Raw genomic sequence first — 129,940 nt, forward strand, 5'->3', positions numbered from 1 at the left:
TCTCCTGCCCTAGAAGATAGAGATCCACCATATATACAAAATTGATTTCTCTTCACTCAAAGATGCTTCTGACTAAATTTGGGCAAAACCCACTCATTTCTACAGAAGTAGGATTTTAAAGAATTTGGTCTGTTTCTTCTATTGGGCTATGCCCCTTAAGAATTTGCTCTATTTCCCCTATTGGGCCCCACCGCTTTTGCCCCAGGGGGCAAAGATCCACCGTTTACACAAATTGATTCTCTTCACCGAGAAATGCTTCTGGCCAAATCACAGTCATCCCTAGGAGGAGTAGAATTTAGAAAGATTTTGCTCGATTTCCCTTACTGGGACTCGTACCTCAGGCCCTGGGGTGCCGGGACACATTTGTTCAAAATATGTTCACATTCCCCTGAGGAAAATTTGTTCAAAATCCCCTCAGCTGTTCACGACTTGTAGCATTTTGTAGAAAAAGTTGACAGACACCACAGTATTCCTTTAGCTCACTTGGCCCTTCAGGCCAGGTAAGCTAAAAAGCATGTAGGTCACAGCTGTAATGTTGACTTCTTCGCTTAAAGGAGGGACGGTATGTGTAAGAGTAATTTTAAAATGGGCAGATATACATGTTTCCCCTCTATATATATGATAAATCTACCCTAGATACTTTTCTGATGGCCATCATCTATGTTTCCTCCTTATACAATGATAAACCTCCTCTGGCAGAACATTGTATATAACATCCAAAAAGTCATAATTCTAATTCCAATCACACATGACCAGAACTTCAAATTAACTCAAATTAAGGGAACACTTCACAAATCTTATTTAAACAGGTAATCCTCCACATGTTTATAGACATTTGTCAAGGATAGTGTGACACATGTGTTCCCTTGTAAGTCTGTAAAGATCTTGGGCAACCTGACTATACAACCTCAGTTTATGTCAGACAGTCAACAAGCTATTCTTCCAATATATCAGCATCAGTCGTACCTGCTGTATAAAGGGTCCTGTGGTAAATCACTAACATAGGAAAACCTATTTACTCCAAACTTGAGTTCTAGAATTTTACGTAATTGATTTGTATTTTTTTCCATAAACTTATAAGTTGTGTATTTTTCTTCTAATGTTTGTCAACTCCAATCAATAATACACAACAAAGTACATTTTTGAAATTTTTGCTGGACCAGCTGGATTTTGGTAAGATTATTACTTTGACAATTTAGATAAGTTGCTATTTCAAATCATTCAGTATGAAAAAAAGCATGTCCTATACTGCATTTCAGTATGAAATTAAAAAAGAAAACTTAAAATACATGGCTAGTGGGAGCACAATTCATCAATCCAACCATTTAAGTTGATATGGATAAAGATATGGACAAAACTACTGGTATTCTTCCTGACAACAATTAAAGATGGAATATACTCAGCAGACTCTTACTGACAGATGATAGGAATAATGCTAATGATAAATACAAAACATAAGATCAAGAATTCATTTATTATCCTTGTATCAATGCATTTACAAACAATTTTGACAACATAATTTATTCATGACAAGCTGTGTGTAGCATTAGAAAATAAACGATAATGTGACAATACATTGACTATCTAACAAAGGTTCTTCATCATAATATATCTTACAAAGGTTCTTCATCACAATAAAACTGCTATTAAAACATATTCCCAATATCAATGTATTGGAATTCCTGTTTCTATCGGACACTAAAAGTTAAAAATAAGTCATCACAGTATTTTTTTTTGTATGTCTTAATTTGTTCATCCTGATTTCATTGAACTTTCTTTTTCTACCTTTCGTATCTTATCACTGAAGTTTTTTTTTTTTTTTTTTAGACATTGACAGTTCCCCATGTTAGCAAACTGCACACTTCTTGTTCCATCAATTTAGAAACAAAAAAGCTGAAATTTACAGCCAAAGCAAGATCTCAGGGTAATTTTGGCCTTAACCCAGAGAGAACTATATATACTTTTAATGGTTTGAAAGTAAAATTACAAACAATATCGTATCAGGGTAACAACCACAAGATGGAAAAGAACTAGTTGGACAAATACAGTCAAAGAATTAAGCATCAAAACTTCAAAATGACAACATGATCAATAATTTAAAGACCTTCAAATATACATAGTACTATTCCAGATAATTTCCAACAATTTTTCCATTAAATCCTGGCCCCTAAACTGGCCTATAAAATAATACTGGAGAATACTGCTGACTACTTGAGATTCTCAAAATCATTCAACCATGAGGTTGAGGAGTTGATCCACGTGTTCTTTCCTTCTTTTGTACCTTAAAACACTTCATTTCAAGTCAACAGCAGTACAAAAGTATAGCGGATCCTACAGTTACAAGGTTTTATAGGAAAATGCAGACCGTTGACGCAGGTGTGTTATTTGTCATTTAAGCAAGATGGAATACAAATGAAAGGTGACTTTTCTGAAAATATTGAAGTTTTTGTTCATGAATTCGTTTCATCATATGTTACATTTTCTTTTTTAATTTTCTTCTTGCCAGGAGCCTCAGTGTTGGCTGTATTCCTCATGGCTTCATGTTTTTCTATCTCTGGCAGGAGGTCCTGATAGGATGGCAAAGTACTCCTCTCTACTAGAGAGTATTTGCCACTCTGAGAGCTGTTATTCTGTAGAATCTTAACCATCTCCTGTGGAGTCATCCTCTTGTGTATGATGAGGTAGGATTGACCTTCTTGTTGGCGGATGTCATGCTTTAGATCCAAGTCCCGTGCTATCTGTCGTACTTCCTTACTTTCACTGAATGGCATACCTGTCAAAAATAAAATATGTGAAGCTAATTAAAAACAATTTATCTAAATCCTGATAAATTATACAACGAAATTTAATCATGTGAGAAACAAGTCTATCACACCTTAACAATCTGACTTTGGAGAATCAAGAACGGACCTTTCACACAATTCCTAACTGCAGCGGTATATTGTAAGGTCTGGTGTTTTCTATAGTTTCTAAAACTTTCTTTATAACTTATATTGATTGGATTGATAGATATGTCAACAATAAATGTACCCTGTGGTCACTTTAAAAAACAACAGGAAAATACCAACATGTCAACACAATCATAATCCAAACTCAAAAGTAAAGCAAAATATGAAAAAAAAGATTTACAGAGAGACTTCTGAAAAAGTATAAGGAGAATAAGACCATGTGCTCATGTATAAAGACATGTCATCTCTATTATACAAATTTAAGAACAAAGGGCAATACTTATTTCATTACTGATTGCATGTCAAGAAGACAGGGTTATAAACATCAATATCAGTCAATGTGGTGCCCCTCATCTCTGTTCTTCAATTCACCTGGTCCCATAATACTGACCTGGACCAAAGATAAGTTCATCAAGTGTCTGTTTTTCTGTGTGTTGCTTGATCATTTGTTCAGCCACCTGGATGACCCACTTGTTGGCAGGTACAGACGGCTTTTCCTCTCCTTCCCCTGATGTGGTACCAGCTACCTCATCTTCCTTTGGTGCTCCATTTGCCACTCTCAATGCTTCTGCCCTTTTCTTAATCTCGGAATACTCCACCCATAACTTTGTATCATCTCGACGTGAAATCTGTAAAAATATTATATCAATCAACATCATCATTCTCCATATAATATTTGTTTCATACACGAAATGTATAGGAAAACTGTTATTTTGTTTTAAGTATGATCCATGAAGCATTACAGTTATTCAGTTAGGGACAAACAAATTCCATTACCCTGAAGTATGGATGAGAACATCTATCTTTACCATATCAAGTACAAAAGGTAAATCGAAATCAACATTAAAAACATGTGTTTATTATATTTAGTATAGCAATGAAAATAGTATACAAAGATGCTGTAGGAAAACCTACCCTAATGACATTTTGTGTTTCATATAATTTGAAGAGAGCACATGCAGCGGCAAGGTTCCTGGACGTATTTTTCCCAAGAGCTGAGGCCTCCCCTATTGTTTTCTGTTGTAGATTTATTGTTGACCTGAAAGCAGAGTATTTTGTGTATAACCTTTTCAATGTACAATCTACAGCAGAGAACATTGTAATTAGAGCATAAAATACTACTAAGAAATGTTGAATTGAGATAACATAGATCTATGACAGAGACTTACTTGAACATGTTGCCATCATGCTCCGTCTGCCACTGGAGAAGCATGCCATTGAAGGTGGAGCTGTAATTCAGTATACAGAAGGCTTGCCTCTGTCGATCAAAGCTCCAATCCTCATGCTCCATCAAAACAATCACATCTACAGTTTTCCAAGCCTCATTTGGATCCATCTTGTTGCGTTTGAGACCTGGCATGTTGGTGTTAGCATTTGGTTTACCGGAGCCTTTGACCCACACGTCCATCACACTTGGATCATCCTGGTCACCAGCCTTGAGGCGCTTGTGTTCCTTTAAGATGTAGTCAGGTGCTGTTGTACACAAAACATCCCATGCACTATTATAGGTCTCTACCTGGGCCTCCTTACGGCGCTCCGCCTCTCCTGTAGCTATCAGTATGTTATCCAGATACAACTCACAGGAGATCATTGACTTGTTACCATCAGACTCAAGTTTTCTACAACAAAATGTTAAGGTTCTGTAAAGGAGACTATTGATAAAATGTAAGATACTTGACAATATTTATCCTAAAAAAAGACAAAGGATCAAAACATCAAACTGTCAGGGTGGATTTTGATATTGCATAATCATGGATTTAGCCTTTGTTTGCTTTTTTTTCTTCATTTTTTTTTTCAGAACTGCACATTTGGATTTATTGCTGGTTTATTGGCAGATACACTCAGAACTAAAAACTATGATACTATGAAATCTTTCAATGTTAATCATAGGTACACTAGATGTATAACATAGTTCTCCAATTTCAAACTTGTGAAAGAGAAAGATACCAAAGTATTCCCCTCACTAGTGAAATTAATTTATCATTGAAAATCCATCAAATGTCCTATATTTACTTAACCTCTTACAATGATGTAAAACATCTCTTAGAGAGAGTATGTCACCGACAGAAAACTGATGTTTTAGGTACTATGAAACACACCTGTAAATACAAGTGGGAGTAAAGCCCAAGTGAATGGCTGTAACATCCAGGTAATTGATGTTGTTGTCCCGGAACTGTGCCTCCTTTATGAGTTGCGTTATCTCTGTCATCTTTTCCAGTAGAGTCTGACTACTGCGATCTTTCTCTGGAACTGCTGGCACTTTCTCCTGGACGGCTCCAGTCACTGTCTCTGCCTCAGGTACACTCTTCAGGATTTGGGGGATCGTCTTGGTCCTCAAAGCCTCCAAAGCTTTTTCATAAGTCTGTACCTGATAACAGACAGTAGCACTTTCTATCAAATGATGTCTTACTTAACCAGAGAAATTTTCTACTTAAAGGGCATTCAGCTCAATGCAATACACAACATTATTTCTTTTCCATTTATTATTTGCAAAAAAGACTCTTGAATTTAAATCAACATGAATGTTTGTTTCTTCAGTCCCTGGTTTAGCATCTGGATATCAACCATTTCTAAACTATTTCCTACTTGAAACAGAGAGAGAGACATAAAAAATTCATTATTTGTAACTATCATTTCCGAAACTGTCATCACTGACCTGTATCAATTTTACAATACTCTATAATATATGTTCCTGACTATTTTCTTTTGTGGTTTAAAGCTTAGACATCATATCAAGGTAAAATACTCCTGTGGATACCACATAACAGTACAAATAGAGCTTGTCCTCTACATAATTCTACAATATCCTATCGAATAAGAACATACCCACCAAATGCATGTGACCCGAGTGGGCAGCAGAGCAGGCATTTAATATCATTTCTATTTTTTGAACATGGTTAACAATACAACTCCCACTCTCCAGTCATATATGTGTTTTAAGTCTCCTAAAGTTTGCCAAACATGGAAACAAAGAGAGTCATCAAAGCTCCTAATAAAGAGTGGGAGGAGAAGCACCAGCCCTTCTGTTTCAGGTTTCCAGAAATAATGCTAAGATTTCTACCCACCTATTCATAATTATAAAACAATGGTTTATCTAATACAGCATACTGTGTAATGTTATCACATGCTCCTAAAATAGTCAGTTAAAATTCATACCTGAAAGTTTGTCAAGTTACATCTTAAATCCATTGCCGGAATGAATACCAAATCTATCACACCTGTATATCCCAGTACCCCATGTGACCCCCATCAATCAGGCATCTGATTGGCCAACTAATTGACAACATTTTGCTTGCCCTGTATACCTAAGGTAATACCACAGGACAGTTAATTTTATGTTAATCTTTCTACCGCGAAAATAATTAATTTTCTGAAATCTGCTCATATCTTGTTTTCATGGTTTGGCAATAATGTTGAGAACAATGAGTTTCAGCACCAAGAATATCTCATCATAAACGTAAGTCAACATAATATCTACCTATTTGAATGGAATTTGAAGATTTATTTCCAGTCTGTAACTTTCCATACTTCCATAATTCAGAATCTTTCATCAATATGTCCGTTTAAAAATGAAAAAAATTTCATATGTATCAAAAACTTTACTGCAAGTACTGATTTTGTCAAATTTTAGTAGTAACTGATCTTGAATAAGAGATTTAGCAGAGGCTCCTTTTTTCAATGATTATGACTTTTAAAACTTAATAACAAACAAGCATATAGAAAATACCTTGGCCTCCTTTTTCTTGTAGCCAGTTCCAACTGCAACAACAACCTCAGCAATGGTTAATGAGCCCCTGAAGAAAAGTTTACCAGTGGGAAGCCTCACCATCTGGCCATCAAATGTGTGTGTGAGTCCACAATGAGATGCAGAGATACCTTGCTCTATGCAGGAGATCTGGGACTCGGGCAGGTTGTTGCTCTGACGCAGGTATGTCATCAACTTATCAAAGCCATCATGCTTACTGCTGAATGTGTTAGTCATCTCCTCCATAGCCTGTTTGGCCACCTGTATAGACTCCGTCTTCCCAATACTATCCTTCTTCACTTCCAAACTGCTGGTCAGCTCAGCTCTATTAATTACCATAAACAGATATGTAATTTATCGCAAAACAATACTTGTGTGCCGATCATTTTAAAACACACAATGCACGATCACTTTTTCTTGATAAATTTTTATTTACATAGAAAAAAGTCTACATCTACATTGGAAATACAGGCTTGGTTTGAAGACTTTTCCCAAAGATTGTACTGGTGATGTAATTCTTTAATTTCTTTAATATGGCAGCATATATTCAGGAGTGTGCAACATAGTTACGGTAGCCTCAAGGTAGTATCAACTTAAGCAACAATTTGTCTGAAACACCATATTTCCCACTAAATGATTAAGTACTAAGATCAAAACATGGTGGCATAGTGATTCATTACACTTTCCAGGTTAAAAACAGTATTCTAACTCTGAGATTTCATAATTTTGATACCAAGTTATGCAGCTTCGGTGAGAATTCTTTTCAACATCACCTGCTACAAAGATTAAAGTTTATATTTCAACAAAACATTACTGGCTTTACATACTACACTCACTAATCAATCAGTGATCTATTTTAAAAGTGCAGGGTTTGCATCAACTCTTGAGCAGAAAAAGACAAGGAAAAAAATATTTAAAATATTAAAACCAGACCTGATTGCTTCCACCCCTGGATCCTTTAGAGCAAATATTTCAGCCACTGTCTTTGATTTGAGGAGGTCAAGACCTTTCGTGTAAACATCATGTTTGACTTCCTTTTTGTTCGCCCCCACTGATCGCGTTAGAAAGATGCCGTCCAGTTTGAGGTAACCAGTGTACATCCAACGCCCAGCAACACGCATTAACTCCTCTACCTGTACATAGAAGAAATGATCGTGAAATCTTCATAATGTTCTTCATAGGCATGGACTAAAAGAATCAATAATCTTGAAATTTTCTGAATGTTGTACTTTAAACAGAAAAACAATGTCTGTTTTAAGCTTGAAATTTTCTGAATGTTGTACTTTAAACAGAAAAACAATGTCTGTTTTAAGCTTGAAATTTTCTGAATATTGTACTTTAAACAGAAAAACGTTGTCTGTTTTAAGCTTAAGTTCTATATTATCTTGCTGGCTAAATTGGTGAATATATCAGGTATGAGCAAGGGGAGATAAGCAAATTTCCAACAATTAGGAAGAGCAAGCCAAATACAATTTGAAAATACTAAGGAATATTCAGGCAGGCATTTTCTCTCAGCCTTTTCTTTTGTAAACAGTTGTCATAGCATAATGACAAAGACCAGGATAAGCAGAAAATTGAAAGAAAACTGGACAAATTGTTAGGTGATTGGCAATACAACCTTTATCATACACAATATCTAATTTTATGGACATGAATTCAAAGCTACTCCTTCTATATATTTCTGTGTGAATCACATCTTCTTAATCTGATGTGGTTTCAGCAAGGACATCTCCATCTTACCTCATACTGAGTCTTCAGACCCAGCTTACTCCCTGTCAGTGCATTCTCTATTGTTTGTATTGAATTGACCTTATTGGTTTCTGCCTGCAGGTAGAGACAAAACCTCCTAATTTTCTCAGCGATGGACATCTTTGTGACATCAGGGACAGAAACTTTGGCCAAACTATGAATAGGTGGTACCATGGCATTACCACCTTTACCCCCACGTCCCCGCTTGTTACCACGCATGGGACCAGAGAATGCTCTCTGAGGCGGGAAACCAGGCTTTTGCTGGCCTCTTTTACCTGAATCAAAACATTGAATGAAAAATATAAGGTTTTAATACTTCCAATATGTTTATTTTTTTCCTAGCTGATTTCATTGATATTCAAATATTAATATCCCAAATAACAGAATGTAGACATTGAAGAAATGTTCTGATGTTACAATCTGATTTTTGTTTATGTTGTTTTAATGTGCAAATACATCCATCAACTTTTGATAAGTATTTCCTTTGTGGCTATAAAATAATAAGATGCATCTAAAAAACAAATACCAATACATGTTAAACAATCTGTATGCAAGCTACTGTAAGTATTTCCAAAAGTTACAAGTTACACAATTTATATTCAGCAAGTTTCAAACTGGTAAAAATATAAACTTTATTTATTTTACAACAATTGCGAAACAAGTTGTTGGCCCGGATGTAAGCGCGCGTCATAGAAATAATCTTGTTAATAAAGCATGACAACTTAAACTACATTGTACATGTAATGTAAATGTAAACTGAGCATCCCACGCTATTATCTCATACATGGGGAAAACCCATGTGGTCGGGCAGGTGACCCCTTACCTTTTCACGTCCATTCCAGGAATCAAACCCCAGTCGGCTAGGTGAAAGGCGAGTGCGTTACCACTGCGCCACCTGACCACCCTGGTGATCTAGTTTCCCTCATGGAGATAAAACCTAGGTTAAGTTCTAGAAGAATGTGGAAAAAATAGTGTCTTTGTCCATTAATCCCAGCATGCTACTGACCCAATATCAGCACCCTGGATCATTTTGTTATTGAGAAGTCATTTAAAGAGTTGGACAACTTTGACCTTGAAAGTAGGTCAAAATCAATAATATGAATAAATTTGGTAACCCTTCATCCCAGCATGCTACAGGCACCCTAGGTACCTTAGGCCTTCTGGTTATTGCAAAGAAGCCATTTGAATGGAAAGTTTATGAATCAAGACCATGTATGGTGCATGACAACAGACGAAACACGATGACTATAGACCATCCTGAGCCATTGTGATGAAAACTCCCTCTTCTTTATGATGCCTTACCCATCATGCCACCTTGATTTCCACGGTTATTTCCTCGGCCACCACGCATCCCCTGACCTCGCCCCCATGACTGCTGCTGTTGCTGCTGCCCTCTACCTCCACGAGCTCCACCTCGTTTGTTCCAGTTCTGTTGGTTCTTGTTATACACCTTGTTGAAGTTGGATCCATTGTTAGGGGGGAAGTCAACGTCTTGTGAGAAGTCTGAGGACTGGTTGTACCCTCCGGGCTGCTGCTGGGAATTCTGAACAGACAGGTCAGTGTCTATATCTAACTGTCAGGTAATTGTTGCTCAAAGTAACTTTAAACCATCAAATTATAAAGTCAGATCTCTACTGCAAAGTAAACTTGTCACTAGTTGATATGACAAGTCAACAGTTAACCGTGTTCTTTTAACTCAACAAAACAAGAATAGTGATTCAGACTAGTCACTTTCAATAGATGAGCTGATCATTTCCATCATAAGAGGCAACCAATTATGTGGAGAAGGGGACACTATAACTGTACTACTTTTAGTCTTCATCAATATACCAAATCACTATACCTTTACAGTCAAAACTTGTTATATCAAAATTCAAGGGACCATGGAAAATATTTATCTGAATTTCGACTCAAATCCAGGGCATAAATAAAGTTAAAGATATCAGCTTCCTGACATTGATTACGGTTGAACAAAGTAGGCTACAATAGCACACAAACAATGTTGCTTATTCATCTGAACAACAAGGCATATAATAACAAATCCCATCTAACACTTCTGAACTCATGTCTTTCCGTCCCGCACACATGTACAATTAGATTTTATGTATTATATACATTTTATGGAATGACACACTACAAGAAACGATGTATGAAGTTAAAGATCATAACAATATGACTTTCTTTTTGAATAAATAAACATGAAAAATGTGGCACTAGAAAGTTTTTACCTATTACAGAAAACATTGTACAAGCACTAGACTTTACATATCAGGTGTTAGGTGATCTGTATTGTACACTGATACTTTCAGCATTTCATTGTCGAAACACAAAGACAAAGTGCTCGATAACAATCTGTTCGTAAACAAGCTCAAGATTAGTTTCTCTCAGAACTGTGGGAATCAGATTTCATCAAAAAGTTTGTACTGGTTTTACGGTGTCATTTTCATCATTCCTGAAGATGCACGCGACCAAGCTAAATGTTTTCATGTTTTGTGTAAATGCGCTACTTATTTAACATGTTCAGGTAAGTCACGGCTACAGAATGGAGACACTAATTAAGAAGCCAAACTTTAATTGGATAACTAAACTGGTAATTTATGCCAGAGACAAAGTGTTGTGAGTACAATGGACCGATACACTGTAATTAGTCATGTGTTAAGCACAGGTGACTTTCTACTCTGTGTATGTATTGACCAATTTTGTCAGAAGACGTGCCGATGTTTTGACAAAAATTTTGACTAAATGAAATTCTAGTCATCCAAACTGAAATTACAAATATACAGAAGGAAAACAAATCGGGACTTTAAATAGAATTTCCACTCAAGTTATTTTGGAGACAACAAATTCAACTGTATCTGACTAAAAGAGGATTTCAAGTATTAATCCAAAATTGACTTTCTAAAATGTGTTCAAGGCCTGAAATACTTACATTGGCGCCGTAGTCAGAGTAGCCAGGTTGGGGATCATTACCCTGGTTGTAATAGCCTGAATCCCAGTTCTCATAGTAGGATGCATATTGGTCTGGCTGCTGTGTAGGCTCGGTCTTTACATATCGTGATGAAGGAGGATCCATCCCACGATAATAGGGATCAGTAGATGTAGAAGAAGTGTTCTCATAGTAATTTGACATAGAGTAACCATCTTGAGACTCATTGTACGTACGTTTCTTCCCTCCTTGACCATACATACCGGTGTCAACCTGCGCACCGTACCCAGTCCCTCCCAACATGCCACCCATCATGGCTCCCATGTCCGAGTCGTTTCCCCACGCTCCTCCTCGGCCACCTCCACGGTTGCCTCTCTGTCCAACCATGGTACAAGTTTATTTCTGAAAAAGAGGTTAAAGTTTCATATTATTTATGTAACATATTTAAAAGGAGAAAATGTGTCTCCTACTATGCTCTGTAAATAAAGAAAACATTTCATGCCAAACTGATTTGTTTGAAGCTTGAGGCATGTCAGACACTCACCTTTGTAAAGACATGAGAAAGGAACACAATATACTCTCCAATTATGATTTTTTAAAGCTTCATATATAACAAGAGTCTGGTCATTCACATTGAGCCTGAACAAATCTACCTTGACCTCAATGGTATAGATTTATCCTTAACAAGTCTCCATAATGTCCATGACCTCAAAACATCTGCCATCCCAATCCTCACATGTTCACCTTGGCCTTGGGTATGTACACATTTTATTCTGTCTAATACTGTAGTAACTTGTCATCACACTTTTACATGTGATATGTAATAAATTACCTTGGTAGGAACACAAATCCTTCCATCTATCTTTAAAGTTGAAAAAGTTATTTATCAAATCAGAAAGCTAGTATTTTACTTTGAAAGAGCATACTAATCTTCAAAATCTAAAATATATTGTAGATTTATAAAAAATTTTTTCTTTTGATGTTTTTCATAACCACAAAAATTCTACTTCACATGTGTATACAGTCTGCATTCAGTGAAGTATGAATATGTACCATTCAAAACAACAATCATATACTTTATCATCCTGACTCAGAAATCAAATTCTAATCCAAACAAAAGACTCTGCAAATGCATAAATCTTCTCATATTTTTCATAATTTATTTAAAGGGGGTTCTGTGCTTTATCTCCAATGATAAAGAGTTTCAAATTTACCAGCATTATTGTTGATTTCAAAAGTTGTTTGTTCATTTATCTGAACAGACAATACCAAGCAGAAGCTGTAATTTGGTAAGCTTTAAGTACTGCTAAGACTGGCTGATGTTTTACAGAAGCACACTCCTGGGAATAACATATAATTACTGCAATCCTGTAACTTATCACTAGTTGTATACAGACCCACATTGATTGAATGTAGCATGAAATTTAAGCAAGTTTTGGATACAAATTTTCGATCATACATAACACTAGAGTAAAGATAAACACCAGATGCTGCATTTCAAAGTGTAACACTGTACAATGAAGAAATTTCTAGCAAATACACCTAATATCTCCCAAGCATTACAATGTGTGAAACAATGTACTGCGCCAGTGAAGCACAGCTCTGCTCCCATGTATACAAGCCTCACAACATTGACAAACTGGCCCATACAATGCTGCGTTATGTATGCTATGGTTGAGAACGAGCACATTCACTGGTGCAGTTACCTGCTCTTCTTGAAAGATTCACACGCCAGATGGCAACCCCAACTTCACCTCCGAGGTAGCTGAACCTGAACAGAAAAACAAGGAAATTGTAACAGGAACACTTCACACTGGCTGCAGTTTCATCTCATCACTTCATAATATTCTTTCATTGTAAGCACAATCACCTTACAACCATTTGTATAAACTTTCAACTAAATTTTGCAATTTTTTTACTGTGATATATTCTTAAACATACCTATTATCAGTTAGACATCATTAAGACATTTATCAGTCAAAAAAGTACATCTTTAATATGCAAGTTTTTTCTATAATATAATGTTATAACTGTTCCAATGCCCTATTTCTTCCAAACAAATCATTGCCCATGGCTAACTAATTTGAAATTACTCATATCAAAGTGGTTGATATAAATTTTACTTACTTTTTATTTAAGTGACAGAAAAATAGGTCAACTGAATCAAATTGTACTGCAATGCATTTTTTATATCTTAAATATTTTTGAATCATTCAGAACTATACTGATTTGATCAATAATAAATCAGAATTTTTTCACCCATTGTAAAGTAATTGTCAGCTTACACAAAACAAAATTATGAACTGAACAGACAGAACATGCAGCAAGTGTCACACACAATAGAACATTATTTAATCACAGCACTATGCATGCTGTCACAATTGAGTATATTGTATGTTCCGACAATGAAAACAAAATCTCCCACCACATAGCTATTATCATTCAAGGCACATGTGCCTGCTAACATTTAAGAAAACAATCTTAATTTTTACAGCCAACAATACATTTTTATATCAAAAAATCATTCAAACAGAGATGTTTTTGATAGAGTAAAATTGTAATTTTTGTTTTTAATATAGAAAAAAAATTAGAACAGCCAGTGTTAAAAAATTATCAGACTAACAATTAAAAGTTATAAATTCACTCAGTATTGAAGAAATATTTAAAGTTTGCCAATTCAATTGTTTAAATGAAATGCAAGGATAGCAACTGACTGTCATTGATCGTTATATGTCAATACATTTTATTTTGTATAATTGAAATTAATGATGTTGCCTACTAGGGTTGTACATAAAACTGAAAGAATTGATTTGAAATAGTCCAGTCGATCTAGGTTTCAACGTCAAAACTAATTGCAACAGAAACAATTTTTAGTTAAATGTTTTTAGACTTCAACTGTGCGTAACTTCAAAATATTCTTAATAAATCCCTTCAAGGGAAAGTGGTTAATTCAAATTATTTAGAAAACCCTTTGCGCCGCTAGCAAGCTTAGCCCATATGGGCCTCTGTAGATTGGAAGAGTTCCAAAAAGGAGGTGGAAAAAAGGTATGAAGTCATAATTCAACAAACAGCGGGAAAATTCCAACGATTGGATTCTTCATTATCAATCATGCAACAACTGGAAGATTTAATGAATGACATGAGGTTAGTTAACAAGTTATATGTTCTGTTCTGTTATAGTGTTATGTAAGTAGGTATATGATATAATCTGCATGTACAGTCAAACTTCGATGAATCGATCTTCGATGATTCGATATTCTCGCTGTGTCGATATTTTTACTTGGTCCCGACTATTTTCCTTATATATTTCTACTTAACTCACTACTCATGAATCGATCATTTATGTTTCGATATTCTCGGTGTTTCGATAATTTTCTACAGTACAAGTCATATAAATTCGTTCAAAATCACCATGAATAAATTGATCAAAATTTACCTGTGGTCACTGTGCTCGATGGTCAGTCGACCGAAACAAATTCACACCTGTAGCGAGACCCTCCAGCGTTAATCTTTTGTTTACCGTTACAGTCGATTAGGACAATGGCATTTTACCACCTCTTGTATACAATTAGTCAATGACCAATAATTAGTTTGAACAGTAATATATGCTATGTTAGAAAGATTGATACATACACACGCCGAATTGAGGCAAGTGTTATTATTGTCAAATCACCAACGACCAAGCAAACCATCCATGACGCCATGAACGCCCTAGATACAGTCCGAGATTTTCTCCAGCAGACGGGCATCAGGAATAATACAGACTCAGCCGCCTCACAGATTGCCGACGTCAGTTATTCCATCCAACAGTATTTCCTCCTCGAGAGAAAACAGTGTACCCTGAGTGAGTTCTTTGGAACTGTTTCTAAGTGTGACTGATTAATGTGTTATTTGTGTTTTAGTGCTAATGGTGATAGTGTTTAAGAGTACTAAATAACTGACAGTGCCAATTTCGTGCCATGTGATTTTTCTGTTCCGTAAAATACATTTACCCATTTCGTCATTTACGTGTGATACTTCATTGCCATGTACTTCGAATGTTTCATGTTATTTATTGTTGTTTGGTCGTAATAAAATTCAATTTAACTGTTTTTGATTGTTGAGTCTTTATTTAAATCATTAATACACACATAATTGTTATCTTTTGTCTAAAACATAATGAAAAAAACTTTTAAATACGGACCCCTATTACGTGGACCAGCTATTTGACTGAACTATTTTTGTATCGAAGTCCCGATGTATCGATATTTTTATGACGGTCCCTTGAATATCGAATTATCGAAGTTTGACTGTATATTGAATAAATACAAATCATTTCTGAACCTATTGTAATAAAATTGAAAACTATTGTCCGAAAGTCTGCACTTCTTTGCGAATACTCCTTGTTCCACAATTATCAATTAACACAACTTGTTTTCCCATTAGCATTGATTTTTTTTCTTTGTTTCATCAATTGTTTTATTTCTCTTGTTTGCTACAGGGCTATGAAGTGCCGAAAGACAGTACAGGACCACCTGCCTCCAAACATTCTTAGAAATAAAGGATGTGCAGCTATCAACAACGTTGGCAAGGAGCGTGGAGATAGTGTTTGTGCCAAGGGACGCAGTCCATGAAGATTGTAGAAAAAGGTATGTCCACCCAGAAAACATCAACAAGTTTAAAAAGTATAATGCACTTCGTAGAGGAACAGCATTAACCGAGACTGATCACAAAATGTTGCCCGTTCAGTTTTCGCAAATGTTGCCCGTTCTGTGGACTTCCTGCAAAATTTGATGGTTAAAAAAGAGGTCATGGTGTCTTCGCTGTTCGAACAATCAAATTCAAGTTTACACTTGCAGAAGTTTGCCATGATTGAAATGATACTTGGGCAAATGAGGTACGTATGAAGGTGTTTAGAATGTGTAGGTGACCAACCTGCCACTTATACATGGTATCACCAAGCATGTAGTGTAAACTATCGGACAAATAGACATATACCTCAAGCATTCACACCAAATAAAACGTAGAAAAAAACAACAAGGTCGACCAACTAGTGATCTTCAGGAGGAAGCATTCAAACGAGTTGTGAAGTTTCTAGTTAAAAATCCTGAGGAACTTCATTTTTAGTCGAAAAAAATGGAAGAAGGTGGCAGTGATGCTTATAGTTCAATGTATATGGAAAGCAAATTAAAAAATTCATTTGGTTCCTCAATAACTTTATCCGAAGCAAGTGGATGTTCAAGTTGTCTATGGCATCAAATATACTGAATAACTTTTATAAAGAGCCAAAGACAAGAGATACTGAGGAAGAGAAGAAGAAAATTATTTCCACAGCTGCTGATCGAGTGCGACATCAAAGAAACAGCAAAGCAAAAATCCAACTCTAACTATCCAACTGCTGAAGAAGTATCATCAACTGATTCTAACATACAGTGGTATGGTGACTGTTATGTTTGATGGGTATATGAATGGACCATCTACTAAAGACACATATAAGACGTACCGGAGGATGCTCTGGACCTTAAGTCAACCTTTCAGCCAATGTGACATTTCGATGGAAGAAAGAAAAATCCATTCCAATGACGAATAAGCAGGCATTCATCAACATGCCGAGTGATGTTTTGACAAATGGGGATTGCAAAACAATCCCCTCAAAACTGTACTGCTTGTCCTTATACGGATAGGCCTTAGAAAAAGCTAATATTTTACCCACTTTCTCCTTTTAGGAATTATTGGGAATTTTAATACATCATTAATATGCTATGTAATTAAGAAAACACTTGGTTGCTTCTGTTGCAATTTTAGGTTCAGTCATTTTCATGGCTAGATTGACTCGTCGAAAAGGTTTTGAAAAACAAATGACAATGCTCCAGTGAAATGGTAGTTTCATAACTATCTTGTATTCAGATGTTTTCAATTGTATCATAAGTATACATAAGAAAACACTCTGAAAGTCTTCTCTTCAATTTCAGCATAACTTTGCATATTCAGAATGAGTTTTAATCAACTTAAATTTTCAGTCAATGTCAAAATTACATATACACATCAAAATTGATAAAACTCTAATTAGAACTGTAAGTAATTGACTAACTTATCCCCTCTTACTTCCATGACAAGCAAAAGAAAGAAAGAACAACTTAGACAAGTAAAAAGACAATTGCTATAAGTTTCACAGTGTCAATGGGCGATATCTGTGATCTTTCAAAGCAAAGTGATTTTTCACAACATTGCCATGTAACAACCTGCATATGCATGAAATTACACAAAAAGTTACTGAACCAGAGAAAATGGTGGTAATTCCAGTGAAAAGATATTCTACAACATCTGCTATTATGAGCAGCTGCAAATTGCCATGTTGGACTCTAATCAACTGGAACTATTCTATTTTTATCTGGTGCAGTTACCTGGAATTGTTCCCTGATCTCAACACAAGGTGGCACTGTGATATATATTTTTGTATTATATCACACTCTCCTCCAAGTTGAAAGGTCACCTGATGATCTCAATCTTTCTTCTCCAAACCTAGACGTAAAAATTGAAATCAGTGAATGTTACATATCAAGTCATGTGTTGACATAATCACATCTGCTTAAAATATGAAAGTAGAAACTGAATATGTCAACAAAGCAGTAACAATAACACACAATATAACAGTTAATAGTAATTAATGGACACAAAAAGGTATAATATACTAAATGATACAAGTTTTAGAAATTACACCCCAATATAATTGGATATATGTAAAGCCTTTAGATAAAGAAATGTTCAAATCTAAAATGATTTCACATTTTTCTATTTTCTAAATGATGATATCCTTAATATAATATACATGATTTACTAATGGAATAAAGGTATCAAGTGCTCCCTCCTTGTGAAGCATGTGTACATGAAAGAATTTAATTAATGGAGAATTAAATTTAAAATTTCATCCATAGTTCTAATTGAAATCAATTCGATTAATTTCTTGTTATCCTTGTAAAAAGACCACTGAATCATATGAAATCCAGTGGATAAATGAAAAAAAAACCAAAATAAAAGAAAAATCAGAAAATCCCAGCTTCTACTTGCTGAGCCAATGCAGCAGGCTCTGTCAACTGAGTGACAGTGTAAACAAACGACCCACAATCATAATAAATGCAAGATTAGAAATGAATTACACCTCATTTCTTGGTAAAACTGGTGTATTTACAATAAGGTAGGCATAAATATTGTTTTGAATTTTAAAAAATCTGAAACAAAACTGTATGATAGCTGAAATTTGCAAAATATTTGAAAATTTCACGGTTGAGTGTGGCGTACCAGTTTTCACTCTCTGAAAAAAACCAAATCATTGATTACAAAAAAAAGTGATATTTAAATCTATTTCCTACATTCCTGGTAAGGGTATCAGGGCTGGTAACGGGAATGGTGTGCACAATGAATACTGGTCGTTTTGCCCCTCTTGGAGCTAAGTCCTTTTGTTGATCCAACCTGAGTAGTTCTGACTCCAGCCTGGTCTGACCGCATTTTCTTAGTCGTTCCGGCCCCCTATTTCTCCCAATAAAATTTGTTTACACAATCACTCCTTTTGTTTTTTTGTTTGAAGATGTAAAATTGCTTTAATGACATTCTGCTGTAGGCTTTGTCCTATCTCATGCTGTTACAAATGGGTGGCTTCTCAGGGCTCGCATCTAACACATATTGAAGGAATGTATATTTTAATGACATCACACATGTAAGTCTTTAAAAGTTTAAGTACATCCAAAAAAAGAAAACTAAGATTTCAGCTGAACAGACAATTGGAATCTAAAGAAAAGATGAATTTGTGTTATAAAGGATATCATGATCATTTTGATCAGAACTCATTTCCCATTCACCATGGTGGACAAATTAAGAAATGTATGAAGAAAGTGTGCCCTCGACAAGAAGCAAAATGCTGCAGTACCTGTGAATAAGCAACACATCAGACTTGTGGTACATGTAGGCGATATAATTATCAAATTCCTTTTATTTTTGCAATTATTTATAAGAATATCAAAAACATAAAGACATCTTTCATTGGAACTTATAAAACATACATCTGACATTTCCATTAATGGTAGTTTAGGTAAGATGTATTGAGTCCACTCAAACACATGTATATGAAATAAAGAAATACATATCATACGTTTTCATTATTAAAACTTCATTCCAAAATTAACAAATTTTTCTTAAAAACAATGTTAAGTTTTTAAGACTTCAAAGTTGTAGATATATTCAGCAGTCATCGTGATTTTTAAAAACTATACATACTCTTCGAAATTTACTTGCCTATTTTCCCTGATCGAATATTTGTTGAATAACAGTTTAATTCTTTATTCTACAAACTTTGCACCCTGTGAGCCTCCACTCCCAACACCAAAATGATGATGATGATTGTGTGGTAAATACAAATGATGACAATGATGATGATGATGATGATAAAATAATGATGCAATTAATAAGACGATGAACATTGATTTCCCCACGGACTTAAAAACGCAATTAATTAGACTACCAGATTTAATTATTACTTATAAGTCGCAAAGTCACCAATATTGGCTGTTAACATTTTGGGGGTCAGATGGCCATGGGGCCGGAACGACTAGAAGGCCGAACCGGCAGAGGCCGGAACGACTTGATTCGATACAAATTCACCCCCACCGATGAAAACATATAATTCATTGATATGTTATCCACTTATTATAAAGATGATGCTGAAGTTGGTTGGAAGTATGAACTTAATGTTGAAGCCGCATTCAGTACTTCAATTATAGATGAGTAGAATCGGTGATCATTGACATCAATCACAAGTGTGCATCAATGCGAAATACACGCCCATTCAAATATGTATCATTTAAAATGTTATATTATGTATTATTTGTTTGCTTAAACCAGTATCCTTATGTGTTCAGGAAATGTAATAGAAACAAAATTAAACAATTACTATTTTCTTGCGTCGACATCGTCTCCTTGCGGCATCAAAAGTTCCCGGATGTGCACTGCAAACCGGGCGCGTTCGATGACGTACTTGAGTATAATTCTGACAAAATAATGTTTTATAAGTAATAATGGTAAGCCCCAGTGGATATATGCATAAACAAACGGAAACAATATTGAACTTGATTGTCTACGATTTTGACAATGAAAATATGTGATTTTTATAGTAATTTCAGCGATTGAAAGCTTTCTTGTTTTTGTTTTGACCGGAAACACGTGTTCTTGTTATTTTTTTATGTTATTTTATTCACTGTGGGAGGAAGCTGCCATTGCGGTATTTCTAGCGTTATTACGCACGTTGGTAAACAAATAAGCGACTAAATGTGATACTAGATATAAGAATGACAACTGTAATGATGTTTTTGATCGTAACTTTGTTTCGTTATTGTAGCATAATATTTGACTATTACTGTAGAAGTACAACGTGTGTAGTGTCTACTTAAATGACCTGTCCATGTCGTGGATACTAAGCAAACTCATTTAGCACCTATTATTAGCATAAACCAAAACAAAACAAATGAAAAAAACACGGAAAACTAAACCCGACATGTTATCGTCTGTTTTTTCTAGTTTGAAAATTAACAGGTGCATGAACAAGCAATTTATTTATTTATTCGTTAATGACAAAGTGAGTTTTTATCTTTGTAGAAAAGATGAATATATCGCATAGGAAGAGAAAGGTTTCTGGAGGATCTACGTTACAAGCTGATCCAGCCTCTAAGAAGAGAGTTGAAAGGCTTTTCCATAAAAGGTTCTCCTATTCACCAAATCCAAACCAAAGGAGGTATAAGACACCATCTCTAAGCATTCGTGAATGTGAAGCATGGCATATAAAAGAAACCCAGCAGATGAAATTGGCCTTGAATGCTGTGAAGGACAAACTAAGTGATAAGGACATATCCCAATGGCATCAACATACTGGGCAAATGAATTTAGCTGGAACAGTAATATCTGAAATAAGAGAAAGTTGCAAGCCAGAACTATGTACACAAGCTTGGTGCAAATTTTATGAAATTGTGTCAACTTTTCAGCTTACTGATTTTGACAATCCAGAATTCAATTCAGTACATCTCTGTGAGGCCCCAGGTGCATTTATCACGAGTCTGAACCATTACTTAATATCTCAAGGTATGTTCACATTCAAACAATGTTAAAATGAAAATAAGATATATCTCATGATTTTCATTGCCTTCTGTACTTTGTATTCACATTAACTTGGCCAAAGGGGATATATGAATCATGTCTTATCATCATATCAGTATGCAAATTGATATATTTCAGTCATAAGGACACAGGACATGTAAATACCACTGTGATTGGATAAGAGGAACTCTGGATTCTGAAGTGTCATTGTCATGAGTCACTTGTCCGTTGTCTTGTGTGAAAATCAAATCTGGACCTTAAATAGGGAATCTGTCTATATAACTTTCATTAGCAGATGTTTGCTAAGTCATAGGTCAAAGTCATAATGAAAGTGTTCCCAGACTTGCATTTCTGAAAATAAATTCACCAGCCCATGAAGCTGCACATTAACTAAAAACTAAGAAAATAGCCCTCTTGATTTTGGAATCAATATTGAAACTTTGTCTGAAGGTGCATGTGACATGTTTCAGATTACAATGGCACATGGACCTGGTTTGGTAACACATTAAATCCTTACTATGAGGGTAACAATGTGAGCCAGATGATCGCAGATGACCGCTTCATCTTACATACTTTGCCTTACTGGGACTTTGGAGTGGACAACACAGGCAATCTCATGGACTGGGACAATATCCAGCAACTGATGGCTACCTGTCGTGAGATAGGTCCTATCCACCTGGTAGGGAATATCATGGGTCCTGTCTGGTAGGGAATATCATTGGTCCTGTCCATCTGGTAGGGAATATCATGGGTCCTGTCTGGTAGGGAATATCATTGGTCCTGTCCATCTGGTAGGGAATATCATGGGTCCTGTCCATCTGGTAGGGAATATCATGGGTCCTGTCTGGTAGGGAATATCATGGGTCCTGTCTGGTAGGGAATATCATTGGTCCTGTCTGGTAGGGAATATCATGGGTCCTGTCTGGTAGGGAATATCATGGGTCCTGCCCATCTGGTAGGGAATATCATAGGTCCTGTCTGGTAGGGAATATCATGGGTCCTGCCCATCTGGTAGGGAATATCATAGGTCCTGTCTGGTAGGGAATATCATGGGTCCTGCCCAACTGGTAGGGAATATCATAGGTCCTGTCTGGTAGGGAATATCATGGGTCCTGCCCATCTGGTAGGGAGTATCATGGGTCCTGTCTGGTAGGGAATATCATAGGTCCTGTCTGGTAGGGAATATCATTGGTCCTGTCTGGTAGGGAATATCATGGGTCCTGCCCATCTGGTAGGGAGTATCATGGGTCCTGTCTGGTAGGGAATATCATAGGTCCTGTCTGATAGGGAATATCATAGGTCCTGTCTGGTAGGGAATATCATGGGTCCTGCCCATCTGGTAGGGAGTATCATGGGTCCTGTCTGATAGGGAATAACTATAATAGAAATGTAATGTAAAAGTTGTTTATTTTGAAGGGTTCAAGTTTTCCAAATGCCAGAAGCAATTAAAGCACATGTATTTTAATCAGGCTATGGAATTTGTCATTATTTTAGTTACTATTAATGTATCTTGTTTTCAATTTTATTGCATTCCTTGAAAATAGTGATAGAAATTAATTCATGATTAGACAAAAGGTAAAAGTTTAAAAGAAATAAAAAAGTAGTCTTCAGAACAGAAAAGATGCAGTGTTTCCCTCAAGTATTATCAAAGTACCATTTTATACCAAGTGCTTGCAATCTATTATTGCTGGTTTCAGCCTTTTGTTTTAAAATGTATTTTCTAGGTGACATGTGATGGCAGTATTGACTGTCAGGACACACCAGGTGACCAGGAAACGGTGGTATCCCGCCTTCACTGCTGTGAGGCACTAGCAGCACTGTCCATCCTCTCACATAAGGGTTCTCTTGTCTTAAAAAAGTTCACAATGTTTGAATGTGAAACAATCTGCCTTATGTATCTCCTCAACTGTGTATTCGATCAGGTGAACACTTAATTATCTAACAGCTCCTTCTAAATCTGATACAAACTTTAGCTTGATTTAAATTATTTATTTTCATTCCATGTGTTAAATTACCAGGTATGTCTTATCCTTTTTGTGGAATACATAAATATGTACAGTCTCAAGGTGATTCATACATATCAAAGCATAGATAACAATTTTTTTATTTTTTTCTTTTTTAAGTGAAATTTTGATACATCTTAAGTTTCTTAAAAGCCTAAGATGCATATGACATGGCCTGAAGATGTATTCCCTCTTTTTTCTTATCAGGTAGAAGTTTTCAAACCGGCTACCAGTAAAAGTGGAAATTCTGAAGTGTATGTGATCTGTACAGGTTTCCATGGATGCAGTGCTATAGCAGGACTCAATGATTATGTCAAAGACTATTTCCGTAAGTTGAAAAAAAGTGATATTTTCTCTTTCATCAAAATACAAATAGAGATAATGATTTTGACAAACTAATAAGAATTTCAAAGGTAATGAATGATTGGCATTAAAGATAAAAGTATATATTTAATAGATCTTGTTATAAGTTGATAGTCTACAAAGTTTACTTATGTTGTCTTTATTATTAAAAAAAAAAAGTGATATGCGTTCTTTTACATTTTTTTTTGTAAACAAAATACTTTTCAATGTCCTTAGAAAACCATGATGGGACTGTTCAGATGTTGTTCAATCGAGACGTCATTCCTGAGGCGTTTATATCTGAACATGTGGCATGTTGTGAAATGTTTACATCACTACAAAGGGAGACAATCAACAACAATTTGGATCACTATCCAACAGTATCAGATCAGTATGTTCTGTGGTTAGAGACAATGAGGGATTACTGTGCTGAGGTGTATGTAACCAAGTTTGATTTGAAACCAATAGCAGTTAACTGTAGAATTGGTCACAGGAAGAAGAGAATGGTAAGTTTAAAGAGAATGGTAAGTTTAAAGAGAGGAAGCATACCCTAATTTCCAAACTTTTACTTGATTAAAATAAGAAGATTTCATAAAAGCCAAAAAACTGAAATAAAATGCTGAAAAGCCAATAATACCCTGCCTACATATCTGTTTGCTGCTAAAAGCAGAGGAAGAATCTTGCAGAAATTTTAATATATTTGATGGTATTTTGTTTCGTTTTGTAGAATTAATGGACTATCATGCAAGATAATGCAATATTTCTTTGAAACTTTTTTTTGTCTTATATCCTTTTCAAACAAAGGTCATCAGTAAAAATATAGAAGACAATAGGATATCTTTATTTGATTGTGCTGTTTCATCTGATGTGGAACAGGGCACTAACATAATACATCCACATGTTTCGTCATGATGAGTTGGAAGAGAATGAATCATAAATTGGCTATATGGTAAGGAAAGTGAGTATAAAGGTTGAATTAAAAAAACTGTTTCATTTTTCTATATAGAACTACATTGCTCAGAGCTTTAAAAAGGACGAAACACCTTTTGACCAGAAGCGACATTCAGGTACTTTCATAGAGAGACATAAATCAAATGCATTACCATGGCAACAAAGAGTTCATCAGTTGGACAGATACGCTATGAAGTCCCCAAAGATCATTTGGTGTCAGGTAAGACGTGAGAAGATCAGTGGTTAGATTAAACGTTAGAAATTCTTTGGTGCCAGATATTAACATCAGCCAAGATCTGTTGTTATCATAAATAAGTAACTTGTGTTTTACTTAGAATCAGATTAAATGTGTTTAACTACAAATGTCTGTCCTGTAAGTAATTCTTTTTGAAGCTTGATTCGTCAATCGATAGTTCGTGTGCATTTTACGATTATGGATCATTTCATAGTTTGTGTACATTTTCAGATTTTTCTTTGTTTGTGTATTTAGCTACAATGTTACTTTCCCAAACTGATCCTTCTCAAAACCAATTACCTTTCGAAACCTAATGAAATGGTAATGTATGGAATGATGTCTTCTTTATTGAAATGTTAGGGATAAAAGAAACCTTTAACGGTTAATGTAATGTACAAATGAAATCAGACCAGTTATATCTGAGTCGAGACTGGTCGACTTCATTTACTTTTGCAAACAGAAACCTAACCAAATATTCATGTCCCATGTATGGTAGATTTCAGAAGTTTCATTGTATAATTATTACTATCTTGTGTATAAATGTATAATGATTTATATTTTATGTACAAATATATATTGGTTTATCTTCTGTACGTAAATCTTTTTGTATTTATTTTTTATGTATAAATCTTAATTGATTAAGGTTTTATGTATAAATGTGTATTGATTTAACATTTTGGGGGGTATTTGGTAAGACTTATCAGTCTGTTGATACCAGGTAGTTTGTTTACTTATTTTCATTTCCTGGTAAATAATGTCATTTGTAGTTTGAGTCCTACCTTGAGGAAATGGATGGTGGAAATTGTTTATGTGGCAAGCCTGTAGCCCATCTCATCAACTCCCGCTTCTGTTGTGGCAAACTCGTACAACAAATGCAGGAACTCATGCAAAATGCAAAGGTGCCTATGTTCTTATTACTGAGTCAGATTTATAGAGCTCTTTCAAATTTCTTTCCAATATGATAATTAGCATTTTTGTGCTTAGCTTCATTAGTGTAATGTTTTATGTTGATACATCTTGAGAAGTTTGGAACTTTTATCTTTAATATACGTTTATTTTCTTCATTACAGGCTTTTGTTTCGGATATTTAGCTGCATGATTTTGTTCCATTTTATTCAAACTCCATTAAAGTGGGAGTGATGGCATATCATTGTTTGAAATGCTTTTTTCTTAGTTATGATTTATAAAAAAAATTATCTCTGGTGTTAAAGCACGTAGTGGGCTGGTAAAATTTATCTGCTTCAGGGAATTCATAATCTGATTCGTTTTTCTCTTTAACTTTTCATAAGTGAGATATTTTACTGTCCTGGAATGCAATAGAAATGTAATAAAAACTAAATCAATGAATAAACAGCAATAAGCCCGTGCACAATAAGCACAATAATAAGTTCTTCAAGATAATTTGCTGTTAAGTACAAACCAATGCTGTTTCCTTGTCCACTACATCAAGTAGTCAGTTCTCTGACTTTGAGTAAGAAGCAATGTGTTTGCCCCTAGTAGATATGTTTGGATGTCTGTAAGGTGTCATTTCCTACTAATACAGGACCACAGAACCAGCTCTCCCACTCTACCACTGTCCACTATCACTCATGTCCTGGATGGCCTCACTCATGCATGTGACGAAGGTAGCATTGGCGAGAGTTCAGATGTCACAAAAGAGAGACTGCCCTACACTGTTGTCCTGTTATCAGATAACTTCCAGCCATCACACACTGATACATTGACAGATCCTCGCATTTCAAAGGTATATATGGTATCACATTTACAGTGTGTTACATTGAGTACAATATCTTGTAGAACATTATAGCTTGGTACTCAAATGATGCAGAATATCAACTTTACTATGATTTTAGTTAAAACTAACTACATTCCTTTAACATCGGTCATATCTCTGTTTGTTAAATTATTCCTTTTTCTGTAAAATAAAATAATAGTACCATTTAATATGAATAGAATTTTTTAACAATTTCATCGGCAAAATTAGTTACTTCATTTATGATTGTGGTACAATGTTAACGTGTAGGTGATGCACATGTCAGCAGCATCAATCAAATCTCCTGATGTCGAAGGCAATATTGTTTTCTACGTGGATGTTACGACAGACAGCTACTGTGGGGAAATGGAGATTCTGTTCCAGAACGCCCTGTTGTCATGGACACAGATAGTACTGAAGGTAACAATTACATTGCATATATACACTACAAGCATAATAGTTTTTTCATATGTAATCAACAGCTTAAAAATGATTCTCGTGGTAAACACTTGCATAAAAATAAAGATATGGGAAACATGATTTCAACCACTCCTAAAGATAAATACACTAAGCCTTGTGCTAAACTTTCAAAATATTAGCTTCAAGCTGTGCTAACTCCACACCACACAGAGGTGAAAGATTTTATCAGTCTTTTTAACCTCATTGATTGATCCTATAGAATCATAACAGAGAATGCTTTATTCAGTTGGTTTTTGTAAAAGGGAATCTACAAAGTCATACTTACATTTTGATATGTTATTGAACTAGGCAACATTTCTTCCTGTTGTAGAAACTGAGGATGACTGACTCACTGATAATACGAATGTCCAGTTGTTTGACTCGGTTTTCTGCTGGTATCATTTACATGATAGGTCACTGTTTCAGTAGGGTAAGTTTTGTACAAGTGACATTGTAGGATATGAAATGCATAATTAGGTTATCTGACATGAAAGATCAGGATGACCCATGGCCATTGTGTGTCGTCTGTCGTTGTGTGCCATCCACTGTCAACTGTGCTCTGTGCATAAACTTTCATTGCAAATGGCTTCTTCTAAATAAATGAAAGGCCCTGATGCTGATATTGGGCCTCTAGCATGCTTGGAGTTAGAACTACCAAGTTTGTTAATATGAATGACCTTGACTTGCTTTCAAGGTAACAGATGTCAAATATATTTAAATGTTTAACTAGCTTCTTCTCAATAACCAAAAGGCCCAATGGGTTAATATGATAGGAGTCAAATATGGTAAAATTGTAATACAACTTCTTCTGAATAACCAAAATGGCCAGGGTGCTGATACTGAGCTTGTAGCATGATGGGATTTAGGGTTACCAAGTTTGTTAATATGAATGGCTTTGACCCACTTTCACAGTCACAGGGGTCAAATATGTCAAAATCTTTAAACGACTTCTTTTTAATAACCAGAAGGTCAATGATATTGGTCCTGTAGCATGCTAGGATAAAGGACTACCAAGCCATCCTTTTTCATCCATTGTAATGCACCTTGTGTTGTGCATAAACTTTTCATTCAAATAACTTCAAGACCACAGGGGTAAAATATGGTAATATATTCAAACAACAACTTCTCAATAACCAAAAGAGGCAAGCTGCTGATATTGGGTTGTAGCTTGATGAAATGAAGGGCTACCGAGTTTTTTCACCTTGACCTATTTTCGAGATCACAGGGGTCAAATGTGTAAGTAACTTCTCAGTAACATAAAGGCCAAATGTCTTGATATTGGGCCTGTTGCATGCTTTATAAACAAGCAATATGTATGGAGTAATGACATTTGTGTAGTGAATGTATGAAGAATATGATTTCAAATATGCAGAAAATGTTTTTATAAACCAGTTTTAAGTCTATTTGGCCTCTTTCATATCTAGGTCTTTATGTCAGATGGTTAAGGCCAATGGGCCTGTTGTTGTTTTTTTTATGAAACACACATGGAATCAAAATCCAGGATTGTCCATACCTGGAATAGACAAACTATTTACAGTTGATAAATGAAAGTATTTTAAATACTGTAATGATTCCTTGTACCAAAGTATTATAATTAAATAATACAGTGTTATTGATTGTACAGGAAATGTTTGATGTCAGGTTACTAAACCTACTGTTGTTGCTATTGCGTACAATCAGTTTGTGCTTGGATCATACATCTGGAGAGACGTACATGTATTAAGAAATTATGATCAGAAAACAAGGGAAAGTAGACCTGCAATATGATAGCAACTAGAGAGTTAGCAAAATGGAAGGAGAAATCGATGACATGTACTTAAAGTATCAAAGAACACTATTTGTACACATGGAATAAAATACATATTAACGGACTCATAAAGCTTAATGTCTTAATTATTCACCGTTACCTTTTATTGATGTCAGATTGGTTTCCTCCAAGACACTGATGGAACCAGACTTCATAATCTTCTGGTTTGTGAAGAATACACAGGAAGTCCAGTCTTGGTCCTTCAGCAGCTTGAATTGGTTGAGAAAAAGATACAGGACCTTGGCAAAGAAAACATTCCCCATAATTATACATTTGACTCTGAGCATGAACTGAATGTACAGAGTGAGATGGACACATTCCATTCAGCTAGTCACAATGCAGGACAGAAAATCAGTTCAAACCCAGAGAAGACCCTTTTGGAAACTGTACCTTTGACAGTGTTACTTAATGGTAAGTGTAATGAATTAAATGTTCTGTCAATACAGTTTTTATCACTAATCACTAGAATATCCACAGCTAGATATCAATTTGAAGTTAAATAAATGCCAAGGCGCAATTTTTCAGGCATAAAGCACACACTTGTATCCCTGATAAAATTATAGCCACAATATACTGTTGGTAATTAGCATTTCTCTTTAACCTGATCGGTTGAGCATCGTACTAGTAAGCCAAGGTTTCCAAATTAGAATCTGAAGCTAGAATGAATAATGACCTCCGTTAAATTGGTGGCCAAGTAGAGTCTTGGGAATAATACTCACTTTCATAAGTTCTGCTGTAACCCCTGGAATTTCAAGAATGAGTTATTTCCAGGAGGGGAAGTATGTAACCTTGGAAAGATACAATCCTCAACATACCACTCGGCTCGAGAGAACTTCTCATTAGCTTGATCGGTTGAGCATCAGATGAGTAAGCAAGATATTACACACTGTATAAAGATGTATTCCTGAAGGATAATGTGTTCCATTATACCAAGCTAACCTGACAATGATATCCACCAAATTGTTCAGTAATTAAATTTTTTTTGAGATTTATTTACTATTTTTATTCTGATTTATTGCAGATGCCATGTTTGTGGCCTCACTATGCCACATTAATGCAACACTGTTGAGGACATTTGTTAGAACTGTAGGCGACTTGGAGAGAGAATGTTATCCTAAGGAATCTCAGCTTGACAGCCTTAAATGATAGACAAGTTACAGATACCTATGGTGTGAAGATGGGAGGCTAATGGTTGGACTGTGATTTTGAAACAGAAAGGTTATCAAGAAGCTAGAATACTGGGATGAGTAGGGTACATACTTCAACAACTGATTGACCTCAAGGAGACTGGTATAGACATGAACAGTGATTAATCAGTAGGGTACATACTTCGACAACAGATTGACCTCAATGAGGCTGGTATAGACAATGGACATGAACAGTGATTGATATGTAGGGCACTGACTTCAACAACAGATTGACCTCAAGGAGACTGGTATAGACAATGGACATGAACAGTGATTGATATGTAGGGCACTGACTTCAACAACGGATTGACCTCAAGGAGACTGGTATAGACAATGGACATGAACAGTGATTGATATGTAGGGCACTGACTTCAACAACGGATTGACCTCAAGGAGACTGGTATAGACAATGGATATGAACAGTGATTGATATGAAGGGCACTGACTTCAACAACAGATTGACCTCAGTGAGACTGGTATAGACAATGGACATGGACAGTGATTGATATGTAGGGTACTGACTTCAACAACAGATTGACCTCAATGAGACTGGTATAGACAATGGACATGAACAGTGATTGATATGTAGGGTACTGACTTCAACAGATTGAACTCTAAAAGGCTGTTGTAGACTCTGGAAATTGACAGTGATTGGTCAGTAAGGCACTTTCTTCAACAGATAAAAGTCAATGAGAATATTGTAGACACTTGACATGGATAGTGATGGGTAACTAGGGTCATGTGTTTATCAGATTGACCTCTAGGAGACTGGTAAAGACACTGGACATGGATAGTGACAGATCAGTACAGTACTGACTTGAATTGATTGACCTCTTTGGCATTGATGTGATGAGATAACATCTTCATCAACATCTGTGAGATTGGTGTGGACATAAATAGGCTTATGAGATTTTTGTGGAAATGATTGACCTCTAGCAGGTCAGTGTATGTAGCAGATGACTTTGGTAGATAGATATTTTTTATTACAAGATTGTTGTATGGAGGAAAGACCAATAAAAAGTTTTTAAAAAAGGAGGAACCAGTGGTGACCTGGCTGTGGATATGTGAGTAACCAATTTCAGGGAGAGGAAAGATTGATGGGACACTGCTATGGAGAGGTCAGACTTGTTGACACTGCTATGGAGAGGTCAGACTTGTTGACACTGCTATGGAGAGGTCAGACATGTTGACACTGCTATAGAGAGGACAGACTTGTTGACACTGCTATGGAGAGGTCAGACGCGAAGGGCACTACTATGGAGAGGTAAGACATCTTGACATTGCTAAGGAGAGGTCAGACGCGTAGGGCACTACTATGGAGAAGTAAGACTTGTTGACACTGCTATGGAGAGGTCAGACTTGTTGACACTGCTACGGTGAGGACAGACTTGTTGACACTGCTATGGAGAGGACAGACTTGAAGGGCACTGCTATGGAGAGGTCAGATGCATAGGGCACTACTATGGAGAGGTAAGACATCTTGACATTACTAGGGAGAGGTCAGACGCGTAGGGCACTACTATGGAGAGGTAAGACATCTTGACATTGCTAAGGAGAGGTCAGACTCGTAGGGCACTACTGTGGAGAGGTAAGACATTTTGACATTGCTAAGGTAAGACATCTTGACATTGCTAAGGAGAGGTCAGACGCGTAGGGCACTACTATGGAGTGGTAAGACATCTTGTCATTACTAAGGAGAGGTCAGATGCGTAGGGCACTACTATGGAGAGGTAAGACATCTTGTCATTACTAAGGAGAGGTCAGATGCGTAGGGCACTACTGTGGAGAGGTAAGACATTTTGACATTGCTAAGGTAAGACATCTTGACATTGCTAAGGAGAGGTCAGACGCGTAGGGCACTACTATGGAGTGGTAAGACATCTTGTCATTACTAAGGAGAGGTCAGATGCGTAGGGCACTACTATGGAGAGGTAAGACATCTTGTCATTACTAAGGAGAGGTCAGATGCGTAGGGCACTACTGTGGAGAGGTAAGACATTTTGACATTGCTAAGGTAAGACATCTTGACATTGCTAAGGAGAGGTCAGACGCGTAGGGCACTACTATGGAGTGGTAAGACATCTTGTCATTACTAAGGAGAGGTCAGATGCGTAGGGCACTACTATGGAGAGGTAAGACATCTTGACATTGTTAATGAGAGGTCAGACTCGTAGGGCACTGCTATGAATGGGACAGTAAAGGAAGATACTACTTTCAAAAGGTCAGACTTGTAGGACACTGCTATAGAGAGGTCAGACTTGTAGGACACTGCTATAGAGAGGTCAGACTTGTTGACACTGCTATAGAAAGGTCAAACTTGTTGACACTGCTATAGAGAGGTCAGACTTGTTGACACTGCTATAGAGAGGTCAGACTTGTTGACACTGCTATAGAGAGGTCAGACTTGTTGCACTGCTATAGAGAGGTCAAACTTATTGACACTGCTATAGAGAGGTCAAACTTGTTGACACTGCTATAGAGAGGTCAGACTTGTAGGACACTGCTAAGGAGAGGCCAGACAAGCAGGGTGTCCATGGATGAGGAGATTTACTATTGAAATACGAACTGCTAATGGTAGAAATGAAGTTTTTTTTCAAATTTGTAGTGTCGAAGGATCATAGAAAGATAAAGGACCTTCACCTATTTTGGATTGAAGAAATAACTTCCTACTAACTGCAGAGATTGTGTGATAAATTTTTATATAAATATATAGAAAGGAATTGCCTATCAGCATCCAGTGTTGGAGTTTTGTGTATACCATGAAATAAATACCTTCTTGTATCAATGATCAATAAATGAATTATGTAAGTGCTACGAGAAATAGCTGCAAGTATAAAATTTATATCTTTGTGTGATTGATGTAAATAAAACACTTGATGAAAGACACTTGACAGAATTTGTTTGCAGATGAGATTGAAATATATCACAGTATAATACAAATTAACATAATATGTTGGATGAATTACCTTATGTAAATATCTGATTGGCTAGCCTAATCGACATACGAAAAATTTAGATCACTGCTATAGGGAAGATACATCATTAGGATACTGCTATGGAAAGGACAGATTTCTGCGGAAATGCTATGTAGAAGGCAGATTTGCAAGTACACTGGTATGTAGAGGACAGATTTGTAGGGTATTGATATGTAGAGGACAGATCTATAGGGCACAGCTATAAATAGAAGAGATTTGTAGGATTCTGCTTTGTGGAGGACAGATTAATAGATACGTCTTTATAGAGAACAGATTAGCAAGGTATTGCTGTATAAAAACAGAAAAGTTGGGTATTTCTATGTAGAGGACAGTACAACAGAAAAGTTGGGTATTTCTGTGTAGAGGACAGTACAAGAGAAAAGTTGGGTATTTCTGTGTAGAGGACAGTACAACAGAAAAGTTGGGTTTTTCTATGTAGAGGACAATTTTAGGTACCCCTATGTACCAGACATATTTTTGGGTACTGCTATGTAGAGGACAGATGAGTTGGGTACTACTTTCTAGAGGACAGATGAGTAAGGTACTACTTTCTAGAGGACAAATTAGTTGGGTACTACTTTCTAGAGGACAGATGAGTAAGGTACTACTTTCTAGAGGACAAATTAGTTGGGTACTACTTTCTAGAGGACAGATGAGTAAGTTACTACTTTCTAGAGGACAGATTGGTGAGGTACTACTTTCTAGAGGACAGATTAGTAGGGTACTACTTTCTAGAGGACAGATGAGTAAGGTACTACTTTCTAGAGGACAAATTAGTTGGGTACTACTTTCTAGAGGACAGATGAGTAAGGTACTACTTTCTAGAGGACAGATGAGTAAGGTACTACTTTCTAGAGGACAAATTAGTTGGGTACTACTTTCTAGAGGACAGATGAGTAAGGTACTACTTTCTAGAGGACAAATTAGTTGGGTACTACTTTCTAGAGGACAGATGAGTAAGGTACTACTTTCTAGAGGACAGATTAGTAGGGTACTACTTTCTAGAGGACAGATTAGTAGGGTATTACTTTCTAGAGGACAGATGAGTAAGTTACTACTTTCTAGAGGACAGATTAGTAGGGTACTACTTTCTAGAGGACAGATGAGTAAGGTACTACTTTCTAGAGGACAGATGAGTAAGGTACTACTTTCTAGAGGACAAATTAGTAAGTTACTACTTTCTAGAGGACAGATGAGTTGGGTACTACTTTCTAGAGGACATATTAGTAAGGTACTACTTTCTAGAGGACAGATGAGTAAGGTACTACTTTCTAGAGGACAGATTAGTAGGGTACTACTTTCTAGAGGACAGATGAGTAAGGTACTACTTTCTAGAGGACAGATTAGTAAGGTACTACTTTCTAGAGGACAGATGAGTAAGGTACTACTTTCTAGAGGACAGATTAGTAAGGTACTACTTTCTAGAGGACAGATTAGTAAGGTACTACTTTCTAGAGGACAGATGAGTAAGGTACTACTTTCTAGAGGACAGATTAGTAGGGTACTACTTTCTAGAGGACAGATGAGTAAGGTACTACTTTCTAGAGGACAAATTAGTTGGGTACTACTTTCTAGAGGACAGATAGGGTTCTCCTTTTTTTAGGACAGATCAAACGCATACAGCTATGTAGTGGAGAGATAAGTAGGGTACAGCTATGTAGTGGAGAGATCAGTAGGGTACAGATATGTAGTGGAGAGATCAGTAGGATACAGCTATGTAGTGGAGAGATCGGTAGGGTACAGCTATGTAGTGGAGAGATCAGTAGGGTACAGCTATGTAGTGGAGAGATCAGTAGGGTACAGCTATGTAGTGGAGAGATCAGTAGGGTACAGCTATGTAGTGGAGAGATCAGTGGGGTACAGCTATGTAGTGGAGAGATCAGTGGGGTACAGCTATGTAGTGGAGAGATCGGTAGGGTACAGCTATGTAGTGGAGAGATCAGTAGAGGACAGCTATGTAGTGGAGAGATCAGTGGGGTACAGCTATGTAGTGGAGAGATCAGTGGGGTACAGCTATGTAGTGGAGAGATCAGTAGGGTACAGCTATGTAGTGGAGAGATCAGTAGGGTACAGCTATGTAGTGGAGAGATCAGTAGGGTACAGCTATGTAGTGGAGAGATCAGTAGGGTACAGCTATGTAGTGGAGAGATCAGTAGGGTACAGCTATGTAGTGGAGAGATCGGTAGGGTACAGCTATGTAGTGGAGAGATCGGTAGGGTACAGCTATGTAGTGGAGAGATAAGTAGGGTACAGCTATGTAGTGGAGAGATCGGTAGGGTACAGCTATGTAGCGGAGAGATCGGTAGGGTACAGCTATGTAGTGGAGAGATCGGTAGGGTACAGCTATGTAGTGGAGAGATCAGTAGGATACAGCTATGTAGTGGAGAGGTCAGTAGGATACAGACATGTACAGGACAACTTAGTAGGATACTACTTTCTAATTGTCACATTAGTAGGGTATTGGTTTGTAGGGAACATGATTGGGGTACTGTGTAGGGGACAAATAAGTAGGGTACTGCTATATAGAGGACAGATCAGTTAGGCAATGCATACTATATACAACATTCATATTCACCAAATTCAGATTCCACGCAACATATAAAACATTCATACAACACATACAACATCCATGCACAGCATCTATATACCATTCACACCATCCATACAAAGTATACAGCAACGAAGATACATCATAACAAACGTCCTTTCTTACGATAAACGGCATACATACACACCAAATCGGCACCCATACACAGCATACACAACATCCAAATAACAAACGGCATACATACACACCAAATCGGCACCCACACACAGCATACACATCATCTAGATAACATAAACATGATCCATACACACCATATGCAGCATCTATACAACATATATACCATCCATACAACATATATACTATCCATACAACATTTACACCATCCACATTTACACCATCCATACAACATTTACACCATCCACATTTACACCACCTATACAACATATATACTGTCCATACAACATGTATACTATCCATACAACATATATACCATCCATACAACATTTACACCATCCATACAACATATATACTATCCACATTTACACCATCCATACGACATTTACACCATCCATACAACATTTACACCATCCACATTTACACCATCCATACGACATTTACACCATCCATACAACATTTACACCATCCACATTTACACCATCCATACGACATTTACACCATCCATACAACATATATACCATCCATACAACATTAATACCATCCATACAACATATACACCATCCATACAACATATACACCATCCATACAACATTTACACCATCCACACAACATATATACTACCCATACAACATTTACACCATCCATACAGCATTGATACCATCGATACAACATTTACACCATCCATACAACATATACATCATCGATACAACATTTACACCATCCATACAACATATACATCATCCATACAACATTTACACCATCCATACAACATATATACTATGCATACAACATTTACACCATCCATACAACATTTACACCATCCATACAACATTTACACCATCCATACAACATTTACACCATCCATACAACATATACATCAGCCATACAACATTTACACCATCCATGCAACATATACACCATCCATACAACATTTACACCATCCATACAACATCTATACCATCCATACAACATATACACCATCCATACAACATATATACCATCCATACAACATTTACATCATCCATACAACATTTACACCATCCATACAACATTTACACCATCCATACAACATTTACACCATCCATACAACATTAATACCATCCATACAACATTTACACCATCCATACAACATTTACACCATCCATACAACATTTACACCATCCATACAACATATACACAATCCATACAACATATACACCATCAATACAACATTTACACCATCCATACAACATTTACACCATCCATACAACATTTACACCATCCATACAACATTTACACCATCCACATATACATCATCCATACGACATATATACCATCCATACAACATGTACATCATCCATACAACATATACACCATCCATACAACATATACATCATCCATACAACATTTACACCATCCATGCAACATTTACACCATCCACATATACATCATCCATACGACATATATACCATCCATACAACATATATACCATCCATACAACATTTACACCATCCATACAACATATATACCATCCATACAACATATATACCATCCATACAACATATATACCATCCATACAACATTTACACCATCCACATTTACACCATCCATACAACATATATACCATCCATACAACATTAATACCATCCATACAACATATACACCATCCACATTTAAACCATCCATACAACATATACACCATCCATACAACATATATACCATCCATACAACATATATACCATCCACATTTATACCATCCATACAACATATAAACCATCCATACAACATATATACCATCCATACAACATATATACCATCCATACAACATTTACACCATCCACATTTAAACCATCCATACAACATATACACCATCCATACAACATATATACCATCCATACAACATTTACACCATCCACATTTATACCATCCATACAACATATATACCATCCATACAACATATACACCATCCACATTTAAACCATCCATACAACATATACACCATCCATACAACATTTACACCATCCACACAACATATATACTACCCATACAACATTTACACCATCCATACAGCATTGATACCATCGATACAACATTTACACCATCCATACAACATATATACCATCCATACAACATATACACCATCCATACAACATATACACCATCCATACAACATTTACACCATCCATACAACATATATACTATGCATACAACATTTACACCATCCATACAACATTTACACCATCCATACAACATATACATCAGCCATTCAACATTTACACCATCCATACAACATATATACTATGCATACAACATATACATCATCCATACAACATTTACACCATCCATACAACATATATACTATGCATACAACATTTACACCATCCATACAACATATATACTATGCATACAACATATACATCATCCATACAACATTTACACCATCCATACAACATATATACTATGCATACAACATTTACACCATCCATACAACATTTACACCATCCATACAACATATACATCAGCCATTCAACATTTACACCATCCATGCAACATATACACCATTCATACAACATTTACACCATCCATACAACATCTATACCATCCATACAACATATACACCATCCATACAACATATATACCATCCATATAACATTTACATCATCCATACAACATTTACACCATCCATACAACATTTACACCATCCATACAACATTAATACCATCCATACAACATTTACACCATCCATACAACATTTACACCATCCATACAACATTTACACCATCCATACAACATATACACAATCCATACAACATATACACCATCAATACAACATTTACACCATCCATACAACATTTACACCATCCATACAACATTTACACCATCCACATATACACCATCCATACGACATATATACCATCCATACAACATATACATCATCCATACAACATATACACCATCCATACAACATATACATCATCCATACAACATATATACCATCCATACAACATTTACACCATCCATACAACATATACACCATCCATACAACATTTACACCATCCATAAAACATTTACACCATCCATATGACATTTACACCATATGATATTTACACCATCCACATTTACACCATCCACATTTACACCATCCACATATACACCATGCATACAACATATACACCATCCATACAACATTTACACCATCCATACAACATTTATACCATCCATACAACATATATACCATCCATATAACATATATACTATCCATACAACATTTACACCATCCATACAACATTTATACCATCCATACAACATTTACACCATCCATACAACATTTACACCATCCATACAACATATAAACCATCCATACAACATATATACCAACCATACAACATTTACACCATCCATACAACATATAAACCATCCATACAACATATATACAATCCATACAACATTTACACCATCCATACAACATTTACACCATCCATACAACATATATACCATCCATACAACATTTACACCATCCATACAACATACAACAATCCATACAACATTAAAAAACATCCATACTACATTAACAACATACATAAACATCATAAACAGAGTCCATACATCATCCAGGCACACATTATACAGCATCCATACATATCATAATTGACGTACATGATGATGATGATGATGATGATGATGATGATTCATTTGAGTGAATGTTGGTATGTGACTTGTCTTGTCTTGTTTTTTTATGTATTATGCAAAATTTCAAAGATAAAAACAATTCAAAAAATTAGGATCATTCAAACTTATTCCAGCACTTATTCCAAGTCATCCAGCATGTATAATAAAAACTGTATTCATATATTTTTTAAATATTCAACAATTAAGGGACATCACTTCTTCCACAAGTACTCATTTAAATAAAGGCAATTTTGGAAATTGCAGCTCTGAAAAGATCACCGTCAAACTTTTGAAGATTTTATAAAAGTGGGTTATAAACATTTATTACATCGCTTGCAAGAATATTGAATGATTAAGTGGGTTCCTATCCTGCTTCTTGTTCTGCTGTCTGCTTTGTTTATTAATGAAAAATACTTGCTTTGATTCATAATAAAAATGTAATACCTTTTCAATTCCACAGTATGCACATCATTTATGATCTTGGATTGTCAGTCTCAACATCTTCAAAGACAAAAGAAAAAGTTAATTAAACAGCTGGAGAAATGGACATCAGAGACTGTGATTTCTTATGTCTAATTAAACAAAAAGTCATGATTGATGAAGCCTTTTTGGAGCCTGTAAAGAGTGATTTTCATGCACATTTACAGCATCCTTTCATGCAACAAACAAAACTGAAGTTCTTGCTTTGTAACCTGATTGATGAAAGCGAAAATTCTTCAATACTGAAAAAGTGGCTGTATCACGCAATGAGGTAGGCGATATATTGGAAAAAAAGTTGTATTTGAAGGCGACGTTCTAACTAATGAACGGGTATTCAGCTCAACAAAATAGTATGACAGGAGTTCAAAAACTTCAAGGAGGTCTTCACAGGTAGATAGACTTCCTTTTGGTATTGAAGCTGGTTCAGTTTGAGTTTTATTAAAGTTCCTGTTATATTGAAAGTGAGTTTATTAACACTTGTTTTTGCCATAAATTAACATACCATATTAATTTTCTGATTAAAGGTTAGGGGGTATGCTTATCACAAGACAATGGCTTACCATTTGTCTGATCAGGTATAGATATACTGGGGGTTATTGGCAGATAAGATACAGTAAGTTCAGGTTTAAAAATCAATACTGATGTGTTTCTGTTAATCTGACCTTTAACATATCTTAGCAGTTCCTAAGAGGGGCTGAAGTTATTGTAAAATACAAAAAGGAAAAGGAGACACGCCAGTGTTTTTGGCCCGGTAATTTCTGTAAGATTTTTACAATCTATTAATGCTTGAGTAATAAAGCTTTACAATTTTCGAAATTCTAACATTGAAAGGGCTAACCTCCCCAGAGCAAAATTTGATATCATTTATGAAAGGAGACACTAGTGTTGATATATCTTAATCACTATTTGGTTGGTGCAAATTTTCTACGCTTTTGTTAGAAATAATAATTTGACATTTTTAATTCACACTAAATGGTAAATGTATAACTTTTTTTACTAGCTATTGTATATATTAAAAAGAATCGGAGGAGGTGGCCGCAACAGTTATCACGTACGTATAAAACCTACAGTATTACTTCTAAATTGTGTTCATGTTGGTAGAATACACCAAAGTACTTCTGATAAAGCAGACGTCACGTTTGCATTACAAACGCCGACAAATTACTTGTAGCCAATGTCATAGTTCATGTTAGCTGTAAGTTGATACATGAATATATAATTAGAATTTTATTTGCAAAATGAGAATTGAAATCACCTTTTCAAACCGTATACAGCAGCATATGACGTGGACAATCAACATCAACAAAGAAATGAGTGAGATTTTTTATTCGTGTCACCACTGGTTATACGGGATGTGACTGTAGGTAGTCATGCCTTTTGATATTATGTACATTAAAAATACATTTGTGACACATCATCTGTATGTATTGGGCACCATTGTTACAGAGGTTATTATTTATTAATGCCTCTGCTAGAATATTTAATCTAGCTTACCTACAAAAAGCACTTATGTACTTACTTAGCTCCAGGAAAAAATTTGTTCTGACATTTTTAGCTTATTTAGTCCAAATGACCGGTAACCTGTGGTGTTATGCCATTGTGCGGTATCCTTTGTCTTGTAAGGGTAACTGCCACTGGCCCTTTTCATGATATTAACATTGTCTTGGGACAACTAACCCAGTGGCATGGAAACATGTATAGTGACGGTTAGTTGTGCATGCTGAGTGACAGCAGTTTAGTTATGACCATCCATCAACATCGCAAGTGCTCTACCCATTTGATTTCGCGTTAAGCGTGGCATCTAAGTCAATGGCGGGTTAAAATGAAACTTGGGACAATATTACATTGTAGTTTATGTTACAAAAATATGCATTAAGAATTCTTTCATTTTATTCAAGCATTATTTCCATTTGTCAATCTGAGGTATTAATTCACTTTCATGTCATGTCATGTTCAGCCGTGGATGGTTACAGACCATTTGGAAGTGCTCATGTAAATATTGCAAAGAGTTAAGTAAAATATCATGTTTGGTTGATAAGAGAATGAGTTCAAATATTTCATGTAAAAACTGGTAGCAGCTGATCATTTTCAATGTAATTTATTAATGTCATTTATCTCTCAAGGTGAAATCATAGATTGCAATACTGTAACTGCATAATAAAATTGGTACTGAAATGATTATTACAAGTTAAACATGTTGGCTCCCAACATAGGCATTTTGGAATCTATCATTCATGATCACAATCAATTTGTGTTTTTTCATCTTTGTATAATTGTACAATTTGGACAGTTACAGCATAATAATTTTAAGACACACATTAAATATATATATATATAAAGAAAAAAAAAGAAAAAAACACACACTTGCGTATCGTCATTAACTATGCTTTTTATACATACATATAAATATATATATTAGGCTTCAACTAGTTACTTATGTGAAACCTTACATTTCTCTTTCATTCTGGTCATAATTTATAGAAATAAGTCAGGTGGTCAGCTTTAACATGTCAAGAAACTTTTGTGGTGGAGGTTTATCTTAAGTGTTTATTACCGCATACAGTTTATATATTTCAAAATATCTTTACCATCTACAAGTGTGTGGATGTGATATTTTTGTTTCCTTTTTGTAAATTCTGCCCCAAATACTGTGTCCTCTCCACGTAACTGGACTTCAAGTTTTTTACGTACTCCTGGATGTTGTCACCATCACTGAACGTTCATAATTTGCAACAGTTGTTTACCTGCAATCTTAAGAACTCCGACTGGACACTCGTAACTCCTTGTCCCATTAGCATGTAGTTGTATTGTCTTGCGAAGCTACAAATAGCTGAACAAACTGAAAAGACAGTTCTGGATACCTGGCTTTCGGAAATTCCTACACGGTCGCTAACCATACGGATAAAATACCAGCTCACTGGAATCGAAGGGTCAAAAGCACCTGTTCTAATAATTCCTGTGTATTGGCCTGACAATCTTTTTCTGTATAAGACCCACTTTATACAATACTGTCTCGTAGGAAAAACAATACCTCGAAAATGGGTCTGCTCCGGACAGTTCTTCAATATTTACGCGCGGTAGGAAAACATCGTTTCCTGTCTTCTTCGACTTCTAATTATTGCAATAATAGTCATCTTAAGAAAATTTTAAAGGTTTCTATGTTGCTCCCTCAAACAAATGAGGAAACTCTCTAATTTATTCGCAGATAACAACATATTTTGATTTTAAACAAGCGAACTATTGGAAAATCTCATTCATGACTGAAAAAAATGTTTGAGTTGAGGAAGGTTCGTGCAAGCTATTTTGAGAAATCTCAAGTTATTTGAGGAAATCCTCAAAGTGAAGGTATTCTCAGTTCTTAACTGCCTGGATAGTTTCATGAAAGCGGGGCCTGGTCCAAAGGACCGTTGGGCTTACCGTGTATGTCTTATTATTGAATTTCACAAGTGCGTCAACAATATCGTGTACCAAGTTACCACAGATATTAATCACTCTTATTAATGAGATATAGATGATTTTCCCTTATTTTTTCACACACTATGATGAATTATATCTTTGGTAGAAACCAATATCACTGACCAATCGTAAATAAACGTTGTGATATTTACATCGATAAATATCACATAGTTCTCTTTCAAAATCAAGCGATTTTAATGTGCGTAAATCCATGAATACTTGGACATCTAACAATTAAATATTGATCTCCGGCAACATCATAACATAAGCTCAAGCAATTACGCTAATCGTTTGTGGTATTGAAGAGTCATTAGAAATTCATTGCATTCGTTATGATGGAAATGTATCCGTACTCTGTCCATGTTAAGACATGTGAAACATCATTTCAGTTTACTGTTAATGTAAATATGAACTAGCGGGATATATAGCCAGTTTCCGGAAGTGAAGAGACGAGATCATTTTAAGGAAATTTCTTAAGTCACTCTTAATTATCTTCTTTGGGTCGAAACCCCTGGCGGGGACCAGGAAGTGTCTTTTTAACCAAAGTTCAATTCTAAATATTCATATATGTCAAAAGAATCAAAATCAGAAATAAATATTGCCTCTGTCTGATCTGAATTGTCTAAAACCCAATTTGTCGACTATAAGGTTGAAGACTGAAGATCCCTATTCAAGTTAGTTTGAAGACGAGCAGATGATTCAAAGACACAACTAATGTATATCAAAACAAGAGCGAGCCCTAAAAAAAACCACGCTTTATGTTCGGTTTTAGTGAAAATATTGTTTTTAGTGGAACATACAAAAACAATCATTGATTATGAAGTTCCAACTTCAGTGAATGAGTCTCCAATAAGATCTTAGGTAAGATGACAAACATTCTTCAATTTTATCATGAACATTTTCAACATCCACATGGGATAGCGACTAAGCTATAGTTTAGGAAAAGATCGTTCACATCATAATTAGAAATAATATTATAAAAAAATGAAAATCTGCCCTCTTATTCACACAGATTTCATGCTTATTTGTAGGTCTGAAAGGACAAGAAATGCTGATACAAACAGTACAACAATCCAGGAACCGAAATATCTATCGATTGTTATAGGAGAATCAGTACAGAAAAGCATTGAGTAGGCTTAATTTAGAAAACCGGACGTAGGAGGGCTTGCAAAATTACCTAAGGTAGAGACTAATCATGAAAGCGACTCTGGGTATGGCTGACTCGAACGGTAGATATTGATGAATACGTCCTGATGTCACCAGTATAATTGATACGAAAGTCCTTTTAGTGATCTGAAATTAAAAAAAATAAACTCAGCTTATGTAAAAAGCAATCTATACTGATACAAGCAAACTACAAACGTGAGATAATCCCAGACCGGAAGAACGAAAACCTTTCATAGAATTTTTTTCAATAGCTAATTGAGGATTGACGAGACACACTGACGGCAATTGCTCGTCCTTTTTGTCTGACAGATGCTGTAAATGGATGCATGGAAACACCCCTTCGTCATACTTATTTCTAGATAAAACCGATTTCATCCTCCCTGGTTCTAACGTTACTGACAAAATGCAGAGTATTTTGAGGTGTTTTATTTGGTATGTACTTTGTTTTTCCAATTATGCAATTTCGGAATACAAAATGGTTGCATTCTTTCGAAATACAGACGGTTACACGAATGACACTACCGGCTACACTCTTGTGGAAAATTTGAGTGGCACACCCTCTCTACTGGCCTGTGCAAATGTCTGTGGTGCTCAGGATTGTGACGCTTTCGATTTCGAGGATTCCACGAAAGAATGTCGACTAATTCATCACTCAAGCAAAATTTACCAACCTTTGATAAGCATTTTTATCAGATGTTTCCAATGTGACTGTCTGCCAGCAGGAAGTTCATCGTCAGTTTACACACTGACTATACCGCAAGGTCTTGTGTTTGATGCATACTGTGACATGGAAACTCTTAACGGTGGATGGCTTATTTTTCAAAGAAGATTTAACGGTAATCAGGAGTTTCTTAATAATTGGCAAGATTTCAAGAACGGATTTGGTGATCCTTATGGCGAATATTGGCTCGGAAATGAAAAGATTTATCGCCTTACTTCAGTCCAAACATATGAACTTTACATAGAAATGGAAGATGAAGCTGGTCACACTAAATACGCTAGATACAACTCCTTCTCCCTTGCCTCTGAAAGCGACCGCTATCGTCTTTCTGTGACCGGGTTTACTGGAAATGTTACTGATAGCATGCTTTATAACAACGGATATCGTTTTACCACCAAAGATATGGATAATGACATACGTCCCAACGCGAACTGTGCAAACGTCTTCAGGGGTTCCTGGTGGTACCGTAGCTGTCATCACTCTAATTTGAATGGGTTTTACAGCCCAACGCCTGGGAATAATCCTGACACAATGTGCTGGAAAAACTTTACAGGAACCGTGGAATTCACGTCATTACGGAAGTCAAAGATGATGATTCGACCTGTGACCTGACGTATGCGGTAATTTCAGTGACAGTACATCAACTGTTTTCTGTATAGACTTTGTTTTCAATGTTCACTTACATCTTGCAAGAAAGCAAAGCATACAAAGCAAACTCGTATGTCTGAAAGATAGTCAGTATGCTATGTATACACACGGGTAGGTTAAAACACCAGCCCCTTATATCTTGGTATTTGGGACGTCAACGTGGCCTCAAACTGTTTCAATCTGGAATTTGGAAAAGGAACCAGACATCCGTATCGTTGGCGTGCATCAACAAAGCATGGAAGAAATAACTTAGTGTTACTTAAAAGTATCGTTGGATACAGAAAGCTTATGAAACAATGAATGCAAGCTCTCGGGTCCCTGATCAGAGAATGCACAAGAAAATTGTTCTGAAGACAAGGTAAACCACTGAACCAAGTGGACGCTCTAATCTTAAGGCCAAACGCTATAATTTGTTCAATTTTGAAGAGAGCCGTATATTGTCAAGTAAACTTATTTGTCTTTATGTTCTTTACTGTCATATAATTCTGATTTTCAGATATTTTAACCAAAGCCTAAAGATTGATACAATATTTCACTTATTTTTTGCCAATTTGACCCTGAATATAACCTTCACGCACGTGCAATGATTTAGTTATGACTACTAAAAAGCATTATTTATTTCAAAACATGGAAGGCTATGAAAAGCTATCAAAACATATATATTCAGCATTTTGTAAAATATACGAGTCTAATATATTGGTTTACTAATTTTTCATTCGATGACATTTAATATTTAGCTTCGTTTTTATTGAAGTTTTAAATTATAAATAGAATTATATTTCTTTGAAAGGTAACTGCGTTCTTTTTAAAGTTTGTCAATTTTTTGAAATAAATCATTCTTGCATCTTGTGTATCTTATTCTTTATTAGTCCTCAGCTTCAGTAGTAGATTAGAAATAAGGTCTGATATTATAAGTCATATATTGAGATCTTCGGTATATTAACTGGTATAGTGAAGCCTTGAAACTTTAACCGTGTGCTGTATAAGAAGAATTGCATATGTTGGCTTGTTTATCTACATATATACGGGAAACTATAATCACTTCATCATATTAAATGAACCTTATAAATAATTTTTTCGGAAAAGAATTAGATTCAATACCTTGGAACACCTTTAAACTTGTTAAATACAGATAAATGTAACATTTTTTCAAAGAGAATGTGACGAGGGTCATACTTTTATATTGTACTATTTGTCTATATTTGGAAATATGAATTTTCGAATGTACTTGTAATGTTGTGTATAACCGACCAGGAGCACTTTGACTTTATATACATTGCACTGTGAAAGACAATAAACTTAGTTTTCATCAATTTGCCTTTTGTACTTTTGTAAACAATCGACATTTATTTGTATTTGCTGATTTGCTTATTTACCTTGTATATGTAATATTCATATACATTTTTTTTCTTTTCGACCTATTCAGTATTGTATGCTATCGATTATTTTTTACCTTACGCAACCAGCTTAATTTAAAATGCGTATTGTGAAGTCTGAACACCTATTTCAGTAAAAAGAGCAGTCATGCTGGCTGGAAGTATGTTATTATTGATAAAATCATGTGCACACGTTTTCAGGAACTTCGTACTAAAATGATACCTATAGCTACCTGTGTTATATTGTATGTTATGCATGTATGATGTACCTGTATAACTGTAGAACATATACAGAGCTAATTATCATTTCATCAATCAATCAATACACAGCATAAGTTCTGGATTTCCGTCATTTAGAACACGGAATTTGACATAGATATGAATTAATAATCTCAAATGAGATAACTAGGGATATATAAACACGTTTGATGTTCAGTATGTCGGTTTATGTACTTGAGATGTCACATTGACCGAAACTGTTAATATCAGCAAGAGTTATGGGACTTTGAATGCCACAGGAGTTTGATAACCAGTGACATCCATTGCTATTTGCAAGTGGTATAGGTCTTTGAATGCTGACAACATCTCATTTTATTACTTTCAACACACTGCTATTTACCGTTGGATCTTTGCCAAATTTGATATATGGGTTTATGTACACGAGGCATTACATGGATTTGATTATCATTGAAATCTGTTCATATCTACAAGAGTTACGGGACTTCGAACTCTGGTACAAATGATCATCATGACAACATTCACAAATATTGTTGATTTTGGTGCTAACTGGAAAATCCAATATGGCCGCCATGGCCTCTGATTAGCTAAGACATTTTTGACTTCTTCTCAAGAATAATAACTTTTGCCATTGACGCATCACGAGGCCCTGAACAGGTGTTGTTTTTCCTGCAGATCAGAAGATCCAAAATGATCACAGTGGCTTCTGATTGGCTGAGACATTCTTTTATTTTCTTCTCAAGAATGGATAGTGTAATGGAGTACTAATTTGGTTCAAAATTATTATAAATAGGCGAGAGCTACGCAGTGCTACTTTTCATACTGCATTGGCATAGGAAACCTTCTGTGCAATGGCTTGTAAGAAAGGCCCTTTCTGGGCCTTTATCTTGAATGATGTCGTAATCAATTGTGACTTATCAAAATTGTTTAACCTCTTCTGATGCAATGGTGTACTGTGTTTTCCCCCCATAATTAATCATCAGTACCTTAATATTTTCCAGTGGCAATGATATTCATATTTATGAAAATTCTCATGAGGTTTTGTCGTATTGTTGCTTTATATCCTACCAACAGCCAGGGTCATTCAAGGATGTGGTGAAAGAAAGACGGAGTTCCCAATGAAAAAACACTGCAATGTGGTCAGTAAGACTGCCACACATAGACATCTAACCAGCGATCTAGAGGTGGAGGGCTGATGATAAAAATGCCTTAATCGTGCGTCCACCGTGGCCTCAGATAAAGGGAGTAATGTAAGGTAAAGTTACAAGCAAAAACAAGGGGGAAAAAATGAGGAAATATCACTGCAACAAAGACTGCATTCTTTTACTATGAATGCTGAATACACAGAAGTTGATTTACTCTCTGTAAAAGCCTTTGTAATATTTACCGAGTATTTATTAAGGATATTATGGACTTCACATCACTAGGTCATTGGTACCTAATTAATATTTCCTTGTGTTTTAGCTGTGTACGATATCAAGTTAAAAATCTGCAAAAATAATGTTTTTGGTTTTTTAACCAACTTTGCATCTATTCACTACTCGTAACATCACAATTAGAAAATTTTAACAGATTCCCTGTGTAATTTCGCAGATGGCATAATAATGATTGAAGCAGCCTTTTGTTTTAAGAGCAAATTATAATTAGTGTTCTAGACATGCATGGTATGTTGGAAAGATTGAAGATTCTCCGTTTGATAACCTGTATGTCCACATAGGACCAATACTATTCGATCTCGCTGCCCACCATTGTCTGATCTTGAAACTAAAACATCTTTTCCCTTCTTTTCTCTTCTTTCCGCTGTTTTAGCTCTGAATCATATGAAAGTTAAAAATTCCTCTATGAAACAATGGGAAAAAATCTTTTACTGTCAAAACCAACGTAGGAAGCTGTTCGCCGTTTGGCTTATCTGATCAAACCCAAAATCCACAGGGACCAACAAATGACCAAGGGAAATGTGAAAGATCTATTTAGTATTTAGGTAGGAATAATAAACTTCCATTGTCAAAATCCAGAATCCAAATCAGTCCCAACATATAAAAGGTACCGATGGGAATCTTCATATAGAATTTGAGAAAGATCCATGCAGTACTCTTTAAGAAATTACCATAACAATTTAACTTTAAACTATTAAAATCAAAGATTGACACATGTCAGTCATTTTGTTTCAATATTCACTGGGTAAGCTATATTATCCATATCATTGTCGCATATATCGTTATATACTTCATTTCACATCAAATCAACAGGGACAATAATTATTAAAAATTATTTTGGTAAATTCATAGTTATTCCAAGGTTCCTTACAGTTTTGGCATTGCTATATTTCATTAGCTCTGTAATCTGCATTATATTTGTAAAATGATATCTATCAATATATAATTTTCTTTCAGAAGTCAAAAAATGTAAGAAATAGTGAAATAATAAAACTCGCCTTTGTCTTTGGAATCGCAATGAGGACAATTGATTATCTTGGGGAAATAGAGCACATTCTTCTTAATGGAATGGTCTGAAACATTCTTATCTGTTATAGAAATTAGGTCTCATCCCCCTGGGGTGGGAGGGACGGGGCCAATTAGCGAAGTACCTGAAAAACGGTATTGGTCAGGTGAGCAATGCAGGCCTTTTGCCCTCTTGTTAGATATTCTATAGAAAACTGATGTTGAAGAATAAAAATATTACTATTTTATTTTTGTAAAAAAAGATTATGTAATTTCTGCATGACAGTAAGTGTTCATAACCTACAAAATCATTACTAAAAATCGATGCTTTTTCTCATTGTTTCAGTTACATTGTACTCTTTACTCCGCTAACAAAAAGCTTGGTGAAGCTTGGAATTCATTCAAAGCTAAATGAATAATTAAGACAAGACACATATAAACAGCACAACACTGGCACCAGACATATATACACAGTACAATACTAACACCAGACATATATACACAGTACAACACTGGCACCAGACATATATACAGAGTACAATACTAACACCAGACATATATACACAGTACAACACTAACACCAGACATATATACACAGTACAACACTAGCACCAGACACATATACACAGTACAACACTAACACCAGACAAATATACACAGTACAACACTAACACCAGACATATATACACAGTACAACACTAACACCAGGCATATATAAACAGTACAACACTGGCACCAGACATATATACACAATACAACACTAACACCAGGCATATATAAACAGTATAACACTAACACCAGACATATATACACAGTACAACACTAGCACCAGACCTATATACACAATACAGCACTAACACTAGACATATATACACAGTACAACACTAACACCAGACATATATACACAGTACAACACTTGCACCAGACATATATAGAGAGTACAACACTAACACCACACATATATACAAAGTACAACACTAACACCAGACATATATACACAGTACAACACTTGCACCAGACATATATAGAGAGTACAACACTAACACCAGACATATATACAAAGTTCAACACTAACACCAGACATATATACACAGTACAACACTTGCACCAGACATATATAGAGAGTACAACACTAACACCACACATATATACAAAGTACAACACTAACACCAGACATATATACACAGTACAACACTTGCACCAGACATATATAGAGAGTACAACACTAACACCAGACATATATACAAAGTTCAACACTAACACCAGACATATATACACAGTACAACACTTGCACCAGACATATATAGAGAGTACAATACTAACACCAGGCATATATACACAATACAACACTAACACTAGACATATAAACACAGTACAACACTAACACCAGACATATATACACAGTACAATACTAACACCAGACATATATACACAGTACAACACTAACACCAGACATATATACACAATACAGCACTAACACTAGACATATATAAACAGTACAACACTAACACTAGACATATAAACACAGTACAACACTAACACCAGACATATATACACAATACAACACTAACACTAGACATATATAAACAGTACAACACTAACAATAGACATATATACACAGTACAACACTAACACCAGGCATATATACAGAGTACAACACCAGCACCAGATACATATACACAGTACAACACTAACACCAGACATATATACACAGTACAACACTTGCACCAGACATATATAGAGAGTACAATACTAACACCAGGCATATATACACAATACAACACTAACACTAGACATATAAACACAGTACAACACTAACACCAGACATATATACAAAGTACAATACTAACACCAGACATATATACACAGTACAACACTAACACCAGACATATATACACAATACAACACTAACACTAGACATATATAAACAGTACAACACTAACACTAGACATATAAACACAGTACAACACTAACACCAGACATATAAACACAGTACAACACTATCACCAGACATATATACACAATACAACACTAACACCAGGCATATATACAGAGTACAACACTAGCATCAGACACATATACACAGTACAACACTAACACCAGACATATATACACAATACAACACTAACACCAGACATATATAGACAGTACAACACTAACACCAGACACACATACACAGTACAACACTAACACTAGACATATATACACAGTACAACACTAACACCAGACTTATATAAACAATACAACACTAACACCAGAAATATATACACAGTACAACACTAACACCAGGCATATATAGTACAACACCAGCACCAGATACATATACACAGTAGAACACTAGCACCAGACATATATAAACAGTACAACACTAGCATCAGACATATATAAACAGTACAACACCAGCACCAGACATATAAACACAATACAACAATAACACCAGACATATATATACAGTACAACACTAACACCAGACATATATACACAGCACAACACTAACACCAGACATATATAGACAGTACAACACTAACACCAGACATATATAGACAGTACAACACTAACACCAGACATATATACACAGCACAACACTAGCACCAGACATATATACACAGCACAACACTAACACCAGGCATATATACAGAGTACAACACTGGCATCAGACACATATACACAGTACAACACTAACACCAGACATATATACACAATACAACACTAACACCAGACATATATAGACAGTACAACACTAACACCAGACACACATACACAGTACAACACTAACACTAGACATATATACACAGTACAACACTAACACCAGACTTATATAAACAATACAACACTAACACCAGAAATATATACACAGTACAACACTAACACCAGGCATATATACAGAGTACAACACCAGCACCAGATACATATACACAGTAGAACACTAGCACCAGACATATATAAACAGTACAACACTAGCATCAGACATATATAAACAGTACAACACCAGCACCAGACATATAAACACAATACAACAATAACACCAGACATATATATACAGTACAACACTAACACCAGACATATATACACAGTACAACACTAACACCAGACATATATAGACAGTACAACACTAACACCAGACATATATAGACAGTACAACACTAACACCAGACATATATACACAGCACAACACTAGCACCAGACATATATACACAGCACAACACTAACACCAGGCATATATACAGAGTACAACACTAGCATCAGACACATATACACAGTACAACACTAACACCAGACATATATACACAATACAACACTAACACCAGACATATATAGACAGTACAACACTAACACCAGACACACATACACAGTACAACACTAACACCAGACATATATAAACAGTACAACACCAGCACCAGACATATATAAACAGTACAATACTATCACCAGACATATATACACAATACAACACTAACACCAGACATATATAGACAGTACAACACTAAAACCAGACATATATACACAATACAACACTAACACTAGACATATAAACACAGTACAACACTAACACCAGACATATATAGACAATACAACACTAACACCAGACACACATACACAGTACAACACCAGCACCAGACATATAAACACAGTACAACACTAGAACTAGGTATATATAAACAGCACAACACTAGCACCAGACACATATACACAATACAACACTAACACCAGACATATATAGACAGTACAACACTAACACCAGACATATATAAATAGTACAACACTAGCACCAGGCATATATAAACGTTTGTCCTGTAGAGTTGTCTGGAGAGGTAAAGCGTCTGAGGGAACGTTTGTCCTGTAGAGTTGTCTGGAGAGGTAAAGCGTCTGAGGGAACGTTTGTCCTGTAGAGTTGTCTGGAGAGGTAAAGCGTCTGAGGGAACGTTTGTCCTGTAGAGTTGTCTGCAGAGACATAGTGTCTCAGGTTTCAGGTAGTAGACATTGGTGGTGGACTTTTAGCCCTCTTAGTTTTGCCATGCCATTTTTTAAATCATTAAAAAATATAGTATCATGATTCAGAGTTTACATATGCAATTGACGTTATTTTGAAATCGTACAATATTGCAACGTGTGAAATTATTGGGTTAAGTGACCTACTATGTTTTGTTTTGAAATTGATTTCGACCGGTATGAATTTTTCCCAATCTCTATCAATATTGGAAAAATCGAAGTCGTTTTATATTTATCATTTAGTCATGCTGTATAGAAATCTAAATTTGTATTGAAATGTGATATATTTACTTGAGCGTCTTTTGTTCAGGAGTCTTTTCTATAGAGTCATCCGAAAAACTGGAGGATATCTAATTTTCTATGTGATTTGACACTTCGCCTCCCCGTTGTCACAAGCATTTCTTTGTGTAGGAGATATCGCTACTTAATTAAACATATGCCTATGTTATACAGATAAATATGACTTTCTTAGGATAGTTTGTATCAGGCACATCTATTACGCAATTGGGACTGTGCATCTAGCATTCTTCGATTCGTGATAGTCTGTTCTATATCATACCCTGACGATCTAGTTATAAATAGATTCACAAATATTTGTTATAATTGATATACGATATATATATTTTAAATGACAAAGCGCGAGTTCAAGCGGGTTTCCTACCAATTATATGTGGTGTCACCCAGGGACACGATGTGAAGGTTGGCGCATGGCTCAAAGAACATTTTCCTATTGAGCAGAGAAACTCTTTTTTCAAGGTTCATAAATCATGAAATATATGTGTTTACACGTATCATATCCTGAAACTTTGTACCTGTTAATTGTGAACATACGTGTCTCGCATCACCTAACAGGGGCGAGGGAAGTTGTAAGAATATTACATGGATAAAAATTCAGATTGACATACAGTACGCTGCTCTCCTTAGTCTTACACCTACAGAGATTAATATAAATTTTACCCAGCATTGGAACGTCAGTAAAATCTAGATTGGATCAGGGCACCAGTCACCAACTAATATCCCATTAGTCTTGAGTGATGATGATTTATTTGTCAGTAAGAGTACACAGATATCAGAACACGTCAAAACAAACCACAAATTATTATGACAAACTTTGTTAGTGGGATGCAAGCTAAATTTCGTGATAATTGTGTTTAGTACATGTAAAAGAATATTTTTAATTTTAAGTATGGAATTTTTTTTAAATTTTTTTATTTCATTTTTTTTTTTTAGTTTAAGTTGTTTGAATTTATTTGGCGTTTCTTAGAACATGAACAATTAGGTACATATTTTAGGTTTTTAAAAAAACCTATGACTATTTGATAAGGTGCATCTTTCAGATCTAAGACGAGCCAAACAGTTATTCTCAACTATACAGATGTTTCGTCCTTCAAGGACTCGCCAGTGATGCTAAGGGCCTCAAAAATGAACTCTAGAAGGCGATGAAGGAAAACCAAAATTAACTGATTGGCATGTCAAAGTGAAGATGGAGAGGAACACTAGCCACGGAACACAATTAATTTTGTAATTTAAAAACATGGGTATAATCTTAAAGCTATTTTTAGAAGTTCTTGAATAAATTATGAACAGAATGTAGTACAGGTACAGTGACTTAGTCTGAAGACTTGAGTGTGCACAGTACATAAACATTTCTTAACTTTTCTCAATGGCTTCGAATTGGATTAAAAGATTGTACAAAAGACACAAAAGTGAATGGCACCCGCTAATACTTCAGAATTAGATAGAGTAGAGTCAAACAATGAATGAAACCGCAGCATACAGCTGTTTTGTCCTTCTAGGTCTCATCAGTGATGCTAAGGTCCTGTTGTTTTAAGTCTAGGAGGCGACTTGCCAAAATCCAAAGTTATTAAAGGAAAAGTAAAAATCTAGACAGGGAGATGCAGCAGCTCCATATTTAAATAAAATTCTTTATGTTCATAAATCAGATTATGTTAGAACAGTTTAAAGTACATGTGTATATTCTGAGTCGTGCCACTAATTCACGAAACACTATCCCGCAAATTGAAATATATTATTCAGTAACCATGATCTCATTTAACATTACAAAGTTATTCATCGCCACGGCTTCAACTCCAAACAGAAGTCGAGTGTTATCTGTATGACATTATGTTAGATTTCTCTGTTTGTTTGTTTGTTTTTTTTTCCTCACTTGGTAACGTTAAATGATCATGTTCCGTATTTATAACTAACATTCTGTTACATAATTTGTACTAGAGTTTTAGCATCTTTGTATTTATGAATACCATGTTTTAAGTATGTTTTCTAAAATAATAAAAAGTAAGTGATTAATGTGACTTCCATGGTTCTATATAAAAGCCTTTTTAGACTGTTTCACCTTCAGATATATTGAAAACTTCTTGTCTATGAATAACAAGAAATTCATTGACCACGCCAATCGTGTTGACCCACCAGACTTTGAAATCAAGGACACCACAGACTCTTCTACACTAGCCGTTTATTTCGATCGTTTACTTCAATATAACCAACATTTACAGCTTTCCACCAAGCTGTATTATAAGCGTGATGACTCAATTTCCTTATTGTGAATATTCCATTTCTGAATGCAACTTCCCTGAATCACGAACGTTTACATGTCTCGGTTGATTCAATATTCTATTTCTTTGCGTGGTAGGAAGCTGGACGTGTTTAATGCTCGTTAGTTTACCTGTTTGTTCCGTTGTTTTACATTTTATATATGGTGGATGTCGTCGAAGAAGTAGAAGACGCTTACTCTTTCGGAACATCTGGTCGTATTCTCCGTATGCTTTTTAGGGACTCTCCATGTAAATCTTTCTTTTGTCATTATTTTGCCCTAATTTTATTGAATTTGAGTATGGATTATCATAAAGTTGACATATTGGTAATTTTTTCCACAACATTTAACTTCAGATTGATACCGTTGATGTAAATAGTGTGACAAAAATGAAAGTTTTCTCTGTCATATGTTTTACTGATTAACACTGACAATAAAGGTGTTTTATGTGTCACAAAAGGATACAGATACGTTATTAAAACACTAATAATTATTAAAACGACGGCGACTTGCGGAGAAAAATATCATTTACACCTTGTGAAAGACAACAGTTGTTCTTGAAGATCAATAAGAGTCTTCTGTCCAGTATTGTCGACACATTTAAATGGATAGATAATTTCGCTATCAGTGATGAGTCTACATAATTGTTACGGGATTTAACATTCTTTTGATATGCATTGCATCATTTTCATTTGTATACAAGACGTGCAAAATCTGGGAAATTTTGAAATTTGTTCCAATTTTCTCGTTTTCTGTAAGTAGCACGGGCTTGTTCCAACTATCATGGCTTTCATGCAAGAAGTCAACTGGCGCACAAACTCGTAATAAAGTGTTTAAAAGATTCAAATTGAGGAAAATTATCGGGAAGTTTTATGGTCGTCATAGTGACCTCATTGTGAAATATCCTATTTCTTTGTGCGATATGAAGCTTGACGTATTTGGTGCTCGTTAGCTTGTTGTTGGTTCCATTTCTTTTCTTCATATCTTGTCCTAAAGTTATTGAAAAACGACAAAAAATATCAACTTGAATTTTGCAATGGTTTATTTACTGACGACATCTTTCTTGAACAGTTCTGTGTCATCTAATATATCTCTTGTCCTTACGCTATAAACACATTCTTAACGTTACACGGATTTGCTATTTATTACAATATCTGATGATAAGACAACACTCAAATAACTTATCTGTAATTATTTTATAAGAACATGTCAACAGAAGAGGATGTCGTATTAGTCGTCATAATATCTCTGTCTCGCCTCTCTCGCAAATGCCATTATTGTCCATTGACGCGGTTTCTCGCCTTTCTGCTACCCTCCCAGTATTGTCTATAGACGCGATATTTTGCCTTTCTGGTACACTCGCGGAAGTGTCCATGGACGCGGTATCTCGCCTTTCTGGTACACTCGCGTTAGTGTCCATGGACGCGGTATCTCGCCTTTCTGGTACACTCGCGGTAGTGTCCATGGTCGCGGTATCTCGCCTTTCTGGTACACTCGTGGTAGTGTCCATGGACGCGGTACCTCGCCTTTCTGGTACACTCGGGGTAGTGTCCATGGACGCGGTATCTCGCCTTTCTGGTACACTCGCGGTAGTGTTCCTGGACGTGGTATCTCGCCTTTCTGGTACACTCGCGGAAGTGTCCATGGACGCGGTTTCTCGCCTTTCTGGCACCATCTCAATATTGTCTACAGACGCGATATTTTGCCTTTCTGGTACACTCGCGGTAGTGTCCATTGACGCGATATCTCACCTGATGGACGTGGTATCTCGCCTTTCTGGTACCTTCCCAGTATTGTCTTATGGAAGCGGCATATCGCCTGTCAGGCTCCCAAATTTTATCTAAAGATAAACCATTTACGGTTTTTATCTTCTTTAAGTCTGTGATAAATGGACAATGACAGAAAAAAAACTGTCACCATTGTAATTTGACTTTTCGTAGCCACCAATACATGTTACCTATATGAAATCAATTTCCATATTGTCAAGCTATTTTCATTATAAGGTTTCCACTGAAAATGCATAAATAATAATGTCCCAAATTTCGCCCCAATCAACTTGATCGCCTCCAACCCCCAACCACTCCGGTCCTGAATATAAACGTATATACAAGGCATTGTAATAGGTGTGTTAATTAAACATACCCCAGTGTGGATTAACGTCCATCGCCGTTCTCGTATTATTAGACTGAAGGCAATGTCAACATCGAACCAAGAATCGAACGGCATTGAATTTAGCTCAAACGGTACGGAGTAATTCTATATAAATCTCCAAACCAGGTACAAAAAGCGACTACCCGACGCAGGTGAGGAAGACGTCGACCGTGACCTCGCCATAATAACAATATAATTGTGTCGAGAGCGAGACGAACACACAGTCAACATTTACCTGTACACAGGTATGGCGAACATTTCGGACAAACTGGTCGCAATGGCCTGTCCACTTGGATTTTTTTACATTTTCTTGGCGATTGCAGCAGCTCAATCGTCGGCATCGACACCAGCTCCAGGTATGTAATTTTGGTGTTGTTTGTGGTGGCGAGTGCGGGTGTGGCTGGTCGTGTGTGTATGTGTGTGTGTGTACAGTATTCTTTTGGCCTCTTAGCTTTAATATAACTGTTTTAGATATACAGTATCTGAAGTGGACAGGGATGTGATTTAGATATACATTTTTGCAACGTGAGGAGGAATATGATTGTAACACGTCATGATTTTGTATGTGAGTTCTTTTGCGTAATGACACTGTCGTGTTCCAGTAGACCATTTTATTCTGTATGAATTATTATCGTTTCAACATAATCCTATACAACAGTGACATTAGGTTAGTGGTACCATACACATATAGATATCTAATATATCGCCAAGGTAACTATTTCTCGTGAGAAGCTGATATCGATCTGTGTTGGCTACATATATATATATACCTGTAACTGATGTTGATGACCCACACCTGTGCTTACAAGACAATGCGAATAACTTCACACGATAGTTGCAAATCCTAACAACTGATTTCAGTGACAGCATATATTTAGATCTTGCGTCAAATGCATGTCCTAAAACTTGTATAAACCATAAGAATAGACACTATTATGTCAACCAACACGACACACGTACACAGTACAACGAGCAGGTACCGAATCGATACCATACCTTAGTGTATCTGCTAATTACGTATACATATACCTGTATACTTGAAAGCTTCAGAAAATATGCCATACTTAATGTTACTTGAACAATAGCATGACTAGACTGCATAATCGGAAGTTGGGTACCACTTGCGTACCAACCTGGTTTGTAATTTCAATAGAATCGTGAAGCCAGTAGGGGCTTATGCAACTGGATTCACAAACAAAATAAACAAATATATATATATAACACTGTAAGTTGTTGTACCTGTATATTGCAAATGTACACAAATTGAGGAAGCATTGAACATACACAAACTGCTAAAGTTTGGTGTAGCCGGACAAAGTGTGCCAGGAACAATGGGGAGAATTACAAGAATCGTGTGAATAGACATTATAGATAGATCGGCAATCACCTGACTGTGACATGGTGGTAGTTACTATATATAAAACATATAACAAATGATCACGTGTACTGGTTCAATGGCATTTATATTGAAGATCCAATTTCCAGTACGTTGACAGGGAGATCGGTATCCTTCATGGACAGTAGCCTCTTATATCACGGTTCTTACCTATATCAATATACAGCAGCTATTCAAACCAAAGCTTCAGGGTGTAAATATCCTTTCATCTCTTAAAATAAGTATATGTATATGTACAGGATGTGGGTTACACAATTGCTGAGACACTGTTTTTTTGTTTTTTATTTTAAATTTTACGTTCCTATTGTTCATAAACGATAAGATATGTAAAACATTTGTTGCTAACTAATTCTATTGTAGACCTAATTATCCTCGGGTGTCACCCTTCCGGCTTGTACAGATCGACATAAGGCCTGTTATTGTACAGCAGTAACAGTCGGATCAGTCATGTTTTGACATGTGTGTTTTGCTGTATTTTAAGCTCATAATCCACCTGCTGTACAGTTACTTCGCCCATGTAATATTTCTACATGTATGTCACAAGTGTGATATACCCTACAGCGTTTTTCATTGGTTGCCTCTTTCTATCATGATATGGAAATGACATAACATTCTGATAGATAATGACGCAATAAAATGGCTGCCTCCGTTTGATTTTTTCTCCACATTTTTACATTGAAACCTGTCAAATGTAATTTTTCCGAGTTATATTTAGTTATATTTCAGTGTTAAGGTATTATATCACATACCACACAGATATATAACTCACAGTCATGAGTTGTGTTAAGGTATTATACCACATAACACACAGATATATTACTCACAGTCATGAGTTGTGTTAAGGTATTATACCACATAAGACACAGATATATTACTCACAGTCATCAGTTGTGTTAAGGTATCATGCCACATACCACACATATATATAACTCACAGTCATGAGTTGTGTTAAGGTATTATACCACATACCACACAGATATATTACTCACAGTCATCAGTTGTGTTAAGGTATTATACCACATACCACACTGATATATTACTCACAGTCATGAGTTGTGTTAAGGTATTATACCACATAACACACACATATATTACTCACAGTCATGAGTTGTGTTAAGGTATTATACCACATAACACACAGATATATTACTCACAGTCATCAGTTGTGTTAAGGTATCATGTCACATACCACACAGATATATTACTTACAGTCATCAGTTGTGTTAAGGTATTATGTCACATAACACACATATATATTACTCACAGTCATGAGTTGTGTTAAGGTATCATGTCACATAACACACAGATATATTACTCACAGTCATGAGTTGTGTTAAGGTATTATACCACATAACACACAGATATATTACTCACAGTCATGAGTTAAGGTATTGTGTTAAGGTATTATGTCACATACCACACATATATATAACTCACAGTCATGAGTTAAGGTATTGTGTTAAGGTATTATATCACATACCACACAGATATATTACTCACCGTCATGAGTTAAGGTATTGTGTTAAGGTATTATGCCACATAACACACAGATATATTACTCACAGTCATCAGTTGTGTTAAGGTATCATGCCACATACCACACAGATATATTACTCACAGTCATGAGTTAAGGTATTGTGTTAAGGTATTATATCACATACCACACAGATATATTACTCACAGTTATGAGTTGTGTTAAGGTATTACCCCACATACCACACAGATATATTACTCACAGTCATGAGTTAAGGTATTGTGTTAAGGTATTATGTCACATACCACACAGATATATTACTCACAGTCATGAGTTGTGTTAAGGTATTATACCACATACCACACAGATATATTACTCACAGTCATGAGTTAAGGTATTGTGTTAAAGTATTATGCCACATAACACACAGATATATTACTCACAGTCATGAGTTGTGTTAAGGTATTATACCACATACCACACAGATATATTACTCACAGTCATGAGTTAAGGTATTGTGTTAAGGTATTATGCCACATAACACACAGATATATTACTCACAGTCATGAGTTATTGTGTTAAGGTATTATACCACATACCACACAGATATATAACTCACAGTCATGAGTTAAGGTATTGTGTTAAGGTATAATGTCACATACCACACAGATATATAACTCACAGTCATGAGTTAAGGTATTGTGTTAAGGTATTATACCACATACCACACAGATATATTACTCACAGTCATGAGTTAAGGTATTGTGTTAAGGTATCATGCCACATACCACACATATATATAACTCACAGTCATGAGTTAAGGTATTGTGTTAAGGTATTATACCACATACCACACAGATAGATTACTCACAGTCCTCAGTTGTGTTAAGGTATTATACAATCTAAAATACACTGGAAATATTAGCTACAGTCGTCATCATCTGTATAAACGCCTTTCTTATTATTACCAATTGTTTTTCAATGGTTTTAATATTTCATAAATACGTGTGATATTCTGTATACATTTATTTCAGTTCCAGAAGCATGTTGAAATATTTAATCCAGTAAATTAATCGACCTCACATAATGTCTGTAGTTGTAGCTGGTAATACCATGGAATTTATATATATGAAATACTCAGCCCCGGTTGCAACAAAAAAATTAATAGGGACATTAAAACTGCGCTCATTGCATGCACACTTTGAGAAACACTTATCTTCTTTGTTGTATATTTTTTATTTACTTTCAAATGTGGGAAAACGGTTAAGGTCAAGGTCACATGGTCAAGAAAATGGTAATACCACAAAGGTCTTGTTACAAGGGGCATACCGGCCAAATATGAAAGTCCCACCTCTTATTATGCAAAAGTTAAATGTTAAAGTTGACAACAGACAGCACAAAAACAATATGCTTCCGATTTTTTGATCCGGGGATTTAAAAAAAAAACTGTCATACCCGACGTATACCATGTCGTATGCAAAATCACAGAGCCAGTTTCTCACCAAATCAGAAAAGTTATAATTAAGATTCAGGTTTTATCTCGTTGTAAATTGAATGTGAAAAATTTTCCAAACAAAGACCTTGGCGATTTTAAAGAAATATACTATTACCATTATAAAGCAAACCGGTTTATCGTGATGTCGATGTGGCCTCTGTGCTTTTACCTTACAAGAAAATGCGTTTAGACTTAAGGTAATATATACCTCTATGCCATGTTCTGGTTTCTTATCAAAACAAAAATCACACGCTTAGGTCTACTTAATTACCTGACAGAAAGTGCACCAGCTCGATTTTGTTTTTAAAAAATCCCCTTTTCGGGTCTTCTTATGTTGATCTGGGGAAAAGATTTAGAGACAGTCTTTGTTTACTACAATGTAAACACTATTATTTCTGGATAATTTTATGGGTTTTTTTTATTTGAACAGAGTTACCTCCCTTCATAAATTATATGAACTTATTCTTGGGGAATCTCATTCTGATAAACGACATAAACATAAATTAATTTTAATACTTTAGATACTTCATGGCATGTCTCAACGGCATATGAAAAAATATTGTACAACCGTTTTCCAAGTACATATAGATAATTTAACGTGAATTTTGATTTGTTAAATGTAAACTCTGTATTGCAATTTGAAACTCGACTGTTTGGAATACTGAAAATGTCTCTTTAACAAAACTTTAACAAACGACGGCAGTCGAAATATAAATATAAGCACGTGCCAACTTAGAAATGAAGCCTGCAATATGATCTCTGACGTTTTTCTTCACCATATGAAATATACTTGCATATTATAAATATATATATATATATGTGAATCATTACACCAAATTAGACCTAAGATGTAAGGAGAAGACTTCCGTAAGATTCGCCTGATGTCCCTATCCTTTTTCGTTTTTTGCGGGAAAATTTTGTTGAAATTGGAATTGATATATTGACATTCGAGTTGATTTAATTATATTGGAATAAAACTTTACGATCAAAATATCGGCATAAGGGTGTTTTTTTCCAAATATCGGCATCAGGGATTTTCCCTGATGTTTGCATCGTAGTTATTTTTTCCTGATATTGACATCAGGGTTGTTATTCCTTAAGTATGGCTCAAAATTGTCTGTAGTACAAATTTGGTTATTTTGTTACGTCATTTGTCTTGTATGTGTGTCTGTCCTGTCCTGAGTGCGTTAAGTCCAATGACGTTCATTGAGGTCAGTTCTGGACACAGACATCGAGTAACCATAATGGTGTTAGTACGGCTCTTCAAATCCTTTAGACATAATATGAAAAGTAAATCTGTTGACGGCATTGTCGCCGTTATCCCTTTAAGTCCTTATATTGACCGTGCTGCTTTGTGCTGGCATGTGTGTCCTGGCTTAGGCTGTTAGCTGTGACAAAAATACGCCAGTCCTAATATCCTATGTATTTGTTATAACATGTTCATCACATGCATGACGAGGGAACCGTTAGTGTTTAAGGTGATAATCATTCTACCTATCGTACCTATTGGTGGTGCCACTTTCGACATTCGGTGGTGCCGATTAAAAAAAAATATTAAAAGTTATGCCCTTGTATTCAAAGTTCAAATAAGACTTCATACGTTTTTAAATAAAGTTACTTTTCAACGAATCTTTTGTCTGTAAACGAACCTTTTGTCTTCTTTCCGACATTTAAATAAATACATGTTAAAACTATATAAAAAATTAACGGGACAATGCCTGGCTGGTAGTCTTAAGAACCGGCTTTCCAAGATGTATGTATATATTGTGCAATCCATGTACAAGGAAGTAGTGTATATAGAGTTAAGGTGATATATATATATATATATATCTTCTATAGAAGTCATAAGAACTGGTTCTAACAGTTAGTACGATAAGCTCGTCCACTTCCTGGTAATGGTAGAAAGACAAATGGCAAAACCACAATCTACGTACACTCATTCACTGTATAGAATCAGAGCAGTTAGCACTACATTAACACTTGAAAGAAAATGGCTGAAAAAGAAAAAAAATATAACAACAATTAGAAACCATTGAATATAACAAAAACTAGAAACAATGGAATATAACACCAAATAGAAACCATGTGATATAACACCAAATAGAAACCATGTGATATAACACCAAATAGAAACCATGGAATATAACACCAAATAGAAACCATGTGATATAACACCAAATAGAAACCATCTGATATAACACCAAATAGAAACCATGTGATATAACACCAAATAGAAACCATCTGATATAACACCAAATAGAAACCATGTGATATAACACCAAATAGAAACAATGTGATATAACACCAAATAGAAACCATGTGATATAACACCAAATAGAAACAATGTGATATAACACCAAATAGAAACCATCTGATATAACACCAAATAGAAACCATCTGATATAACACCAAATAGAAACCATGGAGTATAACACCAAATAGAAACCATGGAATATAACACCAAATAGAAACCATCTGATATAACACCAAATAGAAACCATCTGATATAACACCAAATAGAAACCATCTGATATAACACCAAATAGAAACAATGTGATATAACACCAAATAGAAACCATGTGATATAACACCAAATAGAAACCATGTGATATAACACCAAATAGAAACCATGGAATATAACACCAAATAGAAACCAACTGATATAACACCAAATATAAACCATCTGATATAACACCAAATAGAAACAATGTGATATAACACCAAATAGAAACCATGTGATATAACACCAAATAGAAACCATCTGATATACCACCAAATAGAAACCATGTGATATAACACCAAATAGAAACCATGGAATATAACACCAAATAGAAACCATGTGATATAATACCAAATAGAAACCATGGAATATAACACCAAATAGAAACCATGTGATATAACACTAAATAGAAACCATGGAGTATAACACCAAATAGAAACCATGTGATATAACACCAAATAGAAACCATGGAATATAACACCAAATAGAAACCATGTGATATAACACCAAATAGAAACCAACTGATATAACACCAAATAGAAACCATCTGATATAACACCAAATAGAAACAATGTGATATAACACCAAATAGAAACCATGTGATATAACACCAAATAGAAACCATCTGATATAACACCAAATAGAAACCATGTGATATAACACCAAATAGAAACCATGGAATATAACACCAAATAGAAACCATGTGATATAACACCAAATAGAAACCATGGAATATAACACCAAATAGAAACCATGTGATATAACACTAAATAGAAACCATGGAGTATAACACCAAATAGAAACCATGTGATATAACACCAAATAGAAACCATGGAATATAACACCAAATAGAAACCATGTGATATAACACCAAATAGAAACCATCTGATATAACACCAAATAGAAACCATGGAATATAACACCAAATAGAAACCATCTGATATAACACCAAATAGAAACCATCTGATATAACACCAAATAGAAACCATGTGATATAACACCAAATAGAAACCATCTGATATAACACCAAATAGAAACCATGGAATATAACACCAAATAGAAACCATGTGATATAACACCAAATAGAAACCATCTGATATAACACCAAATAGAAACCATGGAATATAACACCAAATAGAAACCATGTGATATAACACCAAATAGAAACCATCTGATATAACACCAAATAGAAACCATCTGATATAACACCAAATAGAAACCATGGAATATAACACCAAATAGAAACCATGGGAAACCATGTGATATAACACCAAATAGAAACCATCTGATATAACACCAAATAGAAACCATGGAATATAACACCAAATAGAAACCATGGAATATAACACCAAATAGAAACCATGTGATATAACACCAAATAGAAACCATCTGATATAACACCAAATAGAAACCATGTGATATAACACCAAATAGAAACAATGTGATATAACACCAAATAGAAACCATCTGATATAACACCAAATAGAAACAATGTGATATATCACCAAATAGAAACCATGGAATATAACACCAAATAGAAACCATGGAGTATAACACCAAATAGAAACCATCTGATATAACACCAAATAGAAACCATGTGATATAACACCAAATAGAAACCATGGAATATAACACCAAATAGAAACCATGTGATATAATAATAATAACTATAAACCATATAATAAACAAGGTTCAAGTATTCAAACCACTGAGATAAAATAATAATGACAAAAAGACTCTATCATACATAATAGATGAGCGAAATTCACCTGAGCGTATTGCTTCTTTATATTCTCAGATTATTTCAGTGGGTGTTAGATATCGTCTACACCTTAATAATGAAATTTGTGTCTCACTTCAATACATTTCTTCGTCAATTTAAAGACAACAAGAATACATTTATGTCTCCCAATGTGTTTAGTTGGTAGCCTGAATAGTTTTGATAAAATTGCAACCCGAGCATGAAAAATGTATGTACAAATATATTTCTAAGGGAAACTACGGTGTTACGAAAGTTTGTTTACAAGTTAAATACACCGTAAGGGACAGTTTTTCTTATCCTTGCTTGTGATGGTGTCTTACATACACGACTATTTACATGTGACGCAGAGACTACGTTGCGCTTACTGATAATTGATAACATGTTCATCAAGCTGTTGTCGTTAACATTTCCTTCTACACTGAAAAGTGAAATCGAAATACAATTACATGTGAAACATAGTGAAGCACTCTTGAATCAACCTTTGAATGACGTAATATTTGGGGACTGTATAGTTTGGTGAGATACATATTAATGACCTTGTCTGAGGGTGAGGGCTGTATAGTTTGGTGAGATACATAGTAATGACCTTGTCCGAGAGTGAGGGCTGTATAGTTTGGTGAGGTACATAGTAATGACCTTGTCTGAGAGTGAGGGCTGTACAGTTTGGTGAGGTACATAGTAATGACCTTGTCTGAGGGCTGTATTGTTTGGTGAGGTACATAGTTATGACCTTGTCTGAGGGTGAGGGCTGTATAGTTTGGTAGGATACATAGTAATGACCTTGTCTGAGGGTGGGGGCTGTATAGTTTGGTGAGGTACATAGTTATGACCTTGTCTGAGGGTGAGGGTTGTATAGTTTGGTAGGGTACATAGTTATGACCTTGTCTGAGGGTGAGGGTTGTATAGTTTGGTAGGGTACATAGTAATGACCTTGTCTGAGGGTGAGGGCTGTATAGTTTGGTGAGGTACATAGTAATGATCTTGTCTGAGAGTGTGGGCTGTGTAGTTTGGTGAGGTACATAGTAATGATCTTGTCTGAGAGTGTGGGCTGTGTAGTTTGGTAGGGTACATAGTAATGACTTTGTCTGGGAGTGAGGGCTGTATAGTTTGGTGGGATAAGATCGATGAGTAACTATTCCTGGATGTTTGGACTGACTGGTGATGAGGTGGAGATTGCCAGTCTCGTTGTTGTTTATGAATGATCGATACTTTAAAGATATTGATGGTTTTTGTTGCAATAAATACTTCATATTTCACATAATGATATACTCTTAACAATTTTGATGAAAAATATTAAACAGGTTTTGGAGTTCTTGTGGTAGTCCACTTCCTAAGTCTATCAACAAGGGTTTACATTATTTGGCCTGTATATTTCACTCCTGTAGCCGATCGATCGACCTATATAACTGACTTGTATACTGTAAGGTATAAATACTTAATATAGCCCCGGGTTGGCGATGTTGTACACCAGATTATGGTTATAACGGTTTAAAATCCAGCCTGTGTTAAAATATACAGGAATTCATTATACACATTGTGCATAAGTAGATATATTATGCTATCGTAAGCTCAGATCAGATGCCGTAACGTCTTCATAAGTAACACTTTAGACGAACATCAACCGACAGGCAGGTGAGCTTTTGTAGTGGTGTTATATTTTGCTACTAGTGCGCTACAGGTATATAAGTATACTGAACAGTTCCTGTTACTATATATAAACATTAAAGTCCGTTGTCCAAGTCTTCAGTCTTCAAACTCCAGAACAGAAAAGTCTTGTGTCATATTCTTCATTATGTAAGTGTAGTTTCTTTATATTCATAATGTGAAATTCAAAACTCCATCTCCAATCTGTAGACTAGATCACCTAGAGACCGGAGTGCATGGAGTGCTCGATATAGAAAATAAGAGCAGTTCTAATGCAAATCGATTTGGTTTTGTTTTCCAATGACAAACTTATAGGACTTGGATACATCAAATATATTCTGTTTTATTTACATTTAAATTAAATGGACACTACACGTGATGAAATCTGACTCTTGTGTTGTTTTTGCAAACTTAATTCTAAAAGCAAATTGAATCTGGATGTGTAGACCAAAGTTTCAGACGGGCGCACATCCTGTTTATGCAAACCCGTAAACACGGTTCACCTCCCACATCGAAAGCAGTCTTGATCTCGAATGTATGAACATGGATTCGTTAATTTAATGCAGTCCATTCGTTCCACTTTACATTAATTTTTCAGAAGTAGCACTTGGTTGAATTTATCTGAAACATCTTTTTTTTTACCTTCTTGCCTTTTATTGAAGATATCTTTTCGTGCATTCATCTTCACATGCCCATAGATAAAAACGTTATTTTTTAAAAAATAATAAATGATCTTTTCATTTTTAAAAATGTACATGCAAATTGCACAATAATGTTAAACCATTGCTTCGGTAATGGAAATGAAAAATGGTAGAGTATTTCCATGGTAACTAAACACAGCTGGACCAATGGTTTGGTAGATTATTTCCACGGAAAGTAAACTTAACTGGACCAATGTTTCTGTAATTTATTTCCCTGATAATAAAGGGCAACTGAAACAACAATTGTGTGATTTGGATCAATGCTTCACTGTTAACTAAAGACAACTGGGCCAAAAGCTGTGTTATTCCCCTAAATTACTTACGAAAACAGGCCTCTAGTTTGAATGTGTGAACTAAAACAATAGGCGCCTCAACAGTTGTGTAAATTGTTCCCCCCCCCCCCTTATCACAAAAGATATCTAGAAATGCGTTTTAAACACCAAGAACTTTCATATCAATGTACCGATAATCGACTTCCACTTGCGCAAAGGAAAACTGAGCCGAAAGTTCTATAAATTATTCGCCTGATCATGAGTATATTGAAGCATAGCAGGTGTAGCAGTCCAGTAAAAATTGATTTCGAAGGAAAGCTCGGTTACTGCCTCGATAAGCGTCTCGGGTAACAGAAACCAATTTTTTTCTAGTGCATTAAATTAACATTGTAGTGAACAAAACAATCTAAAATGCCTTGATATTGTTACAGAGTCGATAAAAAATACTTTTGTAACCTGTTCGTAGTGGTCAGGTTTTTTGCTTCGGAAAAAGGAACTTCCGGTCTGTAACTATTCATGGCGACACATTAACAATATGAATTGGTAGTCTATATTAAAATTGCTATATAATATCACAATGTTTAACTGTTGATTGTTTGTAATTGTTTGGAAGCTGATGTTTGAGTAGAATAATTACACAATTTCGTGTAGAAGAAAGGAATACTTTGATCACTTTGTGACTATGCATTTCGTTTTGACTTCAGACGGTCCCAATTCAAAACTACTGTATTATAACGAGCATATATATGTTAATTCTCTGACCAGACTCCTAATGTGTCACGTGTATAGAGGATTTAAATAATCTGTATATATTACTCGATCTGAAATCTTTACACAAAAGAAGTATCTGTTAATGTGAAAATTTGCAATTTCATTTTTTTGGTTTTGTTTTTGTTTGCTTGTTTTTTTTGTTTGTTTGTTTGTTTGTTTGTTTGTTGTTTTTTTTTCGTTTTTTTTAAATTTCATTTTTTCTTTTATAACGAATGCCAAAATATTTGTGAAAGAGGAATTGAACATTCTTAATAATTTGTTTGAGTATATACGCACATCATAAAATGAATGCCGTTTAAAAACGCTGTATCGTCCCAGATTTAGTGTCCCAACTGTCAGGGTGTATAAATGATATTCACGTCTCGCGTGATTGCCCAGTGATAACTACGTAGTAATTTCTCAGGCTTCAGAAAACATGAAACACTTGTGCTGAATTCAACATCAATTATTTACATGTTTATATTTATGATAAAAAGAAGGAGAGCTCCCATTTTATAAACCTTTGGTATATTGCTTTTAACGTATATTCTCAAAACTAAGAACATTTCTGTCAATTTCTTTTATATTTTCATCTTTTCTGCTGTTCATCATGGGTTGACATGTGTCACGTGATATATCAGAATTTATGTAGAAATGATCTGTGGTTCTGACATGTATCTCGTGAATTTGACGGTTATAATGTTGAAATGTTATATATACGTAATACATCTATCTACGTACCAAATATATAAACTGGCAATGGTCCAAAACACCATTTACTTTAAAACGTTTGTTTGCATCTGGGACATAAGCCCGATTTATGTAAACAGACTTTGGTAACCGGTCTAACCTGTACTCGATAGTTTATTTTCCCCTGTAGCCGTGTGTTACAAATCGGACCGTGACGAAATGCATCGGTATCTGAACCGAACTGTATGTCATATCTTAATATATTTAGTACTCTTATGTCACATCGCCTTAAAGTGCAATTCTTGAAATATGTACTGAATTGATATTCAATCCAAATACATAATCCTGATATATTCTGGGAATATAGATAAAAGTAATTAAATAGCGTCGGTTTTTTTTTTTTTTTTCAGTTTTATTGCGATGTAGACTTGTGTCTTAATAGTGTATATTACACTGTCTAAATAGTCATAGTTTAGCCGGATAATAATTCCTTAAAAAGGTTTGCTTTACATTGTTATTGTAAATCGATACGTACATTGGTTGGAAACGGACATACGAAAATATGTTTTTACGTTTGAACGAAATATCACTGTGTGTGAGGAATTCATGTATTACTGTGTGTGAACGAAATGTAGCTGTGTGGTAGGAAATTCGTGTCTAACTGTGTGTGAAATAGCACGGTGTGTGAACGAAATATCACTGTGAGGGAAGGAATTCGTGTAGGACTGTGCGTACGATCGAAATATTCAGAAACATGTACTAATTAGAAGTTACTGACAATACATATTAAACACATTTATAAATCTCTCTATCAGAATGCTGAATGTCTGATGATATACAGTATAAAGCATAGACAGCAGGGATATATTGACCAGTTAACAGTTGGTGGTATTTTCTCCTCAATTCGTGTCTATGTGTCTCGAATTTGAACAGCGTGTCACATGATATACATCATATGGTGCCTTCTGTCATGGTCTATATTTTTGTGTTACGACTCGACTAAATATCAGTTGACTGAACCAGTGGTTAAACACGAAACTCATCCACTTACTTACTGTAGGGTGAACCTTTCAGGAAGGAACATGACTAGTTATCCCTGCCTTATAGTGCATATGCTTGTAATAACTATGCATTGACCTTGATGATGATGACCTTCCCCGTAAAGTAGTGCGTGCGATAAAGTGGCCCATCTGTAATTATCTGTCGACCAATACATGACACTTCACCTTTAATACAAGCATTGACAACCTCTAATGGTTATTTATACTCTGGCTTGAATGTATACCGGAAGTAAAAGACAAGCGCCTGATTGAATACCGGAAGTTAAGCGGCAAACTGTACCTACCAGTACTTCACATGATTAAACATAAGCGTACGCCCAGTACCGGAAGTAGGTCTCCTGTCATATCGAACAGCGTCGGGAGTTCGAGGAGAAGCCATTTTTACTACCAGGTTACATCATGAAAAAGCTTTTAGCTTTTCTTAATCTAGCGTAATAGCTCGGAAATTGATCAGCGGAAAGTATTGTTTTTATATTAAGAAGAATACACGCTCACGCGTTATAATATGTTCGCAATCTACAGGACTGTGAAGCGTTTACAAATTGAGCCGGTGTCTGATAAAACAAAGGATGACAAAGGGCTCCGTAATTAATCTGTCATGACGCGGACAACTCTATGGTAGTCCACCATAAATAGCATCACGCCACGAGATTTTCACCTCGAAATCAAGTCGTATTCTTCAGGACATCACCATATAAGGTCATATCAAAGGGATCTGACGTACAGGTTGTTCACAGCTAAATTTTTCAAATTTATTATTGTTGAAATGAAAAATACATGTAAAAAAATTCCTGGTTCAGGTATTATATTATTTTATAAACATTGATGAATCTTTACTATTACAAACACTTCCAAGTTGCCACCGTAAGGCCACGTGCTATATCCTGATTTTATTACTATGCACTTTCAAGCTCTCTTTTCTTGTATACCATTTGTTTTTCCTTATTGGTCTATCGTTAAAGACTGAGTTTTAAGACTTTATAAAATGCCAGGTTTACACCTGTTTCTGTAACAAAGCAGATAAATCGAATTCAATTTAAACGGAAAATAAACTGTTTTTTTTTCTGCTTTAAGAATCGAATCCCTGAGGGATGAAATATCTCAACTTGTTTTTTTTTATCTTTGTGGCCAGATTCCAGTGTTTGTCTTTCTTTTGGCCAATAAACAAAAGATTGACAAGATGGCAGATTGCTGGAGATTTGCCACAATAAACGCGATACAGTTTTAAAGTTGGTTCGAAGAAAAAGACCAGAAAACACCAGAAAGGCAACAGAGAAAGCAGATTTTCCGAATATATATATTTGAAATAAAAAAAATTGACCCAGCTGATCGCCAAAACCTTTCCGTGTACTGAATTAGATGGATCGTTGTTAAAAGTACATGCTTTGGCAAAAAGACAAGAACGGGTAATTGAACAACATTTTCAACATTTATTTCCTTTTAACTTTGTTAAAATTTTAACAAAAATAAACTATCCATTATAAATAGCATCATATTTCTTTGTTTTTGTTTTGTTTTGTTTTTATTTAAGTAGGGACTTTGATATAGAATATTTTATGCGTTCTCGCTCTCAAGTGACATGAAATGATCATTTTGTAAAGTGAAAATTCTTGGGGGAATGTCATATAATTCACCAGTTAACGACCTGTTTTTATGCGAAACGATTATTCATCATCCCTCGAAAATGATATTCACCGATGCCGAATCATTATGTTAGGTTGATAAAATATCGTACTCACCCAAATGCAGGTCAATGATTGTATAATATTGTACATGTATATACAATATCTGCCTGTAATGCTGTCAAAGCTTTCCATGTTTGTCCCTTCCTTAAATGACCATAACTGTTGATAAGACTAACAGCGATACAAAACCAACCATTGTTTGTGCCAAATTAAAAATCAACAACATCGTGTTTCTGTACAGAAATGCCGTGAACGACGTCTAAAAATATGGGGTTGAGATTGTCTTTTATTCGTTAAACATTCCTTACCTTTATTTTTTTTTTAATCATCTCGTATGTTTATGTTACTTGAATTGGTGGGCAACGGAACAAAATCTGACAAGTCCAAACTTCAAGGCGAAGGTGATCCGTGGAAAATGAGGAGATCGGAAGTCCGAAAAAAACTCTCTCTATCCGTCTTTGTTTGGTGCTCGACTAAAGTTTAACTTCAGTTTTTGGATCGTCGAGATCATGTGTTCGTGAAGTCGTAACGCTACACTAGTTCTGGAACAGTACGGCGAAACCTTGACATAAAAATTAAAGGTCGACATCGTGATGTCTACAGACTTTCACAATGGAAACACCCCGTTTGTGTGACTGGATTCACTCGAGTAGATCGCCTTGCCTCACCCGTCAGTTAGGTTTATTTACCGCCACCAGGTCTACTGCCTGGTATAGTTATCGGGTTTAACGTTTACGGTGCGCACGCACTATTGTACTATCATAACTATTGTATTTTCGATTTTTGTTTTTTTCCCATTTTGAATTACAGAGTGTAAGGTGTATCATCTTTGCACTATAGAGAAAACATCAAGAAAATACCAATATGGCAACATAATCATAATTCAAACTAAAATTCCATAAACTAAAGCAACATTTGAACAAAAGAAAAGATTACAAAGACTCATGAAAAGTACAACATGTGTTCCGGAAGAGTAAGCATCTTCTGATTCATCGACAACACCCGTCATGTAAACCTTGGTCAATCCAAGTAAATAATTTCACGTTCTCAAATGAGAACAATATATACAACAACGGAACCAACAGGCAAACTAACGAGTAAATACCATAAGTTGGAGATACATGTATATTGCTGTCCAGAAATGGCAAATTCACATTTGAGAAATTGAAATCATACAGCTTGATGGAAAATGTCCATGTTGGTTTCGTTGTATAGATAGATCAAAAGAAGCAGGTAATGTAGAATAGTCTGTCGTATCTTTGATTTCCAGTTGTGGTGGATGTATAAAATGGACGTAGTCAACAAATGTCGTGTTATTTAAAGACAAGACGTCATCAATACATCTGAAGGTGAAATTAAACGACTTTGCATGGTCTTTGTGACCTGTTTTGACAAGCTCTTCAATAGAGTCAGGCTGGTACGAAACCAAAACAAGTCAGCCAACAGAGGGGTGCAGCTGGTTCACATAGGTGTTCCAATAGTCTGATTGCAGATCTTACCACCAAACTCGACAAAGATGTTGTCTACCAGAAACTCGATCTTTTTTATGATCTCGTTCTCCGTATACTTTTTTTTTATTTGGACGTAAAATCTACGAAATACGCTTCAGTATTGTTCATAGCCCTAAATTTATACAGTTTACTTTTTTGGAGCAGAAAGCTCCCAAATCAAGATAACGAAGGCGTTCCTTTGGTTTATAATGGGGTATGGTGGTGTACAGGATGGAAAAATCCAATGTTTTTTTAGAAGATACGATAGAATATGTGTCATCTGTTCACTATGGAATACTAGATGTGTTAGTGTCTCGTTGCAGCAGGGTAGTTATTGTACGATAGCTGCCATGGAGTACAATTCAGTACACCTTTAAAAAGCACGATTTCATGATGTCAGGATATGGAACAATTACAAGTAGGTTGTGTAAGGACCCATGACATGTTTAACAATCAGGACATACATTCCCATATACACTAATTGTCGTTTCAGCGAGTCTTAATAGATTCGATACGGTTGAGTCGCTGGGGTCGTGACCCGAGAACACGACGACTATGGTAAAGAGGAGTATATAACGTATATCATCCGAGTATATGGTATATCCTGCAAGGTAGTGACAGGTCTCCAGGGACTGGTTTGATTCCTCCTTTATTGTTGACAATTGCCTTAGCCAGCTCTTCTGATCGTTTGGTATGAGCGCTGAGATTTGTGATGCGAATATGTATGATATCATTAAATCGATATAGCGGTGCCAATATTTGTCGTATATCACATGAATAAAAATCATTATTTTAAGTCAGGAATACTCTTTTCATCCGTAAATTAAAATTATATCACGCATGACATCATCTTATATACTAACATGTACCACGTGTGGTAATAATTTGGGATTAAATTTGTTTGTTATTTGGTTATGCTAATTTGATCACCCTGTGACCAAATAGGGCCTTTTTGGGTCAGTGTCTCCTTCAATAGCTGGTCCCAAATGTTACCTCATTAATCAATATAAGCTAGGCCCACGGCAAACTATCCAAAACTATTACAGAAAGGTGTCTTGTACAAGGACACAACCACGATAGCACTAGACGATCTGTGGTTTTGTGTCCTTGAGAGCCACGATAAATCCCGAGGGGATCCGATACTCTACTAATTCAGATTTCAACGACCGCTTAGTTTTAAGATGCCGTATCCAAGAATTTTTTCACAACAATTAAATGATGACCTTTTCTACATAAATACTGAGACAGCACCCTGTACCTGTAAACGGGGATGTACGTAAAAGTCCGTATTGGCTAAATCTCTGGTGCACCGCCTAACCGGTCAAACATGTATTCCTTGTATCAAATAACCAAACGTGGTTACGCACAGAAGTGAACAATCTCTAATAGGTGTACAGTAGGCGATTCGTCAGAAAGGAAAAAAATAAGCACGAATCTTTAGAGTGACATGATATTAAACTGAATGCGTTAATTGGATTTTGGGTGTAGCTCAAGTTCATTCCAGTAACAGACAAGACCCATTTCATTTTAGACGTTTCAAATAACACTGTATGGTATATGGTTTAATAGTTTTGGTCTCCTTCGTATATACACTGTATGGTATATGGTTTAATCGTTTTGGTCCCTTCAGTATATACACTGTATGGTAAATGGTTTCATAGTGTTGGTCCCTTCCGTATATACACTGTATGGTATATGGTTTAATAGTGTTGGTCCCTTCAGTATATACACTGTATGGTAAATGGTTTAATAGTGTTGGTCCCTTCAGTATATATACACTGTATGGTAAATGGTTTAATGGTGTTGGTCCCCCGTATATACAATGTTTGGTATATACGTATATACTGTATGGTATATGGTTTAATAGTTTTGGTCTCCTTCAGTATATACAATGTATGGTATATGGTTTAATAGTGTTGGTCCCTTCAGTATATACACTGTATGGTAAATGGTTTAATAGTGTTGGTCCCTTCAGTATATACACTGTATGGTATATGGTTTAATAGTGTTGGTCCCTTTCGTATATACAATGTATGGTATATGGTTTAATGGTGTTGGTCCCTTCCGTATATACAATGTTTGGTATATGGTTTAATAGTGTTGGTCCCTTCCGTATATACAATGTATGGTATATGGTTTAATAGTGTTGGTCCCTTCAGTATATACACTGTATGGTATATGGTTTAATAGTGTTGGTCCCTTCGGTATATACACTGTATTGTATATGGTTTAATAGTTTTGGTCCCTTCAATATATACACTGTATGGTATATGGTTTAATAGTGTTGGTCCCTTCGGTATATACACTGTATGGTATATGGTTTAATGGTTTTTGTCCCTTCGGTATATACACTGTATGGTATATGGTTTAATAGTTTTGGTCCCTTTTAGTATATACACTGTATGGTATATGGTTTAATGGTTTTGGTCCTTTCCGTATATACAATGTATGATATATGGTTTAATGGTTTTGGTCCCTTCAGTATATACACTGTATGGTATATGGTTTAATAGTGTTGGTCCCTTCATTATATACAAGGTATGGTATATGGTTTAATAGTGTTGGTCCCTTCCGTATATACACTGTATGGTATATGGTTTAATAGTGTTGGGTCCTTCAGTATATACACTGTATGGTATATGGTTTAATGGTTTTGGTCCCTTCCGTATATACACTGGAAACATACATCTTCTAATATATACATTCGTGTCTTACCTACGTGGATGTACATACATTGTGTTTCACTGATGATGCGTTTCCTGGTCCAATGTTAGAAAGAATTTCAACAGTAAAGTTCCCTTTCAGAACGAGACTGTATTTTGTTCATCGGGTCAGCGATTTTCATACACACACTAGCTGTTTGTGAAATCCATTTGAGTGATAGCAATCTGCTGAATAATGAGACAAGTTTGACTTTAAATTGCAGTTGGGTAGAAAAATCACTCGCAACACAAAATATAAAGCCACTAAACACAAAATGAAAGTAGATCCTGACATAAAGTAACTCACCCAACCTTAACACGACATCCTGGTACAGAGTAACTCACCCAACCTTAACACGACATCCGGATATAGAGTAACTCACCCAACCTTAACACGACATCCTGGTACAGAGTAACTCACCCAACCTTAACACGACATCCTGGTACAGAGTAACTCACCCAACCTTAACACGACATCCTGGTACAGAGTAACTCACCCAACCTTAACACGACATCCTGATACAGAGTAACTCACCCAACCTTAGCACGACATCCTGATACATAGTAACTCACCCAACCTTAACACGACATTCTGATACAGAGTAACTCACTCAACCTTAACACGACATCCTGATACAGAGTAACCCACCCAACCTAACACGACATCCTGATACAGAGTAACTCACCCAACCTTAACACGACATCCTGATACAGAGTAACTCACCCAACCTTAACACGACATCCTGATACAGAGTAACTCACCCAACCTTAACACGACATCCTGACACAAAGGACATCATGATACACATAGTATGGCGTCTTACCATCGAAATCTTGTATTTATAAAGGGAAGGGAGATATGATAGTTTTTGTCTGAAGCTTCAGAAATGAAAAACGCACTTTCCTAGATACTATCATGATTTTTTAAAAAGTAGATATAAGGCAATGTCAGTTCTTTGAAATTTATTTTCCTTCTCGTTACGCTCTCAACACTTAGGAATAATAAATCTTATTTGTGATATTTTATATGAATAACTAATCCGGTTTGAAGAGAAATGACGATATCAGGAGATGCCTATTATGTCGTCAGCCACAAGTATTTTTGTACTTATCAAACGTTCGTACAGTTGCACATATATAATAGGATATATACATCTGATAGAAACAGAACCCGTGTTAAGTAAACCTCGCTTGTCAATACTGTGGAACAACACATCGTTCTACATGAATTTACGCTGTTCCTATACTGTCTGTGGTAATTCATTAAGTACAAGTTATCATTTTTTTTCTCCTCAGAATAAAATCCACTTTTCACGTGGTTACCAGTAGAGACAACGTAACGTTCTAGACGGCAATTTGGCCGATTACGTCATCCCTGACGAACGCTCGTAGAAGACACATTTCGTTGATATTTTGTCAATAACCATATGTACTGGATTGGTGCTTATTGGTGTTTATATGTAAAAGAACCGCGATATTCAAAGATTAAGTACAGACAAGTCTTGTTTTTTTTCAGTTTCCACACTTTATGACATAACGGAATCTAAACGAGATCTCTATTGTCACTCAGTTGCTTGGGCTTCTATCCATGTACCCGTCGGTCCGAGGAAATATCGAGGATCGCCAAGTTAACAGGAAACTATCTGTTTTGCCTTCCCTACCTAAACTTTGGGATGTGTCTATGTTACGGTATTCACTCTCATTCTTTCGGGAAATTAAACCACACAATATGACGTGAGGATTTCTCTTCTTATGTCGTGTAATATCGAGGGAACAGTTCCTAATGTCGCTGTGATTTAGGGTCGGAGACCTTGTTTTGAAAGGACATCTTTCATAATTTTTTTTATATCTAATGAAAACCAGCAAGAATGGAATCTACTTATAAGGGAAGTTAACTGGAATCAGAGCATTCACTATAAATCACTAATGTGCCCGCGTGCCAATTATCGGTTAATTTTTAAACTTGTCAATTTTTTTTTCAAAAATGTCTAAACATCCTTTAATATCGGCCTTGAAATTATTTTCTCGGTAGATTCGAAAGAGACATTGCCATGCCACACGAAACTTTATCAAATTGATACTTGAAAGACACCAAAGCACTTTATGAACCATTTTCAAAAGTAAAAACTTGACATCGCAGACACTTTGTCTCAAGAAATCCGATAACAACCCAACGACTTCAGAAGACTATTAACACCAAACAAAATTCTGTGTAAAAAAGAATTACAAAAAAAACCTTCAAAACTGCCTAATTTATTAAGATGCTTCAGGGTAAAATAACTATTGTTCACGAATGAAGGTGATAGATGACAAATTTAGCTAATGTCTTAGCCCTGCCAGGTACAACATCACTTTTCTCCATCAATAATACGCTGTCTAAGTATCAATACCATGGTCACAATGTAAGGCCGTATCCTGAAGGCAACGTGTACCTCTAGGGACTATATAAGTATTGTGACTTAATGGAAAATTCCCGGCGGAGATCCCTTACCACTGTACCAGTAGGACTCTTTCCTTTGACGTTCCCCTCTTTAAAACGACGTTATCATATATATAATGTACTTTGATCTCAAGTGTAGTTTACATACATATAGTCTTCCACATGTGATACACATAGCTTACTAATCAAGTCTAACCTCGGTAGGGTCTACCTAATATGTGTAGGATTCCTTTTTAAAGCCAATCCCATCCTTGGTTTCTTCATCAAATCTTTCTCGGTAGTCTTTGGTTGCAAATACTGGTTCCGTGATCTCTGTGATATATACCTATGGTTTAGAAACTACCCGGGAAATCAGAATTCAAATACCAAGTTTGTTTTAGTGTCCAACAATTCTGTACCCGAGAATTGAGTTCTCGTCGCTTCTAGTTACTAGTTGAAAAATCAACGAGGGTTTTGTGTTTCATGTTCACTATCAAGAGATAGTGTCCAACAATTCTACACCCGAGATTAGAGTTCTTGTCGCTTCTAGTTACTAGTTGAAAAATCCACGAGGGTTTTGTGTTTCATTTTCACTATCAAGACATTGAGAGTATTTTGTTTAACAATCTATGATTGTGTTTCACGTGAGAAACCTGGTAACATAGACGACAACAGCCTTATTGTACTAAATTTGTTCCGTACTTTGACTAATTTCTCTGTCTCTAAATTCACTCAAGACCATATATGTGAATTTGTCCTGTAAGTGTGTGTGGCATGTGTATGTGTTATTATTCTGTGTTAAAACTTTATTAAAACTGTAAGTATTAATTTGGGATTAATATAAAATTTTTCCCGTTCAGTCTGTATAGCTCTGAATTATTTCATCGTTCCAGATACAGCCGCCTCTGTTTCTATCTCAAAGGGTATAGCAGTGTCGCTGTTCCCATACCCGTACCCTGGTCACGTGGAACTGTTTGAGGGCGTCGACCCGAAAGAAATGACGTCGGCAACATCAAGTACCCAGCATCCATTTCTTCAGGAAAATATTTTGATCACCAAGTTGGTTCCAGACCCGTCTAGCGATTCTTTTTTCTATATAGACGTGTACAGCAACAGTATCTACCGCTGGAATAACGTAACTACCACCTTAAATGACCAGACCGTTTCCACCGTCGATCAAACAAGTAAGGTGTTTGAGGGACTCTCACGGGCCATCTGTAAGCTTGAATATGATTATTTAACGGGGAATCTGTACTGGAGTGACCCCTTGTTACACTGGATAGGTGTAATGAATGTCGAATCGAATGACCGTCGCGACATCAAGCTTCTCCTCACTGATGACGTAGATTACGTAGCAGCCTTGACCTTGGATGTCGAAAGCGGGTAGGTGTCGTTTGGTCGTTCAAAAATCCGTTCATGTCTACAATACGTGCTCATTTTAATTATAAAAAAGGAGGTATGTTTTAACCTCTCCTACAAAACACTTAATTACATCTTCTGTATGTTGTAGTGAATTTAGACTTTATTGCGTTTCCACGGAACAATTTGATCAATGACTATTAAATTCAACGTAGAGAACAATCGTCATGGTTTTATATCTAATAGTAGACCATACAGTTAAAGAAAAAATATAAACTGATCAGAATGACCACTGTTTTTCCAGAGTGACCACTGTATGGCCATAATTTGACTTTTTTTTTTTACTAGAATGACCACTTTTTCATTTCTTACCTAGATACTTATTCTGGGTTTCGTCGGCTTATGAAGATGGAAAAATGGAAAGAAGTAATTTACATGGAGGAGACCGTAAGGTGATCATTTCCAACAGCCTTGGGTTCGTGGATGATATGGCATTAGATATGCATGAGAAAAAGCTCTACTGGGTGGACAGTTATCGAATGACCGTTGAATCGGCAGGATACGACGGCAATGGACGTAGGATCGTTCGTCGGCTGGTGGGAACCGAGTTCACCTCTATTGCTGTAATAGAGGTATGTTGGTCACTGAATAACCTTCATTTAGCAGTGAAAAAAACACTTTGTATGTCAAAAAGTATGAACTGGTCTTCATTTCCTATAATAATTCCTTGGTCACTCTCAATTAAATATAGAGATTCATGGTCAGGTATTAATTAACGAATGTTTAACTTTAATAAGTTTTCTGTCTTAATTAGAAAAAAAATTAAATGTTGTTTCGTTAAGTAGAGAAAAAAAATGTTGCTGTTCCGTTCAGTACTATACTGTGAATGCCATATATGACAGGTCAGTAGCTTTGATTAAGCTGCCTATATTTAATAGGTATGGTTGTTGGTTACCAGTAAGTGAAGATTACTAAATATTCGATGAACAGGGTTGGTGGTTATAAGTAATTAGAAATAAGTACATGTAAAAATTTGATGTGGTAAGCAATTCATCAGACAGTCATGTGAAGCATGACCTTCATTAACCATTGAGAAACTCAGTTGTATGTATGTTTGGTCTTTAAAGGAAAAGGTATTTTAAATTTGCAAGTTGATCATATATCACCGTTATAGCCAGGGGTAGATTTGAGAGAATGTTAACACTGGATTATTTGTGGAATACAAGTAGTTGAGGTACTGAACACATGCTATTCAATGAGATTCTGTCATACAAATCAGAAAGACAAAGGTCTGGAGAGTTACGAAACCTCAAATTATATATTTTTAGAATTGGAAAAGAAATTGGTTTGAGGTTTCTTAATTTCTTAACATAAATATTCATGAGATGAATCTGTCCGTTGTCATTCTACAGCATCAGGTTATTTACTGCCTGGAAAAGTAGCCTGGATTTGATAGAACTAACACAGAGGATTTCATGAGATGATTGGAAAATAATTTAATAGTCATCTTGTTGATATGGTGGGGAAACATTTTCTTGTATGGTATGAAGCTATTTGTGTTTCATTTTGTTAGTATGTATACCTTATGATTTAGTTGTTGGTAAACTTTTATTTGAAACACAAAATTTCTTTCTTGGTTCACCCAAGGAATAAAACATGACAATTAAGCATCATCTACAAAGCATAAGATGCTTACCATTCTGAAACACCTGGTTTATTCTCCTTATACCTTTTTAGGGGTATCCATGTAAATTCCTCTTTTCTTTGTAATTTGTTCTCATTTTAATGATACTGAGTTTGAATTTTGATTTGGTAAACATATCAGTTTTTTCTGCTTCTCACACAATTTTGTGGCCCATTTTCAGTAATTTGAAGCTACGTGACAGTAAGGGCACAACAAACCCGATATCATTTACTATTTTTGTAAAGTAAATAAGCTTTCATTAGAAACTCTACTTGAACATTCCACACACGCAGCCAAAATATCATGTTATCATATATGTGTATAACAGTGTTTTTTGTACTTAATATTGAAGCTCTGAAAACATTTCAGCTGCTTGACTGATTTAACAAACATTCTTTGTACTATTTTAAGCACTTCCAAACAATGAGTTACAGTCATATTGTCATACTATATACTCCATAAGTGGGAAGTTTGAGTGATGATATCTCTGACTCTTGAGATACATATTGGAACAGGCGGATTTGTTTTTGTTTCTTGAGGTTGAATGTGCTGTTTATTGTGACATTGCAATGACTTTGCCGAGCTGTTGTTTTGGTTTGATAAGAGATTTATTGATCGTAGTGATGTTTTTGACCTTGAATTAATGCAAGAACATGAATGCCTCTTCTACATCTGTTGTATATTCCAAGAGACCTACAGCACATGGCATATGATCAATAGGTAGAGAACAGGCTTACATCACAGGGCTTAGAGAGATATAGAATCACAGGGCTTAAAAAGAGACATACAGCACAGGGCTAAGAGAAATGTAGGCTTACATAATAGGATTTTAGAGAATTGCAGTCTTACATCACAGGGCTTAGAGAGATATAGACACTCCTCACAGGGCTTAAAAGATGCAGGCTTATGTCACAGGGCTTAAAGAGATGTAGATATACATCATAGGGCTTAGTGAAATGTAGGCTTACATCACAGGTTTAAAGAGATGCAGGCTTACATCACAGGGCTTAGAGAGATATAGACACTCCTCACAGGGCTTAAAAGATGAAGGCTTACATCACATCCCATAAAGAGATGTAGACCCTTTTCACAGGGCTTAGAGAGATTTAGACTTATATCACAGGGCTTAGAGAGATGTAGACCCTTTTCACAGGGCTTAGAGAGATGCAGACTTATATCACAGGGCTTAGAGAGATTTAGACTTATATCACAGGGCTTAGAGAGATGTAGACCCTTTTCAAAGGCCTTAAAAGATTTAGACTTATATCACAGGGCTAAGAGAGATGTAAGCTTACATCACAGGGCTACGAGAGATGTAAGCTTACTTTACAGGGCTAAGAGAGATGCAGAAACATCACAGGGCTTAGAGAGATGCAGAAACATCACAGGGCTTAGAGAGACCTACAGCATTCATCTTAGAGAGATGCAGTCTTACATGTTCAGGGTTTAGAAATATCCTGGCTTACACCACAGGGCTTAGTGACTTATAGACTGATATCATTTGGAATAGGGACATGCATATTCATGCAGGCTATTTGGAAGATTTGCCATCACTGCTGTGATTTCATTTGGGGGTGCTGCTTAATCAAACTTGTAGGTTTATGACTATTTCTATTTTTGTTTTTTTGTTTTTGTTTTTGTTTTGTTGTTGTCATTAAATCAATCCAAAAGTTTAAGATGGGACTTCTAAAATTTGATTTGTATAGTGGACACATCTGATAAAACAGAAGAATTCATCATTTGTGGAATATGTAGTTTTATACTATGTGTTCATCTTTTCTCTTCATTAAAAACTTATATCTGAAGAATATAAATTGGATATTTTCATAGGTGCAAGTAATGGGATTCAACCTAATTAGTGTTATATATATGTATTTATAAATGATTCCACTATGAACAGCTACCACGGCAAGCTAGTTAGACTTGTAAATAAACCACAAAGACTCAATATGAATTGAAGTTGGCCTTTTTATTAATGACATATATATAAATGTACATATGTAAACTCTCAATGAATGTACATCATATACCAAATTTTCTTGTTAACAGTGTTGTGAAAATCATTAAATAAGCCCATGATGGGAGTCAGAAAACTCCTCTCGACAAAAGTACATCAAAATACAATGGTTAAGTGAAACCATGAAATGGAAAAAACAGGCAAGCAACTAGCCTTTAATGAGGGAAAGTAACCCCACTATTGAAGACATATCTAAAGAGATATACAACATGTAATAATTACTGGCTTAAATGCATGTAAGAAAAGAAACTTCAGTTCATGACAAAGTCATAAGATAAGCAAATAAGATTTATTCATTTAACCACCATGGGAAAATAAAAAGTAGGCCATAACAATGTCAGAAAGTATGCAACAACTACTAGGTAGTTATTATGTAACCAACAGACAAATTAAGTACAACAATTAAATAAGATGATGGGAGGACCGCAGGGGAGGAGGTGGGAAAAGGAATTTAAATGTCAATAAACTTTGACAGCAAATCATTTAAAGAAAAGATGCTACTGACCTTGTTCCTCCATGATGTCCGAAAGGTCTCTGACCAGTGGTGGTCAATGCCCTTTACTTATATAGCGTGCCAAAAATAGCACCAAATTAATGCATCCCAAGACCTATCACCTCCTTCCAAACGGTCAGCATCCGCTCTTAAATAACGTAACCACAAACATTATATAGTTCCATCTATAAACTTAGTCCACATAACAAAGAAATAAAATAAATGTGGAACATTCATAAATGACATTAAACCAATCATTTAATAAGTATATGTATTTATATAACACAGTCACTGTTTGTACTGTGGAAAGTAAGAGTGTTTGGCTTTCGTGTAACATGAGGAATTCCTGTGTGTTAGGAGTAAGGACAGGATTTGCCTCAGTCTGCAAACTACAAAATATTTATTCAATATATTTTGCCATCCTTTACCGCCAAATAACCAATTTGGATCACACTTACATATGATGTTTGACTAAATTTCTTTTGTTTCAGAGCAATATCTGCCTGATTAATTTTGATGACTTTGAGATGCAGTGTATGTACAAGACCTCAGGAGATCGTTATGCCTACCATAGTTTCTATCCTAGTAACCCTTACGCTGTAGGGTTCTTCAATCCGGATGTTCAGAAGACTCCGTTAGAAAGTAAGTTAATCATACCTACTTCTGGAGACTGGATAGAAAACTGAAGGCAGACAGGGGCTCCATGGCTCCTGTAATCACCTTTTTTAGACTTGAATAAAATTAATGGAATAATATTAATTCTAGGAAAAAATTCTTATGAGTCATAATATCCATGAAAAGTACATCTTCGATGCTTTAATGAGAAAATGTAAAAAAAAAAAAAAAAATGTGGTGTGTAAGTAAATCGTTTCTTATTGTAGAATGAGTAAGATATCCTTTCAATAAATATCTACAACATGGGGAGAAATTTTGTAATATTTCAGATAGGAGTCAAACATTCACTCCAGTAAATTAGTCACTGAAATAGAGAATGAAAATCGAGTAAAATTTCCCTCAGTAGAGAATGAGTAAAATATCCCCTCAGTAGATATTGAGTAAAATATCCCCTCAGTAGATATTGAGTAAATTATCCCCTCAGTAGATAGATTATTAGATATTGTAAATTATCCCCTCAATAGATATTGAGTAAAATATCCCCTCAGTAGATATTGAGTAAATTATCCCCTCAGTAGATATTGAGTAAAATATCCCCTCAGTAGATATTGAGTAAATTATCCCCTCAGTAGATATTGAGTAAAATATCCCCTCAGTAGATATTGAGTAAATTATTCCCTCAATAGATATTGAGTAAATTATCCCCTCAGTAGATATTGAGTAAAATATCCCCTCAGTAGATATTGAGTAAATTATTCCCTCAATAGATATTGAGTAAATTATCCCCTCAGTAGATATTGAGTAAATTATTCCCTCAGTAGATATTGAGTAAATTATCCCCTCAGTAGATATTGAGTAAAATATCCCCTCAGTAGATATTTGGTAAAATATCCCCTCAGTATATATTGAGTAAAATATCGCCTCTGTAGATATTAGAGAGTATTGACTCATATTGAAGGATAGTCAACAGTTCTGAAAATTGCAAACAATTTATTAATAGTGAAAGTGGTACATAAACAATGCAGTTGTAAGTCATGTCATGTAATAAAATGGTCAGGTGCTGTGACCAAGTCTTGTGTTACTGAAGCTAGATATTATTTACCTTACAGATAAATGTGTTAATACAGCCTGTGATAAAATAAGCACAGTTAAATGTGTTAATACAGCCTGTAATAAAATAAGCATGGAAAATTAACATTAAAGTTAAATGTGTTGATACAGCCTGTGATTACATATGTGTGGAAACTTTACCTTACAGATAAATGTGTTGATACAGCCTGTGATTAAATATGTGTATAAACTTTACCTTACAAATAAATGTGTTGATACAGCCTGTGATTACATATGTGTGGAAACTTTACCTTACAGATAAATGTGTTGATACAGCCTGTGATTACATATGTGTGGAAACTTTACCTTACAGATAAATGTGTTGATACAGCCTGTGATTAAATATGTGTATAAACTTTACCTTACAAATAAATGTGTTGATACAGCCTGTGATTACATATGTGTGGAAACTTTACCTTACAGATAAATGTGTTGATACAGCCTGTGATTACATATGTGTGGAAACTTTACCTTACAGATAAATGTGTTGATACAGCCTGTGATTACATATGTGTGGAAACTTTACCTTACAGATAAATGTGTTGATACAGCCTGTGATTACATATGTGTGGAAACTTTACCTTAGAGATAAATGTGTTGATACAGCCTGTGATTACATATGTGTGGAAACTTTACCTTACAGATAAATGTGTTGATACAGCCTGTGATTACATATGTGTATAAACTTTACCTTACAGATAAATGTGTTGATACAGCCTGTGATTACATATGTGTGGAAACTTTACCTTACAGATAAATGTGTTGATACAGCCTGTGATTAAATATGTGTGGAAACTTTACCTTACAGATAAATGTGTTGATACAGCCTGTGATTACATATGTGTGGAAACTTTACCTTACAGATAAATGTGTTGATACAGCCTGTGATTACATATGTGTATAAACTTTACCTTACAGATAAATGTGTTGATACAGCCTGTGATTACATATGTGTGGAAACTTTACCTTACAGATAAATGTGTTGATACAGCCTGTGATTACATATGTGTGGAAACTTTACCTTACAGATAAATGTGTTGATACAGCCTGTGATTACATATGTGTGGAAACTTTACCTTACAGATAAATGTGTTGATACAGCCTGTGATTACATATGTGTGGAAACTTTACCTTACAGATAAATGTGTTGATACAGCCTGTGATTACATATGTGTGGAAACTTTACCTTACAGATAAATGTGTTGATACAGCCTGTGATTAAATATGTGTATAAACTTTACCTTACAGATAAATGTGTTGATACAGCCTGTGATTACATATGTGTGGAAACTTTACCTTACAGATAAATGTGTTGATACAGCCTGTGATTACATATGTGTGGAAACTTTACCTTACAGATAAATGTGTTGATACAGCCTGTGATTACATATGTGTGGAAACTTTACCTTACAGATAAATGTGTTGATACAGCCTGTGATTACATATGTGTGGAAACTTTACCTTACAGATAAATGTGTTGATACAGCCTGTGATTACATATGTGTGGAAACTTTACCTTACAGATAAATGTGTTGATACAGCCTGTGATTAAATATGTGTATAAACTTTACCTTACAGATAAATGTGTTGATACAGCCTGTGATTACATATGTGTGGAAACTTTACCTTACAGATAAATGTGCTACTAAGAGCTGTGATCAGATATGCATTAACACAGATACCCAACCCAAGTGCTTGTGTAGAAACGGTTACACACTAAACCCGAACGGACTGACCTGTAGTGGTAAGTACATAAGTAACTAATAATTCACATATTTCTGTGTACCTTTAACAAATAACAGCATGAGTTGATGCTGTACAGTGTGATAGTAAAATGAAATCACATTCAAATTTTCCTTAGAATGTTTTATTCTGACATTGAGGGGTAATGTTGAAATTTTGAACTTTTATTCCTTAAATCTTCTTAAACATTAATTGAATTCTTGTAAACATGCTAGATAAGCATATGTCTTTAAATTTGTTAAGATAAAAGTTTTCTCCTGCAGAGACCAACCCGATGTACGAGACAGCTGTAGTTATGATCAACACAACTCACATCTGTATGATCCAGGTGTCCTCCCTTTCCTCTTCGTCCCCCAATAAACCTATTCGTTGTGAGGAGACAAATGCCACAAAAGATGCAACTCATGTCCAGGCTCATGTAGCAAAGAACCTGCTGTACTATACGGCTAAGAGCAAGGAGCCAACATCAATGAACAAGACCCAGCTGCTCCTTTTCGACCTCAGTGACCAAATACACTATGTGGTGGTGCCGGACATGGAAGAACCTGATGGTAGGTGTTTGAACCTGGTCATCCTTAAATGCATCAGAGGCACAACTTCTTTTTTAACCATATAAAATGTCAACAGCTATCAACTTTATTTCTGTGAAACAAGCTGTTAACTTATAGTTATAAGTCAGTCTTGTTGGACTGGATGGAAGTTTTACTATAGAGGAAACAGGACTTCATGGGAGAATCCATGAGTCTAAAGCAGTCTAAAAAGGCAAGTGCTTTACCATTGTGCCACCCGACCACTCCATTAAAAGGATTTATGAATAAGTATTTGAAAATTGATAAGATACATATATGTTCATACGCAATGTTTGTTTTGATAAGTGTCAGTCAGTGCCTGGAATGAGCAAATCTTAAATGGCACGATGACATTCTTGGTTGAGAGTATCAAGAAAATGATACACCAATAAATATTGGTTAACTGCTTAGAACTTCAAGAAGTGAAGGAAATTTGGCAATTTCTTTTGTGTACATCATCTTTATGTTTCGTATAAATTGGAAGTAAGTGAAACAAATTCAGGAAAGTGAAAATGCTGTTGTAGTATTTTTTATTAACATTAGCTACCAGTAAAATGCAGAGCACCTATGCGTCATGTTTTTCACTTCCATTTTAATATTTTTCGGATTGACCAAGTAAGAGGACTTCTGACCCTGGACGTGGCTTTACATATGTTAGCAATGTAGAGCTTCATTCAGGAGCCTTCGGTGCCTGAAAAGCTCTGTTCTTATCAAATGGATAGCATGCCCTGAAAACACCAAAAGTATTAGAGTACAGTTTTGCTGGAGTTAGAACACAATTTTTTTTTACTTGTATATAATTCTGGTCTGTGTAAGTCATATCACTTCATTTTACTGTTCATAGCAGCACTATTTGTGTTTCTACTACAGTACCCTCATAGTTTGGTAGATATTGTTTGAATTCAACATTACTTTTCTTACAGACATTGCATATGATTGGATAGGTGAAAAGATGTTTACCTGTCATAGTAGACTGAATTTAATCAAAGCCTGGGATGTTGTGACAAAGCTGTCCTCCATCATCTACCAGGGCGACTCTGTGGCCCAGGTATCTGAGATAACCATCGATCCACATAGGGAGTAAGTACTCTTAATGTTTGTTTTCTCATTTGGACAACTTACATTTATGTATGCATACACCTATGTATGTCTAAACGAAAACTACGTTGTAATCCGAGAAAGATTACAATTCATCAACAGTCAAATTTCTTTGGAAGTTAATGAAAAAACTGTAACACCTGTTTTATCTTGTCCTATGTAGTCATAAGATGAGACTCAAAGTGGTACTATTGATTATAGGTGAGTCATCATGACTTAATCAGAGGTTGATTGTGATCCATAAATGTATTATAATAGTTGATTAAGCTATTAAAAAAACTATTGGTTATAGTTTATTGCCCTCTGACCTGCTATAGGTTATATTGCTTTGACCTTTGACCTGTTATTGACATATACTTATTGACATGTATACATGTTATGTTTTGACCTTTGACATACTGTTGGTACTATCTAACTGACCTTTGACCTGCATTTGGTCATAGTATTTTGACATTTGACCTGCTCTTTGTACTCTCTTGCTGAGTAGTCTTCTTATTAATATTTGACCTATAATTTTATCTAGAATTCTAAAGTATGATTATTTTGAATTATTTTCCAGTAACATATTTTGGATTGCAAAAACAAGCAACGGATTAGGTGTTTTCCTTGGCACGTTCACAGGACAAGCACCTGTGAGGCTTGTAAACAGTGGTTCCCTTACCCTACCAACTGGACTCAGCTTTGAATATCTCGAAGACAGGTAAATACGAGAATTGTTTTTGAAGTCCTATCAACACATTACTTTGAAACATCAGAAAGGGTGTAGAGCCAACACTGTATTTCTAGTAAAGTTAGAGTAGGTCCGTGGTCCCTTGCTTGGATACCTCCAGGTATGCAGGGCGAATGCAGTGAAGTAAGGAACTAAGGGTTAAGAGGCAATCGCAACAAGCTCAGGATCGTGAAGAAGTACATATGTTATGAGCAAAACCGATAGATGAAGAATAATAAGTAACAATTTTAGAATCCTGAGCTTGTTGCGATTGCCTCTTACCCCTTAGTTCCTTACTTTGAAATAGTTATGATCAGTCATGTTTTCATTTGTCTTGTTCAGTTCTGAACGTCAAGCAAGAAACTTCCAATCCCTGTCATATTGATTACCTAGGTCTTGTCATTTTTAAATGATTGTCTAAACAACCTTCCCCTGGCTTATCAGATTAGATTAGTGATCATGTAGTGGCTGTCGGGATATGGATCAATGAACAAATGATATTCTGATAGCAAAAACAATCCTATTGGGAACATTCAGAAAAGTATTTTGGGGTTAATATTGTTCTGGTTAATTTTCAGCGTTTGCTTCCTTGATTCTGGACGTTTCTTTACTGTTAATGTCAATGGGACCATCACCAATCATCGGATATCTGTAGGCAGTGCCACACAGACACTTATTTACAAGGTAAACTTACTTTATACTGTAGGCAGTGCCACACAGACACTTATTTACAAGGTAAACTTACTTTATACTGTAGACAGTGCCACACAGACACTTATTTACAAGGTAAACTTACTTTATACTGTAGACAGTGCCACACAGACACTTATTTACAAGGTAAACATACTTTATACAAAACTAACAAATATCTGTAGGCAGTGCCACACAGACACTTATTTACAAGGTAAACATACTTTATACTGTAGGCAGTGCCACACAGACACTTATTTACAAGGTAAACTTACTTTATACTGTAGACAGTGCCACACAGACACTTATTTACAAGGTAAACTTACTTTATACAGAACTAACAAATATCTGTAGGCAGTGCCACACCGACACTTATTTACAAGGCAAACTTACCTTATACAGAACTAACAAATATCTGTAGGCAGTGCCACACCGACACTTATTTACAAGGTAAACTTACTTTATACAGAACTAACAATTATCTGTAGACAGTGCCACACAGACACTTATTTACAAGGTAAACTTACTTTATACTGTAGGCAGTGCCACACAGACACTTATTTACAAGGTAAACTTACTTTATACTGTAGGCAGTGCCACACAGACACTTATTTACAAGGCAAACTTACTTTATACTGTAGGCAGTGCCACACAGACACTTATTTACTAAGTAAACTTACTTTATACAGAACTAACAAATATCTGTAGGCAGTGCCACACAGACACTTATTTACAAGGTAAACTTACTTCATACTGTAGGCAGTGCCACACAGACACTTATTTACAAAGTAAACTTACTTTATACAGAACTAACAAATATCTGTAGGCAGTGCCACACAGACACTTATTTACAAAGTAAACTTACTTTATACAGAACTAACAAATATCTGTAGGCAGTGTCACACAGACACTTATTTACAAGGTAAACTTACTTTATACTGTAGGCAGTGTCACACAGACACTTATTTACAAGGTAAACTTACTTTATACTGTAGGCAGTGCCACACAGACACTTATTTACAAGGTAAACTTACTTTATACAGAACTAACAAATATCTGTAGGCAGTGCCACATAGACACTTATTTACAAGGTAAACTTACTTTATACTGTAGGCAGTGCCACACAGACACTTATTTACAAGGTAAACTTACTTTATACTGTAGGCAGTGCCACACAGACACTTATTTACAAGGTAAACTTACTTTATACAGAACTGTCAAATATCTGTAGGCAGTGCCACACAGACACTTACTACAAGGTAAACTTAAATTCATTTTATACAGAACAAATGCATATCTTTAATCAATGCAATGACTATTATCTAGAATAGAAATTATCATAGAGTACAATCAGATATGTGTAGGTAAATCTTTTACTTACGCGTGAATCAGTGTTTGGTACACTATAACTGTTTGTTATGTTCATTTAGTTACATTTTCATAGCAGATAATTCATGTCACAACATTCTGATTCAGTGTTTCTTATTATATTAAAACAACATGCTGATATTTATTGAAATTGATTACTTTTATATCTATCACTATGTTATAATGTTGTTGATCACCAGCAATAATCACACATAACTTTTTCATGTCAATCTGTAGAACTATGCGATATGGAACTCAGGACCTGCTACACTAAAGATGTCTTTGTATTCCTTGGACGCCATTATCTATACTACTGTCACAACTATGGGAACTATTCTATCCATGACTCTCTTTGCTTCGGAAGCCCAGAAATCATATCTAGGTAGGTATACAGAATACAGTGTCAGATGTTCAATTACTAGATCGCTGTTCAATACCTGCCTGTGATAGCTTTCTGTTTAGACACACTAATGCAAAATATCTTAACATATTTCCAGGTTATAAGCCACAGCATTTTCCCTTGGTGGTCTGATGTGAGGCTTATATACCAGTGAGGCTTATATGTGGATGTTAAAAATTGGCAAAGGGAAAAAAAAAAGGGGGAAGCATACCAGTACACCAGTACGAGACAGTTTTTATGAATATCTGTCCATCACATGTTTGTGACTGAAACAGATTGTCTAGAACTGTCATTTGCAATCTTGGTATGATTTTAAGATTGAAATAAAAATAACATTCTCGATAATTTGATCAATCATACCTTTTAATATGAATCACAATAGTATCTTCTGAACTTTTGTGGTTGCATCAGAAGCCATAGGGGAAGTGTACAATAGCCTGTTGCATCCTTTGGTCAACATCATGGTTACCACATTGTTAAAAAGGCTTATAAATTCCGAAACACAAATTGATATAAAACTTGAATGTACCCACACCGTATAATTAACGATAACATACATACCAAATTAAACTGCACTATATAGCATACAACATATTACCATATTTATCAAAAAATATGATCTACAGTGACAGTACACAGTTCTGAATGTGTATTTGTATAAACTTAAATTTTAATCCTAACCATAGTGCGACTCTATTTTCCGTGTTAATTTCATGTTTAATATAAATGTGAATTTAATTTCTTTCATGAATACTTACTTTGCTGATTTCAGTAATCTAACACGTTCATGTCAGTTTACTATCATGAATTCTAAGCCACCATTGTAAAATTTGAAGCATACAGTCTTCATCTATCGCGAATTTGGCTGTGACAGGTGAGAATACCATAGGATGTTTGACAGACACAGTTCAGTAGTGACATGTTCATAGACCAGAACAACTTTTTGACATCTTTATGAACAGCATTTGGTACAATACCTTGATAAATATACCAGTCTAATTCAAATTCAAATTCATTAGGTGTCTCATATTTTTGTTTAGATAGCAACGATAAAGTTATAGGTGACCCAGTCATAGAATTCAAACACACTGAAGATCTCGAATGGAGGGTTGGATTTACCAAACACAAACTCTTCAGAATCGATTTCTCAAAGAAATAAATTGTCCTTGACACCGAATTAAACCAGAGATTTATGAAATGCATTTTGGTGGTATAAATAGTTATTCACGCTTATAAGACAACAGATATTAACAAAACAAATCAGAGTTCATCATCTATGTGTTAAGTAATGGCATTTATTTTTCACAGTTGTGCTTTGATAGTGATATTCATGAAAGAATATCGAATGCGAGATAAAATAAGTTTATAAAAATCTGTCAGTGGATCATTTTTTGGGAAATTTCCCTTCGTGGCACTTACAATTATGAATTTTTCGTTCTCCGAACTCACAATTAAATGACACGTAATCACGACATTGTTTAAAAACGAATCTTGCAAGACACTAACATGTTATAATTCATTGATTAATACTTTCACAGATCCTTGTAAGAGAAGTAATGGAGGCTGTGATGACTTATGTTTCCGGCGAGAGGCAACAGCTGTCTGCCAGTGTGACTTTGGTCGAACTCTGAAGGCAGATAATAGAGGCTGTAGTGCAGGTATGTTGTTTATATTACGGGTAACTGGATCGGTCTGTGGTTCACTAGGGTTCCATTCATTGTCTAACCATTAATAACAGTCTTCCTTGTTTTGTTTATTGATAAGTTCATATAACAATAGAACGACTTGTGTTGAGCAAATAATATGTTAGGCATTTTTGTAGCATTCGGAGAGCTTGGGTTCAAAGCCTAGTCAAACCACAATGGTCTTTGGTCGTATTTTTTTATTTGGGTTAAATAGAAAAATTTTAATGAAGATTCATGAAAATGTCATTTTCAGCATTACAAGTGATGTCAGATTCTCAAAATGAAAGTCAGAACTGTGAAGCTTCAAAAGTTATTGTAAACACTACAAAGTGAAATCAAACATTCCCACTGATGCCATGATAATGATGACACATAGTTTTCATCAATCTACATCTTGCAGAACTTTGAACTTTCTCCTTCTATTGGAAGCACTACAATAATGTTAAGACATGGAAAATTTACTGTTGAAAATTAGAACGTCACCTTATCCACCAGGCAGTAAGATTACATTATGCTATGTCTTTGTGTTTGAAATGAAAAATAGGAACATTGCAAGGTCTTTCTTATCAATCTATCAAATAATTTCAGCCTCATATTACAATCAAATCTACATTATGTAAGAGATGGACAAATTGCATTGTACGCTATAAGTAATCTACAAATTTCTATAATTTGCATTAGGGATCGTTTGACATTCATGGCCTTCTGTATTTTTGGTTGTACTGTCAAACTAAAAATATGAAGGGACTTACATAAAAATACTACACTACTTATTAGTAAATACTAACAGTCTGAATAAATGTAAAATGTATTGTTCAAAGTTTACAGTAAATGAGAATAGAAAAAAATACTTAATGTTTATTACTGTTTACCTGTAAATAAAATAGACTAATTAAATGTACTAGTTATCTTTGTAAGTTTACCTGTAAATAAGAATAGACTAAATGACAATATGATATTTGTAGCTGGCATTGTTTCCAACTGTAAATAACAATAGACCTTACAAATCACATAGTCAGTATATTAGTCAATATGTAACTGAATACTGATAAGATTAACTAGTTTGATATGTCATCTTTTTCAGATCCATTGTTAAATGACTTCCATTTGGTGACGGATCTGTCGCATGATCGTATTGTCCAAGTTTCTTCAGATGGCCAAAAAATAATCACCTTGCCTCTCAATAATGTTATGACCCCAGCCATGGCTCGGTACGGTTTTCATGATGATCTGCTCTACTGGAGTGAAGTAGGCAGTAGATCTATCAGACGGGGTAAACTGGATGGTACACATAGTGAGAGACTGATAAGTGTTGGGGGTAAGTCAGTCTCTATGATACCATGATGCTGCATTTGTCATGATATACTTTTCTCTGTCTGGAGATTCTTGAAACTTGTTGCTTTTTGACATACTGTTCTCTATTGAGAGGTCCTGGAAGACTTTCGTATGAGACGAAACATGTTGTTAGTTGGGCGTATACTGTCTTCTTAATTGTCACATACTTCACCTGGTTCTTACAGTTATAGCTAAAGATACATATTTTCTGTTGTTTCACAACTGATTAATATTATAGGTAAGTAACTAAATTCGCCGAAGTGTCATAAAATGGATATCATTTATGTCGGGAATAGAAGGGTCCCTTGACAGTTATGGGCATTTGTCTATGCACTGTATTGTCAAACTAAAAATATGTACCTGGCCGTAGATTTAACATACATGATAATTTTGTGTTAAAGGAGATACGTCTCCTGATTGTAGATTTAATGTACATGATGATTGTGTGTTAAAGGAGATGTGTCTCCTGATTGTAGATTTAACATACAAGATGATTGTGTGTTAAAGGAGATACGTCTCCTGATTGTAGATTTAATGTACATGATGATTGTGTGTTAAAGGTGATACGTATCCTGATTGTAGATTTAATGTACATGATGATTTTGTGTTAAAGGTGATACATATCCTGATCGTTTCGCCATTGACTTCACCACCAACCAACTGTATTACACTGTTGCACATACGAGTGAATTAGATATGGGCTACATTGCTGTGATGATTCCGACAAAAGATCAGACGGTGAAAAAGACGCTGATAAAGGGCCTACACTATGTAGGGGGTCTTGCAATACATCCAGGAAAAGGGTGAGTGTATCTTCTGCTATTACATAAAACAATATGTCTGTTCTGGTGTGAAACGTTCATTTGCTATTCTAATGTATACCATAGATGTTTGGATACCACTTGGAAATTGCTGTTTCATTCCTAAAACCTATAACGTCCCGCATTAATCAGCATCTCCTACCAAAGTCAGATGTAGTCATTCTTTATGAACACGACCTGTAGCCTGCTTTACTGTCCCTACATATTGAAGGTCCTCATTTTCTAACAGAAACCAATTTGTTTGTCTGTTGAAGCCAGTATCTGACTTGTTGTCTAATTAGCAATGAGCAAGAAAGGACCAGGAATTCAAAGTTAAACCTCTCATATATATAGTGGCTTTAGTTCAGAACTGAAACATGTTCTTTACATTAAATTTACAAAATTTATTGATTTAAAATCTTTGTGCATTCTGTATTTCAACTTTTTGTTTGTTTGGTTCTGTAATAATTTTGTTCCTTATTTGACTGTTCTGTATCTGTTGAAACCTGTTATTGATGTCTCTGCCTTTTATACAATATCAGCTTATCAGAAATGAATTGATTCTGTTAACTGTGGCTTCATTAAGAACGCACACAGTTTTATAGGAAATACACCAACTAAACTTTATAAATAAATTGATGTATTTTGAATAAATTTATCTCAACCAATCATATGCTTACTTCATATTCAGTACTTAAGAATGATTAAATGGAGGTTATCAGTAAAATGTCCTTTTCAGCTACTTGTATTTCAACAACCATGGATTAAAGGTCTACATAGGTCGGGCAGATAGTGATGGAACAAACATAAAAGACATTGTCACATTTAATGATGGCGGGACACCTCTTGGCATGGCCATCGACTATGCAAGTATGTCATTACAGTTATATTTCGATTTTCTAGGACCTTTGAAGTCTTTTAAACAGTTCAAGTTTTAAATTTACTATTTTTCATCAAAACAACATTATTTTTATTTGTTCTCCAAAATACCACGGTTTGACTAACAAAAAACTGATTCGCAATGGTTTGTTCCAAAGTTCCACTGTTTGACTAATAAATCTAAAGGATTCACTGTTGTTTGTACCAAAATACCACTGTTTGACTAACAAAAAACTGATTCACAATGGTTTGTTCCAAAGTACCATTGTTTGATTAACAAAAAACGGATTCGTAATGGTTTGTTCCAAAATTCCAATGTTTGACTAACAAATATAAAGGATTTACAATGGTTTGTTCCAAAATAACATTCTTTGATTAACAAAAAAAGGATTCGCAATGGTTTGTTCCAAAATACCATTCTTTGATTAACAAAAAATGGATTTGCAATGGTTTGTTCCAAAATACCATTGTTTAATTAACAAAAAACAGATTTGCAATGGTTTGTTCCAAAATACCATTATTTGACTTACAAATATAAAGAATTCACAATAGGCTGTCTAATTGTGTATCATTGCCGATAAGTGGGATTTGTATGGTTCATATTTTGCCTAAATTCTTCTGTATATGTTATGTATAAAAATTTCTGATACAGATGAGATGTTATACTGGGCGGATGCTTACAGAGACCAGGACAAGATCGAGTATATCAACCTGGATGGAGTATCCTCCACTCGCGGTGTACTCAGGAGTGATATGACTGCAGACATAGTGGACTTGGCTCTTTCTGATGGCTACCTCTACTACGTTGGATACAACAGGCAGTAAGTTTCCACCGTGAACAAGTAACCGAAGAATGACTCCTTTGAATGTTTACCAGAAGTTTTTGTGTAACCTTATTGATTTATCTTGTCTGATAATTTGTAAATATATTATTGATGCATTGATAAATGGAAAATATGTATTTTTCAGTCGAATTATTAAAGTTAATTTACAAAACCAGCAATTGGAAGATTTTATGAATGATCAGCCAGAGTTTGGAGCCTGTGACTCTACTGATGTCATACCAACAACAAACACACAACCAGGTATTTATACATGACCAAAACTAATACTGGTCAACATCCATGTTCATTAAACAATATAGATCAAGCTCCAACATAATATATGACATTTTTTGTGTTTTTATATACACTTTGTTATCAAGAGCTGACCTTATAAGCTGATATGGAGTGCTTGATATGACATTTTGTAGATATTTTACATGTGTACTACCTATTTTGACATCATTGTTAATGGCGTGAGTCAGCGTTCGACTGTTTCTACTTTTTTCCATTGGTTTTTCCAATCAGTATATTGACAAGTCATTGGTAGATTCTAACATGAAATTGCATGAATAATGACTCCTTGTTATCTAACATATGCAAATCCTGTCTTGTTTGTCATGTTTTTTGGTATAACTACTTCAGTTTCGGATACTTTGTCGCGGTTAGTTGTTACTAAGGGATTTTTATGCTTTGTTTGTATCAGCTTATATTATATCAAAAGCTGTTTTTTCAGGTATCATAAACGTAACACAGCAGTTGCGGAAATGCTAAATAATTGTCCGTCTCCGTCACAAATAATAAGTGTACTTTTTGAAAAATCAAAAAACTTCAGATTAGAAATATTGTATTATTGATTCTAAGTACCGTTGCGTTACAGAGAACACACAGTGTGGTAGTAACATGGGCATGTGCTCCCATTTCTGTTTCGCTAAGCCAACTGGTAAGAGGTGTGGCTGTCCAGACGAGATGTACCTAGACCAAAACACACAGATGACCTGCACCACTAGTAAGTTCAACATTCTTAAGCTCTGTTCTTTTTGTTTGTGTGGGATTTACATACCAGAGGTCAAAATATTTGATTTTCTTTTACTACAAGAAGATGCCAAGTCACTAAGTTATCAACTTGTACACTGCTGGTGTAAATGCTTCAACTTATACACACCACATGTAAAATACATCAACTTATACACACCACCTGTAAAATACATCCACTTATACACACCACCTGTAAAATACATACACTTATACACACCACCTGTAAAATACATCAACTTTACACATCACCTGTAAAATACATCAACTTATACCACCACCTGTAAAATACATACACTTATACACACCACCTGTAAAATACATCAACTTATACCACCACCTGTAAAATACATACACTTATACACACCACATATAAAATACATTAACAGTTCTTATAACCACTGTTTTTAGTAATTTTTCACACCAATTAATTATTTCAGTTCCACCAAAATGCCCACTCATTATCCCGAACGGCCAACTCAACCCAGGATGTTCAGCACTAAGTGGAACAAGCTGTGGATATAGCTGTTATACAACTTTTATGAAGAACCCAGCTGTCTCCATCCTCAACTGTACATCTCAACTGTTTTGGGATGTCCCTACTGACTCACTGTGTATAGGTAAATCCAATTCCCAAAAGTACCCTGTCAAATCCTCCTTTCTATAGGTAGGTCAAATACCCACCAAATATTCCTGTAAAGATATGTGAAATACTCTATCAAATCACCTGTATTTAGAAAATAAACTTCTCGTGTACAGGTAAGTCAAATTCCCTGTCACATCTTCTGTAAATAGATAATCAAGTGCCCTGTCAAACCTTCCTGTATATAGGCAGTTTAAATACCCTTTCAAATGCTATGTGTGTATATCAAATCCAATACCTTGTCAAATGTCTTATGTAAAAGTAAGTAAAAAATATTTCCAAATATCTTGCCTATAAAAGCTTGAGCATTGTATAGTCACATATCCTGTTAGAACTCTTGTGTTGACAAGTCACATATCCTGTTAGATCTCTTGTATTGACAAGTCACATATCCTGTTAGATCTCTTGTGTTGACAAGTCACATATCCTGTTAGATCTCTTGTGTTGACAAGTCACATATCCTGTTAGATCTCTTGTGTTGACAAGTCACATATCCTGTTAGATCTCTTGTATTGACAAGTCACATATCCTGTTAGATCTCTTGTGTTGACAAGTCACATATCCTGTTAGAACTCTTGTGTTGACAAGTCGTGTATCCTGTTAGAACTCTTGTGTTGACAAGTCACATATCCTGTTAGATCTCTTGTGTTGACAAGTCACATATCCTGTTAGAACTCTTGTGTTGACAAGTCGTGTATCCTGTTAGATCTCTTGTATTGACAAGTCACATATCCTGTTAGATCTCTTGTGTTGACAAGTCACATATCCTGTTAGATCTCTTGTGTTGACAAGTCACATATCCTGTTAGATCTCTTGTGTTGACAAGTCACATATCCTGTTAGAACTCTTGTGTTGACAAGTCACATATCCTGTTAGATCTCTTGTGTTGACAAGTCACATATCCTGTTAGAACTCTTGTGTTGACAAGTCACATATCCTGTTAGATCTCTTGTGTTGACAAGTCACATATCCTGTTAGAACTCTTGTGTTGACAAGTCACATATCCTGTTAGATCTCTTGTGTTGACAAGTCACATATCCTGTTAGAACTGTATTGACAAGTCACATATCCTGTTAGATCTCTTGTATTGACAAGTCACATATCCTGTTAGATCTCTTGTATTGAGAAGTCACATATCCTGTTAGATCTCTTGTGTTGACAAGTCACATATCCTGTTAGATCTCTTGTATTGAGAAGTCACATATCCTGTTAGATCTCTTGTGTTGACAAGTCGTGTATCCTGTTAGATCTCTTGTGTTGACAAGTCACATATCCTGTTAGAACTCTTGTGTTGACAAGTCACATATCCTGTTAGATCTCTTGTGTTGACAAGTCACATATCCTGTTAGATCTCTTGTGTTGACAAGTCACATATCCTGTTAGATCTCTTGTGTTGACAAGTCACATATCCTGTTAGATCTCTTGTGTTGACAAGTCACATATCCTGTTAGATCTCTTGTGTTGACAAGTCACATATCCTGTTAGAACTCTTGTGTTGACAAGTCACATATCCTGTTAGATCTCTTGTGTTGACAAGTCACATATCCTGTTAGAACTCTTTTGTTGACAAGTCACATATCCTGTTAGATATCTTGTGTTGACAAGTCACATATCCTGTTAGATCTCTTGTGTTGACAAGTCACATATCCTGTTAGATCTCTTGTGTTGACAAGTCACATATCCTGTTAGATCTCTTGTGTTGACAAGTCACATATCCTGTTAGATCTCTTGTGTTGACAAGTCACATATCCTGTTAGAACTCTTGTGTTGACAAGTCACATATCCTGTTAGAACTCTTGTGTTGACAAGTCACATATCCTGTTAGAACTCTTGTGTTGACAAGTCACATATCCTGTTAGAACTCCTGTGTTGACAAGTCACATATCCTGTTAGAACTCTTGTGTTGACAAGTCACATATCCTGTTAGAACTGTATTGACAAGTCACATATCCTGTTAGAACTTGTGTTGACAAGTCACATATCCTGTTAGAACTCTTGTGTTGACAAGTCACATATCCTGTTAGAACTCTTGTGTTGACAAGTCACATATCCTGTTAGAACTCTTGTGTTGACAAGTCGCATATCCTGTTAGAACTCTTGTGTTGACAAGTCGCATATCCTGTTAGAACTCTTGTGTTGACAAGTCGCATATCCTGTTAGAACTTTTGTATTGACAAATCGCGTATTCTGTTGGAATTTGTGTGTTGACAAGTCACCTATCATGTTATACAGACAATGTAAATAAACATCACATATCCTGTTAGATATCTTGTGTTGACAAGTCACATATCCTGTTAGAACTCTTGTGTTGACAAGTCACATATCCTGTTAGATATCTTGTGTTGACAAGTCACATATCCTGTTAGAACTCTTGTGTTGACAAGTCACATATCCTGTTAGAACTCTTGTGTTGACAAGTCGCATATCCTGTTAGAACTGTATTGACAAGTCACATATCCTGTTAGAACTCTTGTATTGACAAGTCACATATCCTGTTAGAACTCTTGTATTGAGAAGTCACATATCCTGTTAGATCTCTTGTGTTGACAAGTCACATATCCTGTTAGATCTCTTGTATTGAGAAGTCACATATCCTGTTAGAACTCTTGTGTTGACAAGTCGCATATCCTGTTAGAACTCTTGTGTTGACAAGTCACATATCCTGTTAGATCTCTTGTGTTGACAAGTCACATATCCTGTTAGATCTCTTGTGTTGACAAGTCACATATCCTGTTAGATCTCTTGTGTTGACAAGTCACATATCCTGTTAGATCTCTTGTGTTGACAAGTCACATATCCTGTTAGATCTCTTGTGTTGACAAGTCACATATCCTGTTAGAACTCTTGTGTTGACAAGTCACATATCCTGTTAGATCTCTTGTGTTGACAAGTCACATATCCTGTTAGATATCTTGTGTTGACAAGTCACATATCCTGTTAGATCTCTTGTGTTGACAAGTCACATATCCTGTTAGATCTCTTGTGTTGACAAGTCACATATCCTGTTAGATCTCTTGTGTTGACAAGTCACATATCCTGTTAGATCTCTTGTGTTGACAAGTCACATATCCTGTTAGAACTCTTGTGTTGACAAGTCACATATCCTGTTAGAACTCTTGTGTTGACAAGTCACATATCCTGTTAGAACTCTTGTGTTGACAAGTCACATATCCTGTTAGAACTCCTGTGTTGACAAGTCACATATCCTGTTAGAACTCTTGTGTTGACAAGTCACATATCCTGTTAGAACTGTATTGACAAGTCACATATCCTGTTAGAACTCTTGTGTTGACAAGTCACATATCCTGTTAGAACTCTTGTGTTGACAAGTCACATATCCTGTTAGAACTCTTGTGTTGACAAGTCACATATCCTGTTAGAACTCTTGTGTTGACATGTCGCATATCCTGTTAGAACTCTTGTGTTGACAAGTCGCATATCCTGTTAGAACTTTTGTATTGACAAATCGCGTATTCTGTTGGAATTTGTGTGTTGACAAGTCACCTATCATGTTATACAGACAATGTAAATAAACATCACATATCCTGTTAGATATCTTGTGTTGACAAGTCGCATATCCTGTTAGAACTCTTGTGTTGACAAGTCACATATCCTGTTAGAACTCCTGTGTTGACAAGTCACATATCCTGTTAGATCTCTTGTGTTGACAAGTCACATATCCTGTTAGAACTCTTGTGTTGACAAGTCGCATATCCTGTTAGAACTCTTGTGTTGACAAGTCGCATATCCTGTTAGAACTCTTGTGTTGACAAGTCACATATCCTGTTAGATCTCTTGTGTTGACAAGTCGCATATCCTGTTAGAACTCTTGTGTTGACAAGTCGCATATCCTGTTAGAACTCTTGTGTTGACAAGTCACATATCCTGTTAGAACTCTTGTATTGACAAGTCACATATCCTGTTAGAACTCCTGTGTTGACAAGTCACATATCCTGTTAGAACTCTTGTGTTGACAAGTCACATATCCTGTTAGAACTCTTGTATTGACAAGTCACATATCCTGTTAGAACTCCTGTGTTGACAAGTCACATATCCTGTTAGATCTCTTGTGTTGACAAGTCACATATCCTGTTAGATCTCTTGTGTTGACAAGTCACATATCCTGTTAGAACTCTTTGGTATTGACAAATCAAACTTATTCATAAATTTAGTCAAATAACCTTTTAAATTTACTGTGTATAGAAAGCTTTGAATACCCTTTCAACAAAGTAAGTTATGAACTCTGTCTTTACTCCTTCAGTTGGTCACACACTTCACAAGCATTTCTAGGATAGTAACGTTATTGAAGATATTGAGACTGATAAAAAGGAGTTTGAATAAGTAAGACTCAGATTGATTCCATTTATAATGAGAGCATGGGAGATTCAAAGAGTGCTCCCTAAATCTGATAGGATTGTTTCATTAAATATGATTATTAAATACTTTTGGGTTCATTGATGTTGTGTTGTCAGTAATGATGGTAACGTGACAAGTTTGTTGTTCATTTTATCCTTTAATTGATTTGTTTTCATAATCCAAACAGTCTACACAACCCAACCTCTGATAATTACAACCACGTATTCACCAACGACCACAATCGATCAAACACATGTGGCCACTACTGTGCACAATGTTGCAACAACGGCCACCTCGACTGAGGTTGCCTTGACCACGTCTACAAGTGTTACAACAGGTCCAAACACACCCCCAGGTACACCTGAAGAAAGTTTGCCAAACACATGTCAAATCTTTGAGTTATTATTGGTATCCTGTAATTTTGCACAAATGTGTCGTCAATTTGTTGATTGGTGTTGTTTGACTTACTGCTTTTGTTTTACCTATAGATGGTGTTTCCTATGTCTCTGGGTTTGCTGTTGTTCAAGTCAGCGCTTTCTGTTGTGCGAGTCAGTGTTTTCTGTTGTGTGAGTCGGTGTTTTCTGTTGTATGAGTCAATGTTTTCTGTTGTGTGAGTCGGTGTTTTCTGTTGTGTGAGTCAATGTTTTCTGTTGTGTGAGTCATTGTTTTCTGTTGTGTTAATCAGTGTTTTCTGTTGTGTGAGTCATTGTTTTCTGTTGTGTTAATCAGTGTTTTCTGTTGTACAAGTCAGTGTTTTCTGTTGTGTGAGTCAGTGTTTTCTGTTGTGTGAATCAGTGTTTTCTGTTGTTTGAGTCAGTGTTTTCTGTTGTGCGAGTCAGTGTTTTCTGTTGTGCGAGTCAATGTTTTCTGTTGTGTGAGTAAGTTTTTTCTGTTGTGCGAGTCAGTGTTTTCTGTTGTGTGAGTCATTGTTTTCTGTTGTGTTAATCAATGTTTTCTGTTGTGTGAGTCAGTGTTTTCTGTTGTGTGAGTCAGTGTTTTCTGTTGTTTGAGTCAGTGTTTTCTGTTGTGTGAGTCAACGTTTTCTATTGTGTGAGTCAGTGTTTTCTGTTGTGTCTCGGAATTTTGTGTTGTATGGGTCAGTGTTTTCTGTTGGGTGTCTTTTGTTGTGTGAGTAAGTGTTTTCTGTTGTGTCTCTGGGTTTTCTTTTGTGTGAGTCATTGTTTTCTGTTGTGGGGGTCAGTGTTTTCTGTTTTTTGGGGGTCAGTGTTTTCTGCTCTGTTTCTGAGTTTCTGTTGTGTCTCTTGGATTTCTATTGAGTCTCTAGATTTATTGTTGTGTGAGTCAATGTTTTCTGGTGTGTTAATATTTTTTAGTTGTGTCTCTGGGTTTTCTGTTGTGTTTTTGCTGCACCCTTTGACCTAACAGGTTCATTCAAAATTCTGTGAGTGCTGTTTGTTGTTTCCACACATTCATGCAACTAAAAAATGGCCTAATACACTCATGTTCACATCTCAGATTTATTCCTTGTCGACAAACACAACCCATAGTCACCTGTAGTGCATACCTCGAAGCTCTCGCAGACATTCACACACCATTAATTATTCATCAGTCTAATACACTTGCAATGTACTGGTATATTCATACATACACATTCACTCAGAACAATTAATAGGAATACACTTATCATCACCCACCCAACAAAGTTGGCAGGGGATATTGAAATGGGTTCAATCCTTCCATCCTTCAATCCAGATGCTGCTTTAACATTATTTTTGAAAACCTTTGAAGGACTGGTTGGATGTTGATGAAACTTGATTGGTATTCTTGTTATCTTAATCCCTTGCCCAAGTTCGATTCACGGCCAATTCTGTGCATATTTAATGATGCTGCTGTGACCTGTTCGACTGATTTCTTCAATCACTCTCGGATGCTGCTTTCAGAAAGACATCTTTTGAAGGACTAGTCGGATTTTGATGAAACTTGGTTGGTACACTTGTTACCTTAACCCCTTGTTTGATTAACAGCGAATTCTGTGCATATTTAATGAGACTGCTGTGACCTGATTGGCTGATATCTTTCAGCACCCTTACTGAAGGAACAAATGAATTTTGATGAGACTTGCTTGGTAAACTTATAACATAATCTCCTCGCTCAAGTTTGATCAACCATGAATTCCATGCATATTTAATTATGATGCTCTTACCTGATTGGCTGATTTCTTGAAACAGTCTAGAGGATTGCTTTCCATACTTCTTTCAAAGGAATGATCAAATTTTACATGAGACTTGCATTAGCAGACTTAGTACCTTAAGCACTCTCTTCAGTTTGATTATTGCCCAATTCTGCAAATATGTAACGAGTCAGCTGTGACCTGAATGCCTGATTGATTTGTTTAGAATATCTTATGAAGTAATAATAAGAGACCTTTTAAAGACTAAACATATCATTTACCTATTCGGAAATTTAGACCCCTAAAAATCATAGAAGGAGACTAAGTATGATAATGATAAGAAACAGAACAATAACAATAGGTCTTTCCACCAGTTGGTAGAAGGCCCTAATAAGCCCATGATAGTGAATCTCCATAATGCTTTTAGAAGTCGAAGTGATGTTGCACTATCACCGGTTATGATTCGCAGTTTTACATATCTGACTGTTAGATGCTGTATTGTTTTTTATCAATACATATAAACCATTTCACGTTTTTGTCATACTTTGGTGGTAATAGAATCATTGATTGATCCAGCATCAATGACATTAAGTGACATGTCATTACTTAAAAAGATGGGATTAAGGTTTGAGAGGCTGATTTTGATATTCACAGAAATATGCTACTTAATTCTTATTATATTGATCACTTTCAGCCGAACTTTAAACTGAACATATTAAACAATAAATACCATAGTTTTCCTTGTTGCTCATTTAAAATGTAAACATTTTACAAATGACACATGGGAAGGGATCTTGATGACTATGTCCTTGTATACATTTTGTTTTAAAATATTGAATCTTAACACGTAACGTATTATTTTGTAGTATTGCACTCTATATCTCATTGTTACATTAACTAGAAAGTTTTTAGAAAATCCTTATTTTTTTTTTGTTCTGTTTGATTTCATTGATTACTTCTTTTTTTTTTTTTGTTAATTGAAATTTGTTATCAAATTAAAATTAATTTGTTTTAGTTTTGCAATTTCAAAAACAAACTCAGTTTGAAAAAATATGAAGGTTTAAAATGCATATCTGCTTCAAGATTTTCAATATTAATATAATTTTTTTGGTCAACTAACACTCCATAGCAAACATTTTAATATTCCTTGCAATAATTTTGTATCGGATATGAAACGTTTACCCAAAGTTCAATACATAACACATGTATAGTAATATGTAAAGAAGGGATATTGTGTTCTGAGCAATGTTAGATATAATATTTTTCTGATAATAGTACAATCTAAGGACATGTACAATTACAACATTGATTTTGAAATTTTTTTTTTTCAGAGAAAGTGTGTGACACCAATATGAATAATGGCAACCTATTGGATTGCAAAGGCAAAGAGGGCGAATCATGTACTTGGCAATGCCCAACAAACTTCATTAAAAAGCCTCTTATCGAAGCAGTGGTTTGTCTGAGTAATGGCCAATGGAGCACACCCCTGGATGGACTTTGTGTTCCTAGTAAGTCTTTTCCTGTTATTGAATCTCAGCTTTGGCAATTCTTTTCACATTCCTCACATTTTCTGGTTTTACTAGCAGATTAACTCTGAAATGAAATCTTTCTGACAGCTATTGAAACGGTTGGTTGAGTATTTGATGATACACTATTTTAATAATGCGAAATCTATATCAATAATTATCTGTTTCATTCCCTCTTGAACTTCGAAGTTTGCAGTGATAGTGTTTTTTTTAACTTTTTCTGTTCTGTTTTTGATAAAAATTCAATTTCCTTATTGATAGAATTGTCTTTAATATTCAATGCTTACAATATGCAGTGCACATCACTCACAAAAAACTTCTGAAGGTCAATCAGGACACTTTATCCATCATTCATAATCATCAATACAACAATGCATCGTCAATCGTCAAAACTACAATGTAATTATCCTCAACCACAATCACCTAAATATCGTCACCCGTCACAAATACTATGATGTAGATATCACCAAATAATAACGCAACAATGTAGATATTACAAATTAATAACGCAACAATCTTTACTTACACACCCATCACCAACACAACCATGTAGATATACACACCCATCACTAACACAACCATGTAGATATACACACCCATCACCAACACAACCATGTAGATATACACACCCATCACCAACACAACCATGTAGATATACACACCCATCACTTATACAACCATGTAGATATACACACCCATCACCAACACAACCATGTAGATATACACACCCATCACCAACACATCCATGTAGATATACACACCCATCACCAACACAACCATGTAGATATACACACCCATCACCAACACAACCATGTAGATATACACACCCATCATCATCACAACCATGTAGATATACACACCCATCACCAACACAACCATGTAGATATACACACCCATCACCAACACAACCATGTAGATATACACACCCATCACCAACACAACCATGTAGATATACACACCCATCACCAACACAACCATGTAGATATACACACCCATCACCAACACAACCATGTAGATATACACACCCGTCACAAATACTATAATGTAGATATACACACCCATCACCAACACAACCATGTAGATATACACACCCATCACCAACACAACCATGTAGATATACACACCCATCACCAACACAACCATGTAGATATACACACCCATCACCAACACAACCATGTAGATATACACACCCATCACCAACACAACCATGTAGATATACACACCCATCACCAACACAACCATGTAGATATACACACCCATACACACCCAACACAACCATGTAGATATACACACCCATCACCAACACAACCATGTAGATATACACACCCATCACCAACACAACCATGTAGATATACACACCCATCACCAACACAACCATGTAGATATACACACCCATCACCAACACATTCATGTAGATATACACACCCATCACCAACACAACCATGTAGATATACACACCCATCACCAACACAACCATGTAGACATACACACCCATCACCAACACGACCATGTAGACATACACACCCATCACCAACACGACCATGTAGATATACACACCCATCACCAACACAACCATGTAGATATACACACCCATCACCAACACAACCATGTAGATATACACACCCATCACCAACACAACCATGTAGATATACACACCCATCACCAACACAACCATGTAGATATACACACCCATCACCAACACAACCATGTAGATATACACACCCATCACTAACACAACCATGTAGATATACACACCCATCACTTATACAACCATGTAGATATACACACCCATCACTAACACAACTATGTAGATATACACACCCATCACCAACACAACCATGTAGATATACACACCCATCACCAACACAACCATGTAGATATACACACCCATCACCAACACAACCATGTAGATATACACACCCATTACTTATACAACAATGACGAAGGTTAGTTATCTATAATATTACTGGAACTAACACATCCTCTATGTCACTACATTGTAACACATGCTATAAAGCTGTTCTGATCTCTGTAAAGACAAATATCATCATTTTCTTATTATAGATAAAGACTAAACAGTTCATAATTTTTTTCCTGATAAAATAATTTCCTAACTGTAGGTTTTAGTTTTAATTTTTTTTTTCTTTAACAACAAGAAGATAACGTCACCTCTTTATATATATAAGTACTATCATTCCTGGTCATTCTTGTTTTTGGTATGATTTTTGGTTTTTATAGAGAGGTATGCTTCTGGAAAAAGAGACTTGATAAACATTAATGCTTGATATAAGTCATTCACAGCTGCAAAAGATTGTTCATTAGATATCCTAGTGTTTATATACTTTCAGAGAATGATAAAAGGTGTCTGCTAAAGATCTGATAAAAGAAGGGTTTGTAAATTTCCAGTCAAATTGATGGCAAAGTCCTAGGTTTTGCTAAAAGGTGTCTGCTAAAGATCTGATGAAAGAAGGGTTTGCATATTTCCAGCCAGCCTACTAATAATAAGGTTCATTTCAGTGCCTATGCCATTTGTTTGAAGTAAACATAAAGTACTCTGTGGAATTATTAAAATACTTTTTAATATGTTATGATAGTTTACTTAAACTTACCGTACATAGTTCCTACACAGCTAACTGGCAGAACTTTGATAACTTACAAAAATTGTGAATATTTGAGTAGGCCACTTCTAGTTTCTGGACAATCGTTATAGAATTTACAATATTTTAATTGAAATGAAGTCTGTTCTACATTCTACCCTTGATAATCCTTAAAATAGGATTCCGCCAAACTCATGCATATCTAATGAAACCACTTTGTTTGAAATTTGATAATCCTATGGTCAGAATCCATTATCAGATTTTCATCGCAATTTTCTGATAAGATATCTTTTTGTAAGTGCCATGTCTAGTTTGATGTTGTAATCTGGCCTACAATACTTTCAAAATGATTACTGCGACAGGGTTTATGTGATTAATGTTTAACTTGCCTTCTGCATATCGTAATATATCTGCCATTCAATGTTAGTTTTCTACACTTGCACTATCATCTTTCTGTGTGGGCATGCGTGAAATGCTTTGCTGAAGTTGCTTGCTCAAATTGATTATTGGTTGAACTGATGAATGTTGCAAAGTGATGAACTGTCAGTTCCTGATGAAATATAACTATCAGAGAGCTATTAGGCCTTATTATAAATATGTCTATATTGACAACTTTTGAATCCTTCGATCAAGTTAGGAAGGTAAAAGAAGGAATTGGAATTTACATTCTTTGAAGATCATAGCTTTCCCTAATTGTTTGATTATGGTAATCTTTGCTGATGAAATGAAAAGGCAAGTGATTTTTAACTGTAAAACTTACTTACTACCAGGGTGTGGAAGCCACTGATGGCTCCAAGACTAAAACTCACTACCATAGTTATAGTGATGTGGCATGCCACTGATGGCTCCAAGACTAAAACTCACTACCATAGTTATAGTGATGTGGCATGCCACTGATGGCTCAAAGACTAAAACTCATGACCTTAGTTATAGTAGTGTGGGTGCCACTGATGGCTCCAATACTAAAACTCATGACCTTAGTTATGGTGATGTGGGTGCCACTGATGGCTCCAAGACTAAAACTCACTACCATAGTTATAGTGATGTGGCATGCCACTGATGGTTCAAAGACTAAAACTCATGACATAGTTATAGTGATGTGGGTGCCACTGATGGCTCCAACACTAAAATTCATGTTTAAGTTATAGTGATGAGGGTGCCACTGATGGCTCCAAGACTAAAACTCACCACCATAGTTATAGTGATGTAGATGCCACTGATGGCTCCAAGACAAAAACTCACGACCATAGTTTTAGTGATGTGGATGCCACTGATAGCTCATATACTTAAACCCACAACCATAGTTGTAGTGATGTGGATGTCACTGATAGCTCATATACTTAAACCCACAACCATAGTTTTAGTGATGTGGATGCCACTGATAGCTCATATACTTAAACCCACAACCATAGTTTTAGTGATGTGGATGCCACTGATAGCTCATATACTTAAACCCACAACCATAGTTGTAGTGATGTGGGTGCCACAGATGGCTCCAAGACTAAAACTCACTACCATAGTTATAGTCTTGTGGGTGCCACTGATGGCTCCTAGACAAAAACTCACTACCATAGTTATAGTGATGTTGATGCCACTGATGGCTCCAAGACAAAAACTCACCACCATAGTTATAGTGATGTGGATGCCACTGATGGCTCCAAGACTAAAACTCACGACCATAGTTATAGTGATGTGGATGCCACTGATAGCTCATATACTTAAACCCACAACCATAGTTGTAGTGATGTGGGTGCCACAGATGGCTCCAACACTAAAACTCACTACCATAGTTATAGTGATGAGGGTGCCACTGATGGCTCCAATACTAAAACCCACCACCATAGTTATAGTGATGTGGATGCCACTGATAGCTCCAAGACTAAAACTCACTACCATAATTATAGTGATGAGGGTGCCACTGATGGCTCAAAGACTAAAACCCACCACCATAGTTATAGTGATGTGGATGCCACTGATGGCTCCAAGACAAAAACTCACGACCATAGTTATAGTGATGTGGATGCCACTGATAGCTCATATACTTAAACCCACAACCATAGTTGTAGTGATGTGGGTGCCACAGATGGCTCCAAGACTAAAACTCACTACCATAGTTATAGTGATGTGGATGCCACTGATAGCTCCAAGACTAAAACTCACTACCATAGTTATAGTGATGAGGGTGCCACTGATGGTTCAAAGACTAAAACCCACCACCATAGTTATAGTGATGTGGATGCCACTGATGGCTCCAAGACTAAAACTCACTACCATAATTATAGTGATGTTGATGCCACTGATGGCTCCAAGACTAAAACTCACCACCATAGTTATAGTGATGTAGGTGCCACTGATGGCTCCAAGACAAAAACTCATGACCATAGTTATAGTGATGAGGGTGCCACTGATGGCTCAAAGACTAAAACCCACCACCATAGTTATAGTGATGTGGATGCCACTGATGGCTCAAAGACTAAAACCCACCACCATAGTTATAGTGATGTAGGTGCCACTGATGGCTCCAAGACAAAAACTCACTACCATAGTTATAGTGATGAGGGTGCCACTGATGGCTCCAATACTAAAACCCACAACCATAGTTATAGTGACGTGGGTGCCACTGATGGCTCCAAGACTAAAACTTACCACCATAGTTATAGTGATGAGGGTGCCACTGATGGCTCCAAGACAAAAACTCACGACCATAGTTGTAGTGATGTAGGTGCCACTGATGGCTCAAAGACTAAAACTCACGACCATAGTTGTAGTGATGTGGGTGCCATTGATGGCTGCTGACCAAAATCATTGAACATAGTTGAATTGATGTGTATGCTGCTGATGGCTTCCAGACATCCAAATCCACTCAACCATAGCCATAGTGATATTTGTGCCACCAATAACTTGTATAATGAAAAAAATTGTCCATAATCGTAGTAATGTGAATCCTACCGATGATTCTTTGTCTAATCACCTCAAATACAATCGCAGAAATCTCAAACAGCAATTGATCTTGTCAATTATAACTGCTCGTTTACAGTGATGTTGATATATTTACTGTTTCGAGTAAAGTAAACCACACACTCGATCGATTGTTCAGCTTGTTAAAATCATTGCCGTGTCTTTGTTAGTGCTGTACACCAATAGTACCAATATCTACAGAAATTCTGTATTGCTTGTGAAAATTATAACGACAAATGTACCACTTAACATATAATCCATATAATATTTGATAGTGTAGACCGCCAGCATCACCCAGTAATAATCTGCAGATGGAATGTCAATATTGATGACATCATTAATTTGTGACTTCGTTCATTGTATAAAAATGGTGATGCGTAAATTTTGTGAGTTGCAATGCTTTAAGAATTAAAGTAAACGTGAGGGTTATCATTTCAATAGGAAAAGAGATATCTATCTTTCAATAGCAGAACTGGGAATACACATATGTGAGTGAAATACAAAATCTATATACAAGTAGATATCAACAATCTATATACATTAAGAACACATTTACACCTTACCTACCAACAAACATTACTGATACCCATATATATAACCCACGCTTAAGTCAGTTTTATAAGTCAGTTTTACTACACCTTACCTACCAACAAACGTTACCAATACCCAGTAACATAACCCACACTTAAGTCAGTTTTACGCCTATAGAGTTAGAATAGACGTTACCTGCACAAAATTATCAACAATTACATAAATCTGCAATACTGCAGAATTTTTAGTACACCAAGATACAAATCACTGCGCATATTTGCACTGACAATTCTGCATGTTGTAATTTTTGTCATCTTTTTAAAATTGTCCAGGCATGTTTTCCTAATTGGAATATTTACCACATTCCCTTGCTTGTCCTTGTTTGCAGAGGCGACATGCCCTAATATAATACCAAATGGATATCTTCAAGACTGTGCATACAACGCGGGCGCATCTTGTCAAGTCGGGTGTAATGATAACTACATTTCAAGTGTTGACTATATCCATTGTCTTCCGGACGGAATCTGGGACATTAATGTTCAGTCTTTGTGTACCCTTGGTAATATTCTTGTCAAGTCAGTTATCTGTATATAGTATTTACCTGTGTAATCATTTTGTGTAAAAATACTGTGCCACAAAATCAAAACTTGTAACCAGAGTTATCCATAGAGTTAACAATGTTTTCAAACTTTTAAATTGTATTTAATAGATAGGACCGTGTATGGAATTAACCCATATATCTATAAAGATTACAATACCCTTAGAATAGAAAAAACCTTCCTTGTGTTGTCTACAACTGCAACTATACCCTTGTTATAAAACACAGGGGATTTCAGCTCTTGAGACCAATATATTGAATTATGATAAATAAGAAATAACTCAATTTGTCACAGATTTTACCAAGATGTTGAAGCACAACAAACAAAATTAATACAGTATTGTGGTGAACATAAAATTCAAACTTCAATACTATTACGATATGATTTCATTAGCTGTGTATATGTACTTCTTGGCACATAACTAACACTTCAATTAGCAGTGTTAACCATATTAAATAAGTGAAGTATGATTTAATTAGTTCTACACAGTAGAAAATAGCTTAGATATTTTATTTTCATATTTTTATTGGTTACGGTGAATAACGGAAATTATTTTTTACTTGCTTCATATGCTGTGGTTAATAACTTAGGAAGAATTCATTCTTCTCTAGATTTAGAGCTTTTGCATTACATATAGAGCTTACAGGTACTACTAATACTTATAATGTATATGCAAAAGATATAGAAATTGATCCAAACTGTTACTTACTTTGTTTTTAAAATTTTCAGGAAGAACATGTGGCCAAACTATTCCTAATGGATCATTCCAAAACTGTAATTACCAGGCAGACAAATCTTGTAAGGTCATATGTAGTCTTGGTTATAGTTCAACTATAGATTTTATTCACTGTCTACCGGATGGAGTCTGGGAGAAAGAACTCAAAGATATCTGTCAGTTGACCAAAGGTAAGTATCTTTATGCAAAATGTCTGTGGATGATGCTTAAGTCTTATTTACGTTCACAGATAAAAAGCCACACAAAAATGGTAAATTTATGAATTACTTGTTAACGCTAGACACAAAAAAGTCATACCCATGAGATTACAAGTAAAATTAAACACTGTGCAGAGAACACACCAGAGATTTAGCATCATTGTATTCAAATTTAGAATTAGATATAGTAAAGGCAAATAATGAATTTAATGGCTGTTTCCTCCATCAAGGACTCAAAGTGGTTTTATTGATATATAACTTTAATGTAATTCCTTATCGTGTGATTACTTATGAAACATTTCAGAGATGTCTCTTTAAACTATACATAATAAGTGTAAAAATTACTTATCAACCCATTGTGTAATTACTTCAAATAAATTCTAATGTTAGTGTGTACTTACAAAATAGTAGTTCTTGTCATTACTGGTGATATCATGTTTTACTGGAAATGATGATGACATGGGAGTAGATGATTACTACTAATAAGCTTTACTATTGCTAGAAAGCACCCGTCAGTGATACCGCTAACTATGATCATGAAGGAGGAATGTCTCATGATGTGTGTCTCAGAAATCCAGTACGCACTTGTCATGATTTTTAGGTCACCTTGAGATGTTTGCAATCACCTTCATTTGGTGTTGTGCTTCCACAAACAATTTAACTTCTTCTCAAAAAACTCTGATCCGATTTAAATGAAGTTTTGCTGAAACCTCCCCTTGCCTAAAATGAATGAACATTGTGAGCTATACAGTCCCCATCCCCCAGGTGCCTGAGGGGCTGGGACTGTATAGTTCACAAAAATGGTCAGTTGTCTCGGGTCTGCTTTACTACACCCAGAAATGGTAGAATCAAATACTCTTCATGAATGGAAGCATCTTAAGGTGCTATCCCAAAATTGTGAATTTTATAGCCCCAGGGTCTCGCATTTCCCTATAGGGAGAGGGAAAATTTTACTATAGTTTATATAAGAAAACTAGATTTATGAGCATAATTTGTTTCATTTTCGATGGATATATTTCAAACATGGTTAGAAACATGAGCGGAGAATGGTATGCCCATTTTGACCCTGACTGTCTCCCAGGGGCGAATGGGTGGGGCCAAAAGGGATCAAATTGACTTACGTTTTAAAAAATCTTCTTAAGACCCAGATATGGTAGAATCAAATGCTCTGCATGAATGTAAGCATCTTTAGGTGCTTAAATTACCAATATGAATCTCAAATTCTCCTAGGGAAGTTTTTTTTTTAGACTTCACTGTAATTTTCATAGAAGAAATGCATTTTGAGCATAATGTTGGTTATTTCCCACTGGAAAAAACTTTATAAGAACTATCAGTATAGGATGACAGTTTTGATTGTATGCATGTATTGACACAGGCTTACTATATTCAGTGTCACAATTTCTGTTTCATGACACTCGATAACTATCCTCTAACCTTTATATTCAATATTGCTTATCTTAGATGACCTTCAAGTCCACTAGGCTTCTTGTTTTCAGATGATTTCAATAAGAATTGCTTTGTTTTAATACTCGTATTTAATCATATTTGTGTCAGTGGTCACACCAGAGAAGCAAACTGCTGCAGCTAATACAGCAGGCCTTACTGCTGCCGTCGCTGTCGTCGTCACTCTCCTCATTATCGTCATTGCTTTGGGAGTCGCCTTCTTTTTCTGCCGCAGGTACAGTTTTTTCTATCAATTTTCTATGCATTTACATTGAATAACTTGTACAGTACATTAACTGTTTTGAATATTCTTGTATATGAAATATGATGAAATGATATTCGCAATTTATTATCAACAGAGTGCTATATTACATATATTAGTGATCTCATTGAAAATATTATGCTGGGCATATTTGATGCTTGTTAGTTTGCCTGTTGGTTCCATTGTTGTATACCTTGTTCTTGTTTGGGAATGTGAAATTACTTACTGGGATTGACAAGATTTATATGGCAGGTGTTGTCAGTGAAGCAGAAAACTTTTACCTTCCAGAACACCTGGTCTTATTCTCCTTGTACTTTTTCAGGAGTTGCCATGGAAATCTTTCTTTTGTTCATATTTTGCTGTGGTTTATGAATATGAGTTTGGATTATGTTGATTTTGATTGTTGTCAGTGATGCTAAGGGCTTAAATTGTTGAAACCTAGATGCCAGGTGACTTTTGAAAATTGAAACAGATTGAAATTAATGTCAAAACCAGATGGGGAGACACACTTACCTCATATTCTATAAATTTGATGGTTTTAGATAGTGAGTAACGTCAAAAGAAAGTCAAATATCTAAATCAAAATGTGACAATGCAGAGACATTCTAGTTACTTACAACAGTAGGTAAGAAATAACTGAGTGTTACCTAGTCCCTTATTGTTGGATTTCATTTCAGCAGAAAATATTATTGTACAATATATTTCTGAGTAAGTGTACCTTATTCTATATATTCTTTAACTCACATATATTTTTAGATAATCTATCGTTATAGGTTCCCTCTAATGATAAAATGTCCATTCTAATGGTTTTCATTTCTTTTTTGAAAACCAGGAGAATCTTCAACACAGAAAAGCAAGGTGTCCAGGGCCGTTACCGTGCTTCGCCTAATGTTTACTTTAACGCCAGCGACAGTAGAGGCGAGGCACCAGCCCAGGGGTTCAGTAATCCTACATTACAGGCTAGTAATGGTGAGGTAATGCCTAATACGAATCCCCTCAAGTTGGACCAGATCAGTTTGTCAGATGATACCACCAAACAAAACCTACAGAATGAAGGACACTATGACAGCATTAAAGATGGTCAGCCAGTAGCAGGGGCAGGTCCTCATGAAGCAGTCAACCCACTATACAGCACTATGCAGCCAAATGAAGAAATGCAGTTTTCAAATGCGGGAGACGTTCCGGAAAAGCCAGGATATCACCGATTCAATTGAGGAACATCAGCACATGATATGTGATCACTTTTAATGGGGGAATGTGTTTCAGTTGTAGTCTTAATACAAGCAATAAATTCAATATTTACATTTTGATTTATCATATAACTAATCTATCATAACATGATCACACATGAAATAATATGAAACAGAGCTCTGATTGGCCAAAAATCATTGCATCGTTAGAATTGTGGAACTCGCCAATGATTGATATTCAATAAGAATATGGCATTTTTAAGTTTTATATCCATCTAATAAATGCTATTTTCATGAATTCTTGATAAGATATTTTAGTTATGTGATGAACAGAATCATACATGTGTTCCATTTCATGTGAGATTTTTGTCACAAATGTTTCGTTCTTACCTCAACATCCGCCTGATCAGTTAAGATATTCTGATTTTGTTTCATCAATCTCATTTGAATTATAAACCCATGAAAGATTCTATGTGTGATTAATATTGAATTTATTGAATGATGATGATGTGTCATAATAGGTTACTAACAAAATTTAATTCACTTCATTCTTTCTACTTATTCATCCCACCAGAAACTCTGTACAGTCATTCTGTAAACATATGTGTCTAGGCAACTCTGTACAGTATAAACATATGTGTATAGTATCAACATCTAGGCAACTCTGTACTGTATAAACATATGTGCAGTATGCACCTCTGTACAGTATGAACATATGTGCAGTATTCACCTCTGTACAGTATAAACATATGTGCAGCATGCACCTCTGTACAGTATAAACATATGTGCAGTATTCACCTCTGTACTGTATAAACATATGTGCAGTATGCACCTCTGTACAGTATGAATATATGTGCAGTATTCACCTCTGTACTATATAAATATGTGTGCAGTATTCACCTCTGTATAGTATAAACATATGTGCAGTATTCACCTCTGTACTGTATAAACATATGTGCAGTATGCACCTCTGTACAGTATGAACATATGTGCAGTATTCACCTCTGTACTGTATAAACATATGTGCAGTATGCACCTCTGTCCAGTATGAACATATGTGCAGTATTCACCTCTGTACTATATAAATATGTGTGCAGTATTCACCTCTGTACAGTATGAACATATGTGCAGTATTCACCTCTGTACTATATAAATATGTGTGCAGTATTCACCTCTGTACAGTATGAACATATGTGCAGCATGCACCTCTGTACTGTATAAACCTGTGCAGTAAACACCTCTGTACTGTATAAACATGTGCAGTAAACACCTCTGTACTGTATAAACATGTGCAGTAAAAACCCTGTACTGTATAAACATGTGCAGTAAAAACCCTGTACTATATAAACATGTGCAGTAAACACCTCTGTACTGTATAAACATGTGTGCAGTATTCACCTCTGTACTGTATAAACATGTGCAGTAAACACCTCTGTACTATATCAATATGTGTGCAGTATTCACCTCTGTACTGTATAAACATGTGCAGTAAACACCTCTGTACTGTATAAACATGTGCAGTAAACACCTCTGTACTGTATAAACATGTGCAGTAAACACCTCTGTACTGTATAAACATGTGCAGTATTCACCTCTGTACTGTATAAACATGTGTGCAGTAAAAACCCTGTACTGTATAAACATATGCAGTATTCACCTCTGTACAGTATAAACGTGAACAGTAAATGCTTTTGCACAGTGTATACAGTATGCATCTCTGTACATTGTACAAGTTTGTACAGTAAATATTTAGCTAAAACAATAGTTTTTAACACGATTAAGCTCCCTGAAGGAATATATTAGTTTTATTAATGATAATACTGGAAAAAGAAATACCAGGGCACAAAATATGTAAGGATGCTACATGATTTATCTATATTATAGGATTTCTTGAAATAAATAGATAACCAGAATATTTCAACAGTTACAGATTCTATTCCTCATTGACTTAACTAACATGTCTGTAACACACATCTAGTTAAAATTGTATGTTAATAGTTTACAAAGGATCCTGTAAGTATGGGTGATACTGCATATATAAGTTCCTGTCAGTACAGATGGTGCTGTGTATGTATCATTCCTGTTAATATGGTTGATACTGTGCATACATTATTCCTGTTAATATGGTTGATACTGTGCATACATTATTCCTGTTAATACGGCTGATACAGGGAATATATCATTCCTGTTAATACGGCTGATACAGGGAATATATTATTCCTGTTAATACGACTGATACAGGGAATATATCATTCCTGTTAATACGGCTGATACAGGGAATATATTATTCCTGTTAATACGGCTGATACAGGGAATATGTCATTCCAGTTAATACGGCTGATACAGGGAATATATTATTGGTGAAAAAATGCATGATACTGTGCCTATATTATTTCTGGTTTTGGTGATGCTAGTACAGCATATATTGTGCTCTTCGGCTCATATTGGCATATGAACATGACTTTCCACCACCCTATTTTGGCTTGATTATATGACCATGTGATCCAATTGTCTTTTTTCAACATTCAGATATTATTGTGAATTTGATAACTTTTTTCTTTTCATAAGATTATTGAGTCTGTGACTTTTTGACCCCGTTCTAGCTGTCTTGAACATGTACAAATATATGATTTTATATAAGTTAGTTTGCCTTACTGTTTGTTTTAGTATGTCTTTATCTAGACAGTTAATTACATAAATATAATTACAATCTGGTCTCTTTACGTTGATATTTATGTGTGTATAACTGCAAATTGAAAAAATTCCAAACATTAGACATTCTATTACCCATTATTTCTACAACATTTTTAACTGTATGTGCTTTTTATCCAATGATATTCATATTTTGTTTATGTTGTTTTTATATATTGCTGCATGGTGAACTCTTCAAGAGTTGTCCCAGCACTAAGATGGGCCGAAAGTAGAGGATCAAGGTAAACCTATATACCTACTGTACCCCTACCACAGGATTGGAAAGGGGAGAGGAGGGGTCATAGAAAACTTAATTTACAGATATCCAACTTCCAGCGTGAGTAAGAGAAAGTAAGGGGGCCAATATGGGGAAAGCATCGTACAACGATATCCCACTTCCAGAATAAGTAAGGGAAGGTTATGGGGTCGATGCAGGAAATATATCGCACAGAAATATTCCTCCTCCAAAAGGGGTAACGGTAGGTTAGGGTATAGAGAAAACAGCTTACACAGATTTACCACTTCAATGATTAGTCATTGAAGATTAGGAGATTGATGCAGGGAAAATAACATGCAGAGATTTTCTAGGAATGGTGAGTAGAGAGCAGTGACAGAGAAAAAGAAATATCTTTCATTATAAAAAGGTATATTGCCGATAAGCTAGTGTAGAAAAAGGCTTTTAATATATTGTGCTTTAATCAAAAAGGAAATTTTAATTGTGATACGTCTCAGCATCTCGATAGGATAAGGACCGAAATTGAAATATAGTAACTACGCATGACGTCATCAGATTAAACTGCTTGTAACCTCACCGCTATCTTGTCACAACTTCCACGTCACAAGAATGTTTAATATGTATAGATCACCTGTCGCTGATAAAAAGATTTCAGCATTTTAGAATGTCATGGATTGTCTGGAATATAAAAATGGTTCTGGTTTTAGGGTATCAGAGAGAAAAGTCCAAGATTTTAGGGTAACAGAGAACTTATATTGTTCTAGATTCTTATATACCGTTGTAACAAGCCATTACACATATGTTAAGATATAACTGATATTTAGCTGTTACTGATATACATGTGTCGGAGAGTTTAACTGTAGAGTTTGAAGATTATGTAAATACAGAGAAAAATAAAACATCTCAAATGAAAAAAGTGCCATATGATTCAAACCCTTGATTTTGTAAATAAAATATTTATATATTTGTATAAAAAGGGTTTATTTGAGATGTCATGTACATTACTGCATTTTTGTACAGACAATATTGAAATTACAACCAGATTGGCTTATGAGTTACTGAAAAATGTTACCTGGTATTTACCAACTGTGATGATACATCTTTTGTGCTCAACAATAATTACCTTTTCCACAAAGACCTGTGGATAATCCAGTCAGCGTCATATACTGCGTAAAGACATTCCAGTGCCGTTAAAAGCTTCTCGGTGTCAGAGACATGGTGTCAGCCCTCCAATTTGTTCTTTATATTGAGGCAAACACCAATGAATATATTGATGTGTACCTCACATTAAGTTGGTTAGTGTGTAGAATAAAAGAAAACCATCCGTCTACATTTTAAAGAAAAAACTATATATTGTGTCTATGATTCCTTCAGTAAACAATCTGGGCAAGCTATCTATTTCAGCTGTATGTGATGTTTAAATATTACCCGTCACATCCCGATATTTTACCATCAAAACCAGAATTAGACCACAATAATATGTAAAGTGAATGAATGACTTTTTGGAGTTTAATTTTAAACTCCTGTGCCTTGTGATAGAGTAAGAAAAAGCAAAAGTCTGTTTCATGTCAAAATTTATCATACACAATCAACATATATATTTTATCATTGATCTTATTTTTGGCTGTAGAAGCATTATGCTGAAGTATCATTGAGCTGTTGACAGTTTTGGTAGGCTGTTATAAAATAGGAATAGCAGTTATTTGGGATAAGCATTCATTTTTTCAATGGATTACGAACTAAAATTTGACTGAGCCAAAATATGTACAGTATGTTTACAGGCTATAGATCATGTGCATGTTTCCACACCGTACTGTGTGAATATTTCATTGCCACTGATCATGATCGTGTACATGCTTTCATGGCCACTGATCATGATCGTGTACATGCTTTCATGGCCACTGATCATGATCGTGTACATGCTTTCATGGCCACTGATCATGATCGTGTACATGCTTTCATGGCCAGTGATCATGATCGTGTACATGCTTTCATGGCCAGTGATCATGATCGTGTACATGCTTTCATGGCCACTGATCATGATCGTGTACATGCTTTCATGGCCACTGATCATGATCGTGTACATGCTTTCATGGCCAGTGATCATGATCGTGTACATGCTTTCATGGCCAGTGATCATGATCGTGTACATGCTTTCATGGCCAGTGATCATGATCATGTACATGCTTTTATAGCCAGTGATCATGATCGTGTACATGTTTTCATGACCACTAATCCTCCGTATGTGCATGCTTTCACGGCCACCAATCTTTTGTATTTTTACGACTACTGATTGTGTGCATGTGATGCATGACAACCTTGATCTTACACATATCTGGATACTCAAATTGCAATATGTACACAGCTGTGATGTTTTATTATGTAGATATTAATAATCGGATATATTTGATTTTGTATAACATTGTTGATTGGTCTCAATCAGAAAGTATACTATTGTGTTAATAATATAGTCTGTGCTGAGAGAGAATTACTGTGCAAGAATGTAGGTGTTTATTATATGTACGACTGAACTTTGCTAAACAAAAAATATTTCTACAAATACATATATATATATATGTTTATGCAAGTCTATGAACAGAATTAAATCGTATTTCATATATAATTGTATTTCATTTTATTCTTGATATTAACCCGCCCCCCTGCCAAACACTATGGCAATAGTGACACATTGACAATATCACCACACTATGTGGGGTCAGTATACCTGTGAGATGATGACAATATCACCACACTCTGTGGGGTCAGTATACCTGTGAGATAACAATATCACCACACTCTAAGGGGTCAGTATACCTGTGAGATAACAATATCACCACACTCTGTGGGGTCAGTATATCTGTTAGATAACAATATCACCACACTCTGTGGGGTCAGTATACCTGTGAGATGATGACAATATCACCACACTCTGTGGGCGCCAGTATACCTGTGAGATGATGGCAATATCACCACACTCTGTGGGGTCAGTATACCTGTGAGATGATGACGATATCACCACACTCTGTGGGCGCCAGTATACCTGTGAGATGATGGCAATATCACCACACTCTGTGGGGTCAGTATACCTGTGAGATGATAACAATATCACCGCACTCTGTGGGGTCAGTATACCTGTGAGATGATGACAATATCACCACACTCTGTGGGGTCAGTATACCTGTGAGATAACAATATCACCACACTCTGTGGGGTCAGTATACCTGTGAGATAACAATATCACCACACTCTGTGGGGTCAGTATACCTGTGAGATGATAACAATATCACCACACTCTGTGGGGTCAGTATACCTGTGAGATGATGGCAGTATCACCACACTCTGTGGGGTCAGTATACCTGTGAGATAACAATATCACCACACTCTGTGGGGTCAGTATACCTGTGAGATAACAATATCACCACACTCTGTGGGGTCAGTATACCTGTGAGATAACAATATCACCACACTCTGTGGGGTCAGTATACCTGTGAGATGATAACAATATCACCACACTCTGTGGGGTCAGTATACCTGTGAGATGATGACAATATCACCACACTCTGTGGGGTCAGTATACCTGTGAGATAGCAATATCACCACACTCTGTGGGGTCAGTATACCTGTGAGATGATGACAATATCACCACACTCTGTGGGGTCAGTATACCTGTGAGATGATGACAATATCACCACACTCTGTGGGGTCAGTATACCTGTGAGATGATGACAATATCACCACACTCGGTGGGGTCGGTATACCTGTGAGATGATGACAATATCACCACACTCTGTGGGGGCCAGTATACCTGTGAGATGATGACAATATCAACACACTCTGTGGGGTCAGTATACCTGTGAGATAACAATATCACCGCACTCTGTGGGGTCAGTATACCTGTTAGATAACAATATCACCACACTCTGTGGGGTCGGTATACCTGTGAGATGATGACAATATCACCACACTCTGTGGGGTCAGTATACCTGTGAGATGATGACAATATCAACACACTCTGTGGGGTCAGTATACCTGTGAGATAACAATATCACCGCACTCTGTATACCTGAGATAACAATATCACCACATGTATACCTGTGAGATAACAATATCACCACACTCTGTGGGGTCGGTATACCTGTGAGATGATGACAATATCACCACACTCTGTGGGGTCAGTATACCTGTGAGATAACAATATCACCACACTCTGTGGGGGTCAGTATACCTGTGAGATGATGACAATATCACCACACTCTGTGGGGTCAGTATACCTGTGAGATGATAACAATATCAACACACTTTGCTGAATAAAAAATTATCACGATTTAGTAAAGTTTGTGTGTATATTAAGAACCTTCACACTTTTATTTTGAATTGAACTGAGCCAGAATTTAATTGCGTTATACATATGTCTCTTCTTTCTAGGACTCGTCAGTGATGCTAAGGGCCTAAATTTTGAGACCTGGGTGGCAGCTGTGATAACCCAAAGTGACCGGAAAAGAAAATGTCAAAACTAAATGGCAAGGCCCACTCGCCCCATAATTCAATAAAATTTGTATAATTTTCGTATGTCTGAAATGTTTTAGTACAACGTTGAGTACATGTGTGTACTCTGTACCCTGCCACTATTCCATTGAATTAAAACGTGACGTGGATGTTACGGCAAACCTGCGTGTCATAAAACTTGATATCACCAGGAAAAACAATTCACTGCAAATCTCGAAGGATTTTTTCAAAACAAGCAAGTGAATCCTTTGAGATTGTGTGTAGTAGACACAGCTGACGAACTAGTCCCCGACGTTCGCTTTGACCGATACCCGCTTCGACCGATATCCCGCTTTGACCGATATCCCGCTTCATAATTCATAATGTATACATTCACCTCACGCTTTATGAAGTCATGAAATATCGAAAATTATAAAACTACTTTTATTTTTTTTACTAGTGCATCTCCCCGAGTGGTATTTGACATTTCATCCGACCTATTTCATTTTTAAGGATTGCCATTGTGCTTCGTCCGTCGTCGTCCACCGTCCGTAAACATTTTTTTTACATTTTCAACTTCTTCTAACGTTCCACCAGTGGGATTGAGCTCCGACTTGTATGAAATGATTCCGAGAAGGTTCTGACCACGTGTTGTTATTTTTCAGGTCGGTCTGAAATCCAACATGGCCGCCATCATGAAAAACATATTTTAAATTTATCCAGTTCCACTGGTGTCATTGAGCTGAAAATTGGTGGGAATGTTAAGGAAAGGTAATCAACAAAGTGTAATTTTTCGACCTTGTCAAAACTCTGACATGGCAGCCAGTGAGGCCATTTTGTAACATGATTGCACAATCATGGTTTTCCTGTACAACACCTATTTCAAACTTCTTCACAAGTTTCTTCAGTGGGACTGAGCTCCAACTTGTTTGAAATGATTCTAAGATAGTCTTGACCAAATCTTATTATTATTATTATTATTTTTTTTTTTTTTTTCGTTTTGTTTTTTGCTTGTTTTGTTTGTTAAGGAAAAGAAAGAGACGGTTTGTTGTTATTTTTCAGTCCGATAAAAAACTTCAACATGGTAACCACAGTAGTTATTTTGTAACATAATTGTGCAACTGAACAGAACCTACCATTTATGAGTTCCTGATATTTATAAGGAATGTTCAAATTTTTATTTTATCAGATTTGTCGGACCACAATCAGTGAATAGTTTGTTCGTTCTTTCGTCGATTGTCAGGGCCTTTGCCCTCTTGTCTCTAGCTTCCTGGGTTTCAACACGTACGTCTCTTTTCTCACTTACGAGACTTGGAAAGACAAAACAGCTGTATGATGCAGTTCACTTATTTATTGTCTTGTTAATCAAAGCTGCTGGTCACTGTATGTCTTTTGCACAATCCTTTCCATATGTCACATTCACATTCCACAATGGCAAATAGTATGTCCTATTAGCAGAATAGTTGTCTCTGCACTGAAAGTGAGTTCGTTAACAAATAACAACAATACAACAAAACGTATGACAAAAAAATCCTAGCAATGTTCATAACCAAAGCAGCCATCATAGAAAAGGGCGTATAAGCAACGTATTCATTGGTAAGCTAAAATGACAGATGTTATAAATCACGCCAAAAAAATGCATGACAACGCGTACAAGAAGAAGACTGGATGGCACAAGGCTTATTTACGACAATGCTCTGTCCCAGAAAACAATAACATCGGCCACTCAACCTATTCACCAGACCAAAGACCCTTTGCCTTTTTCTCGTTTCTCTTGTTGAGAAAATATCACATATATCTGGAAGTGCATTAGGCAGTGCTACAATCCAGCGTCTCTTCATTATACCAAGTGTGACTATCATGTAGTGTTTAAGGCATAGATATCACAATTACCGAAGCACATTTCTGTCCAGGGTTGGAGAAAGGGGTGTATTCTGTGGGATGGTAGTCGAAAAAATCAACAATATAAAAATATTCTATTTATTGCATTAATGAGAAAATTCATAAGTTAAGCCTCGTATCACGTAAACTATGTTTTTTGGAGAAGCATAGCATTGGGGGGGGAGGGGGGGAGTGACAAGTTCATCAATAGGCAGACTGACGTATACATATATTAATT

The 129,940-nt window shown here is 35.7% G+C and overlaps 4 protein-coding genes across 7 annotated transcripts; 3 read left to right on the plus strand and 1 right to left on the minus strand.

Annotated features, from left to right (window-relative positions):
• Positions 1-1,455: 1,455 nt before the first annotated feature.
• Positions 1,456-20,326, minus strand: LOC132554399 (uncharacterized). 3 transcript variants are annotated; one of them, XM_060218708.1, is made up of 12 exons: positions 17,752-17,855; positions 13,075-13,139; positions 11,372-11,770; positions 9,745-9,985; positions 8,434-8,717; positions 7,627-7,826; positions 6,676-7,018; positions 5,048-5,316; positions 4,118-4,567; positions 3,864-3,987; positions 3,340-3,577; positions 1,456-2,773 (listed from the first exon to the last, which is right to left on the minus strand). In XM_060218708.1, exons 3-12 carry the CDS (start codon positions 11,753-11,755, stop codon positions 2,451-2,453), a joined length of 2,856 nt encoding a protein of 951 aa, XP_060074691.1. In that variant the 5' UTR covers positions 11,756-11,770; positions 13,075-13,139; positions 17,752-17,855; the 3' UTR covers positions 1,456-2,450. The 3 variants fall into 3 exon arrangements, with proteins under 3 accessions (XP_060074691.1, XP_060074693.1, XP_060074692.1); XM_060218710.1 differs by lacking the exons at positions 13,075-13,139; positions 17,752-17,855 and adding an exon at positions 20,292-20,326; XM_060218709.1 differs by lacking the exon at positions 13,075-13,139.
• A 671-nt stretch (positions 20,327-20,997) lies between these two features.
• Positions 20,998-33,031, plus strand: LOC132554410 (cap-specific mRNA (nucleoside-2'-O-)-methyltransferase 2-like). 2 transcript variants are annotated; one of them, XR_009554394.1, is made up of 13 exons: positions 20,998-21,472; positions 21,958-22,166; positions 23,212-23,409; positions 23,698-23,818; positions 24,070-24,338; positions 24,839-25,003; positions 25,786-25,917; positions 26,562-26,762; positions 27,042-27,191; positions 27,562-27,660; positions 29,154-29,448; positions 30,059-32,505; positions 32,708-33,031. XR_009554394.1 is itself a non-coding variant. In XM_060218725.1 (12 exons), exons 1-12 carry the CDS (start codon positions 20,998-21,000, stop codon positions 30,181-30,183), a joined length of 2,439 nt encoding a protein of 812 aa, XP_060074708.1. In that variant the 3' UTR covers positions 30,184-33,031. The 2 variants fall into 2 exon arrangements, 1 of the variants encoding a protein (XP_060074708.1); XM_060218725.1 differs by having other exon boundaries at positions 30,059-33,031.
• Positions 33,032-45,150: 12,119 nt separating this feature from the next.
• Positions 45,151-46,008, plus strand: LOC132554424 (ryncolin-1-like). Its single transcript, XM_060218744.1, has one exon. It carries the CDS (start codon positions 45,151-45,153, stop codon positions 46,006-46,008), a length of 858 nt encoding a protein of 285 aa, XP_060074727.1.
• Positions 46,009-59,037: 13,029 nt separating this feature from the next.
• LOC132554425 (uncharacterized) lies at positions 59,038-120,434 on the plus strand. The gene is made up of 26 exons (XM_060218745.1): positions 59,038-59,146; positions 78,316-78,321; positions 81,725-82,214; positions 82,567-82,822; positions 86,876-87,026; positions 89,743-89,853; positions 90,116-90,403; positions 91,345-91,501; positions 92,079-92,219; positions 92,807-92,912; positions 94,524-94,668; positions 96,225-96,344; positions 97,456-97,689; positions 98,320-98,509; positions 99,246-99,376; positions 100,038-100,206; positions 100,355-100,470; positions 101,087-101,215; positions 101,682-101,861; positions 109,703-109,879; positions 113,853-114,510; positions 114,555-115,270; positions 116,372-116,558; positions 117,316-117,488; positions 119,070-119,193; positions 120,053-120,434. Exons 1-26 carry the CDS (start codon positions 59,038-59,040, stop codon positions 120,432-120,434), a joined length of 5,646 nt encoding a protein of 1,881 aa, XP_060074728.1.
• The last annotated feature ends 9,506 nt before the right edge of the window (positions 120,435-129,940 follow it).

The sequence above is a fragment of the Ylistrum balloti genome, unplaced genomic scaffold (genome assembly GCF_031769215.1).
Source record: "Ylistrum balloti isolate Yb309-2 unplaced genomic scaffold, AGI_CSIRO_Ybal_v1 Utg370402, whole genome shotgun sequence".
In the NCBI taxonomy this organism is placed as follows: domain Eukaryota; kingdom Metazoa; phylum Mollusca; class Bivalvia; order Pectinida; family Pectinidae; genus Ylistrum; species Ylistrum balloti.

Bases quoted from the DNA above. Each gene is read 5' to 3' on its own strand.
- LOC132554399 (XM_060218710.1), bottom strand. From the start codon at position 11,755: ATGGTTGGACAGAGAGGCAACCGTGGAGGTGGCCGAGGAGGAGCGTGG. The intron at 8,718-9,744 runs GTAAGGCATCAT...GTTTTGATTCAG, and splicing joins AAATCAAGGTGGCATGATGG to GTAAAAGAGGCCAGCAAAAG. The intron at 7,019-7,626 runs GTCTGGTTTTAA...GGTAATTAATAG, and splicing joins CCAGGGGTGGAAGCAATCAG to AGCTGAGCTGACCAGCAGTT.
- LOC132554410 (XM_060218725.1), top strand. From the start codon at position 20,998: ATGAATATATCGCATAGGAAGAGAAAGGTTTCTGGAGGATCTACGTTA. The intron at 21,473-21,957 runs GTATGTTCACAT...GACATGTTTCAG, and splicing joins CCATTACTTAATATCTCAAG to ATTACAATGGCACATGGACC. The intron at 25,004-25,785 runs GTAAGACGTGAG...TGTCATTTGTAG, and splicing joins CAAAGATCATTTGGTGTCAG to TTTGAGTCCTACCTTGAGGA.
- LOC132554424 (XM_060218744.1), top strand. From the start codon at position 45,151: ATGGTTGCATTCTTTCGAAATACAGACGGTTACACGAATGACACTACC.
- LOC132554425 (XM_060218745.1), top strand. From the start codon at position 59,038: ATGGCGAACATTTCGGACAAACTGGTCGCAATGGCCTGTCCACTTGGA. The intron at 115,271-116,371 runs GTGCCATTGATG...CCTTGTTTGCAG, and splicing joins CCATAGTTGTAGTGATGTGG to AGGCGACATGCCCTAATATA. The intron at 116,559-117,315 runs GTCAGTTATCTG...ATTTTCAGGAAG, and splicing joins CTTGGTAATATTCTTGTCAA to AACATGTGGCCAAACTATTC.